Genomic DNA, 144179 nt, shown 5'->3' with positions numbered 1-144179 from the left:
CATTGAAAAAGATGGTCTCGTCGAAATCAAATATCCTTTGTCAGCTGAGCATTTAACAGCAGACGAGGCTATAAAGACATTGCCTCAATTGAGAGGCATTTTTGATAGAAAAAATCCTGATGAAATGAATCGGAATCACCGATATTTTTATCAGGTTCAAGGGCATTGAATATAACGCAGCGAGATTACTGCATTTTTGTTATATGGACGCCAAAAGGTTTTAAAACGTTACGTATTAACAAAGACGTTGCTTGTTGGAAGAATAAAATGCTGCCCTATTTAACACGCTTCTATAATGAATGCATACTTCCGAAAATCTTGGACAACCGCCATAATAGGCATATGCCAATTAGAGATCCAAGATATATAATGGAAGCTAAAGAATAAGCATGCAAAAAATTTATTAGTCGAAAAACTAACCGACGAGATATAGAAAGAGAAAGCATCCAAAAGAGCAAACGATTAAAATCAAATGTTTTGCAAACTACTGCTTCTCTAGATTTGGAGCAAGATGACGATTGTGTCATTGTTAGTTACTCAAGTGACAAATGAGATTTAACAACAAATGATGTGGTGAGACATAAAAAAATTCTGGGTGACATGATTGCTCCTATTTCTTTCGTGAAAGAAAAGTCTTGCTTAGATGCAGCAAGTTAAACGACGAATCGTTGGATCGATTTTTACGCGTCGTAAGAGAAATTTCTGCATTTGAAACATAAAGTGTATTATATTTAGAATTACCTCATATAATCGTAGCTAGTCAGAGCAATAAGAGCTTACAGATCATTGAAGGTAATTGCAGTGATTATTGGCGATACATTTTCCTCGATAGCACCAAACTTTGAGTGTACGACAGTTTACCTAACTGTATGTACGATAAGTTGGTAGCTAAAGAGAAAAATTATATTCATCGCCGTTATCCGCAAATAAGCGAAAGTAACATCATTTTTGAAAATGTTGATACACAACCGGATTCCACGTCTTGTGGAATTTATGCTGCAGCTTTCGCTACAACTATAACATTAGGCGGAAATCCTTGCGATGAAAAATACTCCAAGGATGTATTATGCATGAGACAACACTTTTACAAAATTATAGAAGGCAATAGACTGTTGCCTTTTCCAAGGCGAGAAAAAATTATTCTTAAAAAAAACCTCAAATAAATATCTTCGAGAGAAAAGATGTCTTGATGCAATGTTTACAAAAGTCGGGAAGACGAAAAAAAATATATTGGTTGCGTTCTCACGGGAATGGGCGATGGAGAAGCCCATTCTATATTCTCTTTTATATAATATTGTCGTGATATATTTTATTAATATTTGTAAATTTATATGTATCATATTAAATTATACAAATATATAAATGATTATGTAATACGGCTAAGAGTTTGCATGATATACTTTTTATTAGCCTTTTACTTATATCGATTCGAAAAACGAATCGTACCGAAGAACGAATACGTATAAATTATACGTATAGTTTACATAAAACAACTTTTGTAAATATATTATTTGCATGTTACATACAATACATACAAATTCCTCTGAGAATACATGCACCGAAAGAAACACAGCGAAAACAGTGTGAACCATATTATAGAATTATATTCTAAATATGTATGCGACGAAAATAGATATCTATGTGCTGTTAAAGCGTTTGTATACTTGTACAGGACGATAAAACACTAAAACTTCAAGATATCATGTCTCAACATATAGAATGCAATGTAAAAGGCTTTCTACTTTTCGCTGCGATTTTTATGTGTGTTCTAAATGATTACTTTATATATAGACTATATTTCGATATGCATTGCGAATATTGAAGATCTATAATATATATTATGTATACTATATGTTTTCATAATGGGTATATTCAGTGGAGAAAACCGCTCAGTGAGCGGTTAGTGACTATTGGTCCTTACTGTTCCTTACACTCAGACCAATAACGTTGACGAATTACTCAACAGTTGCGCAACTGTTGAGTGTGTGAACGCACCCAATGTATATTTTGGCAATATACATCGGAACGTGTCTTTATGTACATATCGATAAATGTCGATAACGGAACTGTAAGTGTCGGTATTATCGATATTATTAGTTCCGCTCAGATGAGGGCGCAATCGCGTTGGAGTTCGGTCGCCGCTCCAGGATCCCCTTAAGATACAAAACATTTTTTCAAACTTGCTTTTTGTTAGAAAGATTTTTTTAAAGATTTATCTCACATATATCTTTCAGTTGGCTTTTTGTGTTACCTTCGTATCAAATTCTCTATTTTTATAGAGAAGAATATAAAATTGGCATTATACAAATAAAACAATGTATGGCACATCCACATTTATAAAATTCTTATTATTCACTTCTAGAATTTCTTTTAGAATCAAGTTTTATTTATCTATGAACAGATTTTGTAAAATTTAAAGTCCATTAAAAATTTGTAAAACGGTTAAGAATCTTAAAAAAATCATTAAAGACAAAGACAAATTATTTGTATCTACAAACATTTTCAGAGTCTAAACTCAAAACATGTTCTTTACATTTGAAATTTTGGAGAAACCAATATTATAGTTCTCCAAGAAACCCCATATTAAAAAAATTAAAGGGTTTTAAAAAAATATTGTTGTTAAATTCTATTAAGTTGATTTGGCGTATAAAATATTTACTTCATAGATTTATCCTAAGCTATTAAGAAAATTATAATGAATAATTGTATTGGTCCACTAATGCGCACACACGTGAACCTGTCAATGAAAATAATCAATTAGTTATTTGTATTTTTCTTGGTCTTTGTAAAATTAGAACTCATTGTGTGTATAAAAGCATTTAAAATTATTTAGATATTCATCAATATAACCAGTATTTTTATACAATATTATTTTTAAACATATATCAATACTTAAATACTTAAATTTAAACATATATCAATACTTCAAGAATTGAATGTAGAACCAAAATAAGTATTATTTAAATAATTTAAATAAAAAAATAAGTATTATTCAAATATAGATCGTTCTATATTTGAAATATATGATGTGTATATTGGATTCCCAAATGATTGAATATTTTTATGCATTTTAGTAATATGAAATGCAGCTGATGATCCAATGAAAAACCACTTTTTCAATTAATTGTCAGAAGTACTCTCGTTAGATCGTCGATTACTTTCTAAATTGTATTCAAAAGATGTACAAACCATTTTAAAATGTGTATAACATATAAAAATTTTATTTTCCGAGTTATAATAGATAACAGAAAATGCTCCATATCTTTTTCTATTAGGTCAATCGGGAAGTTCCGTCCGTTTTCTTGCAAAACGTATGGCTTTATTTAAGAAACAAAATGAAAAAGTACATCAATCAAAGTATTGTTCATCGTTAGCGATGACTTCTTCCTATCTTTCGGTCAGCAAGTGAATTTCGTGGCGAAAGAATGACTTATCTTTGGAGGCTATACAGTCAGAGACCCATTTTTCGACGTTCTCATAAGAATTAAAGCATTCCTCAGCAAGTGCGTGTGCCATCGACCGAAACAAGTGGTAGTCGGAAGGGGCACAGTCTGGTGAATAAGCCGTATGGGGTAACACTTCCCAGCGATGTGCTTCTAACGTTTCCTTGACAGATTTTGTGACGTGAGACCGAGTGTTGTCATGAAGCAAAATCACTTTATGCTGTCTCGTTTCATATTCTCGTCGTTTTTCGTACAATGCTCGGCTCAAACAGATCATTTGTTCTCTGTAGAGATTTGTGACTGTTTGAGCACTTTTCAACAGCTTATGGTACAGCACACCCTTCTGATCCCACCAAATACAGAGCATTGCCTTCTTTCCGTGGATATTCCGCTTTGGCGTCGATGTTGAGGGTTGGCCGGGATCGCAAATAGCTTTTCGACATTTGAAATTGTCAAAATAAATCCATTTTTCATCCCCAGTGATGATACAATATGAAAACCCCTTTCTTTGTTGCCTAAAGAACAGAATTTCGCAGGTGGTTTTTCGCCTTTCAGTGTCTCTTGGCTTCAGTTCATATGGGACCCATTTTCTTTCCTTGTAAACCTTTCCTAAGGCTTTCAAACGATCAGAAATGACAGATTGAGCACAATTTAATGCTTCTGCAAGTTGTTTTTACGTTTGACATGGGTCTTCGTCCACCAATGCCTGCAATTCTTCGTCTTCGAATACTCTTGGCCGTCCAGAACGCTTTTTGTCCTCTACATCAAAATCACCAATTTTAAAGCGTCGAAACCATTCTCTGCATGTTTTATCGGAAGGAGCATTATCACCATAAACTTCTACAAGCATTCGATGAGCTTCAGCTGCAGTTTTCTTCCAATGGAAGCAAAAGATTAACACTTCGCGCTAATGATGCTTATTTGGCTCAAATTTCGACATTTTCGATGCAGTGAAAAACAATGTTATTGATGCAAACGTATACTTTTATGTACTGAATGTTATTGACAGATGTCAAAACAAACTATTAAGCTTCGTTTCGACATTACAGGTTCACGATAGTTCTAGCTATAGCTACTTGTCGTTAAACGGACGGAACTTTCCGATTTACCTAATAGTTCATTTTCTGTTTTTACTATACATATCTAATCGAATTACAAAGTAGCTGAATAATATTAAATATCTCTTGAAGAATTCCAAATCTGTTACACATTTGTTGTAACAAAGAATAGGACATCATCAATGCATACACACGAAAACATCCTGTAGTAAGTGTTGCAACACTTATTTCGGATATTGTAATTTTATAACTCAACAAATAAAACTTGAACAAATTTTGCACATTTTCTTATTTCTTACTGTATATTTAATGTCTATATGTATTGTATATTATATATTTATTTTCTTCAAGTATTGACATGTATTTAAGAACCATTTGGTATAATTGTTAGAAATCTTCTAGAATCATAAAATTGATTACTTTCGTCATCATAATTATATATATATATTTATATATATATATCTTATGTATATCTCATACATATATATGTATATGTATATATATATATATATACACACACATAGTATCACCATTAATTACTATATTTACATAGATCACTGAGTCATACTCGCATATTTAAATGTACTTTAGACAGAATATAGATAAGATTCTTGTTTCGTTTTTGCATTAGGAGGTGAAGTAAACGGCGAAAACCAAGCTATTGAAAATCTGCCAAAAACTGCTTGAATTGATTTCCATCTGCTATTACGAACCCATCTAGCTTCTTCTTTTTTAAGTTGTTCTATACCCTGTACATAATATAACATGTTTTAATCTTTATATAGATATATATAATATATATTGCAATCTTTATATAGATAGAAAAATAACAATACAATAGGCTATATACGTACAGTTTCATCATTCCAAATAGCTTGCAGTTGTGTGCCTAACATCACAGCAGTAAAAATGGCAAATAAAAGTGCTTCAAATGATAAGAACAATAACAGCACCACTGTCGCTGGTGGATTGAATGTAGAACATTCTCTCCATTCTTGTCTAACACATGTAGTAAATTGTTGTATGCAGAGAAATAGAGATTGTAGCGATATGCCTGCTATATAAAACTGAAATATGTCATATATATATATATATATAAGTATAAGATGTGTGTGTCTGCATATCTTTTTTCTGAACATTGATATAAATTTGAAGCAACAGATAATAAAATAACTTAATACTCACAGTAAAAAGTACAAAATATTTTTGATTATTTTCACCCACACAATTATTAACCCATGGGCAATGATGATCCATTTTCCTAATACATCTAAAACCAATTATAACAGCATAATTGCATTTTTTATTTTTCTACGATTGTATATTAAGTTTTGTTGGAATACCTTTGGCAAACAGAACAATGATGTGCTCTGTCTGGTTTAATAGAACAACATTTTGGGCACTTAAAAATAACTTGCCCTTCTCTAAATCCCATTTGTTGTATCATTTCTTTTGTCGCATTACCTTTTGGTACTGCACCCTATAAAAAAATATATATACACATATATCAAACAATAAACAAGTTCAAAGGGCATATATTCAATCTATATATCAATAAATAATATTTTAACATTTTTCTAAATTACCGGATCCGTAAACATAGTTCTTAGATGCGATGCAAAAGCTAGGAATGCTAGAAATTGAAAAATAGCCATATTCAAGCTGGAATATATTGTGTTTATTGTAGGAATAAGAATGACTGCCATCACTACAAATTCGGCATAGATTATCAGCAACCATGTTAATACTGCACATATAATTCCACATATATCCTATAAATAGCAATATATTAGATTGATATTATATATCAGTATAAGTTACAATGATATATTCAATAGCAAGACTTGCTTTAATACACCATAATTTTCCACCACAACATTTATTATGAATATCTGTTTCTCTATGAAAAGGTGTATAATCATAATCCATTGTTTAAATTGTTATTCATTAAACTGCTGTATCTTTCACAAAATATAAGGTACCACTGATATCTCTACTTCTCCACTCACTGATTTCTATAATCACATTCCTGGGAAATATATAGTAAAAATGCAAAATGTAGATTATATGTCAAAGTTAGAAATTTTCAAGAAATAATAATGACCTACAAAATTAAACACTTACATTACTGTGCAATGATTTGCATCTGTAATGAGTGGCGTGGTTTGTCACAATATTTTATATTGTAGAGTCATATGTACACAGTATCAGTAATCGGTATAAAAATTAACTTTTTAATATCATGCGTTATTTAATATTATTAATAATATAGAGTACACATAATATAATAAATATAAATGAATATTCATGTTTCATCGTAATATATTCATTACAAATATATAATCATATATAATGGAGATAATTTGTATTGTCAACAAGATTCAGTTTTCTTTCACTATCTATCTTTGCTTAATATTTGTAATGTTTAAATGCTATATGAGCGCAGAAAACGCGATTTGACAATCTCTTAAATCATGTAAGCAATCTAAAAATTCTAAAAACAAGAATGATATAGAAGTCTGTCGAAATCCGTTCGAGCAGTTTAGTCTTATGTTAAAAGCAGAGAGAAGCTTGAGAGCAGCCACTGAGCTAAATTCCGAGGAACGCTTCCTTCCAATGCGCTACCTGAGAAAATACATGTAAACTATGGTCGTCCTGATGATAACGGCAAACATGTATGGTTTTTGTTCACTCTATTTCTGTACAAAGCAGAGAGAAGCCTGAAAGCGGCCACGTCGACGTTTTGGCCGACATGAATTTTCACGACTGATTTTAACGCCATCTGCGCCCATTTGTAGCCGAACTACGTTGACTACGTCCATTTGCAGACGCTGCCGTAAAGTCTTTATTTTTTCCATGGAGGTATAAAATAACGGGAAGGAGGATATACCACCATGGCCTAGCCAAGCAGACGTAAGGGGGGAACAGTAAACGCCATATTGGTGTGGCTTATAAACGCGCGACATTTGAAATAGTGATAAAACAAAAAATGGAAATAATATATTTTGTTATGTGCAATATAATACATTAGTGAATGTAAAAATATACAATACAAATGTAGTAAAATAAATTAAAATGTACATGTACGTAATATTTACGGAGTAAATGAAAGGAAGAGAAATTAATTTACAGACTATTTTTATAGTTTATAATTATGGTGTTATTTTCATACTTTATAATTATGGTGTTATTTTTATAACACCATCATTTCAAAATACTAACTAGTAAAACAGAAAAATTATCTGAAATGAAAACCTAAAACATATTTATTTTCTGGGTCCTAATAACATTAATTTAAGTCTACATACTGATTTTCGAACAAAGTAAATATTTTATTTCAATGAAATATATAATGTACTCTATTTAATGAAAAGAATTTTAATTCGAACAAATATTAAAACAATATAATAATAATATAATAATAATACGGTTTTGTTTCTTGCACTTTTTGGCGAATGACATATAATTTCTAGTGACATGGTTATATTCTCTATATTAGTTAATATCGTTTCTTGGAACGAGGAAGATTTTTATTTATCATTCAGAGAATCTATTATAAAAATATACATAATGATATTATTATTGTTTCGAATAAAAATTATTTGCTTATTGTACACACTATTGATTACTTACATGTAAACAGTACTTGCCTTTCATCAATCGATGATATATTTTCAATTGATTGCAAAGGTAACCTATTTGTTATATTAATATGTGCTTCATGTTGTATCTTGCCACATATATCTTTGGATATCTATAAACATTTATTTAATATAAGTATGTCTTATATTTTCTTTTAAACATTGTATCAATATATATATATATATCCTTTACAGAAATTTAAAATATTTAAAATACGGTAATTATATAGAAGACACCCCTCACCACAAATATCAATTATCAATACACTTACATGAGGAATGGCATTTTCTCTCAATCTCACACACGCAGACGAAAGTTGGAGATAGATTGGGTGTAGCCGAGAAGAAAAGTCATATACCATAATGTCAAATTGGCAATAGTTACCGAGTTATTAATTAAAACATGTGAGCCAACGAGCACGTAGAGAGCGGAGGGCGGCCGCAGTAAGCACATAGACATTTGATACAGGCGGAGTCAGCGAGTAATGGTAGGCAAGCGCGCGCGGCGAGAGGCAACGTAAGCGACAAGAGGCGATCGCGCGCGACGAGGAGCGAGCGAGCGAGCTTTTTCTTTATAGCTTTTTCCTTATAGCTCGCTCGCTCGTTCTTCGTCGCGCTCGCTCGCCTCTTGTCACTTGCGCTCGTTCGCTCCTCGTCGTTCGCGCTCGCTCGCTCCTCGTCGTTCGCGCTCGCTCGCTCCTCGTCGCGCGCGATCGCCTCTTATCGCATACGTTACCCCTCGTCGCGCGCGCTCGCCAACCGTCACTCGCTGACTCCGCCTGTATCAAATGTCTACGTGCTTACTGCGGTCGCCCTCCGCTCTCTACGCGCTCGTTGGCTCACATGTTTTAATTAATAACTTGATAACTATTGCCAATTTGACATTATGGTATATGACTTTTCTTCTCGGCTACACCCAATCTATCTCCAACTTTCGTCTGCATGATCAGCTATCAAACACCCTGTATATATATATGTATTCTATGTTGAAAATTTAAATATTTGCATTAGAACAAAATAATAAGAATGTGCAAGTTTAATGACCTATGACATATGTATATCATATATGCTAGTATATATAAATTATAAATTAAATTAACTCTATATATATTGTTACGTCCCGTGAAATTTTATTGGATTCAATAGAATTTGTTTGATAACGTGGATATGACTATGAGGAAAGCGCCTCTGTACGGAGAACAATACACGGTTTGCGAAACACATTGAACGACATAGAGGAAGACAAATGTTGTTTTATTCACGTGGGTATCGAAAGGCTTACTGTGATCGGATGGCTGGAACGTCACTGTTTAGGCGTCCGACGGAACGGGAGAAGGAGTCCTCGTACGTGCCCGCGTTCCTCCCAGCTGAGATGATGGAACGTCGAACGCTCACGATATCGCATTCCCGACTTCCGAAAGTCGCATCTGTCTTTTCTTGTACGAATTAATTAAGAAGATCGAGAAATTGGTTGAAATCACGAATACACTTGGTTGCAACAATTGTAATGAGAAAGAACCAGAAAGAAAAAAAAAGGAGATATACGAGAATATGAGAGACCGTCACGAGATGATGGAACTTGAAGATTCTCTAAGTATAATAGTTAAGGAGAGACTTGTGAGCACGCGTCCGAAACGTGTGACGGCCTCAACGAGAGTGAAGAAGCGGGCAGTTCGCCGACGGGCGGAGGGGTCCTTCTTCTTTGTGTCGGATCAAGAAGCAAGTTACTCGATACCCGGATGCAACAACGATAAGAACCTCGCCAAAGTGTCGTCTAAACAGTTCGGTTATCTTAGAATGAAAACGTTTACAATTTTATAGTCAACCGCGGGTGAAAATAATGCGGCAATCGCGAATTTAGGTATGACGCGATACAATGATAGGCCAAGGAAGCGTTCCTGGCAAATTCGGCGCAACAAGTTTAATAATTTTAACGGAGAGTGGCAAACGGGGGTAGTACAATTTTATAGTGATAGGTTTTTACTTCTTTACACTATATTTCTAACGCTTTGATCTAATAACCGGATAATATGTAAAGTTTAGCGAGATGTCGGATGAAAGAAACAAGATGGAGAATTACGACGCGATATGCCTTGTCTTCCATCCGAAATCCCTGAGAGCGAAGTTGGGCCGTGCTGCTGACGCAAAACAGTTATGAGATTCGTAGAATCACAATGCTTATACTGCAGAGTTATAAAGATAACGATTAGAAAAGTTGTTAACGGTTATAATACAACTTTCCCACACTTAGTGCTTATTTTTATTGTTAAGAAGCAAGAGATGGGGAAACTGCATAGTCTGTCCGCTATGATAAAAATAATTTGGAATAATAGTAAGAAATAATAGCCAAGCCCTCGCGCAACCGGGCTGTTATTCTTGAGACTACGTAAGCAATGATAAAGCATACGCGCGCTGTAGAAAACGGCGTGTCAAATTAACATAAAACAGAAGTGCCGANTCCACATATATCCTATAAATAGCAATATATTAGATTGATATTATATATCAGTATAAGTTACAATGATATATTCAATAGCAAGACTTGCTTTAATACACCATAATTTTCCACCACAACATTTATTATGAATATCTGTTTCTCTATGAAAAGGTGTATAATCATAATCCATTGTTTAAATTGTTATTCATTAAACTGCTGTATCTTTCACAAAATATAAGGTACCACTGATATCTCTACTTCTCCACTCACTGATTTCTATAATCACATTCCTGGGAAATATATAGTAAAAATGCAAAATGTAGATTATATGTCAAAGTTAGAAATTTTCAAGAAATAATAATGACCTACAAAATTAAACACTTACATTACTGTGCAATGATTTGCATCTGTAATGAGTGGCGTGGTTTGTCACAATATTTTATATTGTAGAGTCATATGTACACAGTATCAGTAATCGGTATAAAAATTAACTTTTTAATATCATGCGTTATTTAATATTATTAATAATATAGAGTACACATAATGTAATAAATATAAATGAATATTCATGTTTCATCGTAATATATTCATTACAAATATATAATCATATATAATGGAGATAATTTGTATTGTCAACAAGATTCAGTTTCTTTCACTATCTATCTTTGCTTAATATTTGTAATGTTTAAATGCTATATGAGCGCAGAAAAACGCGATTTGACAATCTCTTAAATCATGTAAGCAATCTAAAAAATTCTAAAAACAAGAATGATATAGAAGTCTTGTCGAAATCCGTTCGAGCAGTTTAGTCTTATGTTAAAAGCAGAGAGAAGCTTGAGAGCAGCCACTGAGCTAAATTCCGAGGAACGCTTCCTTCCAATGCGCTACCTGAGAAAATACATGTAAACTATGGTCGTCCTGATGATAACGGCAAACATGTATGGTTTTTGTTCACTCTATTTCTGTACAAAGCAGAGAGAAGCCTGAAAGCGGCCACGTCGACGTTTTGGCCGACATGAATTTTCACGACTGATTTTAACGCCATCTGCGCCCATTTGTAGCCGAACTACGTTGACTACGTCCATTTGCAGACGCTGCCGTAAAGTCTTTATTTTTTCCATGGAGGTATAAAATAACGGGAAGGAGGATATACCACCATGGCCTAGCCAAGCAGACGTAAGGGGGGAACAGTAAACGCCATATTGGTGTGGCTTATAAACGCGCGACATTTGAAATAGTGATAAAACAAAAAATGGAAATAATATATTTTGTTATGTGCAATATAATACATTAGTGAATGTAAAAATATACAATACAAATGTAGTAAAATAAATTAAAATGTACATGTACGTAATATTTACGGAGTAAATGAAAGGAAGAGAAATTAATTTACAGACTATTTTTATAGTTTATAATTATGGTGTTATTTTCATACTTTATAATTATGGTGTTATTTTTATAACACCATCATTTCAAAATACTAACTAGTAAAACAGAAAAATTATCTGAAATGAAAACCTAAAACATATTTATTTTCTGGTCCTAATAACATTAATTTAAGTCTACATACTGATTTTCGAACAAAGTAAATATTTTATTTCAATGAAATATATAATGTACTCTATTTAATGAAAAGAATTTTAATTCGAACAAATATTAAAACAATATAATAATAATATAATAATAATACGGTTTTGTTTCTTGCACTTTTTGGCGAATGACATATAATTTCTAGTGACATGGTTATATTCTCTATATTAGTTAATATCGTTTCTTGGAACGAGGAAGATTTTTATTTATCATTCAGAGAATCTATTATAAAAATATACATAATGATATTATTATTGTTTCGAATAAAAATTATTTGCTTATTGTACACACTATTGATTACTTACATGTAAACAGTACTTGCCTTTCATCAATCGATGATATATTTTCAATTGATTGCAAAGGTAACCTATTTGTTATATTAATATGTGCTTCATGTTGTATCTTGCCACATATATCTTTGGATATCTATAAACATTTATTTAATATAAGTATGTCTTATATTTTCTTTTAAACATTGTATCAATATATATATATATATCCTTTACAGAAATTTAAAATATTTAAAATACGGTAATTATATAGAAGACACCCCTCACCACAAATATCAATTATCAATACACTTACATGAGGAATGGCATTTTCTCTCAATCTCACACACGCAGACGAAAGTTGGAGATAGATTGGGTGTAGCCGAGAAGAAAAGTCATATACCATAATGTCAAATTGGCAATAGTTACCGAGTTATTAATTAAAACATGTGAGCCAACGAGCACGTAGAGAGCGGAGGGCGGCCGCAGTAAGCACATAGACATTTGATACAGGCGGAGTCAGCGAGTAATGGTAGGCAAGCGCGCGCGGCGAGAGGCAACGTAAGCGACAAGAGGCGATCGCGCGCGACGGAGGAGCGAGCGAGCGAGCTTTTTCTTTATAGCTTTTTCCTTATAGCTCGCTCGCTCGTTCTTCGTCGCGCTCGCTCGCCTCTTGTCACTTGCGCTCGTTCGCTCCTCGTCGTTCGCGCTCGCTCGCTCCTCGTCGTTCGCGCTCGCTCGCTCCTCGTCGCGCGCGATCGCCTCTTATCGCATACGTTACCCCTCGTCGCGCGCGCTCGCCAACCGTCACTCGCTGACTCCGCCTGTATCAAATGTCTACGTGCTTACTGCGGTCGCCCTCCGCTCTCTACGCGCTCGTTGGCTCACATGTTTTAATTAATAACTTGATAACTATTGCCAATTTGACATTATGGTATATGACTTTTCTTCTCGGCTACACCCAATCTATCTCCAACTTTCGTCTGCATGATCAGCTATCAAACACCCTGTATATATATATGTATTCTATGTTGAAAATTTAAATATTTGCATTAGAACAAAATAATAAGAATGTGCAAGTTTAATGACCTATGACATATGTATATCATATATGCTAGTATATATAAATTATAAATTAAATTAACTCTATATATATTGTTACGTCCCGTGAAATTTTATTGGATTCAATAGAATTTGTTTGATAACGTGGATATGACTATGAGGAAAGCGCCTCTGTACGGAGAACAATACACGGTTTGCGAAACACATTGAACGACATAGAGGAAGACAAATGTTGTTTTATTCACGTGGGTATCGAAAGGCTTACTGTGATCGGATGGCTGGAACGTCACTGTTTAGGCGTCCGACGGAACGGGAGAAGGAGTCCTCGTACGTGCCCGCGTTCCTCCCAGCTGAGATGATGGAACGTCGAACGCTCACGATATCGCATTCCCGACTTCCGAAAGTCGCATCTGTCTTTTCTTGTACGAATTAATTAAGAAGATCGAGAAATTGGTTGAAATCACGAATACACTTGGTTGCAACAATTGTAATGAGAAAGAACCAGAAAGAAAAAAAAAGGAGATATACGAGAATATGAGAGACCGTCACGAGATGATGGAACTTGAAGATTCTCTAAGTATAATAGTTAAGGAGAGACTTGTGAGCACGCGTCCGAAACGTGTGACGGCCTCAACGAGAGTGAAGAAGCGGGCAGTTCGCCGACGGGCGGAGGGGTCCTTCTTCTTTGTGTCGGATCAAGAAGCAAGTTACTCGATACCCGGATGCAACAACGATAAGAACCTCGCCAAAGTGTCGTCTAAACAGTTCGGTTATCTTAGAATGAAAACGTTTACAATTTTATAGTCAACCGCGGGTGAAAATAATGCGGCAATCGCGAATTTAGGTATGACGCGATACAATGATAGGCCAAGGAAGCGTTCCTGGCAAATTCGGCGCAACAAGTTTAATAATTTTAACGGAGAGTGGCAAACGGGGGTAGTACAATTTTATAGTGATAGGTTTTTACTTCTTTACACTATATTTCTAACGCTTTGATCTAATAACCGGATAATATGTAAAGTTTAGCGAGATGTCGGATGAAAGAAACAAGATGGAGAATTACGACGCGATATGCCTTGTCTTCCATCCGAAATCCCTGAGAGCGAAGTTGGGCCGTGCTGCTGACGCAAAACAGTTATGAGATTCGTAGAATCACAATGCTTATACTGCAGAGTTATAAAGATAACGATTAGAAAAGTTGTTAACGGTTATAATACAACTTTCCCACACTTAGTGCTTATTTTTATTGTTAAGAAGCAAGAGATGGGGAAACTGCATAGTCTGTCCGCTATGATAAAAATAATTTGGAATAATAGTAAGAAATAATAGCCAAGCCCTCGCGCAACCGGGCTGTTATTCTTGAGACTACGTAAGCAATGATAAAGCATACGCGCGCTGTAGAAAACGGCGTGTCAAATTAACATAAAACAGAAGTGCCGAAAAGAAAGAAAACAGAAAAGAGTAACACAATTCATATGTTGAGTCTAGCACATAAAATGTGTCATCAAAAATCGATATGCTAGTCACAATTACAGGTCGCCGTTACGAATGTCAACATAATATAATCCTAGTCCATATCGAACGAGGGAGGGGAGAACCGGAAGTTTAGATTGCAAGATGTACCGCTCGATAAGGATAAAAAAAGAAATAAGGAAAAGGGAGGAAAAATAGGAGCTGAGACGTAACAATATACAGGGTGGACCATTTTAACCTTTAATGGAGAATAACTCGACCGGTGAGCGAAATAATGAAAAAAGTTTCATACAAAAGTTGTTGGACAAGGAGGGGGACGTATGACCATATCCTTGAATTTGACCTTGACTTTGACCTTAGGGGTTATTTGAAGGTCAAATAACATTTTTTAAATGGAATTGCCTATTTTCGACCCCGGATTTGGAAAGAGCGGGAAATTTTAGAATAGGATATGGTATGATCGATAAGATCAAATGTCATGTTTTGAGGTCATTTCAAAGTCAAAAGGAACTTGTACGTGTATTCATGCGAAAATCGTATCTGTATACGGGGATTTCTAAATTATCTTCTACACTTAGCATTACCCAGAGACAACGACGTGGACGTGGTAGAATTCTGCCTCTTTCGGGGTGCTTGTTTAGAGTGAGTCCCCTTGCCTCTCACTATGCATACTTTGCTATTGTTAATCTAGCTATTCAAAAGGTTTTCGAAAGTTGCACCGTTAGCATTTATGCAATAATTGAGCCTTCTTTGGAAATGGGCCACTGTGCTGAGCAAGACATTTCGAGGAATCGCTTCACAAGCTCGTCTTATGCGATTTTCCATATCTTCTCTTGTTGTTGGTTCTTCTTTGAAAACAACTTCTTTCAAATAGCCCCAGAGATAAAAATCGAGTGACGTCAAATCAGGAGAACGAGGAGGCCATGCAATCGGACCCTCTCGACCAATTCATCGGTTCGGGTACCTTTCATCTAAAAACCTCCTGACTATACGTGCAAAGTGCGGTGGTGCACCATCCTGTTGGAAGAACATCCTTCGCCTGGTTTCCAAGTCTACGTTCTCCAACAAATGAGGCAATTGGTCTGTGAGCAAATCGAGGTACGTATTTGCATTCACAGTACGTTCGAAAAAGAATGGACCGACTAAGTATCCATTAACAATCCCGCACCAGACATTGAGGCTCCAGCGGTGTTGATTGTCAATCGCTCTATGCCAGTGCGGATTGGTATCGGACCAATAATGGCAATTATGCCGGTTCAACTCCCCTGTGTTCTTGAACGTCGCTTCATCGGAAAACATCACAAATCTAAAAAAATTAGGGTCCCGATCGATCTGCTGTAAGGCCCACCGGCAGAACTCGAGGCGTCGATCAAAATCGGCAGGTAATAATGTTTGGGTCAAAGTGATATGATAAGCATGGTACTTCCGAGCCTTCAAAATCCGCAAGATTGTGGACTTCGGTATTCCTGTGGATACCTCCAGTCTACGGCTCGAAATATGAGGATCGAGATAGACCGATGCCAAAATAGTCAGCACTCGAACGTCATTCTCGTCATATTCGTGATGATGACGTTGACGTGTCAATTGCCCAGTACATTCAAAGACACCTAGACATTCCCCTAAAATATAAATCATATCAACGATCTCATTGAATGTATAATCTCCCATTTTAATCACACCAGATCTCTGCTTATTAATATTAAGAGACAAGCTGTATGATAATAATTGAGTTTTATCTCAATGAACAATATTTATTATACTAGCTTTATATATAATAATTATATATATAATAATTATTATTATATATATAATTATATAATAATTATATATATAATAATTATTGTTATAATTATTATTATCAATATTATTTTTGGGCGGATAATGATAATAATAACAATGATAACACTATTTTGTATTCTCAGCGAATAATTCCTTACGAGTGAAAAATGTGAGCATTATTCGGAAGCGACGTGGACATATTGTCTTTCTCTGCGTGCTCCTACCGGCCACATGTGAATGCCGCAGCATTTTGCGCTCAGCGCTTTCCGAGGAGACGACATCCGTGTAACGTGACGATCAGAAATTTGACCATGAGGGCACGTACTGGGCAAATGACACGTCAACGTCGTCATCACGAATATGACGAGAATGACGTTCGAGTGCTGACTATTTTGGCATCGGTCTATCTCGATCCTCATATTTCGAGCCGTAGACTGGAGGTATCCACAGGAATACCGAAGTCCACAATCTTGCGGATTTTGAAGGCTCGGAAGTACCATGCTTATCATATCACTTTGACCCAAACATTATTACCTGCCGATTTTGATCGACGCCTCGAGTTCTGCCGGTGGGCCTTACAGCAGATCGATCGGGACCCTAATTTTTTTAGATTTGTGATGTTTTCCGATGAAGCGACGTTCAAGAACACAGGGGAGTTGAACCGGCATAATTGCCATTATTGGTCCGATACCAATCCGCACTGGCATAGAGCGATTGACAATCAACACCGCTGGAGCCTCAATGTCTGGTGTGGGATTGTTAATGGATACTTGGTCGGTCCATTCTTTTTCGAACGTACTGTGAATGCAAATACGTACCTCGATTTGCTCACAGACCAATTGCCTCATTTGTTGGAGAACGTAGACTTGGAAACCAGGCGAAGGATGTTCTTCCAACAGGATGGTGCACCACCGCACTTTGCACGTATAGTCAGGAGGTTTTTAGATGAAAGGTACCCGAACCGATGAATTGGTCGAGAGGGTCCGATTGCATGGCCTCCTCGTTCTCCTGATTTGACGTCACTCGATTTTTATCTCTGGGGCTATTTGAAAGAAGTTGTTTTCAAAGAAGAACCAACAACAAGAGAAGATATGGAAAATCGCATAAGACGAGCTTGTGAAACGATTCCTCGAAATGTCTTGCTCAGCACAGTGGCCCATTTCCAAAGAAGGCTCAATTATTGCATAAATGCTAACGGTGCAACTTTCGAAAACCTTTTGAATAGCTAGATTAACAATAGCAAAGTATGCATAGTGAGAGGCAAGGGGACTCACACTAAACAAGCACCCCGAAAGAGGCAGAATTCTACCACGTCCACGTCGTTGTCTCTGGGTAATGCTAAGTGTAGAAGATAATTTAGAAATCCCCGTATACAGATACGATTTTCGCATGAATACGTACAAGTTCCTTTTGACTTTGAAATGACCTCAAAACATGACATTTGATCTTATCGATCATACCATATCCTATTCTAAAATTTCCCGCTCTTTCCAAATCCGGGGTCGAAAATAGGCAATTCCATTTAAAAAATGGTATTTGACCTTCAAATAACCCCTAAGGTCAAAGTCAAGGTCAAATTCAAGGATATGGTCATACGTCCCCCTCCTTGTCCAACAACTTTTGTATGAAACTTTTTTCATTATTTCGCTCACCGGTCGAGTTATTCTCCATTAAAGGTTAAAATAGTCCACCCTGTATATACAAGGTGTCCCATTTTAAGTGTCCACCCCAAATATCTCCCTTATTTTTTATTTTAGAGAAAAATGGTTCAGACACGTTTTGTATGGTTTCGAGGGGGCCATAAGATGGTATCATTGATTTGACCTTGAAGAGTCATTTGAAGGTCACGTGAAGGTTACCTCAATTTTTTTAGATAGCATGCCCTATTTTTGATTATATATTCTCGTAGCTGACCTCGAGAGTTTCCCAAAACACTATAATGAAATGTTTTTTGGTGAAGCACTTTTCGAGTTATAAAGCTCCAAATTTACAAAATTTTGATAAAAATACAAAATATTTCGTAAAACATTCACTTTTCGATAGTCTTATCTTACATGATCCAACCAGTCAAGGCAAGATCCGAGCATGATCCAACCAGTCAAGGCAAGATCCGAACATGATTCAGCCAGTCAAAACAAGGTCCGAGCATGATCCAGCCAGTCAAGACAAGATCCTGTATTGCCTCATAATCAATGAACTGTAACAATTGTGAAAGTGCAATTGTCAATTCTTCTAATGAAACAAATATCAAGAGGCTTGTTTCAAATTTCTTACTTGAGCAACTGTCGGTATTTTGGCGAAGTCTCAAACAGACGCATATTATTATCCATTGACTTTTTTTTTATAAGACAGGAATTTTTTGTTTTTTGGCGCTTTTTTCTTTATAAATATGGCTGCTTATCCACCAAATGAAATTGTGGACATGATTCGCATTTTGGATGAGGCCAGGAATAATTACTCGGCAGCAGAAAGGCTTTATGCTGAAAGATTTCCAGACAGACGCCATCCTGATAGAAAAGTAATAAAAAGACTCTGCGACAGAGCTGAACAGGGTTTTCTTAGAAGAAACCGGCGAAAATCGGGCCCTGATGAAGTCACATCATTGACTGTTATAGGTGCCGTTGCTTTGAATCCTCAAATTTCTACGAGACAAATTGAGAGGCAATATCTAAATCAACAGCCAATCGTGTGCTCAAGCTCAACAAATTTCACCCATATCACATTCATCTAATTCAGCAATTGGAAGAGAGGGACTACCAACGCCGTGTATGTTTTTATAACTGGACTCGAAATCAAATCCAACAAAATGCCCGGTTCATTGCTGATACGCTTTTTTCTGATAAAGCCACGTTTTGTAATAGAGGAGGCGTTAATAGACATAACTGCCATTATTATTCAGATGCTAATCCACATTGACAGAGAAGCCAAGAGTTCCAACGGCAGTGTCCATTAACGTTTGGGCAGGCATCCTGGGCAGCGGAGTTCAATAATGGTCCCCAAGATCACCCGACTTGACACCTTCAGATTTTTATTTCTGAGGCTACATTAGAGATATAGTTTATTCGCAAAAGCCTACAACAGTTGAAAATATGAAAAACCTGATCAGACAGGCTTGCAGAAATATTAATGTAGATGTTCTTGAAAAAGTTAGGGACGGCTTTCACCATAGACTAGAGCTATGCATACAAGTAAATGGCCAAGTGTTTGAACACTTTAAGTAATTGTACACAAAAGAAGATCTTGCCTTGACTGGTTGGATCATGCTCGGATCTTGCCTTGACTGGTTGGATCATGTAAGATAAGACTATCGGAAAGTGAATGTTTTACGAAATATTTTGTATTTTTATCAAAATTTTGTAAATTTGGAGCTTTATAACTCGAAAAGTGCTTCACCAAAAGACATTTGATTATAGTGTTTTGGGAAACTCTCGAGGTCAGCTACGAGAATATGTAATAAAAAATAGGACGTGCTGTCTAAAAAAATTGAGGTAACCTTCACGTGACCTTCAAATGACTCTTCAAGGTCAAATCAATGGTACCATCTTATGGCCCCCTCGAAACCATACAAAACGTGTCTGAACCATTTTTCTCTAAAATAAAAAATAAGGGAAATATTTGGGGTGGACACTTAAAATGGGACACCCTATATATTCTTCTGATTGCATTAAAACAACAGATAGATACGGATATAAAAGTAAGTTTTTATTAATCATTACGGGTCATAGAAATCATTGAAGATATGAAGTATTAATAATCACGGGTGTTTAAATAGCTTATACCATCTGTCTCCTGGAATGAATTTGTATATAACATGTTGAGTAAAGGGGAGGTTGAGACCATTCTTGTGAATCCTAATATTGAATATATTATGATTTTGGTTCATGAAGGTGCTATTATTAAGGGAAATAAATCCCCATATAATAGATACTACATGTCTGTTCCAAACATTGAGCATTTTGAAGAAAAACTGAGAAAGGTGGAAAAAAGTCTTGGCATAAAAGCTGGTAAGTAAAATATTTATGCAAAACTATATGGAATCTTTTATACTTTACATACTTTACATTTATCTGAAATATTTCAGGTCATAGGGTACAAATTATATATGAGAGAAAAACGGAATTTACAGCAAGCATCATAAGATTTATGTTGCTTCTGTTGATAGCTGTTGCTTTCTTCACTTTCCTTAAGAAACGATTTTATATCAATCCACTTAGTTTTATCTCATAGATGAAACAAGCAAAATTCACGTTAGTTGAGCCATTTGTGAGAAAAGGTAAAGATATACATTTTGCAGATGTAGCTGGACTGAAAGAAGCTAAGATAGAAGTGATGGAGTTTGTTGATTATCTTCAGCAACCTGAGCGTTACAAAGTGCTTGGTGCTAATGTTACGTCCTAGAGGAGGAACGCAACCTTTTCGTTCGCGAGTAAGGCGAACCTCGTTCATACACGCGTGTCAATGAACGGGTCAGGGACCCGACGGGTCCCTTTACTCGGACACCGACGTACGACTAGCGGTCCGTTTTTCGGTCAAGGACGCGAGTCCCTTTACCGGGGATAGGACCATGAGTTGACTGTTGGAAGGTGGGGTGATTTTGAAATTAATTGGTGATAATAACTATTAACAGATTTATTAAAATAAAGATGACAAAATTATGTAACGGCACGGTTTGAATTAACAAATTTATTAATAATAGGATATAACGGTGCGGATTGAATTTTTACAGGTTTATTAAGATGAATAGCGACCCAAAATGATGTAATTGAATGGTTTGAACATGACAATTATACTTAGATGAATGAGTGTATATATGTGTGTGTATGAGTGTATGAAATGGAAAAAGAAAGGGATGGGAAAGGGAACGAATATGAATAGGAAGTTCAAGGGTGGAATAAATAAAATAGAAGTAGGAAGATAAAGTAAAGAAAATGAAACTTACTACTGATTCAGGATGAGTTGACACGAGCAGAAGTGAGAATGGCGCAGATCTGCGTAAGTGTTCTCGTTTCCAATATTCGTATTCCGATTGAGACACCAAATAGTCGTTCACTTATATAAAGAGGAAGCCCGCACTTTTTCCAAAATCCGAATGCTTGAATATTTGAATACTAAATATTTGAATGAACTGGAATTATGAAGATTTGAATCTGAGTCCTAATGCTCAAGATCTGAATATCCGAGTTCTGAGTATCTGAGTTTTGAATATCTGCGTGAGAGTGCGAGTCTGAGCTTTTTCGTTTCCGTGTTCTTCTGTCTCTCAGAGTAGTAGTGTCGCGGAGGCGGATTACCGCGATTTTTATATCAATGATCGGAGGCAGAAGCTATCTTGGATGGGTAGAGAGATGATCCTTAAGGAAGGGGTGAATTGGTCTTAGTAAAAATCTCAGCCATTAGCGAAGTTAAAAGGGAGGAGACGGTTAGTTTTTGGAGATATGAATATGGAAGGGCTAAAGGGTGGAGCGTGGGTGTCTCATAGTTTTAGGTGGATATGATATGATTGGCTGAATGAATTAGGCGTGACAAGCGTGGAGGTGGTGGATTCTTGAGATAGAGAAATGTATACAAGTGGCCGGCTGGAAAAATCAAAATGCCGTAAATCAAAGGCTGAGATCAGATTTTACGACTATCAGTGAAGTAAACTTTGTTGGTTAACTGATAGGGCACATATGGTTTTGGATTGGGAAGATGTAAAATGTAAGTTTCAAGTTTTAGAGCAGGAATGCTCTGAGTTGCTTTGTTTTACTGAAGGTTTGTTAGCGCGGAGTTTCAAATTTTTATAGCTAGGACGACGGACACACTTGGCGAACACTACCCAGATATAAACTTTAAACGAAGACGTAGATTTTTACAACAGGACACTGTTTCCTGTTATGGAATTTTCCCGAATCGCCTTTCATTTGGCGCGACGGCTGTTCGCCAGATGGGTTTGTTTCCTAATTTATATTTATATATATATATATATTCCTATCATAGTTATATTAGGAGAATATAAATCCGCGAGAAGAAAGAATTTTTGCTAATTAAATCTACAGGACGTAACACTAAAATTCACGACATTTCGAATGTTTTGCCTGATGTACGGTCGCGGACATAAAGATTGTCACTTTTTTTTTAATGACTTTCGGGACGCATCCCGACTCGAGAAAGATGAGAGCTGCTGCTCCACCTGCGGAGCACGCCTATGCAATAATTCACAACGAAAGGCGAGAAATGAAATATACGTGGTATGACATAAGTATGTCAACAATCATTGCGTTCAGCGGAGAAAACCGCTCAGTGAGCAATTAGTGACTAAAAAAATATAATTTCACTTAAAATTTAATATATATATCTGTTCAATACCTTGCAAAAGACGCATTCCTATTTGAGTGACTTGCACTATGTATCCATCTTTCCACTGCTGATTTTTCAAAATGTAAGAATTGGATGCGTTCATGACACTCAACGGTTGAGCAACTGTTGAATAATTCATCAACTTTATTGATCTGAATATAAGGATCTTAAGGCTCGTCTACATTAGCTGTAAGAATAAGGCTGTAAGGTTGCAAGACACGAAATGAAATATTTTCATTCGTTGATAGCTTACGTTACAGCCTTATAGCCTTAAGACTCATCTACATTAGCTGTAAGAGTAAGGCTGTAAGGCTGTAACGTAAGCTGTCAGCGAATGAAAATATTTCATTTCGTGTCTTGCAACCTTACAGCCTTACTCTTACAGCTAATGTAGACGAACCTTTACTCTTACAGCTATTGTAGACGAGCCTTAAGAGCTGTATCCATAATCCGGTCTTATATTTAAGATCGTCTTAAGTTCATCTTCAGATGCTGTATAGATAATTTCATTGGCTACAGAATGTCTGAACGTGAACTCAAGACGGTCTTAAATATACGATCCGACTATGAATACGGCCCTGACAATAATAGGCCTTCTACAATAAGCTATTAGTCATAAGTTGTAATCAAATTGACCAACAACAGTCGATTATTTTTGAAAAAATTAATTGTTATTGGTCAATTTGCTTATAGCTTATGACTAATTGCTTATTGCAAAAGGCCTCTAAGGATCAATAGTCATTAATCGCTCACTGAGCGGTTTTTTCCACTGAACGCAATGATTGTTAACATACTTATATCAGAGAGAAACCTAAGGGCGGCCACGGCCGCGTTTTGCTTGAGGCACTTTTCCGCGACTGTTTGATACCGCCCTCTGCATCCATTTTCAGCTGGGAACTATTTGCTGCATCCATTTTCTGGTGCGCCGGTAGAGTCTCCACTTGGTGCGAGTCCGTGCTACGTCCACTTCAGTCGCAGCAGAGAGAAGCTTGAGAGCGGGCATGGCTGCATTTACAGCGTTATAGAAAAGTTGGCTGATTCGCAGCGCCAACTGGGTCCATTTTTCATGGACATGAACTACTAAGCCAATGTCCACGATTTGTCGGTACTATTCCGTGCTATGTCCATAATTATTTGGTTCTGTTCTGTGCTATGTTCACGAGCGAGCTAGATTAGTTAGATAAAAACGAAGAATCGGTCTTCGTCTCACTACCAGCGAATAGACAATCGCGACGAAGCGAGCCAGCAGCGATGTTATCGTAAGGCAGACGTCGCCGCCTTCCCCCCTTTCACCCCCTTGTTTTCCTTTCTACATTGTTTTATATTCATAATTCGGGAAGAAAATAATTTCGAGAGTTTGGACGATTTCTAGCAATGACGCGACAGAGACAACGTGCGGCCACATTAATTTGTCATGACTTTTATATTACTTATAATTACATAAACGCCCATATATGCAAATTATAGATAATTATTGCGCGTATATTTTAATATTGTACAATATGGCATATAATAACAACAACTTCATTTCTTGCAGTATTTTTTTAAGATCTTCGTTGAGGTCGTGAATTAATTATTTTCTTCATCAATCAGTTTTCTGCAAAAATTAAGATTTTTTAAATAAAATATAAAATGTTTCTCTTCTCTTCTCTCCGAAGAGTTAATTAAAAAATATGTACTCCACAGAGTCAACTAACAAATGTGTAGTCAGAAGAGTCAATTTAAAAGTGTACTCCGAAAAGTCAATTTAATAGCATATTCCAAAGAGTCAATTTGAAAGCGTATTCTGAAAAATCAAATTAATATTGTAATCCGAAAAGTCAATTTATAATAGAATATTTACTTCGATGATTCAGCTAAAGCAAAAATATTTATTATTATATTCAGAGAATAATATTTAATTTACTATTTATACTTACTATCTTACTTATGCTTACCCTACATATGCTTCTTTGAATGAAAAATTTAATTTGTTGACTGATTCAGATTCAGATTTGTTAAAATATCTCTTATGCGCAACTCTTGAACAGATAGGTAGTAAAATAAATTTTTTTCTTTACGAATTTTATAAACTTTTCACGAACATAAAAATTGAAACATTCTCAGAGAACAAATAACTTTTCTTGAACATTTAAATCAAAGGAAAATCTTTTCCCATTAATAAAGAATGAATAATTAATATCTCACATGAGAGGAATCTTCATCCTTGAAATAACCGCGTGATTTTGCTTTTAGAAAAGTATAATATTGATGTAATAGTAACAAATGCTACCCAATAACGGTGCAAATCTTAAACGTTTTTGAGAAATGCAGTTTGAAGTTTAGTCTCTTCTGTTAATGTCGTTATAGCAGAAGAATTACCAATTTGCTTCAGTAGCGCAGTGGATCAGGCTTTGTGATATGAGCGTAGAGGTTGTTCAAGTGTGTTATTTTTACTATCACAGGGAGAACTATGTAGAATGTATAATAATACGCAGACAAATTCTTTACATAATCATACTTATTTCTTTTAGCATGAATAAAAATGATCAATGCTAACGCGATAAGTGTATATCGCAATTGTACGTGTACACATACACACACACATACACACGTATACCAATGATGCCAAAACCGAACAATTCGTGAAAATTTTTTATTGATCGCAATTGTACGCAAAGACGAAAGAGAAGTACACGGGTCTTCGCGGGTATCTCATCATATTAATCGTCTATGAGCTGATAAACAATTGATCTCCGGTATTTACAAGTTACGCTTGTCCGTAGCTTGCTTGGTTTTGATATCATTGGTATCAGTGATGCGAATTTACTGACGGGCTTGCACGAGGATTCTCCCCCCCCCCCCCCCATATACGCACACAGCCAGCTCGATCAATCCGCGTGAGCCACGCGATCGGCAATTGTCGACGCGCCGAGCGAGCGAGAGAGAGAGAGAGAATATCATTCCCTCCTTGTCGTTCTCGTTCTCGCTCAGCGAGCGAGCCTAATTCTTTTTTACCCATAATCTGAATCGCGGGCGCGACTGTCTCTCTCTCCTTTCCTCTCTATGACAATACTGAAAAGTTTTGTCTACTCGGCGCACCGAAATTATTACAAATAATATTTTATTATTAATAATATTATTATTTGTAATATATATTATTTGTAATATTATTATTTGTAATTTCATTTGTAATTGTATAATAATGTTACAAATAACACAAATTTTTACAAATTTTATTTGTAAAAATTTATATCATTCGTAATATTATTTGTAATAGTATTAATAATATTCGGCGCCAAGAAAATGAAATATATTTTATTAATTATTTTGCGGAGTCGGGCAGGTTCACAGGTTTGATTATTGAATTGTTTAATAATATTTTAAGAATAATTTTAAGTTATACAAGGATGTAGTATGAAATATAAAAGAATATTGTAACAGAATCAAGAAGTACGAAATGAAACCTCTTTGCTTTTATTATAATATCCTGTAAGTTAATAAATATTTTTCATACAGTATTAAATAATCTCCAAAAACAATTATATCCGTGAAATTTTCTATCTGCGCGAAAAAAATTCATAAAATATATTTGTTTCGTCGCTCTAAATGAGAAAACTCTCAGAACAATGTTATAGTTGTTCAGTGCACTACTCAATAAAAATATAATAATACTATGTTTGTATGTGTGAAGAATATTTGTTAACTTACAGGATATTGTAATAAAAGCAAGGAGGTTTTATTTCGTACTTCTAAGGCCAAGACTTATTAACGACTTAAGATATATTCGAATTGATCTCGCCTTAATTGGTCAGATCAGTGATCGGTCTTGCCTTAACTTCCAAGCCTCATAACTCGGAAAGTACTCGATGAAATATAACTTTGTTAGAGTGTTTTGGAATGCTCTCGAGATAAGCTACAAGAATATGTAATAAAAAATCGTAGTTTCTATTTAAAAAAACATTAATGACCTTGGCCTGATTTTGACAAGGTCACTTCATTCAAGGTCAAGTCCACATTTTCGTTATGTGTCGTCCTTCAAGCCATGCAACTTTCGTTCGAAAAATTTTTTAATAAAATCATCGATAATGGACCATATCACTTTAGTTAGAAAAGTCTGGAAACGGTCAAATACCTCGAAAACAAAACGTTTTTAAGAAAAATATTTCCAACTAAAATTGTAAGGTTTTAAAAGTTCTATTGAATGATCATATCCGGTTCAGCTTGAGTGGAGGAGTCAAGACGAGGTCAATGCCAACATGATTTTTTTAAATGGAATATCCCATTTTTTATCACACAGTGTTACAGATGACAGCGAGACGTTTCCGAAATATTATTTGATGACCTATTTTTGTTGAGAATTGTTGTTGTCTGAGTTATGAGCTTTAGAATTTACGGTGCCGCCAGCATTAGTATTATTCAGAATGTACCGCGTGGAAGTTGCATGGTCGGACTTTACACCCCCCTGTGTGTGTGTGTGTGTGTGTATGTCAGCAGAGATAAGGACTATGCAGTAGTAGTGCGTCAATTTTTAACTGATACTTTCCCAAACCGATGGATAACAAGATGTGGAGAAATAGAGTGGCCCTCTAGATCACCAGATCTTTCTCCATTGGACTACTTCTTATAAAGATATGTTAAAAACAATGTGTACGGAACTAAACCTGCTAACTTGGCAGACCTTAGGGAACGCATACTGCACCAAGTAAATCTTATTTCACCAGAAATGAGACGAAACGTTTAAAATGAATTTCATCTACGATAAAGTTATTGTCAAGCAGCAGATGGAAGACAATTTGAACACTTAATTCAATAAAAACCCGTCTACATACACACGTGCACGCGCGCGCGCGCACACACACACATACACACACACATAACAGAGAGGGTTTGGAGTCATTAAATACTGCGGTAATGACGAACTGCGGAGGGACGAACCTTATTTTTGCTGACACATACACACGCACACACACATACATATACAAGGGGGGGGTGTAAAATTCGATCATGCGACCTCCACGCGGTACATCCTGGATAATACTAATATTGGCGGCACCGTAAATCCTAAAGCTCATAACTCAGACAATTCTTAAAAAAAATAGGTCATCAAGTAATGTTTTGGAAACGTCTCGCTGTCAACTTTAACACTGTGTGATAAAAAATTGGGTATTCTATTTAAAAAAATTATGTTGGCCTTGACTGCGCCTTGATCCCTTTACGTAAAGTCAAACGGATGTCATTATTCAATAGAACTTTTAAAACCCTACAACTTTGGTTGGAAACATTTTTCTCAGAAATATTCTATTTTCGAGATATTTGACCGTTTTTAGACTTTTCTGATACCCTGTATACATATATGTATAAACAAATTTATTCTGCCTGTTGTCCCAACAACTAAAGTATCAGTAGCAGGACAGTTGTATAGAGTAATGAATGCCATATTTCATCATGGATCGTGCATTGCAAGCGGCCATTACACAAGTATATGTACAGAAGGTAAATCTGATTGGATTGAAGCTGATGATACGCAAATAAAAAAACTGGCCCAGAGGCGCTACAAATGTTTGTATTCTTTAATGGCAAAAATGTAACACGTTTATTAATAGTATCCAATATTTAAAAAGAATATCTTTTTAAAAGTTATTTTTAAAAGTTATAATACTGTAATAATGCCCTAACTTTTGTTAACTTATCGACCTTTGGAAATTTCAAATTATTAAATTAACAAAAGTTAGGGCACTATTATAGTATTATATTCTTGATAGTAAATAAAGTAAAAAAGTCTAATACTACTTTTTATTTCGACGAATAGTTAACGAGATATCGTAAGTTAAATGTTGAAAAAGTTACCTCAAAAAGTTTTCCTCAAATATTTAAAAAAATATTAGGCAAATAAAGAAATGTTTCAGACAAAAGTTGTTAAAATTAATTGGTATAAAAAGAAGATATAATAAAAAATTGGACTTTCTATTTTAAAAAATTAAGTTGACCTTCAACTGACCTTGAAAATGCCCTCCAAATAAAAAACTGATAATGCCATTCTCTTTCCCCTTCGAAATCATGGAAAACGTGTTTTAGTTTTTTCGATATCTTTCATAGTTTTCAAAATTTTTTATCTGTTACCTCTTGAAATTTAGCATCCTGTATAAGATGAATATTAGGCCCCGTCAAAAAAGAATTATTCTCTAACATTAGTTGAACACACAAGCACACACACATGTATATATATATGTATAACGTTATATTAAAATATTTTTCAAGGTTACCCATTGAACAATTTTTGCGAATATTTATCGGAATATCTAAAAACATTCTACATCAAGAATACGTACATATGCAAGGTTAGTATTAACAATAATTTTTATATTTTACTAACAATTATTTTTTAAAAAGATAACTATCTTTATCATGCTCTAGAAAAGGAAAATGTATTAGACATATCTTTGCAAAATGAAAGTGACAAAAATTATGAAGAGGAATTATTTGTCGGACTACCTGAAACTGTTTGTTATGAACAACATATAAATATGCAAAGTTAGTATTAACTGTATTATGTATGTCTGACTTACATTCTTATTAACTTGCCTTATCACGCTTCAGGAAACGAAAATATTCCAAATATATCTTTGATAGACAATACTGGAAACAATTGTGAAGATAAAATACAAGTTACTATAGATCCCAAAGATATCCCAATAAATCTATTAGAACCTAGGATTACTCTAATAAAGCTCACACGTCAAGACTGCGAAAAATATATTAAGAATAGTCAGCAACCATTAGCGTTTATTGAAAACACTATTCCATCAAAAGTAAGTATACATTGAAACGTTACTCATTATCGACAGATATAATATTTATACATTGAAACATTTACATAATGTTCCAGATTACACGAAAACGGAAAGCACGTCAACCTTGCAGTCGTTGCAGATAAAAATAACCATATATATTTTAAGATATACGTTATATTTTAGTATGCGTGCTTCCTACTGTTCTTTTGTTGGCTTGTTATGTAATTGTTATGTAATTATGTAACACATATTGTTTCGGAAATGTTTGTAATACATATTATTAAAAAAAATAACTTTGAATATTAGCATATAAGTAATTTTTATATAATTCATCTTAAAGTATTGTGAGAAATTAGCAGTAAGTACTTTCAACCTAATCTTACATACAGCCTTAGTCTACAACACATTTCAGTACGTAATGCTTAACATATATAATACTGCTATATTGGCAACAAATCGACTGTCTTAGAATATGTGTGCGATAAACGTCATAAAGAATATGTATTAAAAAAGATGCTGACAATTCTAAATATTTTTATACACTTCAAATAAAAGTAAGACATGTTTATGGCATATATATTTTGTACACCGATGAAATTTGTACTTTGCAAATTGAACAAGTTTTAACATCATCACTATTTTGCATGATTTAACTAGAACAATCTGCACAAGTGCAGAAGTGACCGCACAGTATGAAAAGATGAGTCGATTCAGCAATAATACACAGCAATAATACATAAATAATGCACGTACGATCAGATTTTACTTTTTCTTTACTTTTTTCGCACCCCGTTTCCTATTGTGTCCGTTTCCTACTGTGTCCGTTTTCTATTGTGTCCGTTTGTTACTGTGTCCAATTGTCATTGTGTCCGTTTCTTACTGTCTCCGATTGCAACCACAGTGTATCCGTTTCCTGCTGTGTCCGTTTCATGTTGTGTCCATTTTTCTGTGTCCGATTCTCACTGTGTCCGTTTCTTACTGTGTCCGTTTCTCACTGTGTCCGATTGCAACCACCGTGTGTCCGTTTCCTACTGTGTCCGTTTGTTACTGTGTCCGATTGTCACTGTGTCCGTTTCTCACTGTGTCCGATTGCAACCACCGTGTGTCCGTTTCCTACTGTGTCCGTTTGTTACTGTGTCCGAATGTCACTGTGTCCGTTTCTTACTATGTCCGTTTCTCACTATGTCCGATTGCAACCACCGTGTGTCCGTTTCCTACTGTGTCCGTTTTTTACTGTGTCCGAATGTCACTGTGTCCGTTTCTTACTGTGTCCGATTGCAACCACGGTGTGTCCGTTTCCTACTGTGTCCGTTTGATACTGTGTTCATTTTTTACTGTGTCCGATTCTCACTGTGTCCGTTTCTTACTGTGTCCGTTTCTCACGGTGTCCGATTGCAACCACCGTGTGTCCGTTTCCTACTGTGTCCGATTGTCACTGTGTCCGATTGCAACCACCATGTGTCCGTTTCCTACTGTGTCCGTTTGTTACTGTGTCCGGTTGTCACTGTGTCCGTTTCTTACTGTGTCCTTTTCTTACTGTGTCCGTTTGTCACTGTGTCTGTTTCATTCAACCTGCTGTGTCCGTTTTATTCTGTGCGCATCTGGGACTCACTCCTTTTGATTTTAATTTATTTTATATTTTGCTCATAATTTTAATTTATTTTATATAAATGTATTTATAAAAATTTTAATTAATAATATTTTTCCTTATGAGTAATGTATATGTAATTTAAGTACCATGTAGTGACATAATTGTTTAATATTATCATTTCACGGACATTTTAGTTCGGTTTTATTGGTAGTTTATATTTTAAATGTACATAATATATATATGTAATATAATATTTAATTATACTCAATGACATTTTAATTACGCTTAATGACATTTATAAAATACTATACCTTTTTAAAATATAAATATGATATATACATGTAAGAAATAAATATTTTCATGTTATTCAGATCTGTGATCCTGATTTAAAAATATTGAATGTAAATGCGTGATATCCAGGTGCACGACACGATGCTTATATTTGGTCAAATTCTCCTATACGACATATAATGGAACGAAGATATAATAATGGAGAACGCAATACTTGGTTAATTGGTAAGCTAAACGTAATTACGAAATAGTAATAATTAAAGCTTTTGGTCTTTCATGTCGAATTAAAGAATGATTTGGGATAAAAGGGTCTGTTTGATGATGAGACTTTCATTCGCCGCGTAAATTGAAATCGAAAAATACATTCGATACGTATGTTAACATTGTTAGACAATATTATCTTCCCAAAAAGTTTTAAATATTCCTATCATTGCCGTAACTGGCTGTCATTAGCCTTACTTGATTGTATATCATTAGAACCTTTGCATTTTGTTATTTTAAAGTTTTTTAATTTTATTATTTTTTATTATTTCATTACATTTCATTATTTTATTATATATTATCATCTTATTATTTTATTATTATTAACAGGTGATGATGGATATAGCTTAGAGCCATGGTTAATGACACCTCTAAAACATGAAATACCAAATACACCTAGGTTTCAATATAACGAGGATCTGTGCAGCGCTAGATCGTGCGTGGAACGTCTATTTGGCGTCTGGAAATCTGTGTTCAGGTGTTTATCTGCCCAGAGGCGCTTAATGTATGAGCGTCTCCGTCGAACCGTCCAACATCGTCGCGCTGCGTTTCGCCGGTGACGACGAGAACGACGCGATTCGATTGCGAGTGCCCGAACACCTCGAGTGCGACCCGACGTCGCGCGACGACGGGTTCGTGCATCTCGAATTTCGCGCGGCGCCCACCGCCGGACTATGCGGCGACGCTGACCGCGTTCGTTACGGCGATTACTTGTCGCTGTACGTCAACAACGACTCCATGCCGGCGAAACACTCGCCCGAATACCGACGAGTGGTGCCGTATCTGCGTTGGTTGTGCGGCAGCGTGGACGACGCGACACCGACGATCGTGTCGGTGCGGTCGCGCGATGGCGCGAATGAGACAAGTCGCTGATTCGTCGACGCGTTCGTTAGCGTTCGCGTTTCGTCGTTGTCGTTTCCGCGGTTCTCGCCGTTGCCTCGTGAGGACGTTTCGTTCGCGCGGGCGACGCGCGCGATCTCGTCGACGTCGCGACGACGACCGGCGCGTTCTCCTCGGCCGATACGAAATCGTCATCGCGCGAAAACGAATCGCGCGACGACGAAGTTGCGGCGGTCGCGCGAATCGCGTCCTGCGATCTTTTCACCCCGTCGGCCAGGTGTTCCGCGCCTCGCAGTATCGCTTCGGCGTGAGACCGTCCGAACTCCCGTATGCTCGCGGGATCGAACGTCATCAGTAGCGACAGCGTCAACGCGCACAGACTCTTGGCGCAACATCGCTTCAACATTCGTCGCACCGACTCGACGGTTCGCGCCATTCTGCGATCGTCGAGCCCGTTAATGCGTCGAGTTAGCTGCAACGTTCCGACTAGATGCGAGCACACACGCAGACGATCGCTCGTAGCGATCGATTGATACGTGTTGTACGCCACGGTCAGCGATTGTCCGACCAGCACATCGTACACCTGTCGGTCCAGATCATGTCGCTGAGAATACTGTATCGTACCGAACATCGTGGACACGACAATCGGTCGTTCGTACGGTTCGATCGCCTCGCGCCATCGATCTCTATCGAATAGCAGCTCGTACAATTGCGTGATCTCGGGATTGCGCCCGATCTGCGATACCATATTCTGCAGCTCATCGAAGATGATCGGCGACAGGTTCCATATGTCTACCATAAGTTCGCGCACGCACTCCACCACAGAGCGCAACCATACGACCTCAGCCATGAGTCACCGTCGCGCGGAGACGACGACGATGCGGTAGTGGCGAACGCGTTGATCGCCGATGATCTCGTCGCGCGACCGATCGACGACGGCAACGCGGGCTCGTCCCTGGGGTGCTATTCTGTACATGCCTACCGACAGTTGTCGGTGTCGTTAACAGCGTCGGTCGACAAATATGAATAAATGCGATTCTGTACCACTCTTAACGACAAATGTTTAACGATACTTATCGTTAATATACGACAAATCTCGTTAAATTTAACGTGACGGAAACGTTCTACCGACAAATTTCGAAGGAAAATATATGTTCTTTTTAACTACAGTTTTGTTCGGAAATTCGCTGTCGGTAGGCTTATAGTGCGTGGGCGCCTAAAACAAACGCAAGCTTAGAATGAAGAACAAAACCTAAAAAGGAATAAAGATTGTAGCTTGTAAAAGTGAGTATTTCCCAGATATTGTTTTATATATATATACCTAATATATAATAAAAATATATTGCAAATATCGCATATGCATATATATATATATATTTAAAGTGCAATGTTTTCTTTATTTTTTAAGTCATTTGGAAAAGATATGCAAATGCTATTACTTAGGTTAAAGTATGTGACATATTATTTTTTATACAGATAAAATAGTATAGTATAGTATTAAATAAAGGTTAAGTAAGAGTCGACATAGATCTTGTTATTAAAATATATATATGAGTATTCAAATATTAACGATTAACATATCTATGAAGGTTAAATACTAATATATATGATAATACAATAATGCAAAGTTATTGCTTTATTTAACAAAACTTAGAAAATTTTATCTGGCAAATAATAGGCAATTATTAGTATAAAATTAAAATTAAAAACATTTTCATGACACGAATAACTACTTATGATTTTAAAGACATAAGTGCTTATCAAACTTGAAGAAAACTTCTGTGACAGCACATAATATTTAAAATATTTAATATAACTTTTTAAATATTTATTAATATTATGTCTATCTTTTTACCATTGTCTTGTCGAGTATTGACTACTTCATGAGTGAATAGGTAAAGTGAATAGAAATCACTTAACACAAGGGTCAGATTATATTTCAGATATTACTTACTTTACTATTTCTGATATATTTTCTGCACTTTGACTATGCGTGTTTTCTTTAATATAATCTAAATGAAATCTTAAAGATAAAGAAAAATCTTAAAAGAAATCTTAAAAGAAATCTTAAAAGATCATTGTTATTTTAGCTGAATTTCTTGTTTTAAGAAATATATATATTTTGTTATAGCATTGCAAAATGAAGGCAGAAGGATTCCTAGCATGGGATATTTTATATTTGGAGCATCGCATGAGGCGTTTAGAACGTCGTATGGAGAGAAAGAATTGAAGAGAATTGCATGATCCTTTTGATCTCCGCAATATCGAATTTCTCAAGTTATATAGACTAAGTCCAGAGATCGTAATAGATTTAATTGAAACATTAAGACCAAGATTGGAACATGAGCGACCAGGTGGTCTTAGTCCTGAACGTCAGGTATATAGAATACTTTATGTTACATCTTTACACAAATTAATTTTTTTAAATGTGCTCACTATTTTGCCAAAAATAGTGATTTTGAAGGCTTTGTATATAAAACACAAGTGATAAAATAAAAATAATTTTTTAAAAGCATAATATTTTTTAATTTGTTACAAATTTATAAATATTTTTTATAGGTTTTAGCCACTTTAAGGTTTTATGCTGTTGGATGTTTTCAAAGTGCTATAGAAGAACAATGGGATATTGCAATAAGCCAGCCTTCTGTTTGCCGCTGTATACGAAAAGTAACTGACGCAATAAATGATCTACGACAATGGGTACGATTCCCCACGACAGATGGCGAACGTCAAGTCGCCCGGGAAAAGTTTAGGATTGCTCCACAACCGTTTATAGTGCAATTGGAGTCATCGATTGCACTTATATAAACATTAAAGGGCCAAAAGAGCACGAAGAAGCATACGTGAATCACTGGAGTGACCATACTCTCAACGTTCAAATGGTATGTACTACATCAAATAAATATTTTAATTAGTAAGTATTTTCATCTTATGTGAAAATTTAATTATTAAAAGTTTTAATTGTTATATCTTTAATTTTTGTAAAAAGTTTTAAAATTTTAATATTTTTAATTTAGTTCTAAGATTATAAAACTTTTGATTGTAATTTATTTTATATTTTGCTCATAATTTTAATTTATTTTATATAAATGTATTTGTAAAAATTTTAATTAATAATATTTTTCCTTACGAGTAATGTATATGTAATTTAAGTACCATGTAGTGACATAATTGTTTAATATTATTATTTCACGGACATTTTAGTTCGGTTTTATTGGTAGTTTATATTTTAAATGTACATAATATATATATGTAATATAATATTTAATTATACTCAATGACATTTTAATTACGCTTAATGACATTTATGAAATACTATACCTTTTTAAAATATAAATATGATATATACATGTAAGAAATAAATATTTTCATGTTATTCAGATCTGTGATCCTGATTTAAAAATATTGAATGTAAATGCGCGATATCCAGGTGCACGACACGATACTTATATTTGGTCAAATTCTCCTATACGACGTATAATGGAACGAAGATATAATAATGGAGAACGCAATACTTGGTTAATTGGTAAGCTAAACGTAATCACGAAATAGTGATAATTAAAGCTTTTGGTCTTTCATGTCGAATTAAAGAATGATTTGGGATAAAAGGGTCTGTTTGATGATGAGACTTTCATTCGCCGCGTAAATTAAAATCGAAAAATACATTCGATACATATGTTAACATTGTTAGACAATATTATCTTCCCAAAAAGTTTTAAATATTCCTATCATTGCCGTAACTGGCTGTCATTAGCCTTACTTGATTGTATATCATTAGAACCTTTGCATTTTGTTATTTTAAAGTTTTTTAATTTTATTATTTTTTATTATTTCATTACATTTCATTATTTTATTATATATTATCATCTTATTATTTTATTATTATTAACAGGTGATGATGGATATAGCTTAGAGCCATGGTTAATGACACCTCTAAAACATGAAATACCAAATACACCTAGGTTTCAATATAACGAGGATCTGTGCAGCGCTAGATCGTGCGTGGAACGTCTATTTGGCGTCTGGAAATCCGTGTTCAGGTGTTTATCTGCCCAGAAGCGTTTAATGTATGAGCCAGGTATGGCTGGTAAAATTATTAACGCATGTGCCGTGTTACACAACATGAGGATTGCTCATCGTATACAAGACGAAGAATTAAATGAAATGCATGAAAACTTGTATCACGTTAACAGACCAAATAGAGCTGTGGAGTATGACGACAGAGGTTATGCATATCAAGGGCGGGCACTTGCCATACGTATTCAGGAGAGTTTTATTACTCGGCATTATGGGAGAATATAAAAAAATTATTTCTCTAAACACGTACATAGTTATTATTTAAATTCTTTTGTATTACATATTGTATTTGTATTATATATTATATATTATATTATATGTTATAGTTTTAAAATAAACAATATATCTATAATATAAAGTGTGTAACATTTTTAACCATAACATATAATAAGTTATAAAGATATAAAAACGTTCTTATATTATGTGATTATGACGTATTAATTGAATAGTATTTTTTCCATTAATTTATGCATATTATCTAAAGTTGTAATCAGTTTTTCGTCTACTTCTAATCTTCTTTCCTCCATTAAAAATCTTTTTTCTTCCAAGGTGTTCTGTACACGTACATTTTCTGCTTGCATCATTGCAGCATCAGTTTGCTTTATTGAAGCCTCCGCAAACAACTGTAACAAAAAATATCAGTTATTATGAAATTAACAATTATTTCTTTTCACTTTAATATTTTAGATTACTCTTAATTATTACTTGAAATTTGTCTTAGTTCAGATTAATCAGATTTCAAATTCAAATATTTTATTTAAATCATATAATACATGCAATATTAAAACTATGACGAGTTAAAGAACTCTAAATTTAAATCAAAGTATCTCAGTATCCTAAGTTTAAATAACAATTATTATATTGATTTAATTTAACAAACATTAAGCAACACTTATATAACTGTTACTTATAATTTCCCTTACTAAACAATGTTATTGCTACATAACATGCACGTTATATTGCATTCACGTTAAGTGTAAAATTGTAATTAAATTATGTTACTGTTACTTGATGTTTGTTGCAATGGAATTAGAAGGGAGAAAATGCATGCTCCAAATTTGTGTACACGACATTGAGATAAAGAAATATATTTACAACTTGTAATAAACTAAGCACACTTACTAAATACTACGAACAATTTCCTTTTGTTCTAACAATAAATTGCCATAAAATTATCGTGATATACAATACTTTTTAACCCATTTTTCTCATTCTGTAACGTTAATTTAATAGTAACTTATTGATTATTGGAGCAAAAAGAAAACATTTGTAATATTTTATAGTGTACTTAATCAATAGTATCTGTTATTTTTGCGATATATTTCTTTATTTTAACGTACTTTGGAATTTAGAGCATCTTATCGCTTCTAATGTCACAATTATAATTACATCACAAGAAAAGATTAGTTTTAATATACTTTATGCAATAATAAAAATGCTACCTGTAGAGCTCTAGCGTGATTTTCAGCAATTTCTGTAAATTTTTCTCGAGCTTGTTGCAGCTCGACGCTTATACGTTTACTACTTCTCTCTGCAAAAATAAGTAAATAAAAAATAAAAAATATCTTTTTGAAATACATAACAAAATATTACAACCATTTTAGAAGCAAATGTGTCACATTGGAATATAGTTCCTGTGGAATATACAAATATAAATATATATTGCACATTATATAAATTTACACTTACTATTATATTTCCTTCTTTTTTTGTTGCAGTCTCTTTGATGTTGCTTTTTTTAAGCCTGTCGGCCTTTTCATTGTAGTGTCTTCATTATTTAAACATTGCATAACATCATTATATGTCAAATCGTTTCCGTTACTTGTATTAGTCTCCATTATTTCAAAAACGTTATCTAAACACGTATGTATAAAGAAGAAATATAGTTTGCAATATATAGAATATAATAATAAACTTGAGTTTATATGTCATTAGATTATTATATAATAGTATGCAGCAAACATCAAATAATAGTACCATAAATATTAGTTATAATTTCCTATTCAACAATGTAAATGCGATATAACACGTATGTTGTATAACAGTTTCATTGTTGAGTGGAATAAACTGTTATATAAATATTATTTCATATTTGCTAAGTATAAAATATATATGTAATAATCTCTTATTGTATGTATGTGCGTATATGTATATGTGTGAATGCGCGTGCATGCGTATAAGTGCGAGAAAAAGAGTATCCATGTGTAATAGAATGAGTGAGTGAACCATTACCGATATCTGCGTTTTTTTCCATATTCAAAATTTCACTTATAGACGTCGTCTCTGGTGGAATGTTTAGAACATCATCGTTCCCATGTCCTAGTTGAAGTTGATGTTTCTAAAAATATATATAAAATACATTCCTATAAGGAAATACATTAAATAGCATTAAAAATACTTATACAGGGTGTTTGATAGCTGATCATGCAGACGAAAGTTGGAGATAGATTGAGTGTAGTCGAGAAGAAAAGTCATGTACCATAATGTCAAATTGCCAATAGTTATCGAGTTATTAATTAAAACATGTGAGCCAACGAGCGCGTAGAGAGCGGAGGGCGACCGCAGTAAGCACATAGACATTTGATACAGGCGGAGTCAGCGAGTGACGGTAGGCGAGCGCGCGCGACGAGGGGTAACGTATGCGATAAGAGGCGATCGCGCGCGACGAGGAGCGAACAAGCGCGAACGACGAGGAGCGAGTGAGCGCAAGCGACAAAAGACGAGCGAGCGCGACGAAGAGCGAGCGAGCTATAAGGAAAAAGCTATAAAGAAAAAGCTCGCTCGCTCCTCGTCGCGCGCGATCGCCTCTTGTCGCTTACGTTGCCCCTCGCCGCGCGCGTTTGCCTACCGTCACTCACTGACTCCGCCTGTATCAAATATCTACGTGCTTACTGCGGCCGCCCTCCGCTCTCTACGCGCTCGTTGGCTCACATGTTTTAATTAATAACTCGGTAACTATTGCCAATTTGACATTATGGTACATGACTTTTTTTCTCGGCTGCACCCAATCTATCTCCAACTTTCGTCTGCATGATCAGCTATCAAACACCCTGTATATTACTATATATATTACATTGTACTATACATTTGTTCTTTAATACTGCATTGGAACTTTTTTTCCAGTGTTCAAATATATACTTACTTCAATCCAAATGCAGAAAGTACAATATAATGTAGTGAAAATTAACTTCATATCTACAAAAAAAAATGTAATACAAAAGTATTTACTTATATAAGTAAAGAAATATGAATGTACCTCTTGTTCCGGAGTACTGTCCGGACAATCATGTGCACCTTCAACATATTGTAGCCCCATACAGGCAACAATACGTTGTTGCAAATTATCGAGACTTTCTGAATTCAATGGAAAATTTCCTGTCCGATTCCTTTCATAGCGTAATTTTGCTGCTTTCTTTGAAGCATTACTTTTTAAATCACGCCAAACCTAAAAATTACATGAATATAGATAATAATATTATATTCTTCAAATATCATGTCAACATTACTATAACTTAATCAACAATAACATTATATTAATATTATTATTAATTCCCACTCTAGCAATGTAAATGAAATATAATGTATTAAATTGCTCAGAGAATCTGTAGATAAAATTAAAGTACTAATAGTAGCGTTTACTTAGTACTAAAATATTAAGTAAGTAAAATTAAAGATATATTATTAACTAAACTAATGTATTAACTTAACTAATGTATTAACTAATATATTATTAACTAAACTAATGTATTAAGAATTTTCATGAAATACATGTTATGATCAAATACTTACTGTCTGCCACTGCTTCGATGTTTTCTTATTGCCTGCAGACAATGCATTAAGCATTTCTGCCAACTGCTCCCATTGTTAAGCGTGATGGATTTTACCATCTTTAGTTAAATACTTATTTGTGGCAAATTCTAAATGTGACTCCATATATTTTACCAATTCTTCATATTGAGCTGTCGTTGTCTTTACGAACAGCTTTTCTTCAAACTAAATAAAAAAACATTGAAATTTAATTTTATACAAAAATACATATTATACGTAAGTATCATAAAACTATAACACATATACAATAAGATAAAAATACAAATATTATCCCAACACAATAAATTGAAACAATTTTTTATTAATATATACTAATTTTTACCCACATACCACTAAAAATACTGCAAGATCTGCAGGCAATATAAACAGAATAAAATTTATTGTTTTGTAATCAAGTAAACACCAATCGACAGTAATAATATCAATGTTAACATTTCCTATTTAATAATGTAAATGCAATATAACATATATATTATTTCGCATTTACATTGGAAAATAATAATAATGGAAAATAATAATATTGATGTAATGTTATTGTTGATTAGTATGTATTGAAATTACTAACATGCATTTTAAATATATATACAGCAGATTTTTACTCTGTTTTTACCATCAATTTTCTGTTGAATGATTTGATAAGAAGTTAATGAAGTAGATGTTTTAATATTCATTAGCATGCTTTAATATTCATTTTGTTCCTTAACGACAAGTAGCTGCCATCCTTTTCTTCAACAGAACAATATTAAAAATATCAACACATATATATCAACACAGAAAAGTTATAATATAGAATCATTATTAGTAGAAAACGTTTAATTGATCCTATATTATTTTTTTTCCGTTTCTTATTATATTTTTTATACACTTACATTTCTTTTGAATTCATTTTGTTCTATTCTTTCACTCACTATATTATTATCAATACTAACTTCTGATTCGACTTCGAATTCTGATTCAATAAGTGACTCTGAGGAGAGCTGTTACACTCTATCTCCTACGCCAGTCAACGATTATGAAAGTAAAAGGAAAACAGGGACAACACGTACGCAGTCCCACGTCCCACGATCAAAAATGTGCGTAGTTACGGGAACCACATCCAACCGCCACGGAGGCGTACAAAAAACTAATACTATCATATAGTATGTAGTGACATAGATGAATTCCTTGCTGCTAATAATTTCATGCTAATACTTTTAGAGCTTTAATTCTATTGGCTGAAAACAATTTTTCTTCATCTTTTGATCTTGTCTGTACATTATCGATAAAGTCGTACCGATGACTGTCGCTTGCAACGACCAGTGATGCGATCCTGTAACTCGTTATTGGAGTTAACGACACTTTCGTTATCGTTGCGCAGCTTTTGTATACCGTAGAAAAGCTGCGTAACAATAACGAAACTGTCGTTAACTCCAATAACGAGTTACAGAATCGCAACACTGGAGCGCTATTCTGTACATGTCTACCGACAATTGTCGGTATCGGTCGTTACCGACGAACGTCGGTTGCATGACCGACAAGAACGATGCACACCTATTCTCTACATGGACACTACCGACAATCATCGGTCAACCGACGAATTTCAATCGTCGGTTGACATCACAAATGGTCGAGAGACAGTCACGGACAAAAGTGAGAATACATCGTAATTTATAATAATTCGACCAATCGCGTAACTAGTCTATGAGAAAGTCCGGGATTTTCAAGTTTTACAAACATAATCGTATTCATAGAGTTGTGTAGAAAAATAGAGAAAATACAAGAGAAAGCATTATGTCAGAAAGTAGAAGTAGGTATGTATATATATTTTTAATGCTATTCATATATATATACGAGGGTGGTCCGATAAGTACTTAGCCTACAAAAGAAAAACGCAAATTTTGGAAAAGTGGCGATTTATTTCTCAACATAGTCTCCTTTTAGCTCGATACACTTGACCCAGCGATGCTCCAACTTCTTTAACCCGTCTGAAAAATACGTTTTCTCGAGGTCTGCAAAGTAGGCCTCCGTGGCGGCGATGACCTCCTCATTCGACTCAAATTTCTGTGACGGCGAGTAACTTTTTCAAGTTTGGAAACAAAAAGAAGTCGCACGGGGCCAAATCTGGAGAATACGGTGGATGGGGCAGCAGTTCGTAGCCCAATTCGACCAATTTGACCGTGGCGAGGGCGGAGGTGTGAGCCGGTGCGTTGTCATGGTGGAAGAGCACTTTTTTCTTTGCCAAATGGGGCCGTTTTTCTGCAATTCGGCGTCGAATCGGCCCAATAATTCGGCATAGTACAGCCCTGTGACCGTTTTGCCCTTCTCCAGGTAGTCGATGTAGATCACACCTTGTGAATCCCAGAAAACGGTGACCATCACCTTTCCGGCCGATAGGACAGTCTTCGCCTTCTTCGGAGCACGTTCGCCGGGTGAAGTCCACTGTTTCGACTGTTCCTTGGTCTCTGGTGTGTACCATTGGATCCATGTTTCGTCGACGGTCACGAAACGACGCAGAAACTCCTTCGGATTGCGCTTAAACAGCGTCAAACACTGCTCTGAAGTGGTCTCACGCTTGGTTGCGCTTGTTGTCCGGAGTGAGCAAACGCGGCACCCATCGCGCCGACAGTTTTCTCATGCCCAAAATTTCATGCAGGATATGATCCACGCGGTCTTTTGAGATGCCTACTGTCTCAGCTATCTCGCATACCTTCAATCGGCGGTCTGCCAATACGAGATCGTGGATTTTTGTCATGTTATCCTCCGTGGTAGCCGTTTTCGGGGCACCTGGGCGTGGCTCATCAAAAACCGACGTGCGACCACGTTGAAACTCGTTAAACCAATTTTTGACGGTCGCCATCGAAGGAGAAGAATCACCGTATACAGCATCCAAGCGCTCTTTGATTTCGCTGCGCGATTTCCCTTCCAAAAACAAGAATCGAATCACCGACCGATATTGCTCTTTTTTCATTTTTCTAAAATCCGCGGACACGCCCATTTCCACACGCGGTCAAAACAAAACTACGAGTCCGATTCGGCTGAAATTTCGACAGTAGCCGTCTACGAGAATGTACTACACGATAGTAAATTTCTCTTGCGATAGTGGCGCCATCGGGCGGTGAGGCTAAGTACTTATTGGACCGCCCTCGTATATATATCAGGTGTAGTAAAAAGAAATCCATTATTTTTGTATGAAATTGAAGGCTTTAATTACCATAGTTAGAATGATCCGATTTAAGTCAAATATGCGCCGTTTTGTTCGATAACTTGTTGCCATTTTGAAGGTAATTTCATTATGCTTCTCTCATAAAAGCCCTCGTCCCTATTGGCAAAAAATTGAGACAGTCGATTTTCACAAGCCTCTCTCGAAGCGAAATTTTCACCAAAAAAATTGTTCGCCATGGACAGGAACAGATGGTAATCACTTGGTGCCAGATCCGGACTATAAGGTGGATGCATAAGAACCTCCTAACCAAGCTCCCGGAGCTTCTGGCGAGTCACTATCGATGTGTGTGGCCTGGCGTTGTCCTGATGGAACACAATTCCTCTCCTATTGGCCAAAGCTGGCCGCTTCTGGGCGATTGCTTCCTTCAGACGGTCCAATTGTTGACAGTACAATTCCGAGTTAAGAGTTTTGCCGTAGGGGAGCAGCTCATAGTAGATAATTCCCTGCCAATCCCACCAAACACACAGAAAAACCTTCCTGGCCGTCAATCCTGGCTTGGCCACCGTTTCCACCGGCTCACCGCGATTCGACCACGACCGTTTTCGCTTGACGTTGTCGTAAGTAATCCACTTTTCATCACCAGTGACCAACCGCTTCAGAAATGGATCGATTTTGTTGCGATTCAGCAGTGACTCGTAGATGGAAATTCGGTCCATGAAGCTTTTTTTCGTTAACTCGTGTGGCACCCATACATCGAGCTTCTTTTTGTATCCAGCCTTATTCAAATGGTTCCAAACGGTTTTTGTGCAATCTTTAGCTCTTGGGCAATCGAAACAGTGCTTACATGACGGTCGGACTCGACAATGTCCATGATTTTATCGATATTTTCGACAATTGGCCTTCCAGTGCGTGGTGCATCTTTGACATCGAAATTACCGGAACGGAATCGACGAAACCAAAATTGCGCGTGATTGGCTGTTACAGTATCAGGACCATAAACACTATTCACATTTTCAGCCGCCTGGCTTGCGTTTTCGCCTTTATCGAAGAAAAACTGTAAAATATAGCGTATTTTCTCTTTGCTAGTGTCCATCTTTGACGCGCGCTCAAACAAAACTGAGTCAACTAATCACAAAACTGTCACAAAAGTTTTTTTAGTACGAAATCTCATCTTTCTAACGCCATCTAGTAGAACTCGATCGGACTTATACAACGCGAGATACAGATAACTAGAGCCATCTATTGGAAAAATAATGGATTTCTTTTTACTACACCTGATATATATGCTGTGTGGGTAAATATTACATTATTATATATATATATATATATATAATAATGTAATATTTACCTACACAGCACAAAATATCCAAAGGATGTACGTAGGACATAGGGACATCCTTTGGATCATCCTTAGAATCTCCTTACGACGTCCCCTAAACATCTGTGCTGTGTGGGTATACTAATAAATACTATTCGATAACTTAATAAGAAAATTGTACTATCAATAAATAGTAATATTTTTTGTAGTACTGTTAAAAAGCATCGTTCTTCGCGTGCATCAACATTGCAAATTGAAGATTTGGTATCCTATATGGAAAAGCATAGCCGTTTCACTGCCGGCCGGTTTAACGGAAATGAGAGGAAACTGCAACTGCAGATGCAGTGGGATGAACTGTGCTGTGAATGTGAAAAGGCTAAATTCTCTACCCGGGCCAAAGAAGTCGGTCAAGCTGTGGCATACTGTAAGATATATTTTAAGCTATTTACACAATATATGTTTCAGACATTTTTACTAAGAGCAAACAGATATGATGCAAATGCGATAAGCTATATATAAATAATTGAGATTTTTTAAATTACTTTCCCACCTTGATTTCCGGACATGTATACATTTCGTAGTAAATCCCAGTATCTTGATACATGTTAAATAAATTTTATGTAATGTTCTCCCTTATTCAGCTGACATTCTAATATCAATGTTATATAATTGCTTTTCTGTTATATGACTAGTTTACTGGGATACATTTGATTGGGATTTGCATATTACATTATATTTAATATATTTAGGTATGGCGGGATCTGAAGAGCGTTTCTTCGAGGAAAGCAAGCAAGTTAAGAGCTGAGCACTTACGCACAGGCAATTTTCCAGCTGAAGAAGCCCCATTGCAGAACATTGAACAACGCGTAGTGTCTGCAATTGGTTTAGATTATGTTGAGGGAAATGTGCATTGTCCTAATAGTTGCGTGGAAGAAGATGTACGTATATATGTTCAATGTATCTCTTTAATCATTTAAAATAATTATAATACGTACATAAAGAAACAATTTACGTTATAATAATTGTTTGTTCTAGGAAAATATTGAACGACTTGAGATGGATGATGAAGATCCCCTTTATCAAATTCCACAGACGTTAACTTTGCGAGATACTATCTTCGCAAACGAGGAAAGATTGAAAGAGAAATTTCCTAGCATTGTTGATGGTAATATCAATTGAAATTAATAAAGTGGAGACATTATATATTTTTAAAGAGATATTTAGTTAGATTTCTATCAGCATATAAATTATAATTATGTATTATTTTTATTTTTAAATAAAAACAGAGGAGCATTTGACATTACAAGATGTCGAAGAAGCCGTACTGGATTATCCAGATGCAGTCATAACTGTTGCAGCTGCAGTAGCAGTTGAAGCTGATTCCGAAACAAGAAGTTTGCCAGTTTCTACAAAAAGGAAGCCAAATCCTAAAAAAAGAACAGCAGAGCTCGGTGTGCGGAAATCCACTATCACATGCCCTACAACTGACGCTGCTTCGAGCAATCGTAAGACTCATACATGAATGAAATTAAATTAATGTACAACGTTATTTGCGATATAATCTTTTATATAGGAAAAAACAGACAATGTATCAGTGTGCAGCTTGAAAACGCGCGTGAACAATTCACCAACATAGCACAAAGTAACGCCTCTGCATTGAAGGTAAAAAGAAATCCTATAAATAACTTGTTTACTTAATTATTTTTATATTTTTAGATATTAAAGAAAACTATATAGAAAAATATATACAAAATTTTATTATATTCATATTCATATAAGTGAGATGTTTAAAGAATGTGAAATTACTTGTAGCTGTTACTTAAAAATCGAGTATTATTTATTGTAATGAAGAGAATTCAATTATCTTTAATTTGTGAACCCTTTTTCAAGAATATTATGAATGATATGCCCAATTATGAATAACAATAGAACACAATAACTGAAATTAAAAACCGAATAAAAAGAGAATAATGAAGTGGGATATTAATGATTATAGATAAATACAATGTATTATTAACGAGGTTTCAGTAAAATGATGAAGAACATTTTTTGTTTTTAATTATAAAAATATAAAAACTAATTTCGTTGATAAAAACTATGCAAATTGTAAAGCTAAAAGTTTCCTGTTTAAGAATATTTTATATTGTCCATATTTTTGTCAAGATACTTTATTTACACTTATTTACATATTACCTGGATACCCAGTACAAATCTTCAAAGGACGTTCTAAGAACGTTCTAAGCACATTCATACATCCTAATCTAAGAATATTCTCTGCAGATTTTGTGCTATCTGGGTATGTAGATAATATTAATTATTTATTAATAGTACATTAATATTATAGATAATAGCTGAATCTATTGAACGACTTGCGACGGTAGAAGAGAGAAGAGCCGCAATCGAAGAGAGAAGAGCGAGGTCAGAAGAAATGTCTTTGCAGTTATTAAAGAATATATCTGAATATATAAAATATTTCTGTGAAAAATAAGAGGGTCTATCAGTTTTTACTGTATTTTAATTCAATTTGTTTATTTTATTTTATTGTACGCACTATGCTTACATACGTAAGCACGCACGCATGCACGTGCATACGCGCGCACACACACACACACATGTCATTATCTTATGTAATTATTTTTAAACGTGACTAAGAAAAAATTTATTTACAAGGTAATATAAAAGGTTACAATATTAATATTAAGTAATACAAAAAGTTTATATTGATAATAATTTGTAGTTTTTCATTACAAAATCTTCTTATAGTCTACCGTTGAGCGATAAAACTGTCTTGGATACGTGTGGCAAGTGCACGACCTTGCAGAAACTCGCCATGATCTATTTCTACTGCAGGATTAGGCATATTAGCTACACGATGGGCTTCCACCTCTGCTGGGTCGACGTCTATATCATATATTCGATGGTGGATACGCATATTGTGCAAAACCGCACAAGCGTTAACAATTCTTCCAGCTAATCCTGGTTCGTACATTAGTTGCTTTTGCGCTGAAAGGCATCTAAATTCGCTCTTCAAAACTCCAGTCAGGCGTTCTATACAAGAGCGGGTACTGCATAATTCTTCATTATAATTAAAACGTGGAGTTCCTGGCTGCTCGTGTTTCAATGGAGTCATTAACCACGGCTCCAGTCCATACCCATCATCACCTGTGAAAATAACACTTCGATTTTACTTTACTTTAGATTCAGTTTACTTATTTTACATTTTCAATATGATGAATATATTTAATAAGCAGTTGTTTTAAATATAATAATAATTTTATAACAATAATTATTTACAACCATTTTACATTTTACAAGTTTTTGAAGAAATATTTTACCTAGTATTTAATAAGAGAAAAATAATAGTATTACCGATAAGCCAAGTCTTGCGTTCTCCTTGCATATACCATCGTTCCATGACACGACGAGTAGCACAATTTGCCCAAATATATGCATCATGTCGTACCCCAGGATATCGAGCATTAATGTTTAGAATTTTTAAATCAGGGTCACAAATCTGCAAAAAAATATCATATATATATAAAATTAAAATTGTTGTTATCCCAATTTTAACATTTATACTATTTATTTATTTATATATACCGCTTGAACATTGAGACAGTGATCACCCCAGTGATTGACGTAGGCTTCTTCGTGAAGTTGCGGTGCCAGAATCGATACATAAGTGCAATCTATTGCACCGATAGCACTTATAAACGGATGTTGTGCTGTGCGGAACTTTTCTCTTGCAGCTTGTCGATCCTCCGCTGTAATAGGAAATTTTACCCATGGTCATAGTAATAGGTCGTTTATTCCATTTGTCACGGCTGCTACACAACGGCTTACAGTCGATTGACTGACAGCCAGATTCCATTGTTCCCCAATGGCACTTTGGTAGCAGCCAACAGCATAAAATCTTAAAGCTATTAATACCTATTAAACAATATTTGTTGAACATATAGAAATAATAGTAATAATTTCATATTAAATCACACACATAAAATATATGTGCATATACTTGACGCTGTACTGAAATTCCATATGGCCGTAATCATTGTAACCTTGGTCTTAAGATCTTTGCTAATTCCAACACAGTGTCAGGTGGCAAGCGAAATAAATTAATGAAAACATTATCGTGTAACTCGAATGGATCATTAGTATCACGCCAGACTCTTCTTTCTATTCGACGTTGTAGCATTCTCACGCGATTCTCAAGGTGTAAAAGATCCCACATGAGGTATTCAGCCATACTAAATTCATATTAAATATTATTGGATTTAACAATTATATTATTATATTATTGGATATAACATATCGTCAGCAAAATTAGAAAACCTCCTAATTCCAATTTTTAACGAATTTGAGATTTTCATTTCATTCAACTTAATAAGATAAGTTGGATGAAATGAACCCAGCAAATACAATGTTGCATGTAACGTACATGTTAGTTGTAATTTCCTACTCAACAATGTAACTGTTATAACACATGTGTCATATAACATTATTATTATATTATTGAGTAGGAAATTACAACTAATATGTACGTTACATGTAACATTGTGTTTGCTGGGAATATTTCAATTTCATAAAAAATTGGAGTTAGGTTTTCTAATTTTGCTGACAATATAAATAAAACACTAGAGTAACGGTCCCAATTACTGCCAGTGTCCTAATTACTGCCATTTTCTTTAATTATAATATTAAAATAAAAAATATTGACAGCGTTATATATTTAACAATATGACAGCGTTATATATTTAAAATCTTGGTTTAATATTAAAATATTTTAAATATATCCCATTAAATCTACTAGGATATATTAGTGTAACTATCCAGTTACAATGTTACATGTAACATTGTGTTTACTGGGTATAATGCTCATATTTTTTATTGTAATACTACAATTAAAGAAAATGGCAGTAATTGGAACACTGGCAGTAATTGACCGTTACCCTATAAGTATAGACAAATTTATTCTTTTCGACGTGTAAATGAGTTAAAAGAATTACGCAAAAGATGCGAAAGAAAAACTCTAATTAATATCACTTGTTAACCTTCAGTTCGTAGCGCTATTTTCGTCCTTAATATATTTTAGGATATATTTTTAACCTAAGTTATGAACAATAATAGATTGTACATTCATTACTTAGGGTAAAAGGATAAGGTTTTGTACATATTATATACTATTCTAATACTATTTTTTATTTCCTGCTGCCGTGTAAAGACCGCAGTACGAATTGAAGGTTATGTAAGATACAGACGAGGGAGGACAGCATCAGTCTATTCCGGGGGGGAGCCACGGGAGAAAGACCGGTCCTAAGAGATCAGATTCGACGGATGGAGAAAAGGATAAAAGGAGACGCACGGAGAAAGACGGGGCTTTTTGCCTTTGGCTTTTCGCCTTTAGCTTTTTGCCAATTAACGTCGAGACGAATAATAGAAATTAGAGTCAAGTCGAAGAAAGAGTCGTAGAGCGTTAAGCTTTGTAAAGAGATATATTTGATATAAGTTGCGGTGTCGGATACTATTGTATTATTGTTCATTTAAAATATACATACTTATATTCTTGTTCATAATAAGAAGAGTTCACATTAATCGCTCGGAACCTTAACATCCTGAACATCCCTCTTTTACAAACTAAGGAAGAGGATCAAGAAGAAGAGAGACAGGAAGATAATAGAATAGAGAAATAGACGATCTCTCTTTTTTTAAATCTTACAGCCGCAATTTCTTTCAGAAGTGGGATACAGCTCATGCCAATTACGCAATTACAGTTTAAAGAACAGCAATTAAGAGTCGGAAAAATGAACAGGAATGTGCTGGATGGAATGACGCTGAAGCAGCTGCAGGAGGAAGCAGTAAAATTCCGATTGCCGGTATCGAACGACCGTGAACGGATGATAGAACAAATGATGTCCCATCTAGAGCGACACGGGCCGATGAGAGACCTTCTTGAACCAGAGGAGAGCTCCCGAATGGGAAAAGACCGATCGGCTGCGGTGACCTCAGCCGAGGAACAAAGAATGGAGCAGCAGACGGAAGGGTCCTCACAGAATATGATTGGTCAAGTCACGGACAGTTTGGCCAAGATGCAGCGCTTAATGCAGGAACAGCAACAACAATTTATGCTGCAACAACAAAATCAGTTTGAACGGTTGCTTCTAGTGCTATCCAACAGGAGACCAGAAGCCGGTCTTCCGACTGAGCACCAAGGCGGAGGAAGATCGACGCAAAATTCTACACCGTCGGGAAGTGACGGCGTGGTGACGGGTCAAAACCCCATAGAAATGCAACAATCGCAAATCTCGGTTTCTACCTTAACGTCGCAGATTCCGGAGTTTGGTGGAACCGAAGAGGAGAACGCTAAAATCTGAATACAACGAGTCGACTGTGTAGCGGCTATACATGGAGCGACAGATGGTGTGACACTGCTTGCAGCAACGGTGAGGTTGACGGGTGCAGCCAGGAAATGGTATGACGCACAATACGAACCGATGCTGCAAACATGGAGAAGGGTAAGAGAAGAATTGCTTAAAATTTTCGATCGAGAAATTCCCTTCTATAAAATTATAAATAAAATAGAGAATCGAAAATGGAACGCGGCAAAAGAAACATTTGATCAGTACGCCCTGGACAAATTAGCGCTGATGCAGCGAGCAGAATTATCTGTCCAAAATAAGATACAATTATTGATAAGCGGAATAGCGGTGAGCGCGCTGAGAGCTACAGCCTTGTCATTATCGGCGGAGACGATCGAAGACTTTTTGACCAAGATGAAACGAATCGCGGAGGGCGTGATCGAGACAGAAAGGAAAGCGCCGATCGGGTCGAATATTGCACGTTCTAGAGAAATAAAATGCCGAAATTGTAACAGAAAAGGACATCCCCACAAGGAATGTCGGAGTGAGCCGACGCGCTTCTACTGTAAAGAAAAAGGGCACCGGCAGTTCGAGTGTCCAGTCTTGAAGCGAAGGGAAGGAGCTGTTGTTCCAGTAAGGACGCCAGCCTATGCAGGAGGACGTCGAGCGGCAGGAGATGATGCCCCGAGACAACCGGTTGCCGTGGTGCAGGAGCAGGAGGTAGCGCCGGAGCAGGAACAGGAACTGCGAGTCAGCGAGCCCTTTATATCGGTCGCAACTATAATGGGTAAGCGATGCCAGATTAAAGCGCTAATAGATACAGGCAGTCCAGTATCGTTTATTAACGAAAAATTATACAAAATGTATATACCGACGTTAAAACCGGTCGGAACAAAATTATACAATTTAAACGCGCAGCCGTTAGCTATTTTAGGATCAACGCAAGTACAGCTAAAACTCGAGCCAACAAAAAACATAGAATATGATGTCGATCTCTTTGTATTATCGAGACAATCTTTCCAAGGAGAAATAATATTAGGACGCGATTTTCTATACAAAGAAAGAATCTCTTTTGTCTTCAGACCGCGAAGTGAAAAAGTAGAGCGAGTTTGTCTGTTCGAACAATTGCCTTTGTGTATCGAGGAGGGCATAGATAAAACCGTTAACGATAGACTAGACGATATCAAAATAGATTATAATAGACAGACAAAAGAAATGTTGCTAAGTCTATTGTTATCGATGGACAATAAAGAGATCGAGGCAATCGAAGACGGGCACGCGATACGTGTACCCTTGAAAGATAAATCGATATACGCGTATGCCCCGCGTCGGTTTGCGTTCGCTGAGCGCGACGAGGTCAAAAATATTATTAACAATCTATTAGCACGGGACATTATCAAACCAAGCATATCGCCTTATTGTGCTAGGATTGTACCGGTGAAAAAGAGAAACGGTAGCATGCGGTTATGTGTCGATCTACGACCTTTAAATAGTCGTGTAGAAAAACAAAAATACACTTTCCCGCTAATCGAAGATTGCTTAGCAAAACTGGCGAATAAATCCATATTTACATTGTTGGATATAAAAGACGGTTTCCATCATATAAAAATCGATGAGCGCGACACAAAATACTTTGCTTTTGGCACACCAGATGGCCAGTATGAATATAAAAGATTACCCTTTGGCTATAGCGAAGCACCGGCCGAATTTCAAAAGAGGTTATTGCAGATCCTGAGACCGTTAATTAATGACGGAAAGATTATTGTATATATTGACGATATTTTGATCGCATCAGATAACATAGCCGAACACTTAGAAGTAATTGGAGAAGTGTTAATTACTTTAAAACAATATAAATTCGAGCTTAACTACGACAAGTGCTTGTTTTTGCGAAAAGAAATCGAATTTTTGGGTTATATCGTGAGAGCGAACGGTATTACCTTGAATCAACGACATGTCGAGGCAATTATTGGGTGAGTGCAAAAGTTCGTGCGGAGTTTCAATAGATAGAGTTATAAGCGTCGTAAAGTGTTGTCATTAATACTTCCATCTACATATTATATAACGTTGGAAAGGTGACGTCTTCAGCTGTTATTAAAAAAAAAATCATTTGTTTTCATACAAACTGCTTCGAGAAATATCACTTTAAAAATGAGTATCGATAAGGTGCATTTACGGCATGTTATGCTTTACGAGTTTCGGAAGGGAATAAACGTTGCCGCAGCCGTAAAAAACATTCAGGATGTTTATCAGGATGAAGCACCAGCTAAACGAACTGTGGAAAAATGGTTTGCTAAATTTCGGCGCGGAGAATTTAACCTTGAAGACGAGCCACGCTCTGGTCGACCTTCTGACATTGTTGACGATGTTTTGCGTACTTTAGTGCTCAATAATCCGCGAATTTCAACAGAAGAAGTTGCTACAGCACTAAACGTTGACCGATCAACCGCTTTTCGGCGTTTAAAAAAGATGGGATTCGATTTGAAGCTCGATATATGGGTGCCCCATTTGCTGACCGAGAAGAACAAAATCAAGCGAATTTCTGCAGCCGTTTCTTTACTCGGGCGGCTCAATAACGAGTCGTTTTTGGATCGACTAGTGACGGGCGATGAGAAATGGGTCCTCTACAACAATGTTCAGCGCAAACGGACATGGAAACAATCAGGTGAGCATGGTGACGCAATGCCAAAGGCCAGTTTGCACCCGATGAAGGTGATGCTCTCTGTTTGGTGGGATTGCAAGGGCATAATCTATTTCGAGCTTCTCCCCGCTGGCGAAACGATTGATTCGGACAAGTACTGTCGCCAATTAACCAATCTGAATCGAGAAATAAAAGAGAAACGTCCGATTTTGTCAAATCGCAAGGGAGTCGTCTTTCATCACGACAACGCCAGACCACACGTTTCGAAAAAGACGCTGCGCAAACTGAAGAGCCTGAAATGGGATGTCTTAACGCATCCACCGTATTCTCCTGATATCGCACCATCTGACTATCACTTGTTCCGGTCATTGCAAAATTATTTAAATGGAAAAAACTTTGACTCTTTGGAAGCCTTAAAAAACGGCGTCTCTTCGTTCTTCGAATCTAAACCGCGCAGTTTTTATGATCGAGGCATCCGTATGCTGCCAGAACGTTGGGAACAAATTATAGAAAACGATGGAGAATATATCATTGATTGAATAAAGATTTTTGTTTGCCTAATCACTGTGTGACTTTTACTCACAAACTCCGCACGAACTTTTGCACTCACCCAATACAAAGTTTAGAGAACCGCGATCAACGCATCAGGTGCAACAGTTTTTAGGATTGACCGGGTACTTCCGAAGATTTATAAAAGATTTCGCGTTAAAGGCTAGGCCTCTACAAGACCTACTAAAGAAAGGCGCGGTATTTGACTTCAGTCCACATTGTCGAGAAGCCTTTAATATTTTAAGAACAGAGCTTACATCGTTTCCAACTCTGCGGTTGTATGATCCAGCGGCGGAAACGGAGATCCATACCGATGCTTGCATCCAGGGGCTGGGCGTGATATTATTACTGCGACAAAAAGACGGGGTGTGGGCACCCATTGCTTTTTACAGCAAAACGACGAATCAGGCTGAGGCCAAGTATCATAGCTTCGAACTTGAAATGTTAGCGGTGGTTAGAGCGGTTGAACGGTTCCACGTTTATGTATACGGAAAAAGTTTCACCGTAGTCACTGATTGTAATGCCTTGGTATATGCTGTAAACAAAGCCAATTTAAATCCACGAATAGCACGGTGGACATTAGCTTTACAAAATTATAATTTTAAATTGACTCACCGGTCGGGTAAAAAGATGGCTCACGTAGATGCCTTGAGTCGAAATGCAGGGTATGTAGATGAAATGCCATTAGAAAGAGAGCTGGAGTTTAGGCAGCTGGCCGATCCCCAGCTTCAAGCGATTTGTAGACGGTTAGAATTCGAGGATGATACCAAGTTCGCGTTGGTAGACGGATTGTTGTATAGGAAACAGGATGAAAGACTAAAATTCGTGATACCACAGACGATGACGGTAAGTGTGATTAGGATCTATCATGATCAAATGGGACATTGCGGAATCGAAAAGACAGTGCAGGGAATTACTCAGAATTATTGGTTCCCATCGCTAAGAAAAACAGTAAAAGATCATATAGAAAATTGTATCACTTGTCTAATGACGAATAACTCACCACGAAATAAAGAAGAGGAACTGCATGTAGAAACAGTATCGCGGAATCCAATGGAAGTCTTGCACATTGACCACTTCGGGCCGTTAGCGTCGACAAAGCAGGGTAATAAACATATTTTAGTAGTAGTAGATGCGTTCACAAGGTTTACGTGGCTTTTTCCCACTCGATCCACCGGATCGAAAGAAGTGATCGAACGGCTACGTTCTATTTTTTGTACATTCGGGAATCCAAACGAAGTAGTCAGCGATCGAGGAACGGCTTTTACGTCGACCGAATTTAAAGAATTTATTAACGAACAGCGTATTAAGCATCGCAAAGTAGCAGTAGCATCGCCATGGGCGAATGGCATGGTTGAGCGCACGAACTGTTTCCTGAAAGCCGTGTTAACAAAAAGTAGTAGTATATCCGAAGAATGGGAAGAAGAACTAAGACACGCGCAATACGTCATCAACAACACGTACCATGCGTCCATTAAGTGTTTCCCATCCAAGTCACTGCTAGGTTACGACAAACGTAGTCACGTGGACGCGGCGCTCGTACAATTTACTTGTGAATGGGTGAAAGAAATGACCGACGTCAATGACGAACGAAACGAAGCGCGAATGCTGGCACAACAAGCCAACGAAGTCGTAAAAGCGTACAATAAGAGATACTGCGATAAACGACACAGAAAACCGTCGCGGTACAAGATAGGAGATTTAGTCGTAATTAGAGACAGTCGTAGGAAAATCGGACAAAGTTCAAAGCTGAACGCAAGTTATAAAGGACCTTATCGAATAGCTAAAGTATTAGGATACAACCGCTATGTCGTACGAGATATACCTGGTTTCAATCACCGAGCACGAGCTTTAGATACTATTCTATCAGTAGATAAGATTAAACCATGGATTAAAATTTCGGACGAAAATTCACTGTTACCGAATGAACGAGCGAGCGAAGTAAACGTAGGATAACCCGTAGATTAAGGAACTCGCGAGCGACGTAGGCGAAGAAGGGCCGACGCGAAGTTAGCCGCCCTTATATAAGCTTGGTCAGCACCAACCGCGGGACGCAGCTGAAGCAGGATGGCCGAGTTGTAAGATACAGACGAGGGAGGACAGCACCAGTCTATTCCGGGGGGGAGCCACGGGAGAAAGACCGGTCCTAAGAGATGAGATTCGACGGATGGAGAAAAGGATAAAAGGAGACGCACGGAGAAAGACGGGGCTTTTTGCCTTTGACTTTTCGCCTTTAGCTTTTTGCCAATTAACGTCGAGACGAATAATAGAAATTAGAGTCAAGTCGAAGAAAGAGTCGTAGAGCGTTAAGCTTTGTAAAGAGATATATTTGATATAAGTTGCGGTGTCGGATACTATTGTATTATTGTTCATTTAAAATATACATACTTATATTCTTATTCATAATAAGAAGAGTTCACATTAATCGCTCGGAACCTTAACATCCTGAACATCCCTCTTTTACAAACTAAGGAAGAGGATCAAGAAGAAGAGAGACAGAAAGATAATAGAATAGAGAAATAGACGATCTCTCTTTTTTTAAATCTTACAGTTAACTCCACTGACTAAATTTTATGAGAATTTAATTAAATTTACTTACTTACACATTTTTGGGTTACAATTTACAGCACACACACACTATTATATTTTATACCAACAGAAACGTAATAAACTAAACAAAAATTTTATAAATATGTGAAATCGCAATGTGTGCAGTATCACTACCTCAAATCGCAAATTCACTAACATAATCACATAAACCGATGATAATCTCGTCCGTGTGCGTCGGTCAAGCACTACCGATGGCCAAGGGACCCCTCGGTAGGATTATCATTTACGACCGATACTTGTCGTTCATTTTTAACGACGCGCGTCGGTGAGGAGCTGTACAGAATAGCTCTAACCGACAAATGTCGGTAGGGAGCGTTAACGACACCGACAATTGTCGGTACACGTGTACAGAATAGCGCTCCAGTGGTGCGATTTTGTAACTCGTTATTAGAGTTAACAACACTTTCGTTATCGTTGCGCAGCTTTTCTACGATATACGTTTGCTGCGCAACGATGACGAAAGTCATCGACGATGTCGTTAACTCCAATAACGAGTTACAGAATCGCACCCCAGTGCTGCGATTCTGTAACTCGTTATTGGAGTTAACGACAGTTTCGTTATTGTTGCGCAGCTTTTCTACGGCCAAACCCCCTCCAGGAGGAAGAAGAAAGGGAAGGAAGAAGGAGAGGAAAGGAGAGGAAGAGCAGAGGAAGAGGGACCAAGACGGGGCAGAGGCCCGAACTGTAACTGTCGAGGAATCTCGGAACTCAACGCTGCCCAGGGAGGAGGCTGGTACAATCTCCTACCCACTGAGGGATAAGGAGGTCTGGACGGGCCCGACGCCGCTCACTCAGGAGGAAGGAGTGGCAGGGAAGGACTCCAGCACCCTAAACCTCATTGACTTTGACTGGGAGTCAGAGAAACCCCTACCCCGAAGGAAGAGGAGAGGGGAGGAGGAGGACGGCACGATCGAGGACAATACGGAGGTCCAAGGGACAAAGGTAAGAAGGGTGGAACCCTCGGGCCCACCCCCAACGTCGTAGAGAAAGGGGAGTCGGTGGGAGCTGCCCCTGACTCCCCTTCAGGTTGATTCCCCCTCGTACCCCCGAGAGGAGGAAAGAGGTAGGGACCCCCAAGTCTCCGTGGAGACACCTGCATCGGAAGCCACCGAGGCCGAAGCCTCCTCCTGCGGGACCGGGAAGGCTTAGCCTTCACTCTGCTCCGGGCCCTACAGGCCAACCTCGGCCACGGCGCCCGGGCTCAGGATCTCTGTTTACAGAGAATGGCTGAGCTGGACGCCGAAATGGGGGTGGTCGCCGAGCCGTACTGGGTAACCAGTGCTAACTGATACGGCAGCCTGGACGGCTCGGTGGCCATGGTGACGAACCCTGCGACGAGGACCCCTCCCTGTTCTTTCAGGGAGAGTGGGTCCTCGTACGTGGCAGTCGATTGGGGGCCCATCACTGTGGTGAGGGTGTATCTCCCCCACCGCAGAAATAAGGCCGGTCGCGGGGAGCTCGCCCCAGTGAAGAGGATCCTCGACAGGATCGGGGAATTGGTGCGTAGGTGCCATCCCCGACCTGTCGTGATTGCCGGGGACTTCAACGCCCACTCGGAAGGGTGGGGTTGCAGTCCCCGGCAAAGGGACCCTCGGGGCGAATCCGTGATCGGCTGGGCAGCGGGGCTGGACCTCCTGTTGATGAACAGGGGCTCAACCAGCACCTGTGTGCGACCGGGGGGGGGGGTCGGTCATAGATTTGACCTGGGCCACCCCTTCGGCCACCAGGATGTTCCAGGAATGGAGGGTGGAGGCGGAGCGCGAATCGCTGTCTGATCACAGACATATAGCGTGGGCCCTACGTCTCCCCAAACCTGCACAGGTGCTGACCCGCTGCCCAGGGGAGGGGAATTTTCCCCTCCCCAGAAGATGGGCTCTTAATCGACTGGATTCGGACAGGTTTCGGGCTGCCGTCCTTGCGGCCACCTGGCACCTAGACGTGGGGCCAGGTGAGTGGGACCCCAGCCCCGCGGATGGGGCTGGGGAAATAGTGGGCATCGTGACGTCGGCATGCGACGTGGCGATGCCCCAATCCCACCCCCGCCGGCGCCGGGCCATGTACTGGTGGACGGAGGAGCTGGAGGCTCTCCGGGGCTCCTCCGTCCGCGCCAGACGCGAGTACTATCGGGCCCGGCAACGAGGCGGGGATGCTGCAGGGGCAAAAGAGGGCTACCTGAGTGCCAGGAAAGCCCTCAAGGTCGCCATCGTCGAGGCCAAGCGAGCGGCCTGGGAGCGGATGGTGAGCTCCCTGGACGACGATCCGTGGGGACGCCCATATAAAAGGGTCATGGGAAAGATCCGACCATGGGCGCCCTCACCAACGGAGGTGTTAGACCGCCAGGCCCTCGAGGAGCTCCTGGATGCCCCCTTTCCGAGGGCAGAAGGGGGCCCCCCCGAGATTCCGACCCCCCTGTTGGGGGAGGATGACTGGGACGAGGACCTGGCGGTGAGTCCAGAGGAGCTCACCGCGGCCAGGAAAAGGCTCGGGACCAAGGGGAAAGCCCCTGGCCCCGACGGGATACCTGGTCGGGCCTGGGCCATCGCCCTCGGCGAGGGAAGCCTGTCCGAAGCCACGCGCAGGGTATTTAGCGGGTGTCTGAAGGAGGGGGTATTCCCCCCAGAGTGGAGGAGGGCCAGATTAGTCCTCCTCCCCAAGGAGGGCAAAGCACCCGGGAGTGCGTCGGCCTATAGGCCGATATGCCTGCTGGACGAGGCGGGCAAGATGCTGGAGCGCATCATTGCCGACCGCCTCGTCCAGCATCTGTCCTCGGAGGGGCCGGTTCTCCACGACCGCCAATACGGGTTCAGGCCCGGAAGATCGACGTTGGATGCTATCCAATGCTTCCGGGACCTGAGGGCGGTCGTGGAGGAGGGCGGGGTGTTGTTGGCGGTTTCGTTAGATATAACGAACGCCTTCAACATCCTGCCCTGGCCGGAGATTGGGCGGGCCCTCGAACACCATGGGGTGCCTGCCTATCTCCGGCGCATAATTTCGACCTATTTCGGAGGCAGGGACCTCGCCTTGGTGGAGGGCCGGGTCCAGGGCCTGCGCGCTATGGAGCGCGGTGTTCCGCAGAGGTCGGTTCTCGGCCCCCTACTATGGAACATCGCGTTCGACCGGGTGCTGCGCACTCCGCTTCTCCCCGGTTGCCACGTTGTCTGCTATGCAGACGACACGTTAGTGGTAGCCGGGGGGGAGAGCTGGGGGGATGTCCGCCTCCTTGCGGAGACGGCATTGGTGTCGGTGGTGAGTACCATCAGAGACCTGGGTCTCAAGGTGGCGCCCAACAAGACCCAAGCCGTGTTTTTTCACGGCAAGGGTCGCAGGGCGCCGCTGGGGACCCGGGTTCTCGTAGATGGAGTCCACGTCTGCGTCGGGCCGACGATGCGTTATCTCGGCCTGACGCTGGACAGTCGTTGGAGCTTCGGACCCCACTTTGGGGAATTGGCCCCCAGGGTGCGCAAGGCGGGTCTGGCTGTTGCCAGCCTGACGCGCATCCAAGGGGGCCCAGGATGGAGGGCTCGCCGCCTGTACGTCACAGCGGTGCTCTCGATCGTCCTGTACGGGGCGCCCATTTGGGCGCCACAGCTAGGGGCCAGCCGCGGCGGCAAGCGCGCACTGCGGCAGGCCCTGCGGCCCGTGTTAATCAGGGCGATTCGGGGGTACCGGACCGTGTCGTACATGGCGGCGACCATCCTGGCCGGCGTTCCCCCTGTGGAGCTCCTGGCAGAGGAGCGCCACCTCCTGTATTGGAGGGTGAAGGAGCTCCGCAGGGAGGGAAGAGTGTCGGCCAGGGCCCTGAGGGGTCTGAGGCTCCAGGCCGAGGCACATGGCTTTCACCATGTGCGGGAGCGAGGAGGCGTGTCAGCGGCGGTCTCCTTCTGCGAGACAGTAATGTCTCAGAAGGAGATCGCCGAGTAGGGACGAAGACTGTACCGGGGTTGCGGGGAGCAGCTCCCGGGCGGTCAGCGCCCCCACGGGGACGAGGGACGCGACAGCGGGCCCGGGGCAGCGCCGGCAGAGGAGGGCTAACAGACCCGCGAGGGTCGGGAGTCCCCTCGACCGCCCCGGGCCCGCCACCGGTCGCAAGGGGGGAGTAGGGGGGTGGCGAGACGCCTTCCCTGCCTTCCTCCCCAAGCGACCGGACAAGTAGGGACAGGGGGGACAGTGCCCCGGTTGGGGCCGGGCCCGCTCCCCTACAAATCCTCCCCACCCTGACTAGCAGGGAGGGGGTAAGGAGGGGGGGTGGATGTCCTCTCCCTCCTTGACAGGGGATACCAGAAGGCCAACCGGCGGGGGGTAACCCTCGTCGGGGACCGTGCCCTTCATGGAACAGGGCGCGGTACACAGGTGGCGGAGGGGCTCCCGGAAGGGAGCCCTGGGGCCGGGGGGTTGGGGAGGGAATACGGGAGTAGTTCCCCCGACTCCCCTCCTCACGGTCCGACAGGTAGACATCCTGCAGGGGTTTTAGTCGGTAAGAGTCCGACATAATCGCCTCCCCCCCAAGGGGAGGGGGTATCCATGATGGATTTCCCCTGCGTGACCAAAAAAAAAAGCTTTTCTACGGTATACAGAAGCTGCGCAACAATAACGAAACTGTCGTTAACTCCAATAACAAGTTACAGAATCGCAGCACAGTGGTGCAATTCTTTAACTCGTTATTGGAGTTAACGACAGTTTCGTTATCGTTGCGCAGCTTTTCTACGGTATTCAGAAGCTGCGCAACGATAACGAAAGTGTCGTTAACTCCAATAACGAGTTACAGAATCGCACCACAGTGCTGCGATTCTGTAACTCGTTATGCCGTCGTTATGTGCTCATAACGACAATTGTCGGTTCGTTGTATAACGTTACAACACTATAACGTCAAATGCAATTCTGTACGCGAATGGTAACAACTATTGTCGCTATTCATAACGAAAATCGTCGGTATGATGTCGTTATATGCCGCTATCATAACGCATGGTTCGATACCCCTCGGTACGCGTAACGATCACATAACGACAGTAGTGGTCTATTCATTTTAACTGTACTGCTGATCTGGTGTAATAAGTTAGAGTGAGGCAAGTACATTTTCCTCACTCTAACTTATTGCACCAATTCAGCAGCTAAAAAGAACAAACCATAAGTTAAAGGTTAAAAATCTTTAGAAGCGTCTGAAGTGTCGAAGTGATGAGTGTGTTCATTTAAGAAGGTCTTCACGTGTATACATCGTAAACATATATTAAAAGAAAAATTAACATTTAAGGAATTCGGTGAGTAAAAATTGACGTTGTTTATAATAATTGGTTTTCAGAAAGTAATGTATATTTACATCTTAATTCTTATATAATGTTTTGAACGTTGTATTAAGTTAATATGAATTTGCTCTTCTCCTTTCGATTTTTTTATTTATATACTCGTAAGAATTTTTATTTCCATAAAATCGACATATTTGGCATTTAAGCTTATGTATATTAAAAATTGATTTATTTGAAGAGGACATGGCCCTTGAGTATTTGGTGTGGGAATTAGGATTAGTGGTTGAAAGAGTGCGTCGACTAGAACGGCGTGTGGCAAGAAGGCGGCTGAGAGATGCTCAAAATCCTTTTCACATCCCACGAGATGAATTCATCGACTATTTTCGCCTTACTCCTGAACTGGTAATCAACATTGCAACTGCATTAAGGGTTGATTTACAGAATAAACGACTTACTGGCTTAGTGCCAGAAATAAAGGTAACATTGGAACAAAACTATAATAATTTATAATATTTAATTTATAATATTGAAACATAATCTTGAAACATTAAATACAGGTGTTGATAGCCATACAATTTTATGCGCAAGGCAGCTATCAAAGAAGCGTTGGCAATCAATTCCAATGGATTGTTAGCCAATCAACAACAAGCCGTTGCCTCCATGCCGTAACTGAAGCGATTTATCGGCGCTTGCTGCGTAGATGGGTAAATTTCCCGATGAACGAAGAAGATCGACAGCAAGCGCGTGCAAAATTCTCCGCTGCTACTTACCCATTTGAAGATGCTATCGCTGCCATAGACTGTACTTTTATTCATATTATAGCCCCTCATGAAAATGAAGAGGCGTTCATTAATCATCACGGTCGCCATTCTTTGAACGTACAAGCGGTAAGTTTAATCACTTAGGAAGTATTGTAACCAATACATAAATTGGTTTTCCTGCAAAACGTTTGTCTAATTGTAGCATTATTTAATTATACTTTCAGATTGTTGATCCAGATATGAAGCTGCTTAATATCAATCCACGATATCCAGATGCACGTAACGACTCATACATCTGGAGTACATCACCAATTCGTCGAGCAATGGAATTTCATTATAATCGAGGAGAACGGAAAACTTGGCTGATCGGTGAGTGAACCTTTAGTCCTTATGAACCTTCAGTCCTTATGAAAATAAGGACTTCGAAGAACTTTGCAAAAGAAAATAAAAAACTAATAAGATCTTGTATATTTTTATAAATACTGAATATTCTGTGTGACAGCCGTGTGCTCACATCGACGCCTTGTTCGACCGTCACACGTCGGTCGTATAATACTAAATAACGTTTGGTGTAAACAAGATTTTTTCATTGTTTTTGAATAATTAAGATTTCATGTAGTTTTAACCTTTTATTTATTTCCCGAAATATTCAGTATATTGTAAGATACAGACGAAGGAGGACAGCACCAGTCTATTCCGGGGGAAGCCACGAGAGAAAGACCGGTCCTAAGAGATCAGATTCGACGGATGGAGAAAAGGATAAAAGGAGACGCTCGGAGAAAGACGTAGATTTTTGCCTTTGGCTTTTCGCCTTTAGCTTTTTGCCAATTAACGTCGAGACGAATAATAGAAATAGAGTCAAGTCGAAGAAAGAGTCGTAGAGCGTTAAGCTTTGTAAAGAGATATATTTGATATAAGTTGCGGTGTCGGATACTATTGTATTATTGTTCATTTAAAATATACATACTTATATTCTTGTTCATAATAAGAAGAGAATAATAAGAATCACATTAATCGCTCGGAACCTTAACATCCTGAACATCCCTCTTTTACAAACTAAGGAAGAGGATCAAGAAGAAGAGAGACAGAAAGATAATAGAATAGAGAAATAGACGATCTCTCTTTTTTTTAAATCTTACAATATTCGTAACAATATTAATATTTTTCATCAGGCGATGCTGGATACCCTTTGGAACCGTGGCTCATGACACCATTGGTCGATTTTCCTGAAAATACCCGATAATTTCATTATACGCAACAGCTCTGTAAGGCAAGAAACGTTGTTGAACGTTTTTTTGGTGTCTTCAAATCTGTATGGAGATGTCTTTCCTATCAGCGTGTGTTGATGTATAGGCCAGCATTTGCTGCAAAAATAGTTAATGCATGTGCAGTACTGCATAATATAAGAATTCAACACCGTTTGCCTGTTGAAGAATTGGAAGCACCAATAGCTGCTGATAATGGTGAATATGAAAATAGATAATAGGGCTCATTGATAACGAAAATCTACATCAAAGAGGACCGCGCGCTTTAGCTCAAAGAATACAACGCCAAATTATGAGAAAAAGATTTCCTAATTATCGAGATGCACAAGATGAAGAGCGTGCTGAAAATGATTAAATGTTTTTTTTTACTTATCCTCTATTGTTTGACGCTTTAAATGAGAATATTGATTCCGAATGGCTTTCGAAGCCATAAACATTTTGTGACTCAGAATAAATGTTTCATCGTCTGAATTCAATTACAAATATTTATATAAATATGTGTGCGTAAAGGATAACAATTTTAACGAAAAAAAGAACATGTATATTAAAGTTAAAAAAAATATATTATATTAAAATTTTACATTATCTTATACAATGTTTTATATAAAATAGTTTTATATAATATTAAATATATTAAAGCATTATTTTCATATCAAAATTTTATATTATTGAAATAAACATCTTTCTGCAAACAGTATAAAAACTTTATTGTCCTTAAACTAAAACCCTTATTGTCTATAAACTATAAATGTAATAAAGAAAAAATAATAGTAAATTAAAAGAAAAGAATAAAATACTGAGCAAAATACGGACTAGTTATGTGAAAGATTTTTTTTTAATATTTCAATACAATCTTTGATTATTATTAATAATTCGGAATATGTTGTCTCTCTACTTCTTTCTGCTTCTATAAAGGCACGTAAACATTCATTTCGCTCTTTTTCATTATCCGCAATTTGTTGCATTGCCTTTGCAAACATCTGTAAAAATAAACAAAAAAAAAGTACGTTTAAAGCATTGAGTTAATAACACGTTTCTTCCAAAGAAATTATATTCTGAGAATGACAGATAGATCTTACCTCCATACATGAAATTTGGCGTTCAGCTAGGATCGCAAAATCTTATCTGGCATTGTGCAGTTGTGTACCTAACCGTTCACTGTCTTACAAAGAAAGAAAATATTACGTATATAAACTGAGCTTATTACGTATATAAACTGAGTTATAAAGAAATAGGTATATATCAATAGCAATACTTATTCCTTGTAATTTGTGGTCTTTTTCGCTTCTTGCTCGAACTTTGCGTTACAGTTGTGAGTCGTTGTGGATCATCAGTTTGAATAGCGGATGGTGGTTCTATTATTTCACGACGACATTCTGCAGTCTCCACATTTTGAATTTGTGAGTGTGTTTGAATATTATTGAAAGATGACCCTTCTTCAATAACATTTCCCATATCATGTAGCACTTCATAATCTGGAATAAAAAAGTGTAAGGAGTGCTGCATTTATACATTTTCAGAGCAATATTGATTAACACATTCATATAATTTATCGTGACATTTACAATGTATTCAGAAAAAATGTTACCTGTATAATTAACGTCATGTTCTACAATCTCGTTATTTCTTAATGTTAATGACTCTGGAATATCATTTAAAATTCTTTCGTCCCCTACGGTAAGCAAATGCATTGCTTCTCCCTGAAATAAACATTTAAAAAGCAAATACTGTTTAATAAACATGTACTCAATATTATTTTTATGTGCATCACAAACAAAAAAAAAGATTTCAAATTTATTAAGTATGATGAAATAAGAAGTTTCTAAATATATTTTAATAAAAATGTTCTATATTAGATATATTTTATATTAGAAAAATGATTACAGTTATATTTAAAACTTTTTCACTACCTGTTCCTCTGGAAATGAATGAGGACATTGCACACCTTCCACATAATCTAGTCCTATAAGGCCTAAAATCTTTTTTCTCGATCCGTCAGTGTGATAGGAGGACCACCAATGTTCCCTGTCGTAACTTTATTAGCACGGATTTTAGCAACTTTTTGGGAAACTGCCGTTTTATTATCTTGGCATGTCTAAAGAATTTATTACGAAAATACATCCAACGTAGTTACATCCCAGCAAACACAATATTAGATATAACGTATAATATATGTTAGTTGTAATTTCCTACTCAACAATATAACTGTTATATAACATATATGTCATATAACAATTATATTGTTGAGTAGGAAATTACAACTAACATGTACGTTACATCTAACATTGTGTTTGCTGGCATGTTACACATAATATTTTAAATATTATTGACTTACCGATTTCCATGACTTTATATCTTTTGACTTTCCATTTCTTCCCATAGTATTTAAGTGAGCGACTAATTGCTCCCATGATCCTCTTAAATCTGCGTTCCCGTGTAGAGTTTGGAATTTGCGTGTTGCTACATGTGGATGCTGTACAAAATAGTCCACCATATAATCTATTTGTGCTGACATTGCTTTCGCCTGCCTCTTCTTAATCCCTGTTCCATTTTGTCTGAAAAAAAAAAATTATTAGCATACGTGTAATAGATTATACCTGAAATTGATTTATTTTATTAAAATTTTGCATACTTACTGCGATATAGAAATCATTGCACTTAAGTTATTACAATAAGATATATCACTTATATATAAACTTATATATAAACTTATATTTGTCTCACTGTAACTTATAGTATCGATTCAGTAGTACAGCTAAAACGAACAGACTTATTAAAATGCTGCTGTCATGAAATAATATTTTTAAATTAATTTATAATTAATTTATGTAAAATTATATTTATAAAAAAATAAATACACAATTTAATAACGAGATTTGTGGTAATTACAACAAAGTACAAGAGACTTAGATAATCTAGCAATTGGTTTCATCCAAGTTTCTTGTCTTTTATACAATTAACAATAAAATATTTTCATAACTCTCTTGCACTTTTATACTTTGCTGTAGTTATCTCTAACCTTCTTGCTACTTATTTTATTAAAAAAGGAAAAATCAAATAACAGTCAAACAAAACTTCTTTTGTTAATAACTTTTTAATAAATAATAAGTGACAGCTAAGATCTTTCGAGTATTGTTCAAGACAATAACCTTGTCAAATTCAAATTACCTGGCAATGATTTTTTCTACGTCAATCAAAATTGCTGCTCTGGTTATTAGAATCTTCTCGCCTCAAACTCAGATTCAAACAAGGTTAAGAGATCACCTTCACGTACCGGACCTTTCATGTTTTGATAATTTGTCGATTTTGTTTGCCCAGGAACTCTATTTTCACTCGTCTGAATTGTCCTTGTGAGTCTGTGCGGCCCAGGATCTTCATAATAAGTTTCAAATCAACTGATTTATCCATAACCTTTTCCACGTGAAATACCAACCTACGAATTTTCCCCTAAAACTTGACATGTATACGTCATTTTCTCTTTTCTTCCACGCATAACGACAACATTAAATAACGACGTTTCGTTACCACATTCTGTAACGTCAGAGTGTCGCTATTCTGAGTTAGAGAATCGTATAGTCGGTATCAATATCTCGTTACACACAACGAAAGTCGGTATTGTTACCGTAACGTCATGTATCGTTATAATTATAACGAGTTACAGAATCCCGCTACAGATACAAATCACTAAATAGGTCTTTACACTTTCTCTGCTCACTAAGAACTCACTAGAAATTGAGTGTAAAAAGTGTAAGCAAAGAAAACAAACCTTATAATAGCAGGCTTTGTACGAAATTTGCTCACGCAGGTTTGGCTATCTGGGAACATGAAGGAAATGAAATGGGAAGCGATTGGTAAAGCTTAGACCAAAAAGCTAAAAACTTATTACATCTATTGTAGACCCAGCCTAAATCCCTTCATTAAACCAGTGGCACACGGTGCTTGTTTTCATGCTGGATTGCTTGCTGGATGAAAATACTGCGTTCTGATTAGTGCATTTCCGAAGATGGATGGAAATGCACCAATCAGAACGCAGTATTTTCATCCAGCAAGCAATCCAGCACAAAAACAAGTACCATGTGCCGCTGGCTTTATACACTTTCGGCGTTGAAGAAAACGCATCTTTAATGTGGAGCGTAAAGCCCCTTGCACAATGCCAGGCAACAGGCAATAAGAATAAAAATAGACCAATCACAATAGATTATTTTTGTAATAGTTGATTGTGATTGGTCTATTTTTATTCTTATTGCTTGTTGCCTGGCATTGTGCAAGGGGCCTAAACCTTTGACCGCTGCGTACGCCATCAGTAATTTGACAGTCCACGGCATAAGGGTGGGGGGGTGTGGTGTGCGCCATATTGGCTACTTGTGATTTAGAAGGGACGAGTAAGAAATAACCCAACTTTCCTTGTATCTTTCTGCGTGAAAGAAAATGTTGCCCTGGAGAATTGCCCATTGACTTTTACTACATCGATATTATCTTAGCGCGACTGCGGCTTCACGCCGAGATCTTTCATCTCCCGCACAAAAGATATTTCCTTTTACCTGGAAAATGGTGCGTTTACTCGAGAAACAGATAGTCTACCGTAATTCGAAGTTATCTTACACTGTAGTTTACAAATGAATTATACCAATTATTTTCTGCTGCAGAGTTTCTTCGGTTTTGGTCAGTCTGCTGACATAGAGATTACATTAGACGGTGCGGAAACCAGGAAAACTGCAGATATTAAATCTGAAGATGGCAAGAAGGAACGACACTTGTTGTATTATGATGGTGAAACTGTGTCTGGCAAGGTAGGACTCATTTTTTGAAATCGATTCTAGTATCAAGTTGTCGTTCTGATCATAGTTTGTAAAGATTATAATTAAATAAATTTGAAACATTAATATATTTGCATGAAATATTTACATGAAAATTGCATATAATTTTTTTAATGCTCCACAAACTGTAACTTTATTCTATAAATTTCATTTTGATATCTATGGGCAAGTTATTCCAATTCCTTGGTAAGTTAACTGATAGTTAAATCATATGTCTGCCTTTGTCTAAGTTAAAGGAAAAATAAAGATAAATATATGATTTAACAATCAGTCAACTTATGAAGTTGGAACAACCAGCCCTTTATGTTGTAAATTTACTTATCATTTATAGTATGCTACTTCACATTTTGCTCATGAATGAACTTGTAGTAAAAAATAAAAATATTTATACATAGAAAAATAATTGTGTATATGTGTGTGCGTGTGCATGTGCATGTACAATATTATATATAATTCTAATTTCTGATAAAAATTAATTTTAATATATCTCTAAGCTTAGTATTATGTATATATAAATATGATTTATTAAATACTTTATCCCCTAAAGCATTCTAGTAGCTTCAAAGATCCAAATGGATTATATTTTATACTAGTTATTAATTTATATTTTTCTTATGTTATTTATTATTTTGTTTATCTAATATACTTTTTATATTAAATTAATGTTTCCAGATTAATATCAGTTTAAGAAAAGCTGGTAAATTGGAGCATCAGGGTGTTAAAGTAGAATTTATTGGACAAATTGAACTATATTATGACAGAGGTAACCATCATGAATTTACTAGTCTGGTGAAAGAATTGGCAAGGCCGGGAGAATTAACACATAATACAATACACACATTTGAATTTCCGAATGTTGAAAAACCATTTGAGAGTTATACTGGATCTAACGTGCGACTAAGATATTTCTTGAAAGTGACAATTGTACGAAGACTTAGTGATATTGTTAAAGAACTTGAATTAGTTGTTCATACGCTTAGTTCCTATCCAGATATGAATAATCCCATTAAGATGGAAGTTGGAATTGAAGACTGCCTGCATATTGAATTTGAATATAATAAAAGCAAGTAAGTTACATATATTTTTATCTTATTTTTAAGCTCCTGGATAAGTTTATTTTATGATAACTTATTTTTTTTTTTTTTCAGATATCATTTGAAAGATGTAATTGTTGGCAAAATATATTTTCTTTTGGTTAGAATTAAAATAAAACATATGGAAATAGCAATTATCAAACGTGAAACTACTGGTTCTGGTATGCTATAAATAACCTATATATTTGTATTCAGTATAATAAATAATATTCAAATTATAATTTTTGCAGTTTTAAACGCATGTGAAATTGCATGTGTAATATTGGAATGCAATTTTTGGTTCTATAAGTGTATTTTTTGCTCAGTATTCATGTGATACTAAAGTAATAATCAGAATACATATTTGCAGGTCCTCATACATTCACTGAGAATGAAACTATAGCAAAGTATGAGATCATGGATGGTGCACCTGTTCGAGGAGAATCCATTCCTATAAGAGTATTCCTTGCTGGGTATGATTTGGCACCTACAATGCGCGACATTAATAAAAAGTTTAGTGTTAGATATTATTTGAATCTGGTTCTCATGGACGAAGAAGATCGTCGATATTTTAAACAGCAAGTAGGTCGTTTATAATTTTTTTCTTGAAACAATTTTAGAATCATTACTAAAACATTAATCGTTAATTATTATTATTATTATTAATCGGTAATCTTTTATCTTTATTTCATCGTTATGTTATTTTATTATATGTTTTATCATTAAGGAAATAACATTATGGAGAAAAGGTGAGAAGAGTAGAAAATCGCAAACAGCTTCGCCGCATATGCCATCACATTTAGTATCAGCTGAAACAGGGTTTCCGCAAGGTATTGCTCAGAATGGTCCACCGTCAGTATCACCTATTGCTCCTGATCAACTGCCAACAAGTAATATTACGAATGTGGAGGATACTACAGCTCCGATCGAGGGCATGACACGAGAGGAAGGAGATGGTGAAGGTGAGAAAGAAGATGGTCCAGAAAGTGATTAAGTTTCAGGATATAATTTCATTACTGCTCGGTTACAATTCAGATTAGGTAAACAAGGTCAGATATGGCCGAAATACAAAGAATATAATGTGAAAGAATTAATTTAGTACAGAAAAGGAAGGAGAAATATTTCCTTTATTGCGCCGGGAAATTTGTTTTTAACAAGAAAAACAGCGAGACGTTTAAAAACTTTCTAGTAAAATTGTAAATATTTGGAACACACACGCACACACATACACACACCCACACACACACGCACGCGCACGCGCGCGCGCATACAACATATATACACAATTGAAAGAGCCAACGCGATTTGTAACTCTAATTGATTATTGAACAAATTATAATAGGAGAAGAAAAAGATTGAACCATGAAAAAATATGGTTCCAAAATTGTTCAGCAAGTTATATGTTGTTAAGTACGAGTATAATGTCAACCAGTATAAATATTCCTGAATGGAGAATTTACTAATCAAATACTAACCAATAGTATATTTTGCAAAACATCTGGTGTTACCGTATTCTAAATGTTTTATACAGGCAATGCTCATTTTATAATTCTGATACAGAAGTCCCTCATACAGTAGTGTCATGTGCTACACAAAGATTTTATAAATATTAAACAGATATATATACTTATAAAGGCTGCCCCATATTAATCCATTCAATCAGTCTATAAATAACGATTAAGAGCATGAGAAAGCTACGCTTATGTAAAAATAGGGGAAGCATTTTTTAAATAATTTATAATGTAAACACAAAAAACACCTTGAGCAAAAAAAATTACACTTTTATTTAGAATTAATTTGTATGTGTATATATATATATATATATTATACAGGGAGGTCTACATAGCTCTTAACAGTTGAATATTTCGGAAACTATTTGTCAAATCAAAAAGTTGTTCACGAGAAAGTTTTATGTATTCGAGGGGCCTTTCTAACTGCATAAATATTAAGTTACTCCCTGCCCTCCTTAAAGGGGGGCAGGAGGTAACTTCGCAATTTCAAATGGGATCCCCTATAAAATGTTAGATGGTTGGGCTCTACGGTAAAAAACAAGTTAATTTTGTCTAAAATGTTTTTTTATTTGTCTAATATTTTTCGAGATATTTGAGGAAAACTTGATAACTTTTTCAATATTTAACTTACGATATCTCGCTAATTATTTGTCGGAAAAAAAAGTGGTACTAGACTTTCTTGCTTCATTTAGTCTCAAGAATATATTTTTACAATAGCGCCCCGATTTTTGTTAATTTGATGATTTTGAAATTTCTAAAATTCAGTAAAATAACAAAAGTCGGGGCGCTATTGTAACAATATATTCTTGAGACTAAATAAAGCAAGAAAGTCTAGTACCATTTTTTCTTCCGACAAATAATTAGCGAGATATCGTAAGTTAAATATTGAAAAAATTATCAAGTTTTCCTCAAATATCTAAAAATATATTAGACAAATAAAAAAATATTTTAGACAAAATTAACTTGTTTTTTACCGTAGAGCCCAACCATCTAACATTTTATAGGGGGTCCTGTTTGAAATTGTGAAGTTACCTCCTGCCCCCCTTTAAGGAGGGCAGGGAGTAACTTAATATTTATGTAGTTAGAAAGGCCCCTCGAATACATAAAACTTTCTCGTGAACAACTTTTTGATTTGACAAATAGTTTTCGAAATATTCAGCTGTTAAGAGTTATGTGGGCCACCCTGTATATATATAATATAAATATAAAATATGTTGATTATTGTGTGATACAAGTTGTATCTTATTTTCTTTTAAGTTTAATGAACAGTCAAACTAAATGAACAATATCATAAAATAAAATTTTATATACAAGAGTATGTATGCATTGCTTAATAACAATCTTCCAAGCATGAGTTGTATGATATATGCTCAAGAGACAATATGCTTTTCTTAACATGAGAATGGACACGAGAGTGATAATAGATTAAGTAATGGGGTAGTCACCTTGTGTATTTTTAAATATATACATGTCGCAATTTATTTGCGTATATATATATATATATATATACACACAGGGTGTCCCATTTTAATGTCCCACCCCAAATATTCTTCAGTATTGAAGTTTCAAGGAAAATGATCTGAATAAAAGTTGTAGGGATTTAAGTGAGCTACCTTATGCTACCTTATGATGACTTTAACTTTGACCTTGCCCTCTATTTTCAAGATCATTTGAAGATCTTGCGTTTTTTAAACGGGAATCCTTATTTTTTATTATATTGTTTTTGCTACTAATTAATTTGAGTAACTTTTGTTTAAAACGTTTTTTTATTTGTCTAATATTTTTCGAGATATTTGAGGAAAACTTGATAACTTTTTCAATATTTAACTTATGATATCTCACTAATTATTTGTCGGAAGAAAAAGTGGTACTAGATTTTCTTGCTTTATTTAGTCTCAAGAATATATTGTTACAATAGCACCCTGATTTTTGTTAATTTGATGATTTTGAAATTTCCAAAAATCAGTAAGTTAACAAAAATTAAGGCGTTATTGTAAGAATATATTCTTGAGACTAAATAAAGGAAAAAAGTCTAATACCACTTTTTCTTCCGACAAATAGTTAGCGAGATATCGTAAGTTAAATATTGAAAAAGTTACCAAGTTTCTCAAATATCTCAAAAAATATTAGACAAATAAAAAATGTTTTAGACAAAAGTTGTTCATATTAACTAATAGAAAAAACAGTGTAATAAAAAATAAAGGTTCCCATTTAAAAAACGTAAGTTGACCTTCGAATGACCTTAAAAATAGAGTTCAAGGTCAAAGTTAAGGTGATCATAAGGTAGCTCACTTAAATCTGTATAACTTTTATTCAGATCATTTTCCTTGAAACTTCAATACTGAAGAGTTATTTGGGGTGGGACATTAAAATGGGACACTCTGTATGTATATATATATATATGAATATATATGAATTCTTCATTTTGGCAATAATAACTAATTGAATCATTCTTGGCGTTTAATAAATGGTAAGATATCCGGCAAAGATAATTCATTGTATAAAAAAAAAGCATAGTTGATAGAATAAATTTTTAAATAGTCATTAGCTTTGAGAACAATGATTTTGAATATTAGAGCACTATATGTTAATTTGACTGTCGGATACTTGTGTATGTTAATTAAAATATTAAATATAATTTTTCTCCCTGAAAATATTTATTTTGCATTTTTTTTTTAGAAAGTTTACACTTTCATCAATTATATTATGATCACAGACATTCTATATTACACATACACACACACACACACACACATACACACACCATACTGCAATATCATCAACAGTCGTAAACAGACATATTTTTCATCATCCCAGTATGACAAAATGCTCGCGATGAAAGCAATGTTGCTGCTGTTGCTGAAAAAACATTGTCGTTTTATACTGTTCTATATTATAAAATTTTGATTGTAAAAAGTAAAATGTTCTACTAAGGAAGTGCATAACATTAGTTAATATACATATATATAGCACGCTCGAAATCTGTTTCATGTAAATTTAAACTTTTCACAATCCATGCCTTTGTTACCTGTTGATTCTCAAAGAATGGAATCCGGAATAAAGCCAATATAAAGATATGAAGATTGAAACAAATATATGTGTATGTAAACGAAGGGAGAAAAAATCTATTTGTGAATTGTTTGACATGTCAAATATTGTATATATATACATATACATATATATTACATATAAAACATTATTCTGCGATATGCAATTAGTTGTATACTTTAATCCTAATATAAATATATTATATATTGTATACAGTGCACGTGTGGTGCCTACATGTGTATATTAAGAAATTATTATTAATTATTTCATATAGAGATTATCCCATATTAATTCTTTTATTTTTATTTCTTGTTAGTAAATAGAAAAAAAATCTATCTAACTTGCTATGTGTGTTCTCTTGTGTTATTAAAGAATAAAAAAATGCATTTGTTCATTTATTGAATCATATTAATTAAAAATAAAGTTCAATTAACTTGCTATTGTGCTGTTTGGATGTAAGAGGTTATTTATTTATCATCATCGTATTATATTAAGATAAAAATTTTAATAATCTCTCTGAATACTATTGACAAGAAACATCTGCGATGTGTGTCTACGATTTCGACGAAACTTGGCGTATTTATACAGTAGCTAAAAATAAGAGACCCATATTTTTTTTATCAACATGGCTCAGGCTTAAGGGGTGAATTCCCCTTAAAGTTTTATTCTCTTTAAGCTATCTCGATAACTATTGCAGATGGGGAAAAACTTTTTAAACAAAAATTGTACGATTTTTTATGAAAAATAAAATAGGCTGGATAAGATAAAAAAGAATTAGTAACAATTAACAAAATAACCATGTCAGACTTAAGCCTTAATAATAATTAATAATAATTAATTATTAATTTATCAAACTCATTATATGGAAGAAATGTTAGCATTATTCATTCTCAGTCTACCCATCTATATACAGGGTGTGTTATTTTAATAGTGCACCTCGATTATCATTGCAGGGATCGGTCATAGAGAAAAATGTTTCAGACGAAAGTTGTAGGGTTCAGAGAGGGTCATCTGATGATGACCTTCATCTTGACCTTGGGGTCAAATCTTGAAGATCATTCGAAAGTTAACAAAAATTTTAAACGAAAACCCCTATTTTTCAGAACATATTGTTATAGCTCAGCTCGAGAGCTTTCCAAAACACTATAATTAAGTATTTTTTTATTCAGTATTTTCTTCAGAGTTACACAAGACTAGAAACAGCACCGTCGGCATTACCCAAGGTGTACCACGTGGAGGTGCTCTAACAGATTTATACCTCTTTTGTCTTCGTGCGTGCGTGCGTGCGTGCGTGCGTGCGTGCGTGCGTGCGTGCGTGCGTGCGTGCGTGTGCGTGAACGGCAAGAAAATAACTAATATAAGGGGAAGGAGAAGAAGAATGATGAAGAGAGACAGTGAGAGAGAGAGAGAGAGAGGGGGGGATTTTGACTAAAGAAACACACACAAAGTTGATCATTTTTAGGGCCACATACACGCACACACACAGTGAAGAGGGTTTGGAGTAAAAAAATACTACGGGAGTGACGGGAGTGACGAACCGTGAGGTCCTTATCTCTACTATGATACATACACGCACACACACACGCAAGCACGCACGCACACACACACGCAAGCACGCACGCACGCACACACACACACACACACACACACACACACACATGCGCGCATGTGCGCGCGCACACACGTACGCACACACACGCGCACACACACACACACACACACATACACATATACACACAAGAGACATAAATCCGACCGTGCAACTTCCACGCGATACACCTTGGGTAATGCGAATGCCGGCAGTATGTCAACTTTGAAGCTTTATATCTTGGGAATGGCTTGCGCAAAAAAACAAGAATAGTGTTTTGAAAACGTCTCGACAAGGGATATAAGAATATGCAATAAAAAATAAAAGGTTCCATTTAAGAAAATACCGATCACATTGACCTGGCCTTGATAAAGTGACTCAAGGTCAAGTCCATATTTTTATCATGTGCCCCTCTCAATATCCTACAACTTTTGTCTGAAACAATTTTCAATATTTAAAACCGTTTCCGAGATCCAAGGGTGGGGTCGAACTTTATAGATACCCTGTATATCCCAGTAAACACAGTTACGTAACAGATACATTGTCATAATGTAACTAAATATAACACGTAATATAACGTATACGTTACAAGCAATATACATGTTAGTTGTAATTTCCCACTCATAGAAAGTTGCAGTTATATAACAGAAATATCACATGTTACTAAAATGTTATATAACTGTAATATTATTGTTATGTAAAAAATTTACTCCTTATTTTCTCGCGTCTTGCATCCGTCAATAGCTTCGATTCCAAGCGGTCACCCTTCCATGTGCTGACCATGCTAGGCTTTGCTTAACTTGACAGTCGAGTGGCAGTTATCCCAATGACTCCAACGATGTTCTTATGACTTGTGCTTATATAATGTATCCTTATAGCCGAGAGAAGCCTGAGAACGGGCATGGCTACAGCGTTATGGAAAAGTTGGCTGATTCGCAGCGCCAACTGGGTCCATTTTTCATGGACATAAACTACTAAGCCAATGTCCACGATTTGTTGGTACTATTCTGTGCTATGCCCATAATTATTTGGTTCTGTTCTGTGCTATGTTCACGAGCGAGCTAGATTAGTTAGATAAAAACGAAGAATCGGTCTTTGTCTCACCACCAGCGTATAGACAATCGTGACGAAGCGAGCCAGCAGCGATGTTATCGTAAGGCAGACGTCGCCGTCTCCCCTTTCACCCCCTTATTTTCCTTTCCACATTGTTTTATATTCATAATTCGGGAAGAAAATAATTTCGAGAGTTCGGACGATTTCTAGCAATGACGCGACAGAGATAACGCGCGGCCACATTAACTTGTCATGCCTTTTATATTACATATAATTACATAAACGCCCATATATGCAAATTATAGATAATTATATAATTATAGATAAGTATAGAATATTGCGCGTATGTTTTAATATTGTACAATATGGTATATAATAACAACAACTTCATTTCTTGCAGTAAGATCTTTTTTAAGATCTTCGTTGAGGTCGTGAATTAATTTTTTTCTTCATCAATCAGTTTTCTGCAAAAATTAAGACTTTTTAAATAAAATATAAAATGTTTCTCTTCTCTTCTCTCCGAAGAGTTAATTAAACAATATGTACTCCACAGAGTCAACTATCAAATGTGTAGTCAGAAGAGTCAATTTAAAAGTGTACTCCGAAAAGTCAATTTAATAGCGTATTCCGAAGAATCAATTTGAAAGCGTACTCTGAAAAATCAAATTAATATTGTAATCCGAAAAGTCAATTTATAATAGAATATTTACTTCGATGATACAGCTAAAGCAAAAATATTTATTATTATATTCAGAGAATAATATTTAATTTACTATTTATACTTACTATCTTACTTATGCTTACCCTACATATGCTTCTTTGAATGAAAAATTTAATTTGTTGACTGATTCAGATTCAGATTTGTTAAAATATCTCTTATGCGCAACTCTTGAACAGGTAGGTAGTAAAATAATTTTCTTTCTTTACGAATTTTATAAACTTTTCACGAACATAAAAATTGAAAGATTCTCAGAGGACAAATAACTTTTCTTGAACATTTAAACCAAAGGAAAATCTTTTCCCATTAATAAAGAATGAATAATTAATATCTCACACAAGAGGAATCTTCATCCTTGAAATCACCGTGCGATTTTGCTTTTAGAAAAGTATAATATTGATGTAATAGTAAAAATGCTATCCAAAAACGGTGCAAATCTTAAACGTTTTTGAAAAATGCAGTTTGAAGTTTCGTCTTTTCTGTTAATGTCGTTATAGCAGAAAAATTACCAATTTGCTTCAGTAGCGCAGTGGATTAGGCTTTGTGATATGAGCGTAGAGGTTGTTCAAGCGTGTTACTTTTACTATCACAGGTAGAACTATGTAGAATATATAATAATACGCAGACAAATTCTTTACATAATCATACTTATTTCTTTTAGCAAGAATAAAAATGATAAATGCTAACGTGATAAGTGTATATCGCAATTGTACGTATACACATACACACACACATACACACGTATACCAATGATGCCAAAACCGAACAATTCGTGAGAATTTTTTATTGATCGAAATTGTACGCGAAGACGAAAGAGAAGTACACGGGTCTCCGCGGATATCTCGTCATATTAATTGTGTATGAGCTGATAAACAATTGATCTCCGGTATTTACAAGTTACGCTTGTCCGCAGCTTGTTCGGTTTTGACATCATAGGTATCAGTGATGCGAATTTGGTGACGGGCTTGCACGAGGATTCTCCTCCACCCCCCCCCGCCCATATACGCACACAGCCAGCTCGGTCAATCCGTGTGAGCCACGCGATCGGCAATTGTCGACGCGCCGAGCGAGCCAGAGAGAGAGAATATCATTCCCTCCTTGTCGTTCTCGTTCTCGCTCAGCGAGCGAGCCTAATTCTTTCTTACCCATAATCTGAATCGCGGGCGCGACTGTCTCTCTCTCCTTTCCTCTCTATGACAATACTGAAAAGTTTTGTCTACTCGGTGCACCGAAATTATTACAAATAATATTTTATTATTAATAATATTATTATTTGTAATATATATTAATGTAATATTATAAATTTGTAATTTTATTTGTAATTGTATAATAATGTTACAAATATACAAATTTTTACAAATTTATTTGTAAAAATTTATATCATTTGTAATATTATTTGTAATAGTATTAATAATATTCGCGCCAAGAAAATGAAATATATTTTATTAATTATTTTGCGGAGTCGGGCAGGTTCACAGGTTTGATTATTGAATTGTTTAATAATATTTTAAGAATAATTTTAAGTTATACAAGGATGTAGTACGAAATATAAAAGAATATTGTAACAGAATCAAGAAGTACGAAATGAAACCTCTGCTTTTATTACAATATCCTGTAAGTTAATACATATTTTTCATAGAGTATTAAATAATCTCCAAAAACAATTATATCCGTGAAATTTTCTATCTGCGTGAAAAAAAATTCATAAAATATATTTGTTTCGTCGCTCTAAATGAGAAAACACTCAGAACAATGACATAGTTGTTCAGTGCACTACTCAATAAAAATATAATAATACTATGTTTGTATGTGTGAAGAATATTTGTTAACTTACAGGATATTGTAATAAAAGCAAGGAGGTTTTATTTTGTACTTCTAAGGCCAAGACTTATTAACGACTTAAGACATATTCGATTTGATCTCGCCTTAATTGGTCAGATCAGTGATCGGTCTTGCCTTAACTTCCAAGCCTCATAACTCGGAAAGTACTCAATGAAATGTAACTTTGTTAGAGTGTGCGCGCGCGCGCGTGCGCATGTGTATGTAGACGGGTTTTTATTGAATTAAGTATTCAAATTGTCTTCCGTCTGCTGCTTGACAATAACCTTATCGTAGATGAAATTCATTTTAAACGTTTTGTCTCATTTCTGGTGAAATAAGATTTACTTGGTGCAGTATGCGTTCCCTAAGGTCTGCCAAGTTAGCAGGTTTCGTTCCGTACACATTGTTTTTAACATATCTTTATAAAAAGTAGTCCAATGGAGAAAGATCTGGTGATCTAGAGGGCCACTCTATTTCTCCACATCTTGTTATCCATCGGTTTGGGAAAGTATCAGTTAAAAATTGACGCACCACTACTCCGTAGTCTATATTTCTCGTACACACACACACACACACACACGCGCGCGCACGCACACACACACACAGACACAGGGAGGGTGTAAAGTCCGACCATGCAACCTCCACGCGGTACATCCTGAATAATACTAATGCTGGCGGCACCGTAAATTCTAAAGCTCATAACTCAGACAACAACAATTTTCAACAAAAATAGATGATCAAGTAGTGTTTTGGAAACGGCTCGTTGTCATCTTTAACACTGTGTGATACAAAAATTGGATGTTCCATTTAAAAAAATCATGTTGGCATTGACCTCGCCTTGACTCCTCTACTCAAGGTCAACCGGATATGATCATTCAATACTTCAACTTTTACTTTTATTTTTTTACTTTACTTTTAAAACCCTACAACTTTAGTTGGAAACATTTTTCTTAAAAATGTTTCGTCTTCCAGGTATTTGACCGTTTCCAGACTTTTCTAACTAAAGTGATATGGTCCATTATTGATTTTATTGAAAAATTTTTCGAACGAAAGTTGCATGGCTTGAAGGACGACACATGACGGAAATGTGGACTTGACCTTGAGTGACCTTGTCAAAATCAGGCCAAGGTCATTAATGTTTTTTTAAATAGAAACTACAATTTTTTATTACATATTCTTGTAGCTTATCCCGAGAGCTTTCCAAAACACTCTAACAAGTTACATTTCATTGAGTACTTTCCGAGTTATGAGGCTTGGAAGTTAAGGCAAGACCGATCACTGATCTGACCAATTAAGGCGAGATCAAATCGAATATGTCTTAAGTCGTTAATAAGTCTTGGCCTTAGAAGTACAAAATAAAACCTCCTTGCTTTTATTACAATATCCTGTAAGTTAACAAATATTCTTCACACATACAAACATAGTATTATTATATTTTTATTGAGTAGTGCACTGAACAACTATGTCATTGTTCTGAGTGTTTTCTCATTTAGAGCGACGAAACAAATATATTTTATGAATTTTTTTTCACGCAGATAGAAAATTTCACGATATAATTGTTTTTGGAGATTATTTAATACTCTATGAAAAATATGTATTAACTTACAGGATATTGTAATAAAAGCAGAGGTTTCATTTCGTACTTCTTGATTCTGTTACAATATTCTTTTATTATTTCGTAACTACATCCTTGTATTAACTTAAATTATTCTTAAAATATTATTAAACAATTCAATAATCAAACCTGTGAACCTGCCCGACTCCGCAAATAATTAATAAAATATATTTCATTTTCTTGGCGCATATTATTAATACTATTACAAATAATATTACAATGATATAATTTTTACAAATAAAATTTGTTAAAAATTTGTATTATTTGTAACATTATTATACAATTACAAATAAAATTACAAATAATAATATTACAATTAATATATATTACAAATAATAATATTATTAATAATAAAATATTATTTGTAATAATTTCGGTGCACCGAGTAGACAAAACTTTTCAGTATTGTCATAGAGAGGAAAGGAGAGAGAGACAGTCGCGCCCGCGATTCAGATTATGGGTAAGAAAGAATTAGGCTCGCTCGCTGAGCGAGAACGAGAACGACAAGGAGGGAATGATATTCTCTCTCTCTGGCTCGCTCGGCGCGTCGACAATTGCCGATCGCGTGGCTCACACGGATTGACCGAGCTGCTGTGTGCGTATATGGGCGGGGGGGGGGAGGAGAATCCTCGTGCAAGCCCGTCACCAAATTCGCATCACTGATACCTATGATGTCAAAACCAAGCAAGCTGCGGACAAGCGTAACTTGTAAATACCGGAGATCAATTGTTTATCAGCTCATAGGCAATTAATATAACGAGATACCCGCGGAGACCCGTGTACTTCTCTTTCGTCTTCGCGTACAATTTCGATCAATAAAAAATTCTCACGAATTGTTCGGTTTTGGCATCATTGGTATACGTGTGTATGTGTGTGTGTATGTGTACACGTACAATTGCGATATACACTTATCACGTTAGCATTTATCATTTTTATTCATGCTAAAAGAAATAAGTATGATTACGTAAAGAATTTGTCTGTGTATTATTATACATTCTACATAGTTCTCCCTGTGATAGTAAAAATAACACACTTGAACAACCTCTACGCTCATATCACAAAGCTTAATCCACTGCGCTACTGAAGCAAATTGGTAATTTTTCTGCTATAACGACATTAACAGAAAAGACTAAACTTCAAACTGCATTTCTCAAAAACGTTTAAGATTTGCACCGTTATTGGGTAGCATTTGTTACTATTACATCAATATTATATTTTTCTAAAAGCAAAATCACGCGGTTATTTCAAGGATGAAGATTCCTCTCATGTGAGATATTAATTATTCATTCTTTATTAATGGGAAAAGATTTTCCTTTGATTTAAATGTTCAAGAAAAGTTATTTGTTCTCTGAGAATGTTTCAATTTTTATGTTCGTGAAAAGTTTATAAAATTCGTAAAGAAAAAAATTTATTTTACTACCTATCTGTTCAAGAGTTGCGCATAAGAGATATTTTAACAAATCTGAATCTGAATCAGTCAACAAATTAAATTTTTCATTCAAAGAAGCATATGTAGGGTAAGCATAAGTAAGATAGTAAGTATAAATAGTAAATTAAATATTATTCTCTGAATATAATAATAAATATTTTTGCTTTAGCTGAATCATCGAAGTAAATATTCTATTATAAATTGACTTTTCGGATTACAATATTAATTTGATTTTTCAGAGTACGCTTTCAAATTGATTCTTCGGAATACGCTATTAAATTGACTTTTCGGAGTACACTTTTGAATTGACTCTTCTGACTACACATTTGATAGTTGACTCTGTGGAGTACATATTGTTTAATTAACTCTTCGGAGAGAAGAGAAGAGAAACATTTTATATTTTATTTAAAAAGTCTTAATTTTTGCAGAAAACTGATTGATGAAGAAAAAAATTAATTCACGACCTCAACGAAGATCTTAAAAAAATTATTGCAAGAAATGAAGTTGTTGTTATTATATACCATATTGTACAATATTAAAACATACGCGCAATATTCTATACTTATCTATAATTATATAATTATCTATAATTTTGTTTGCGATCCGTCCAAAGCGCCGCTCTTTGTGTCGACGAAATCGAGAATTCTCGATGCCACGAGGTATCCTGCGTGACTCGCGCGTGAGCATGCCGTGCGTGTTTTGCTACCGGACACCGCGTAGTTGTTGTCACGTTTTGTCAGCATGTGACTGCCAAATATGGCAACGTTTTCGACAATAGCGGTTAACATCTCATCTCCGCGCGACACAAAAACTAAAAATAAATGTAAGATCGAAGTGACGAACGTTTTCGGTTCCTCGCTTCGATCAGATCTTCTCGTCGCACGACACCGATCGCAAGTGCTATTTCTGTTTGTTCCGCTCCGTTTTTTTTCGAATCAGCTGCTCGACCGCTCCGGTCGAACCTCATCGTCCAAAATACGACTGCGGCCTCAACGCGTTGCGCTTCGGAAAGATGTGCTAAGTACGAGCACATTCATAGCTCATTGTCAAGTTTATTGTGTAATTTTTTTATAATAAAATTGGGATCGCGTATTCGAGTGGTGCTCGCGCTCTAACTTGTGAGCATCGGCCTCCCAGCGCCTCGACGAACATCGAAGTAGAAAAGGAAGGAAAAGGAGGAACGATCCCACGAAAAACAAAAGAAATCAGTATCTTCCTTTCAATTCGAACCCCGCGCTCATTGCTGAGCGGTCCCGGCCTCTTGTTCGCTTAGCCAAAGGGCGAAAAAATTTGCATATATGGGCGTCTATGTAATTATAAGTAATATAAAAGGCATGACAAATTAATGTGGCCGCGCGTTATCTCTGTCGTGTCATTGCTAGAAATCGTCCGAACCCTCGAAATTATTTTCCTCCCGAATTATGAATATAAAACAATGTGGAAAGGAAAATAAGGAGGTGAAAGGGGAGACGGCGACGTTTGCCTTATGATAACATCGCTGCTGGCTCGCTTCGTCGCGATTGTCTATTCGCTAGTGGTGAGACAAAGACCGATTCTTCGTTTTTATCTAACTAATCTAGCTCGCTCGTGAACATAGCACAGAACAGAACCAAATAATTATGGACATAGCACGGAATAGTACCAACAAATCGTGGACATTGGCTTAGTAGTTCATGTCCATGAAAAATGGACCCAGTTGGCGCTCCGAATCAGCCAACTTTTCCATAACGCTGTAAATGCAGCCATGCCCGGGCTTCTCTCTGCTGACAGCTTACGTTACAGCCTTACAGCCTTACTCTTACAGCTATTGTAGACGAGCCTTAACGACGGCCGTCGAATAACATGACCGCCGTCCCGTCGTCGTCATCTTTGACATCGCATTCAACGTGAAACGTTCGTCGCGCGATCGATTCGGTGGCGTAGCTAAAGCAGTCGGTATTATTATCGCTTTTCAATTACTTCCGGCTCCCTGGGACCCCCTTGGTTAATACGAAAATTTACCCAGGGTCATCAATATTTTACCACCGACGAGATAATATCAGAGTGGAACGTGAGAGCGGCCAACACGGCGTTTTCGACGACACCGACTTTCCGCACTGGGAAGAGGCGCCATCTGCATCCATTTTGAGGGGGGAACTACGATACTGCATTCACTTTCAGGTTTCGGCGGTAAAACTTGCATATGGTGGCAGTCCGTGCTACATCCACTTTCAGGCGGTTTATGTCCGTGCTACAACCATAATAGCGTACTTGACAAGCACGGTACCATTCATTGTTATGCGTTTATATAACACTAGAACACTACAAGCGCGTGCTACGCGCGCGCCATTTTAGTTTATTCATATTAAAGTTTAGAATAAATATTTTAAATCATAAAAATAATCCCTGCAGTGTAATAAAAATTTAATAATATCCGACTCCAACATACGATGTATTAGGCGCATACAGTTTGAAATTCCATAACATATTTTCTACATAGTAACGCGTAACCATATAACCAATGAATTTCGAGGTTTAACATTTCTATTCCAAACCATCTTAAGTTCATCTTTAGATGCTATATGCATCGTTCTATTGGCTAAAAAGCATTTGAAGATGAATTCAAGATGGTCCTGAATATAGAAGCTGACTGCCCTTTCCCTCCTCCTCCCTCCCCCTATCACTCCATACACTCCTCTCATCCTATCACTCTCCTTCCTTCCCACACTCCATTACTCTATCATTTTCCCTTACTGTTTCTTTTCCCTTCACTCTTTCTTTCTCTTTAACTCTCATCCTCCCTCTCTCTCTCTCTTTCTCTCTCTCTCTCCCTCTCTCTCTCCCTCTCTCTCTCTCTTTCTCTCTCTCTCTCTCTCTCTCTCTCTCTCTCTCTTCATCCGCTTCGATATATTCGAGATCGAGGTTTCACGCACCTTTTTTTTTTAAAAGATATCCCCTGATACAAAAACTGTTAAAAAAGGGATGAATTAACATGTTAATATATGTAAAAAAGAAAGAATTGACACATGATTAATGATTTGTATATGATTAATATCATGAAGATCATACGAAGTGTCTGGTAATTAGCTGCCAACCTGAAGGGTGTAAGGGTTGATTGGGTTGAGACAAACATAAAAGTCCCATACCGTTTTGCGAGATTCATAATAATTATCGAGTTATTAATGACAGAAATCTGAGGAGTAGGAGCGCGCTGACATAGATAATTGGAGAAGTGTTGCAGCTGCTCAGGGCAGCGATCATTAATCTTTTTCCTAGCGTGAACTAGTGAAAAGTGAAAGACTTCTGTGAATTAATGAAAAATGAAAAATTTTATATGAATTTGTGAAAATCAGAACATTTTACACGACAGTTGAGTCGTTCAACATGACAGTTGCGTTCTGGATAATTCTTAATGAATATCAAAGAAATCAAAATGATCAAAATAATAATGTCCGTGTAGTCCGAAGGACATTATGTGACGCGCAAAATCTGTTTGATATAATAAATGTTGCAAAAGAAAATGTTTCAAAATATGTATGTACAGGTAATATAAATCTTATGCATCGACGAGATTCTATAAAGACTGATGGCCTTACGGGATTTAGCGTATCCAAAAAATTTCCCTGGTGAGGCACCCGGGCGAAAGAGACGGGGCTAGGTGATAGAACGACGGCTGACGAGAAATATAATCTAATCGGAAATTTCAAGGTAGTACTCGCTAAATGTCCCCGCTATGTCGTCGCTGCAAATTCGAGTGTGTTGTTTTCACATGCGTGAGCGTATAATTAGCTCAAGCTTTCTTCACACGATTTTTGCGAGATGTGAAACGATAAAAGTCGCACCTGAAAAAAGCCTCAGCCAATCGCACGCTCGTATGCGTATAAATAATACATTTGGATTTGCATCTCGAATCTTTAGAAAAAAATCGATATTCGTTCTTCAGATTCTCACAGAAAATGTCTAAAAGCCTCTCTCAAACAAGCGGTATCTGACCTTGAAATTTTCGTGGATCCCGAAACTTGTAAAGCGCAAGTTGGAGGAACGAGAATAGTTTCCTTCGCGATATTTCATTCCAAGATAGTACGTGCGCTGAGTATTCTCCACGTGCAACATTTTTTGTAGGCACGTCTTGGAACATTTTTTATCAAGCATGAGCGACGAACTTGCGCAAAAGAGTTGGAAAACTTTACGAAACGTATCGTTCAGAGGACAAAAATTATTCGCGGATGACACTTTCCCTATACTTATCCGCAAAAATGATCGTAATGCGGATTAAACAGCCGCGGGAGCAGCTGCGGAAGGAAAATCTATGCGGTTTTACGACCTCACCGATAACAGGCTTTGATTTCTTCTCGTATTTATCACTGACGAAAGAAGCGCCCCCATTTTAAAGAGCGACCATAAAATGCGCGATTACTTTGTCACGCTTATCAACTCCCGCTTCAATCTTTCACTCTCGATAGTCTCAACGCATGATCAAGCGCGAGTTATGAAGATTCACTTTCAACGAAGAAAATAGTCGGGGTACGTTTGTATCCGCGGTGGAATTAAACATTCGCGTTCGCTAGGGCCTAACATTCTACTTGCGAAGGGACGCTATCGCACCTCTTTTTGCAACGGTGCGGATATTTAATTCCTTTATTTCTTATTTTTCGTGACAACGATACCGCGACGATGCCTTAACGAGGTAAGTTCGCCCATAACCAGCGTCCCTGTATCTTGAGCCGTTTAGGAGATATCGAAGGTTACATATTTAAATTGTACTGTTAATATTTCTGTTTCTACTAGGAACTGAGAGTCGAGCTTTATAGTGAGAATAGGGCATATATAGGACTATACTGTGGCAAAGGCGCGTTCCTGTATCTTGAACCGTTTAGGAGACATCGAAGGTTACATTTTTAAGTTGTACTGTTAATATCTCCGTTTCTACTGGGAATTGAAATTCGAGCTTTAGAGTGAGAATGGAATATATATAGGACTATATTGTGGCAAGAGCGCATTCTTGTATCTTGTGCCTTTTATGAGACATCGTAGGTTACATTTTTAAGTTGTACCGTTGATATCTCCGCTACTACTGGGAATTGAGAGTCGAAATTTATGGTGAGAATAGGGTTGATACAGGACAATATTTTTGCAATAAGCAGCCCCGTATCACTAGCCGTTTAGGAGATATCGAAGGTTAAAGTTCTCCAAATTGTACCGTTGATATCTCCGCTTCCACTGGGAATAGAGAGTCGAAATTTATGGTGAAAGTAGGGTTTTTAAAGGACTATATTTTAGCAAAAAACAGGCCTGTATCTCCAGCCGTTTAGGAGATATCGAAGGTTAAAGTTTTCCAACTTGTACCGTTGATATCTCCGCTTTTACTGGGAGTTGAAAGTCGAAATTTATGGTGAGAATAGGGCTGAGACAGGACTATATTTTGGCAAAAAAACAGGCCTGTATCTCTAGCCGCTTAGGAGATATCGAAGGTTAAACTTTTCCAACTAGTACTGTTGATATCTCCACTTCTACTGGGAATTGAGAGTCGAAATTTATGGTGAGGGAAGGGTTTTTACAGGACTATATTTTGGCAAAAAGACAGGCCTGTATCTCTAGCCGTTTAGGAGATATCGAAGGTTAAAGTTTTCCAACTTGTATTGTTTTTTTTTTTTTTTTTTTTTTTTTTTTTTTTTTTTTTTTTTTTTGATATCTCCTTCTACTGGATTGAGAGTCGAATTATGGTGAGAAGGGTTTTTACAGGACTATATTTTGGCAAAAAGACAGGCCTGTATCTCTAGCCGTTTAGGAGATATCGAAGGTTAAAGTTTTCCAACTTGTAGTTGATATCTCCGCTTCTAGTGGGAGTTGAGAGTCGAAACTTATGGTGAGATTAGGGTTGATACAGGACTATATTTTGGTAAAAAAACAGGCCTGTATCTCCAGCCGTTTAGGAGATATCGAAGGTTAAAGTTTTCCAACTTGTACCGTTGATATCTCCGCTTCTACTGGGAATTGGGAGTCGAAATTAATGGTGAATGTAGGGTTTTTACAGGACTATATTTTGGTGTAAAACAAGCCTGTATCTTTAGCCGTTTAGGAGATATCGAAGGTTAAAGTTTTCCAACTTGTAGTTGATATCTCCGCTTCTAGTGGGAGTTGAGAGTCGAAACTTATGGTGAGAATAGGGCTGCAATAGGACTATATTTTGGCAAATAAACAGGTCTATATCTCTAGCCATTTAGGAGATATCGACGGTTAAAGTTTTCCAACTTGTACCGTTGATATCTCCGCTTCTGCTGGGAATTAAGAGTCGAAATTTATGGTGAATGTAGGGTTTTTACAGGACTATATTTTGGTGTAAAACAAGCCTGTATCTTTAGCCGTTTAGGAGATATCGAAGGTTAAAGTTTTCCAACTTGTAGTTGATATCTCCGCTTCTAGTGGGAGTTGAGAGTCGAAACTTATGGTGAGAATAGGGCTGCAATAGGACTATATTTTGGCAAATAAACAGGTCTATATCTCTAGCCATTTAGGAGATATCGACGGTTAAAGTTTTCCAACTTGTACCGTTGATATCTCCGCTTCTGCTGGGAATTAAGAGTCGAAATTTATGGTGAAAGTAGTTTTCACAGGACTCGATTTTGGTGAAAAAACAGACCTGTACCTTTTTTTTTTTGGTAACGCAGGGGAAATCCGTCATGGATACCCCCGACCTTTTGGGGGGTCGGGGGTTATGTCAGACTCTTACTGACTAAAACCCCTGTGGGATGTCTACCATTCGGACCGTGGTGGGGGGAGTCAGGGGAACTACTCCCGTATTCCTTCCCCGACACTCCGGCTCCAGGGCTCTCCTGGAGCCCCACGCCGTCGAGTACCGCGCCCTGTCCCGCAATGGGAGTCCAGTGCGCGGTGCCCCGACCGGTTTCCTGACCGGGTTGGCCTTCCGGTGATTACTTGGAGGAAGGGGACATCCACCCTTCCTCCGCGACCCCTATTTATCCCCCTCCAAAGGAGAGGGGCGTGAGAATGGGGCCAAGCTCCAACTAGGCTTCCACTTCTCCTCGCCTACCTTATCCGACGCTCAGGGGGGAGGCGGGCTTTACGCGCCCCTCGTCGCCTCCTCCCCCCGCGCGGCCGAAGACGTCCCCGAGGCGGCCTCTGTCTAGCCGGTGACCTTTCCTCCTCCTCGGCCAGCGCCCCTTCGGGCCCGCTACTACTTAACCCCGGGCAGCGTCGTCCTTCCCGCCGCTGTCTGCGACGGTCTCCAGGGCGACGCTCCCACTTGGCGGCCTCCTTCCGCGTCAGCACGCTGCGACAGAAGGAGGCCGCCTTTCCCCAAACCTCGTCGCTCCCGCACATGGCTCTTGCCATGCGCGGGAGCGTCACCTCGTTCTCCCTGCACCCCACTGCCCGGGCCAGGACACCGCGCTTTCTGTCCCATGCCGGGCATTCGGACAGGGTATGGTGCGTAGTGTCATCCGGCTCCGGGCAGTGGTGGCACCTAGTGGTGGGCTCTTTCTTTATCCGGTGCAGGTAATGACCGAAACAACCGTGTCCGGTCATCACCTGCACCAGATGATGCGTGAGTCCGCGCCCCCTCCTGCCCGCGAATTCCGCCAGGCAGGGGCGGACAGCCGTCGTCGTTAGCCGCCTGAACTACCGCGGGTCGGACATTGCGTCCTCCCACCTCTGCAGAGTCCGGACAGCCACCTGAGACTTCAGGACCGATAGTTCCCTGGCCGTTGCCTCCCTCCTTTCGCGGAGCTCCTTGGTACTCCAGTACAGGGTGCACCTTTCTTCCACAAGGAGCTCCACCGAGAGAGAGAGCCGACCAGGGTCGTCGCCGCCATGCTATGGAGCGGCACCGAACCGCCCTCACAGCCACCGCCCTCAGCACCTGGCGCATCAGGCTTTTGCTTTGGGCAGTAGCCAACAACTGGGGTGCCCATATTGGCGCCCTGTAGAGGGCGATCGAGAGGACTACTCCCACATACTAGCGGCGAGCGTGCCAGCCTGGGCCCCCTGAGTCTGCATCAGCCTGACGAGCGCCAGGCCTGCCTTCCTGACCCGGGGGGCTAGTTCCCTAAAGTGGGCCCTGAAGTCCCACCGGCCGTCCAACGTCAGGTCCAGATACTTTATTGTGGACCCGACGCGGACGCGGACTCCATCCACCAAGACCCGGGTCTCCGGTGGCGCTCCACCGCTGCCGTCATGAAAGAAGACGGCCTCCGTCTTATTGGGCGTCACCTTCAGACCCAGGTCGCTAATAGTGCCCACGACTGTTGCCAGGGCCACCTCCGCATTGAAGCAGGCATCCCCCCAGCTCTCCCTCCCGTCTACTACCAGAGTGTCATCTGCGTAGCAGATGACGTGGCAGTTGGGGGGGAAAGGGCGAGCGCAACACCCTGTCAAACCCGATGTTCCGGCAGGGGGCCCAACATAGACCCCTGTAGGACACCGCGTTCCATCTGCCGCCGGCCCTGGACCCCGCCCTGAATAGGGTAGGCGAGGTCCCTGTCCCCGAAATAGGCCGCGAGGATACGCCGGAGATAGGCAGGCACTCGATGGTGCTCGAGCGCCCGCCCAATCTCCGGCCACGGCAGGGTATTGAAGGCGTTGGTTATATCCAATGATACCGTCAACAACACCCCACCCCTCTCCTTCACGACAGCACGGGCCAGGTCCCGGACGTGCTGGATCCAGCGTCGGTCGTCCGGGCCTGAACCCGTATTGCCTGTCGTGGAGATCCGGTCCATCCGAGGACAGATGTCGGACAGAAGCGGTCCGCAATAATGCGCTCCAGCATCTTGCCCGCCTCGTCCAACAGGCAAATTGGCCTATACCAGGTGTGTTGGTAAGTCCTTTCCGGTTTTTTCGCTAAAGAAAACACGTTATTTACAATGGATAGTTAAAATATATTTATTCAAAGTATCGGCCATTTGATTCTATACATTTTGCCCATCTCTCAGGCAATTTATGGATACCATTCCAAAAGAACTGTTTCTCCTTTGAGCTAAACCATTCATCGAGCCATTTTTTAACTTCTTCGAAATCGGCGAAGTACTGCTCTGCAAGCGCGTGCCCCATCGATGCGAAAAGGTGGTAGTCGGATGGAGCCAGGTCTGGAGAGTACGGCGGGTGCGATAAAACTTCCCATCCAAGTGATTTCAACACTTCTTTGACTGGTTTTGCTGTATGAGACGGCGCGTTGTCATGCTGCAAAATCATGTCTTTGAGCGTATTGTGGACGTTTTTCGATCAATGCACAGTTCAAATTGATCATTTGTTGTTGGTAGCGATCAGTATTAACTGTTTCTCCAGGTTTCAACAGTTCATAATATACGACACCAACCTGGTCCCACCAGACACAGAGCATGATCTTGCGACCAAAGCGATTTGGCCTTGCAGTCGATGGACCGCCTTCGCCAGGTGATAACCATGATTCTTTGCGCTTGGGATTTTCGAAATAAATCCATTTTTCATCACCCGTTACTATTCGATGCAGAAATAACTTCCTTTCATACCTTTGAAGCAGCATTTCACTGACGATTTTTCGATTTTCCAATTGCCTGTCATTCAATTCATGTGGCACCCATCTTCCCATCTTTTGGATCTTTCCCATCGCTTGTAATCGTTCACAAATTGCTACTCGGCTCACATTCAACTTTTCTGCCAATTGTTTTTGAGTTTGTGTTGGGTCTTCATCCAATAACTCCTGCAATTCCGCATCTTCAAACGTTTTCAGCCTACCAGGACGTTTTTTATCTTGAACGTTGAAATTACCACATTTGAATTGTCGAAACCATGTTTCACATGTTCTTATGGTTGGAGCATGCTCACCGTAAGTCTTTACCAGCAAACGATGACTTTCAGCGGCTTTTTTCTTTTGATTAAACAAGAAAAGTAATGCGTGTCGCAAATGCACGTTTTCAGGCACAAAACTTGACATTTTCAAAAAATTATTAATCTATAACGCTGTTATTTTGGCGGAACGTAACTTGTGTAGTTTTGAGGTTAATGTCAGTAGAATAAAATGACATATGTATCAAATCATAACATTGCATACTTATGGCTAATGACATCTGTTACAAAAACCGGAAAGTAATTACCGACATACCTGGTATGCCGGCGGTCCGTCGGGTGTTTTGCTCACCTTCGAGAGGAGGACCAATTTGGCCCTCCTCCACTCTGGGGGGGGAAACCCTATCCTTCAGGCACCCGTTCATCACACCTCTCATGGCTTCGGACATGTTCCGATCAGCGAGAGCGAGAGCCCAGGCGCTGCCAAGAATGCCGTCGGGGCCGAGGGTTTTGCCCCTGCCCCCAGCCTCTTCCTGGCGCTGGCGAGCTCCTCCGGACTGATCCCCAGGTCCTCGATCCGCTCCCCATCTTCAGGGGCAGGGATCTTCGGGGGCCTCCTTCCACCCTCGGGAAGAGGGTGTTGAGGAGCCCCTCCAGGTCCCGGGGATCTAGCGACTCCGTTGGTGGAGGCGCCCACGGACGGATGTTCCCGACCGTCCGCTTGTAGGGGCGCCCCCACGGGTCTTCATCCAGGGATCTCACCAACTGCTCCCAGGCTCCCGCCTTCGCATCACCAATGGCGGTCTTGAGGGCATTTCGCGCTTGGTGATATCCCTCCTTCTCTCTCGCGGCCTTCCCCTCTTTCCGCCGGGCCTGGGTTTACACCCGCCTGGCCTGGGCGGCGACCTCTCGCAGTTCTGCAATGGTTGCCGTCAATCAATAGGCAGCCCGGCGCCGACGGGGGTGGGACCGGGGCATCGCGACGTCGCAGGCCGACATCACGATGCCCATCAGTTGCCTAGCCCCCTCATGGGGGTTGGCGTCCCACTCACCTGGCATCTCGTCCAGATGCTAGGCGGTCGCGAGGATGGCTGCCCGGAACATGTCCGAGTCGAGCTGACTGAGAGCCCTCTCGGGGGAGGGGAAGCCCGGCCCCCCTCCTTTGGCAGCGGTCCAGCACCTGCGGAGGGGCTCGGGGACCGAGGGCCCAGACAATGTATCTGTGATCAGACAAGTTTTCGCCCTCGGTCACTACCACCCACTCCCGGAAAATCCGGGCGGCCGAAGGGGAGGCCCAGGTTAAGTCAATGACCGACTCCCCATTCGGCCGCACACAGGTGCTGGTCGACCCCCTGTTTATCAACAGGAGGCCGAGTCCCGCCGCCTAGCCGAGCACGGCATCACCCCTTCAGGGATCCCCTGCCGGGTACTGCAACCCCACTCCGTGGAGTGAGCGTTAAAGTCCCCGGCAACCACGACGGGTCGGGGGTGACACCGTACCACGTCCCCGACCTTGTCCAGGATCCCCATCACGTGGGGCAACTCGCCGAGACCGGCCACGTTTTTGCGGGGGTGCAAATACACCCCCACAATTGTAACAGGCCCCCAGTCAACCGCCACGTACGAGTTTCCCTTCTTCCTGCATTTGCAGCGAGGGGAACCCGTGGCGGGGTGTGTCACCATGACCACCTTACTGCTCCGGCTCCCGATCCAGTCAGGACTGGATGCCGGGATCCGGAACGACTCGGTGACCAACCCCAGCCCAGCCTCCAGTTCTCTCAACCCGTGAGTGAAGAGATCCTGGGCACGTCGACTGCGGCTGAGGTTGGCCTGCAGAACCCGAAGAAGGGGCGTGAAAGCTAAGCTTTCGGCCCCTACTCCGGGCTATCCACCTCTGCCCCCTCAGGAGGAGCCTCTTGCGACAGCGTCACATCAGCTCCGTCCAGGGAGGCTTCAGCTATGGCGGCTTCATCTTCGGGTAGCCCCAGGTCTGATATCTCCGCGGAGGTGCAGGGAGTCCCTACCTTTATTTCCCCATCCTCTGGGGAGTATGAGGAGGAGTCAATACCATGGAGAGTCAGAGGGGGCGCATCCTCCAACTCCCCTTCATCTAGGGTTGGGGGTCAGCCTTTCGACATCACCCTCCTCACCTTTCCGACTTCCGATGGTCCAGCCTGTCCTTCCATTTCCAGGTCCACTGGCTCCTTAATGTCGTCCCTTGCGGTCCCTCGCTTCCTCATGGTCCTCTGCTGGAGCGGTTCTTCTGGCTCCGGATCCCTGTGGACCATTGCGTGGACCACCTCCGTCCACGAGACCAGGTCCATGGGAGAGGAGGGGGGGAAGCCCTTCCTTCCTCGCCCCGCTCCTGTGTCGAGTCCTTCGGTGGTTGGGAGGGGGTGAAGACCCGTCTTCCCCCTGCTTCTCCACCGGGTCCATCGGTGGAGAGGAGGCCGGTCTGGTCTTCCCTCTTCTTTCCTGGGGGTCCTTTCCGGTGGCCAGGGTGTGGGCTTCGGCCCCCTCCTTGGTCATCTCTTTCTCAGCGGTCCTCCTCTTCCCCTTCCTCCCCCGGTTCCTTGGGGACTTACAGGCTGGCCCGTCCGACCACAGGGTCGGCCCCCCTCTCAGCGCAAACCGCACACTTGGCCGAGGCCGCCCCGCAGTCCCTGGCGCGGTGACCGGGGTTACCGCAGCAATAACAAGTATCGCCGCGATCGGCGGCGTTCCTGCACCGCTCGCGCACATGGCCATGTTCCAGACATCTGTAGCATAAGGCCGCGCGAGCGGGCAGCGCCACCACCCCGGCGCGGGTCAAGCCAACCTGAACCCGCTCCGCAGTGACGACCTTAGAGGCCGCCGCCTGCGGACACCGCACCAGGGCCGTCGCCATCCTTCGCTGGAGGACACGAATCCCGCCTACGGACACCTCCGCAGGCAGGCATCCCCCAGCGAGGGCAACCGCCTCCGCCACTTTCTGGGTCCCGATCGTCGGGTCCAAGCCAGTGAGGCGCAGCGTCGCGATCCTCACCGGTCTCTGGACCCGATACTCGGGGCCCTTATCAGCCGCCAGCTTGCGGAGCACCTCCGCAAGCCAGTCGGCTGGTGCCCCGGCGTTGAGGCCGGGCATCTCTACAAGCAAGGCCCCCGTGAGGGCCCGGCGGATCCTGAGGGACCCCGGAATCCTCAGGTCCGCCGGCTTGATTCGGCGCCTGGCCTCCACCATGAACTGACTATATTCGCCTTCGGGGCACGTAATGGTGACAACGGCCGATCTTGGCGGCCTCAGCTTCACCTGTTCCCCCTTTTTCGCCCCCGAGGTGGCCGGGGAGGAGGGTTGGAGGGAGGGGGATTACTTCTCTTCTCTTCCTTCTTCCTTTTCTCCCTCTCCCTCCTACTCAGCACCGTGGTCCATCCTTCATCTTGTCCCTCCTTCGGCTGGGACCTATTGGTGGAGGTGAGTCCTCTAGTGGGCCCCACCTTCCTCTCCTCTGTTCCAGTCACCTGCGCATAGGACTTTTTCCCTAGAGGGGAGGGATCCCCGGTCCCTGTTTCACAGAGTCCGGCACGATCCCCTCCACCCCCGAATGGCAGTCACTTGTTTCCTTTTTTCCCTCTGCCTCTTCTTTTGCTCCTTCTTCTTTTGGGTCCTTGTCCTCGGGATTTTGGGTGCCGGCTTTTAGACTCCCTTCCCCTCCGCCCCTAATCGGGTTGGTTATTGCCTCCTCCTTCGGGAACTGTGTAGGGTTAAGAGCCCCAGCCCGCACCACTGTCCCCGAGGACACGCCCTTTGGCCGGTCCTTCATGATCCCCTCCCTCATCATCGTGAGACGCTCCATCCCCTGCGTGAGGCGCCCGTATTCCACAATCTCCGGGTTGAGAAGCCCCCTCTCCTCCACGCATTCCAGGAGTCTCTTCGTCCATCGATGGTATAACTCCCTGGCCTCCTCATCCAGTCCACTTATCGCCAGGAAATCCTCTAATTCCTGTCTTTGCCCCTGCACCTCCGGTCTACGAACCGAAGGCATTAGGACTGTGGCCTCGTCTCTCCTGAAGAATTCCAGGTTGTCATTAAAGATTTTGACCCCGTCCCCGTCCACCTCCATTTCCTCCATGGATGTGGAGTTCCCCCGAATGGGGGACTTCACAACCTTCCTCCTTTTCCGCTTGGATTTCCTGCGGCCGAATACTAGGATCCCCTCCCTTTCTGTTGTCGAGAACCCGGCGACAGCACAGAGGACGTACGCCGACACCACGTCGGCGTACGTCCTCTGTGCTGTCGCCGGGTGAGCGGGAGCAGGGGCTGAACAGCTCGCAACCGTCCTGGCCGCACTTAATTCCCCTCCAGCTCACTATTCTTCTCCTTCGTCACTCTCAGCTCCTCCTTCAGCTCTTTCATTTCCCTCCAGATCCCGGTCGCATCCCTATCTTCCTCTCCATCATGCGCCGCGACCCTCGCTATTAGGGTCGACCAATCCGCCTCAGAGGTAGTCACGGCACGGCCCAACAGCGCCACACAGGTCTCCTTCAGGGATTTGGACCTATGTGCCACCAGTCGGACCGCACCGAGTGCGCGACCATCCTCCGTGGCTAGTTCCGCCGGCCTAGTCTCCTTCAGAAAACCCTTTGTTGCGGGGTTTTTAAAAACCTCCTCAGTGGGGCGCTTATCGTTCAAGACACACATCATCCCCGCACTGCGGAGGTCCTTCACCTCCCTTTCTAGTTCCTTCTCCGCCACCACCTTTCTACGGATGGCCTCTCCCTCTTCTCACGGAGTCCGACTCTAGCCCCGGTAGTGAGTTTCCTCCCCCTGGGGTCCTTTGGCCTGATCCGAGTACTGGCGCGCTCCTTCACCTCCCTCTCGATTGAGGAATAGGAGCCCCCGCTGGAATCCTCCTTCTTCCTCTTTTCAGGTCACAGACCCGATGTACCCCCCCCCCCGGCCGTCACAGTAACACCAGCAGTGCTGGTCAGCTTTGTCGGCCTTTGTTGCCAGTTTCTCCGTCTGGCTCAGATCTTTCGTACCCCCGGTGGTCGTGGGATTCCTCAGGAATTTCCCCGTCTTGGGGTCCCTTTCCCTGCGGTTGTTTCGAACTCGGATCCTAGAGTTCTGACTAAGGACGGTGTCAGATAGGACCACTAGTTTACCGGTGGCCCTCTTTTCCCCCTTACTCGCGTCCGCGTTCGCGCAACCCTCCTCAGTCCGGGTACCCCTTTTGCTACTAAGAGGGCCCGGTCTGTCGAGCCTACGCGTCGGGATTGAAGTCACTGTCCCTATCCCTTGGACCATCTCTTTTCCCTCGTTGGGCACAGGCTCCACTATGCCCGACGAGCTGGCCTCACTCCCTCCCCGGTGGTAGGTGTGCTTCCCGTCACTAGGTGGGGGTTCGTCTCCTCCGTTGGATGGCCGCTCCTTCTTGATTAACCAGGAGCTCACCTGACGAATCCCTCGGTAGGGACCGTCCTTCCGGCAGATGCTGCCCGGTGTTCGTCCCTCGGTGCGCGGTTGCCCTTTTTTCTGGCCCACGGCCCGCATTTTACACTCCCTGGAGCGGTCTCTCCGGCACGCACGCTCGGAGAAGGACCCAAGATAATCGGGATCCACGTCGGACTGCGGGTCATAGCTCGCGCTACTTCCGCTTGTGTCTCGACTCCTGTTCCGTATGTCGGATCATATCTGAAGAGATGGCCTGTCGTCTGTTGACGACGTGTTAGGGGTCAGGACCATTCCCCCACCACGACGCCTCGCAGTAGTCATATCCGCACAGGAGCCCGCGGTCAACTCCTGTGCCAGCCCGTCGCTCGATAACGACGAAGGAGGGGCCGGGACACTACCCCCATCCATGCGCCGATTCTCGGTTCCGAATCCCGAGACGATATTTGCCTTAGTCATCATTATAAATCCATCCAATGTCGGATTGTTACGAGCCCGACCCACTCGGATTTGAATTCGGGGTTTTCCTTCCCCTAGACCGGCTGCCTTCACCAGGCTAACGAGCTCGCTCTGCTCGCGCTATAGAGACCTTTGGGCCGCACGAATGCGACCCTCCAGTCCCTGGGTAAAACCTTGAGATAGCTGCCCATCCAGGAGTGTTATGGACACTCTTATTCTGGTTCCTCCGTACAGGCCACCCCGGCATGATAGAACCTGCCAGGGGTCGAAACCCCCGCCGATACAGCCCTGTACGTCATCAGGACACGCAAGCTTCCCCACCACGACAAGGTGGCGTCTACGGGGGAGAGGCCTGTATCTCTAGCCGTTTAGGAGATATCGAAGGTTAAAGTTTTCCAACTTGTACCGTTGATATCATCGTTTCTACTGGGAATTGAGAGTTGAAATTTATGGTGAATATAGGGTTTTTACAGGACTATATTTTGGCAAAAAAAAAACAGGCCTGTATCTCTAGCCGTTTAGGAGATATCGAAGGTTAAATTTTCCAACTTGTATCGTTGATATCTTCGCTTCTACTGGGAGTTGAGAGTCGAAATTTATGGTGAGAATAGGGTTTTTACAGGACTACATTTTGGTAGAAAAATCAGGCCTGTATCTCTTTTCTTTCGTGACGCAGGGGAAATCCATCATGGACACCCCCGACTCTGGGGGGTCGGGGGTAATGTCGGACTCTTACCGACTAAAACCCCTGCGGGATGCCTAGCTGTCGGACCGGAAATGTGGGGAGTCAGGAGAACTATTCCCATATTCCTTCCCCGACACCACGGCCCCAAGGCTCGTTTGTCGAGCCTCCGCCACCTGTTACCCAGCCCTGTTCCGCAAAGGGAATCCAGGGCACGGTCCCGGTCGGACTAAGCCCGACCGGTTGGCCTTCTGGTCACACCTATGGGGTGAAGGGCATCCGCCCCCAGCCCTTACGCCCCCGTTTCCTGTTACCCAGGTGGGGGGGGGTGGCTTTTCGGAGAGTGGGCCCGTCCCCAACGGGACACCACTCCCCGCAACCCTACTTGTCCGAAGCAGGGGGGATCCGGGCTCTACACCGTAGAGTTCCCGGATCCCCCCCGTTAACGGAGGCGGGCCCGAGGCGGCCGGGGAGGTCTTGGACCCCCGCTACTCGGGCGTCCTTTCACCTCCCCGGCCGGAGACATCTCAGGTCCGTTATAAAGTCTCTCCCCGGGGAGCGCCGACCACCCCGTCGTCGACGACGGGATCGACGTGGCCGGCGCACCCGTTCGGCGGCCTCCTTGGACATCACGTCCCTGCAGAAGGAGGCCGCCGTTTCCCACCCCCCTTCACTCCCACACATGGTTCGAACCATCTGTGGGAGCGAAATATCCCCCACTGGGACCCCCGCTGCCCCGGCCAGGACATAACATATGTACATAACATAAGTTTTTACAAGTAAAAATTATATCGTGTTATAAAAATTTAACACGTTTAATAATAGTGTCCAATATTTTAAAAAGATATCTTTTTAAAGGTTATTATTATTCAAGAAAGTTCAAGAAAAACTAACTACAAAAGATGTTAATAACATAAATTTTTACTAAATTTATCATTATTTATTAGAACACTGAGCTATATGATTATTTTACTTTTATTATAACAAATTAATTATTATAACAATGCAATAAAAAATATTTAATACAAAAAATTTTGTCGCGGCTGCACCAAAAACTATACGGAACTAAAACTTGTTTAATACATACATGACAGCATTTTTATTATAATAAAATGTACTTGTAAATTCTCTGTCTATATATACTGTCTATATATACGTAATGCTTTATATCTAATTAGACTTTTATATATATACATCTTCGATATAGTTATATCGAAGTTGTACATAAAAGTCAAATTAGATATAGTTATATCGAAGATGTATATACATAAAAGTCAAATTAGATATAAAGCATTACACCGTATATATAGACAGAGAATTTACAAGTACATTTTATTATAATAAAAATGCTGTCATGTATGTATTAAACAAGTTTTAGTTCCATATAGTTTTTGATGCAGCCGCACCAAGATTTTTTGTATTAAATTTTTTTTATTGCATTGTTATAATAATTAATTGTTATAATAACAAGTAAAATAATCACATAGCTCAGTGTTCTAATAAATAATGATAAATTTAATAAAAATTTATGTTATTGACATCTTTTGTAGTTAGTTTTTTTTAAATTTTCTTGAATAATAATAACTTTTAAAAAGATATCTTTTTAAAATATTGGACACTATTAATAAATGTGTTAAATTTTTATAACACGATATAATTTTTACTTGTAAAAACTTATGTTATGTACATTATAATAACAAGTAAAATAATCATATAACTCAGTGTTCTAATAAATATCATTTTTACTTGTGAAAACTTATGTTATGTACATAATTAATATATATCTTAAAAAAAGGAAATAATTTGAATTTGAGATTTCTAAAAATATTAAGTATATGATTTCTCAGTTGGCTTTACTGTTTTAATATATCACTTCTTTTGTATAAGTTTTACTTGTAAAAATTTATGTTATGTACACTCAGAGGCAGGTATGGTGTCCCTCGGCGATGTATACGCCTGTAAAACAATCGAAACCGATGACAGGCATATACGCATACGCATATGGGCGTACTGTACAGCGCGAGAGAAGCGAAGAAGGAGAAGTGGTGGGAGACGTTCCGATGTTGCATCCTTATCGCACGTCGCACGATCGAGAGAGAAAGCATTACCAGACGTGGTAGGGTTAATGGTGTCCCCAATAGCTGTCTCATTCACTCTACGCTTGAATGTAGGCAATATGAGTGAGACAGCTATAGAAACACCGCGCTGTCTCTATAGGTGTCTCGCTCGCTATAATAGCCATGTATCGCGATTTCCTCTTTTCTTCTTAGCAGAAATGCCGATTAAGGAGGCAATCCTGTCTATAGACCAGAAAAATAAGCTATTTTCACGAATTTTTTTCGGAAACTAAGCAGACGATTGATTTCAAACTTGATAAAAATAATAATATATATTTTATTGATGAGAATGAATTTTTATGGCGTTATAAAACAGAAAAGCGCGATACATTTTTTATATCGTAAGATATGTCAAATTGCGAGCATAAATGCCATTGGCTATTACAGCGAATGAGACACCTATAGAGATAGCGCGGTGCATATAAAAAATTAATATTTTTTTATTTCGCTAGTTCACACGATAGATAGACATGTTTCGAATATGTAATTAGATGCTGAAGTCGATCGATCGACTTCAGCATCTAATTTAAAAGTTTTTTCTCTGATTTCAGGAGATGCTATATAGCGTTTCGTTATTATTATTGTAATTCTTATTATTATTAAATGTCTCCTAATTTTTTTTTATATTTTCAAGAGCGGAGCCTATATTTTAAGCATTTTAAGGAAGATGTTGCATTTATTCTCCCTCCTTCTCGTAGTCTTTTCAAAAGTAAAAATATGTTGCGTCTAAAAAGAATTGCACAATTTGACATATCTTACGGCATAAAATAAGTTTTTTCGTAAATTTCATGAAATATCGTTTTCTTGCAAAGAAAATGTTCTTAACGTAAAATCATCGATATTTATGACGATTTTTCAAATATAGTTTTTAAATGCCTTAAAACATTAAAAAAATAGTTCGTTTCTTATTTCCTTAATTCAAACGAGTTAGCGGCAAATTCGTAGATTAATTATTTTACTTGCGTTTTTATCCCAGTCTACCGTATTTCGAGATTTTATAGTAACCATGAAACGGCGCGCGCCTAAACACATCACGTTATTTTTTGTATATTTGCTACATTATTATTCATATAACGATATAAAAATTCATTCTTATCAATAAAATATATATTATTATTTCTATGAAGTATGAAATCAATTGTCTGCTTAGTTTCCGAAAAAAAATTCGCGAAAATAGCTTATTTTTCTGGCCTACAGACAGGATTGCCTCCTTAATCGGCATTTCTGTTAAGAAGAAAAGAGGAAAGCGCAATACATGGCTATTATAGCGAGCGAGACACCTATAGAGACAGCGCGGTGTTTCTATAGCTGTCTCACTCATATTGCCTGCATTCAAGCGTAGAGTGAATGAGACAGCTATTGGGGACACCATTAACCGTACCACGTCTGGTAATGCTTTCTCCCTCGATCGTGCGACGTGCGATAAGGATGCAACATCGGAACGTCTCCCACCACTTCTCCTTCTTCGCTTCTCTCGCGCTGTACAGTACGCCCATATGCGTATGCGTATATGCCTGTCATCGGTTTCGATTGTTTTACAGGCGTATACGACATCGCCGAGGGACACCATACCTGCCTCTGAGTGTACACATATATACCTAAAAAAAATAACTTGAATTTGTAATAATAACCTTTAAAAAGATATCTTTTTTAAATATTGAACACTATTAATAAACGTGTTAAAATTTTATAACACGATATCATTTTTACTTGTAAAAAGTTATGTTAAGTACATTATAATAACAAGTAAAACATTCATATAACTCAGTGTTATAATAAATAATGATAAATTAAATTTTGGACACTACTAATAAACGTGTTAAATTTTTATAACATGATATCATTTTTACTTGTAAAAACTTATGTTATGTACATAATATATATCTTAAAAAAAGGAAATAATTTGAATTTGAGATTTCTAAAAATATTAAGTATATGATTTCTCAGTTGGCGCTACTGTTTTAATATATCACTTTTTTTGTATAAGTTTTACTTTTAAAAACTTATATTATGTATACATATATACTTAAAAAAAATAATTTGAATTTAAAATTTCTAAAAATAGCACAATACGTGTTGCGCTTGTACTTGGCGCCTTTTTTCACCTTTTTGTTTAAAAAGGTTATTATAATAAATTTTACATGTAATCATTTTACTTGTAAAAAGTTATGTTAAGTACATTATAATAACAAGTAAAACAATCATATAACTCAGTGTTCTAATAAATAATGATAAATTAAATATTGGACACTACTAATAAACGTGTTAAATTTTTATAACATAATATCATTTTTACTTGTAAAAAGTTATGTTATGTATATAATATGTATCTTAAAAAAAGGATAAATTTTACACGTAATCATTTTTATTTGTACAAAGTTATGTTAAGTGCATTATAATAATCATTTTTACTTGTAAAAACTTATTGTATGTACATAATATATATCTTAAAAAAAGGAAATAATTTGAATTTGAGATTTCTAAAAATATTAAGTATACGATTTCTCAGTTGGCGCTACTGTTTTAATATAAATTTTACATATAATCATTTTTACTTGTAAAAAGTTATGTTAACATTATAAACATAACATAAGTTTTTACAAGTAAAAATGATATCGTGTTATAAAATAATACACTACGCCGAGCTAGTTCCACCAAATACAGAGCATGACCTTGGAGCCGTGAAGATTCGGTTTAGCCGTTGACGTGGAAGCATGCCCGGGATATGCCCATCATTTTCTACTTCTTGTGGTTATCGTAATGAACCCATTTTTCGTCCCCAGCACAATACGATGCAGAAATCCCTTCCGTCTTTGCCTTTCAAGCAACTGTTCACAAGCAAACAAACGCCGTTCAACATCTCTCGGTTTCAACTCATACGGCACCTCATTTCCTTGCTTCTGAATCATTCCCATGTCTTTGAGGCGTTTTGAAATTGCTTGTTGAGTCACTCCCAATGATCGTGCCAATTCTTCTTGACTTTGACACGAGTCTTCATTAAGTAATGCCTCCAATTCTGCATCTTCGAAAACCTTCTCTCTTCCACTGCTATGCCGGTCTTCGACGTGAAAATCACCGTTCTTGAAGCGTTAAACTGTTCTTGAAGCGTTGAAACCACTCACGACACGTTCTTTGATTAATAGCGGCCTCACCATAAGTATTTGAGAGCATTCGATGAGCCTCAACCATAGATTTCTTCATATTGAAGCAGAAAATTAAAACCCCCCGCAAATGACGAGAATTTGGCTTGTAAACTGACATTTTCAATCGAGAATAACTTTATGATGCAGACACAAATCGACTAATGTTTCTATGAGGTTATGTTGACAGATGCCCAAGTTTATTGCATGACGTCTATAATATATTTATTTCGACCACTACTTACCGCTAAAGCCATCTATAAGAAAACAGCGGAAGCAAAGTTGTACACCTAATAATCATCTGGAAGAGTATCATACAAAATAAATGGAGCAAGATATAAAAGAAACGCACGAAATTACATTTGTAAATTCCGTAGTTTTCCACCTAGTAAATTCATTCATGTTTGTTCTCGGGTTTCTAGACATTTCGTAAGGTACTTTTTGATTTAAATTTAATCGGTTATTCGATATCATATAATTAGAAGTACTTATACGACATTCTTTGACACCTTTTGTCCATAGAAATAATAATCGTTTCATAACGCCAAGTAATACCAGGTGCATATAATCGAGTGAGAAAGCAGTGACCATTCCAACCCCAAGTTTTTCCAATGGAGAAACTCCAACTTGATGATAAGGATCTAGTTTAGCCTGAGAGCTTTAGTTTGTTCTCTGTTCGCAATTATATTTTAAAAATACTATTTTACCTTTATATTCTCCTCTTACTGTACATCGTTCACATCCGTTATAACCATTATGATATTTGATGCATTTAATAAATGAACGAGCTGGAGCATCACGAATAACAGCTCTAATTCTAAGAAAATAATGTTTATCTTTCACATGAAAACCTTTATCTCGTAAAACACATTATTCATTAACAAATTCATGTAAGAAATCTTTAGCTGAAGAAGGTTTTGATATACCATGATAAATTACAATAAATGAATGATAAGAATTTTCTGCATAAGTAAACCTACATTGAATTGGCCACAATTTTCTATTTATACTTTTTGAGATTGGCAATCCATCAATGTTAACATCAACTATAATTAGGTTATTGGTGCAATCTGTGATGTGTTTTATATTTTCAAGGATAGCTTTTTTAATGCCATAATAAAGAAATTCTCCAGTACTACATTTTCTTATGAAACACTTTCTTGGTGTATCCAAAAAAGCTCGAGCATCTCTTACAATTTGTTCATTAGGATAATACTTTTTATATAATGTTAATAATTGTGATAGAGCAATGTGGGAAATGTTATTACTAATTGCCCAAAACTTTAGTTCTGATGAGAATGTTTTATCTTCAAAACTTGTCATATCTATATTCAAATCATTTTCTATAATTTCAATAAAATCAAGATTATCTTTTAAATGTTCATTAGAATAGCTGGAATTGCTCAAATCTTCTTGGATGTTATAAAAATCTGTACACTGCGTAGTATGCAAAGAGTCTTTTTTTGTACGTTTTTCAATATCGTCTCCATTTGGAACTGCATTTGGAACGGCTGCATTCATATAAGCAATATTTCCGCAGCTATTATTTTGTAAATTTTGTAAGTCACTGAGATCTTGACGTAAACGTTTATTTTTTTACCATCGTGATAACTCATGGAATGTGTTCGGAGCGAGACCGAACATAGAATAGCTCCGGAGAGCTGGCTGGTGAATTGGATCGCAGAGCGATGTCCGCCTGCGACTATGTCGCTCGAGTAACTCGACGACCGGCCGATCGTCCTGGTTGACGTCTGAGGGGTGTCATAGGGTGGCCACAGGTCGTGCAGAAACGCGTAACACCGCCTGCCGACCGTACCGTGCCCAGGAACGGCGGCGGAAACAAGAGAGAGGAGGTACACGCACGTGCCGACGGAAAGAGGCACGCGATGTAAAAACGCAACGGACGCAATAGATGCAGTAGAAACGCATATGGAATAACGCAGAAGAACGACGCAGAAGGAACGCAGTAGAAACGCAGATGGAATAACGCAGAAGAACGACGCAGAAAGAACGCAGTAGAAACGCAGAAGAGAATAAGCGCAGCTATTTACAAGGCGAAACCGCTCGCCTACGCAAAGTCTCGCAAGACACACACGTCTGTGACGTCAACGGTGTGCGACACCCGGAGCGCGTCAGGTACGTGTGATGAAACGATTTCCGTCATTTCGGAAGGCCTGCCCTTCCGGACGTAACGGCCTACAGCCACGGTCCCGAAGACGCGTGGAAGAGAGCACTGAGCTCTCACTTTAGCTCGCAGGGCGACCGAGTCGCTTCTGCGAGAAAGCCAAGTTCCCCTACGGACACTTGGAAGAAAGAGTTCGAAGCTCTAGAGACGGCGACCGAGTCGCTTCTAAATCGCCAAGGCCCCCGACGGGCGCTTGGGAAACAAGGGAGTTCGGAGCTCCGAGAAGACGGTCGAGTCGCTCCTAAATCACGGCAACGCCGTGAGCACGAGATTAGAAGACGAGATTCGAACCATTAGCTTCAACCTAGCAGGGTGTACCGGCGACGCCTTCAACTCAGCAGAGTGTATAGAGCGGTAGTTCGAATCCGAACGTGAGAACAGATCGCTCTAGGAAATCCCAGAAAGCGCGTCGGTAACCACCAGTACGACAATCGCACTAAAAAGCAGCACAGGTTTGCTACTGAGAATGGCCAAGCTGAAATCCTGCAGCAGACAAGGCAAGGCGAAATAAAGCACGGCGCGCCCGGTTATATAGCCTAGCGGCCGAATCTTGCCTGCGGGCAGTGGAATCGCAGGCCGCGCCGTGTAGCGGCCGTGGTCGGGCCTACCGGGAGCCCCGCGCGCTCGCTCGCGAGAACCCGCGTCCCTCGCCGCTAGCGAGAACCCCCGCACGGCATCACATGCCGTACGGAACAGAATGGTTTCAGTCGACGTTTCATTTTTTATAACTAGTCGATGCAATTGCTTACTTTTATTATTCACAAGTAAAAAAGATCGTTCTCAAAAATTACAAAAATCTGAGAAATGTCACACATAGGGTTAGGAAATCTATTATGCCGATAATAAAGACTGAGAAGCATGCGCAATGCATTAAAGTGTAAGAAAATACATAGTATAAGCTGGTACGGAAATGAGCGTGCCGGACGGAGGATGCACTATTTGAACAGCCAATCAACGCTCTTCCATATTTTTCTTTAAAAACTGCGCGAAGTATTCATTATAATGACTTCTTGAGGAATACTTCAAGCTGAACTTAATTGTAGGTAATTCATTAAATATTCTTCAAATATTCATTTTACTCATTCTAGTATTCTTTACAATGAATTCTTTGTGAACTTCTATTGGTAAAAGTGGGATTTAGGGGACCCACCTCCGATAGTTTTCATATTGATATATGTTATAGAACACCTTCCTAAATAACACTAAAAAGGTTTTAGCCGTCGCTTACTGTTTATTAAAAAGTTATTAACAAGAGAAGTTGTATAAGTATTACATATATATACTCATGTGTATATTTTTGCACATAATATTAGGTGCGCAACTAAGTTCTCGCTGATTTTTTGATGAAAATGCAACTTTATTGTGAAAAAATGGTTACAAATTAATCATTCAAAATATTGCCCATCGCTAGCGACAACTTTTTCCCATCTTTCTGGCAGAGCTCGAATACCGTCACGGTAGAAGTGTTCGTCTTTTGAGGCTATCCAATCGTCTTTTGAATCAAGCCATTTTGAGATGTCTTCATATGAGCGGAACTGCTGATTAGTCAGATCATGTGCCATCGAACGGAACAAGTAATAATCGGACGGCGCAATATCTGGGGAATATGGCGGGTGGGATAGGACTTCCCATTTGAGCGTTTCTAAGTAGGTTTTAACGGATTTGGCAACGTGAGGCCGAGCGTTGTCATGCTGTAGAATCACTTTTTCGTGCCTCTGCTCGTATTGTGGCCGCTTTTCGCGCAGTGCTCGGCTCAATCGCATCAACTGAGTTCGATACCGTTCCCCAGTGATGGTTTCGTTCGGTTTCAACAGCTCATAATAAATAACACCGCCCTGGTCCCACCAAATACACAGCAAAAACTTCGCAGCGTGAATATTCGGCCGAGCCGACGACGTACAAGCATGACCGGGCAGTCCCCATGATTTTGTTCTCTTTGGGTTGCTGTAATTAATCCATTTTTCATCACCCGTAACGATGCGATGAAGAAAATCCTTCCTTTTTTGCCGCTGGAGCAGTTGTTCACAGGCGAAAAAACGACGCTCAACGTCTCTTGGCTTCAAATTATAAGGAACCCAAGTTCCTTGTTTTTGAATCATTCCCAACGCATGCAATCGCTTGGAAATGGCGTGGCGGGTAACTCCTAATGCTGAAGCAAGCTCTTTTTGCGTTTGGCACGGATCCTCATCGAGCAATGCCTCCAATTCAGCGTCTTCGAAGGTTTTTGGCCTTCCTTCACGCGAACGGTCGTCAACATCGAAATCACCGTCTTTGAAGCGACGGAACCAATCATGACACGTTGTTTCACTTAGAACAGCATCTCTGTAAACTTTTTGGAGTTCTCGATGCGCTTCAGCTGCCGTTTTCTTCGAATGAAAGAAGAAAAGCAACACTTCCCGCAAATGATTATTTGGCACAAAATAAGACATTTTCACACAACCAAAAGTATATGATGCAAAAACAAAATCACTAATGTGTCAAAGCGGTTTGTTTACCATATGTCTAAGCTTGGTTCATGACGTTTTGGTTATGTCACAATCGACCAGCACTTACTACTGGAGCCATCTCTTGAGAAACAGCGGGAAATTAGTTGCGCACCTAATATATACAGGGTGGGTGATTATAAGTTGCCAACCCGAAATGTGAAGGTAGATTGGGTTAATATAAACATAAAAGTCCAATACCGTTTTGCGAGATTCGCAATAATTATCGAGTTATTAATGACACAAATCTGAGGAATGGAAGCGTGCCGACATAAATGATTGGAGAAGCGTTGCAGCTACGCAGGCCACAATGCGGCCCACTCGACCTAGCAACTGTTGGCGGCGTGCGAGACGTAGGTCCGGCGAGATAAAACAACGAATAGCAGCGCATTATTTTTTCCCTCGCCGCACAGCGGCAACAGTTTCTGAATAAACTGGGCCGCGCTGCGGCCTAAGCAGCTGTAACACTTCTCCAATCATCTATGTCGGCGCGCTCCCATTCCTCAGATTTCTGTCATTAATAACTCGATAATTATGGCGAATCTCGCAAAACGGTATAAGACTTTTATGTTTATCTTAACCCAATCTACCTTTACATTTCAGGTTGGCAACTTATAATCACCCATCCTGTACAAAGAAATATAGTAAATAGTACACGTATATGCGTAGGGGAGGGGCTCCGCCCCTCCCCTCGCACCTCTCCCCAAAAACCCTAACCTAGGTTAGGTTTGGTATGGTTTGGGTATCCCCCCGTGGGTGTCACCTTGTCGTGGTGGGGGGGCTTGAAGGTCCCAATGATGTACAGAGCTGTGCCGGCGGGGGTTTCGGCCCCTGGCAGGTTCTACCATGCCGGAGAAGTCTGTACGGAGGGACTGAACCAAGAGCACCCGACCGGGCTGGTCGATCAGCCTGGTCGATCAGCCTGGTCGATCAGACTGGTTGTGAAGCGAGTGGGAGGAGACTATCACCCCTGGAGGCATTGCACGCCGGTGCTCCGGCAGCCGAAGAGAGAGAACACCCTCCTTACCCACCCCGATCTGTCCGTTATGGACGGTTCGGTGGCGGAGGGACGTACCTGCACCCAGGGCTCCACCCCATAGGAATCTTCTCCCCCCCATGGTGCCTGGGATGCGGAGGGGTACTCCGGGCCGCTCGGACGTTTCCGAGGTCGGGGCCGGGGTACCCTACCACGTCCTGAGAGGTCTCACCCCTGGAGGCATTGCACGCCGGTGCTCCGGCAGCCGACAGGGGAGGACCTCTCTCCCTCGTCCGTCTCAGCCACGGCTGGGCGGACGGAGGAACCCACACCCGGGTCTACACACCATGGGGAATTATCCCCATGGTACCCGGGAGGTGTAGGGGTGTCGCGGGCCGCTCGGACTTATTCCGAGGTCGGGGTCGAGACATCCTAGGGCGAAGAGGGGAAAGGACCCCACCTTCGGAAGCATTGCACGCCTGTGCTCCGGCAGCCAATGAAGGTGGACCACCCCGCTTTCCCTCACCCGTCTGGCCTCGGCCAGACGGAACGAGGAACCCACACCCAGGTCTGCACCCCATGGTACCCGGGGGGTGGAGGGGTGTCTCGGGCCGCTCGGACGTATTCTGAGGTCTGGGTCGGGACACCCTCATGCGCCATCATAGAGGACCCCACCCCCGGAGGCATTGCACGCCGGTGCTCCGGCAGCCGAAGGGGGAGGACCTCTCCCTCATCCATCCCGGTTACGGCCGGGCGGAGGTTGGAATCCACACCCGGATCTGCACACCATAAGGGTTTGGAACCCCTTAAGGTACCTGGGGGGTAGAGGTATGTTCCGGGCTGTTCGGACGTATTTCGAGGCGGGGCCGGAACCCCTATATGCTGTGCCCGAGGGAATGCGATCGCATCGCCCTAAAGTGGACCCTCGGGCGACGCGAGCATGCTGGCTGCCATGGGGGAGGCGCTCCCGGTGGAGTGCAACACCGGTAAGCTACCTCCCTCCATGGGGCCCTCCGCGTGGCGGCGCTTCGTACGGTGCCCATATTATCGGAGGTATGGGACCCTCAAAAGCGGTCTGGCCACCAGAAATAGTGGTCAGGGCGCGTGTAGGGGGCGGGAGGCCAGTGCCGACGATGGTAATTCCGTCGGCCCGCGCCATATGTTACTCCTCTGGGGGAACTCGGAGGCTCCCCCTTTTCCAGAGGACACGCCCGGGTGACCGTACGAAGTTGTGGGTTACAAAACAACAATGACGACCTCGCTAAACAAAAAACAAATAAAAGAAGAATGGAAAAGGATCTGGACACCAAAGATGTTATGACGAACCCGGCAAGTCGTAAGGAGTGAAGGGAGTTGGTCACCCCTACCAGCTCTCACATGGAGGAGACTGAGAGAATAACCTCCGTCATTAGCCAGAGTGGCACTAGCCAGATGGCTGATAAGAGCGGACCTCGCAGCTCGTCTCGTAACGTAGCAACAAGGGGGAAGAACACCCGTGCTACAATGCGGAGAGGCGGCAGGACGGACAACAAATCCCCGTCGCGGTCCATATCAAGGACTCCCAATAGAAGAATGGTGTCCACATCGGCCTCAACATCGCCAGAGAGACCGAAGTCCCCCGAGAAGAAGACTTGTAAGTGGTTTATCCCTTACAAATCTGACGGGGAGACCGATAAAGAGGCCTTTGCGGCAACGGCCTTAAGGAGGAGAGGCAGACCCAAAACCACTGGGGAGTATGACCTTAAAAAGGCATACATGGCGAGGAAAGAGATGCTCCAAACGAAGACGAAGGAGGAGAATCTCTTGAAGGCAATGGACAATCCGTCTGTCTCGTTTACCAACCTTACGAATAATCGTAAGTACGTGGCCGAGATAAACAGGCAGACGGAGTGCATGGAGGAGGCCCCAACGAACGATCTAGCTGCGTCTGTACTAGACGCCCCTAAGAAGATGCTGGGGATCGCTATAAGGTCCGGAAACCTCAAAGGGACCTACATAAAAGTCCTAAGGGATGCTGCTGTAACAATAACGGTGGGAGCCACTATACTCAGCAGAAGAGTAGCGGAAGGAGGAGGAAATATAGAGGTTCTAGAGGAGGTGCGGAGCGAGAATCAAAGGCTCCGCACCTCTCAAGAAGAACTGAGAAAGGAGATGGAGAAGCTAAAGGGTACCATCCGCCAATTAAAGGAGGCGCCACCATCAATGCCGGTAGATCCTCCACCTCCTCGACGTGTACCACCCCCGACTACAGTCCATGTCAGGAAGGAGGAAATGAGGGAACCCGATCCAGAAGGGTACATATTCCCCCCATCGATGACATGGAGGACGAAGACCAGTCAGGGTTGGGGGTCATTGAAGTCCAGAAGGGACTTATAAAAACAAATCTGGAGAAAACAGGCCCTAAAAGAAAATATAAAGGTCATCAAAGTCGGGAAACCTGGACCGACTATAAAGGAGGACGATCGGTTCAACAAAAAGGTTAGAATCGAAAAACAGCAAGGTACAGTGGAAGAAGTTGAGGCCCTAAAAAGAAAGGTGGCGTCCATAGTGGCTAATGTGCTGAGCCAAATGGCGCCACAAAATAGGGACAGCCAGGGCGAGGTCTCCAATCTACCTGCGGAACAACCGAAACCGCAGAGAGAGCCGAGAGAAAGGAAGAAAAAAGGGGCAAAAGGGGTGAATGCAACAGCATTGGAGCAGCAGAAGAGTGGACGGAAATCCATGCCTCCCCTCCCCAAAACAAAAAAGGAGGAATTTCCTCCTCTCCCCATCAGGGAAATGGAGAGGGCAGATACCACCAAGCCCGAGGAAAGCTGGGCCAAAGTGTTGGGAAGGAAAGAGAAGAAAAAGGAGAGGAGAGAAACGGCGAAGAAAGCCCAAGCCCAGCCTCCAAAACCTGTGGACAGGAATAAAGATGGAAGAGAAGAAGAGGAGGAGGATAAGGAAGAGGAGAGTCCCGAACACAGCCACAATAACAATTTCGGCGGACAGCGGGAAGTACAAAGAATTGTTGGTTGAGGCAAAAGCCAAAATCGACATTGAGGAACTGGGGATCTCCAGGATGAAAACAAGAGTTGGAGTCACCGGAGCGCTGATCCTGGAGATCCCTGGGGAAAGAAGAGGAGAACAGGCGGACCTACTCGCTGAGAAATTGCGGGAAGTAGTGGAGGATAGGGCCAGGGTCAGTCGGCCCCAAAAAATTGGGGAAATACGACTGAGAGGCCTGGAGCTGTCCACCACAGAACAGGAAGTGGCGGAAAAGGTGGCGAAAATCGGAGGGTGTGAAGCCACGAACGTAAAGACCGGGAGAATCACCCCGCACCGAATGGATCCAGATTCCTATGGGTCCGGTGTCCCCTGGTCGCAGCCAAGAAGGCGGCGGAAAAGGGGACACTGACCATAGGCTGGACCCAGGTCAAAGTCGACATGCTGGAGGCGAAACCCCTACAATGTTACAGGTGCTTGGAAAGAGGCCACGTGCAAACTAAGTGCAAGAGCGAAGTGGACAGGAGCAGAAATTGTTACAGATGCGGAGAAACTGGCCACCTGACAAGAGACTGCAACTCTAGGGCCAGGTGCCAGGTGTGCGCAGCCGGAGGGAAGCCAGCGGACCACCGTATGGGTGACCCGGCCCCTAAAAAAGGGAAAAAGAAGAGACAGAAAGCAGGAGAGGGAAAGAAGCAGGCTGCAACAGAGGCACCAGCAGGGACAACAGCAGTAGCAACGGCGACAGTAACAAAGGCGAAAGCACCCTCCAGCTGCAGGGAGAAAGAAAAGAAGGAGAAGGAGGAAGTCATACGCCCCAACTCTCCTACCGACTACCCTCCCCCCTCTAACGCACGGGTTGAGGAGGAGATGGAGGTGGAGAAGAGAGGGGAAAAGAGGACCCGGAAAAGGGACGAGGACAAGGATGACGGACTGGAGGAGGCGGGTGAAAAGGTTATCGTAGTAGACGAATAATAATGGCCACCCGACTTCTCCAGACCAACCTGCACCACGCCCGTCAAGCGATGCCGCTCTTTGCGCACACTATGACGGAGCGTGGTGCAGGTCTGGGAACAGCGGCGGAGCCCTACTGCTTCCCAAAAATCAACCCTAGGTGGTTTGGGGACGAGTCGGGCTCCGTCGCTATAACATGGAGGGCGGATAATCACTCCCCCCCGCTACCCAACTGGGTAAGGGGAAGGGGTATGTCGTGGCCAGGTGGGGGCCCCTTATTATGGTCGGGGTCTACCTCCCCTCAAGCAAGAACCTGGACTTGCCAACCTACAAGTCCAGGCTTCGATAAATCGGGAGGGACGTGAGACCTCCCGGGCCCTGTCATCATCGCCGGGGATTTCAACGCCAAGTCGGCGTTGTGGAGTCTAACCCGGGATGGTGACAGGAGGGGGGAGGAAGTAGAAGAGTGGACCGTGGATTTGGACCAGCACCTTATAAATAAAGGAAGGAAACCAACCTTCGTCGGACCGCAGGGGGAGTCCATGATCTATCTCACGTGGGCGACCCCTGCGGCTTATGGAAAGGTGCAGGCCTGGAGGGTGGCGGAGGAATTGGAGTCCCTATCAGACCATTTAATCATCGAAATGGAACTCTCCGCCACCCCCAACGGATTGCCACGGCCCAGACTCAATAAGGATCCCCGACCAGCCAGATGGGCCCTAAGCCAATTGGACAAAGACACGCTGGCAATAGTCCTTGAGGCGACTACATGGCCACGATGGAAGGAGGGGCAGAACCTCAACTCGGCAGTGGCCGAAATTATGGGCCTGATCGCACAGGCGTGCGAAGTGGGTAAAAAGAAGGGAAGACCAGCCACGACCGGAGAAGGGATGAGGCTGAAGGAAAGGAGAGAGAAGGAGGCGAGGGAGAAGAGCGCCTCAAGAGGCTGGAAAAGGAGGCGTGGAACATCCTGGAAAGGGGGCTCTGCCAAACCCTGGCGGACAAGCGCCCCGCTGAGGAGGTTTTTAAGGATATTTCCTCTCTAAACCTCCTTAGGGGTTCGGCAGAGCTTGTCGACGAGGTGGGTCGGGCCCTAGGTGCAGTCAGGCTGGTGGCTAAACGTTCAAACACCCTGGAGGGGACGTTCACCAGCCTGCTGAACCGGGCCACTACCACCTCCCAGGCGGCTCTGTCGACCCTGATAGCCAGGACGGCTGCACAGGGGGGTGGCGGAGCAGAGAGGCCGGAGGTAATGAGAGAGATCGAGGAACTCAGGGAGGGGATCAGGGCGCTACGGGCCGAAAATATGAAGCTCCAGGAGGAGTTCCAGAAGGCCAGGGCCCCGACAGCCTCCACTCAGCCCCCTCTCCTGGAGCCGTCGAGGAGAAGAAGAACGTATGCGGAAGTAACGAGCGGAGAGGCGTCTACCTCGGCGGAGGAGGAAGTAAGAGAGGAGAAGAAGAGGGAGAAAAAGAGGAAGAAGAGGAGAGTAGCAAGAATTATCTCCTCTTCTTCCCCCCTTGGGGGAGAGGTAAGGGAGAGGGAGGCTCGTCCGGGTATCTACCCCGTACATGACGATAGACTCCCGGGGGAGACTCCCTCTCCGACATGGAGACCCGAGCCTGGGCGGGTGCAGGGGGACCTGGACGCCTCCATGGCGAATATGGCCCGCGCATCCGGTGGTGGGGTGAGGCGACTGATTGATCAGAAGCCTCACCTCGTCTACGGATGGGACGGGAGCCGGGTCGCAGAGGGGGTGGAGTCTCCTGCACCAGCCCGAGGCAACAAGGACAAGGACAAGGAAGAGGACCACGGTAAGAAGGAGGGCCAGGCCCAGGCTAAAAAAACTACGGTGGACTAAGCAAGAAAAAGGGAAAAGGCCAAGGAGAAGAAGAAAAGGAAGAAGGCAAGGGCTAGATTCAACAAGGAGAGGGAGACTAGCCAAGGAAGGAGGACAAGGAATCCCGGCCAAATAGCTGGAAGGGCTGGGGTACGAAGGAGGACTGTGATGAACGCTCCGGGTTGAGGAGAGAAAAGAAGAGGCCTGGTCCCGAGTCTTGGGAAGGAAGGAGAAGAGGAAGGAAAAGGAGGGGGTGAGAACGGCTTCCACTCCTCCCCCACCAAGCAGGCGGGGGCGAAGAAAGGGAAGAAGGGGGCGAGACCGGGTCAGCCGAAGCCGCCGAAGAGCGCGGCCGTCGCCATCACCTGCCCCCCCCCGCCGCTATCGGGAGTTCATGGTAGAGGCCCGGCGCCGGATAAGACCAGCAGACCTGGGTATCCCGGGATCCCTGAGGGTTACTCAGGTCCTGAATAGGAATATGCTGGTCGAGGTGCCTGGCCTCACCGCGGGGCAGCCGCCGACCGGCTTGCGCAGGAGCTCCGCAAGCTGACGGCGGAGAAAGGCCCCGGTTTTCGCATCCGTAGGTCGGTCAAGATCGCAGCATTGCAACTGACCGGCCTCGATGCGACAACCGAGGCTGACGAGGTTGTGGCCGCGGTGGCCCTCGCCGGGGGATGCCTGCCGGAGGAGGTTTCCTCCGGTGAGGTAAGCATCTCCCGGTGGGGCACCGGCACGATGGTGGCGCGGTGTCCGCTGGCGGCTGCCGCGAAGGTAGCCGCCGCGGAGCGAGTCCTAGTCGGATGGACTCGCGCCACGGTGGTGGCGCTGCTTGTTCGCGCCAAACTATGCTACCGGTGCTTGGAACCGGGGCATGTGCGCGAGAGGTGCGATAGCGTCACCGACCGCAGCGGGCTGTGTTACCGCTGCGGTAACCCCGGCCATCGCGCCAGAGGGTGCCAAGGGGCGGCTCGCTGCCCGCCGAGGCGGGCGGGCCTTCTGATCATAAGATCGGAGGGCCTGCCTGCAAACCCTCCTCCTCAAGGAAGAGGAGGGGGGTTAAGGCGCACGAGAAGGGGAGGCTGCCGACTGTGGTCGAGGGAACAGAGAAGGGGGAGGCCCGACCCCCTCAAGAAGATCCCGTGGACCGGACTCCGCAGCCGGAGGAGGCCAGCCCGGCCTCCTCTGCAACTCCCCCTCATACCCCCCAGAGGAAGGAAACGTTCAGGCAGGGACACCCGAGCGGCAGTCGCCCTCCGTGCCGGAAGAGGCGCAGAAGGTCGAAGCCACCAAAGCCGAAGCCCCCTCTGGGGAGATCGAGGGGGCCCAGCCGCCAGAGGTCTCTCAAGAGGGGGCGAAGGTAGACAGCCCGGAGGAGGCGTGTAAGACATAGCCTTCACGCCACTCCGGGTGCTACAGGCGAACCTCGGCCGCTGCGCCCGGGCTCAGGACCTGTGGGTATACAGGATCCGGGAACTGGGCGCCGGACTGGGGGTGGCCACCGAGCCGAACTGGGTGCCGATCAGCAGTAAATGCTGGTTCGGCAGCCCGGACGGCTCGGTGGCCATGGTGGCTGACCCTGCAGCAGAGACCCCTCCTTGTGTTTTAAGGGAAAAGGGGTCCTCGTACGTGGCGGTCGACTGGGGACCCATAACTGTGATGGGGGTATATCTCCCCAATCACAGGAACAAAGCCGGACTTGGCTGCCCCGCCCGTATCAAAGGGATCCTAGACAGGATCGGGGACCTGGTACGCAAGTGCCATCCCTGACCTGTCGTGATTGCCGGGGACTTCAATGCCCACTCTGAGAAGTGGGGTTGCAGTCCCCGGCAGCAGGATCCCAGGGGCGAGGCGGTCATCGGCTGGGCGGCGGGATTGGGCCTTCTGTTACAAAACAGAGGGTCCACCGACACCTGCATAAGGCCGGGAGGGGGGTCATCGGTCATTGATTTGACTTAGGCCTCCCTCTCGGCTGCGAGGTTATTCTCCGAATGGAGGGTGGAGGCGGAGGGTGAGACGTTATCTAACCACAGATACATAGTCTGGGCCCTCCGTCTCCCCAAACCGAAGCAGGTGTCGGCTCGCCGCCCAGGGGAGAGGAATTTTCCTCTCCCAAAAAGATGGGTCCTTAGTCGACTCGACGTGGATAGGTTCCAGGCTGCTGTCCTTGTGGCCACCTGGCACATAGAGCCAGGTGAGTGGGACCCTGGCCCCCTGGAGGGGGCCGGGGAGATAACGAGGATAGTCGCGTCGGCATGCGACGCCGCGATGCCCCGTTCCCATCCCCGTCGACGCCGGGCAGCGTATTGGTGGTCGGAGGACATTACGGTACTCCGCAGTGCCTCCGACCGCGCCAGGAGGGCGTACACGCGTGCCCGGCGACAAGACGGGGATGCCACAAGGGCAAAGGAGGACTACCTTGCCGCCAGGGTAGTCCTCAAAAAAGCCATCAAAAAGGCCAAGCGGGAAGCCTGGGAGCAATTAGTGAGCTCCCTGGATGACGACCTGTGGGGGCGCCCATACAAGGACGATGGGGAAGATCCGTCCTTGGGCGCTCCTACAGACGGAAACGTTAGACCCCCAGGCCCTCGACAGGCTCCTGGACGCCCTCTTTCCGAGGGCGGAAGGGGGCCCCCCGGTTATCTCTTCCCCAGAAATGGGGGAGGGGGACTGGGACAATGGCCTGGAGGTCACTCCAGAGGAGCTCGGCCAAGGCCCGGAGAAAGCTCGGGGGCAGGGGCAAAGCCCCTGGCCCTGACGCGATTCCGGGCCGCGCCTGGGCTCTTGCGTTGGCCGAAGGGGACCTATTCGCGGCCACGTGCAGGGTCATGACCGGATGCCTCAGGGAGGAGGTCTTCCCCCCAGAGAGGAGGAGGGCCAAACTGGCCCTCCTCCCGAAGGAAGGCAAGGAGCCCGGTAGTGCGTCAGCCTACAGGCCGATTTGCCTACTGGACGAGGCGGGCAAGATGCTTGAGCGCATCATCGCGGACCGCCTCGTCCAGCACATGTCCTTGAGTGGGCTGGACCTCCACGACCGCCAATACAGGTTCAGGCTCGAACGATCCACGCTGGATGCTATCCAGTGGGTCCGGGACCTGACCCGGGCGGTCGTGGAGATAAGGGGCGGGGTGTTACTGGCGGTGTCGTTAGACATTTCCAATGCCTTCAACAACCTGGCCGCAGATAGGACGGGTTCTTGAGCACTTCGAGATGCCCGCCTATCTCCGGCGGATAATGTCCGCCTACTTCGGGGACAGAGACCTCGCCTTCACGAAGGAAGGCGAGGTTCTAGGCTGGCGCACCATGGAGTGCGATGTCCCGCAGGGGTCGGTGCTCGGCCCCCTGCTATGGGACATCGGCTTCGACCGGGTTCTTCGCACTCCACTACCCGACGGCTGCCACGTCGTCTGCTACGCAGACAACACGTTAGTGGTGGCCGAAAGGAAGAACTGGGAGGAGGCCCGCTTCCGCGCGGAGGTGGCAGTGGCATCGGTGGTGGGAACCATCGGAGACCTGGGTCTCAAGGTGGCGCCCCAGAAGACTCAGGCTGTGTTCTTTCACGGCCGACGTCGGGCGCCGCCGGAAACCCGGGTCCTAGTCGATGGCGTCCACGTTCGCGTCGGGCCGACGATGAAATATCTCAGCCTGATGTTGGACAGCCGGTGGTCATTCGGGCCACATTTCAAGCAGCTGGCCCCCAGGGTGCGTAAAGCCGGACTGGCTGTGGCCAGGCTGATGCGTGCCCAAGGGGGCCCAGGATAGCAGGCTCGCCGTCTGTATGTCGGTGCGGTTCTCTCGGTCGCCCTGCACGGGGCGCCTATCTGGGCTCCTCAGCTGCTGGCCTCCGCAGTGGGCAAGCGGCAGATGAGGCAGGCCCTTAGGCCCCTAATGATCAGGGCGATCCGGGGGTTCCGCACCGTGTCATACATGGCGGCGACCACCCTGGCCGGCTCCCCCTTGTGGAGCTCCTGGCCGAGGAGAGGAGAATCCTCTACTGGCAGGTAAAGGAGCTTCGCGAGGGGGAAGAGCTGACGGCCAGGGGCCTGAAGGCCCTGATGACTCAAGCCAGAGACCGGACCCTGGAGCGGTGGGAAGGCTTGCTAGCCGACCTCAGAGGATCCGGTCTCGTAACGGCCGAGGCTGTCCGCCCCTGTCTGTCAGAAATGATTACAATAACAATACAATTTTCAATTCGAACCTCTTTCATATCCTTACTTAACAACTTTCTATTTAAGAGAGAAACATCAGAGCCCGTGTCTATTCTAAAAGAACAATTCTTATCATTCACTTTTCCATTATAACAGAAATTATTTTGCCTAATTCTAGCGACATCGAAACCAATAAATTGATTTAACATCGGGGCTTTCCGAGAGAAAGTTGAGCTCACCCCACGCAGCTCAACTAATCCGCGTTTCCCTTCTCTTCAGGACATTCAGATCGGAAATGACCTGTCTTCCCGCACGTCCAACATTCTTTTTCTTTTGAGGAAAAATTATTTCCTCGCCATCTTCCCCTCGAAGGATTTCTCTTTTCATTTTTTCGCGCATCGCTCTCATTGTTCTTATCATCATTCCCGTTTTTGTATTCTTTCTGCGCGCCGTTCCTCTCCAACCTTTGAAAATTCGCGCTGTTAAATTTTCCGTAATTTCCTTTTCTTTTTTTAAAATTTTCTCCTTGGATTATTTTCACCGTTTTCGCTCTCTCAACGGCCAAATACAAAGAGGTTATTCCTTCTAATTGAAGGGTCCTTCTCAAGAAACCATCCGAAAGAGCCGAAACGAATTGTGCACACGCTATTTTATCTCTTATTGAAAAGGAACATTCGGGATATGCTAATCGTGCCTTTCCAATTCGGCACCAAAAGTGGCTAGATCTTCCCCGAATTTCTGTTTCCGATTTGTGAACAGCGAATAGTAATTTTGTGTTAGATTCCCTTCCCCGAAAAGAAGCTCGTGCTTTGACTTTAATTCAGTAAAATTGAGGTTATCTAAATTTTCCAAGTTCTCCAAAACCATTCGCGCTTTCCCTCTTAAACTCGCAGCCAAAGCATTAGTTTTCATTGATTCATCCCAATTATTCGCGCGCGCGATCAAAAGAAATTGCGAGAGGAACTCCCGCAGCGGAACTTTTCCGTCAAACGTATCGAGCTCTAATTTAAAGCCCACTTTTGCGCGAAAATCATTATTTGAGTCCCCGCAAGCTCTGTTTTCGGTGTCATTCGAAGCGGTGTTATTGGGAGGACTTAGCTGTAAAATTTCCTCCTGCGAAGCAATTCTCTGCTCAAGTCGACGCAGCTCTTCGTCGCGCTGTTGCATCGCAGCTTCGAAGCGTATTTGCTGTTGATTCCGCTCCTCTTGCAGCTGCCGAATTTCATCTGTCGCAGCCTGCAACAGCTCGGCTTGCGTCGGTGTCTCTTCCTCCGGCGCCCCGCTGACGATGATTCGAGACGGAGCTTGTGATCGGGTAACCCTTGGCGAATGTTGCGTCGTCATTTTTATCGATCCTTTGTAGCTCGTTGTTTCCAATCGGCTCGTCGTTTGTTCGATCCCGGACGAGCCCCCAAAATGTTATGTCCTCGGGCAGCTTTTGTGAGATCTCACTATCACTCACTCACTCACTTACTCACACCCGAAATGAATCAGTCGACTTAGAAAGTAAAGGAAATTTATTAATACAATGAAACAAGGCGGTCAAACAAAATAGAATTGCCCGAGAAACATTCATTCAAGAACAGTCTCGAATGCATTCGCTCGTTGCGGAAGCCAGACCAAATCTGACATGGTGTCAGGAAAACAACAGAAATACAGGTTGTTTATAAACAACCCTCCTAGCGATGATATTCAGGGGTTGAGAATCCAGGGACGTAACAGTATGAATGACAAGCTCATTGGAGGCGGGTCCCCTAAACCCCACCTTTACCGTTATTTTTTTCGTCAGCTCTTTCAAGAGCTCCAAGTCCTATCTAGACTTTCAATGTTAATGAAGAAAAAAAACCGTAGCGAATATTCTCCACTCATTCCGACCAAACATTCTTTCTCTACCGCAGCTTACCAACTAGGAACGCTAAATTTTTGTTCCAGATGTTGCGGGAAGCAAGTCCGGCGGACGCAGATGCCGCACCGGAGGATTTGGTTCGGGCAGAGCAGAGTCGGCCGGAAGGTAAAGTTTATAAGTTTTTACACATCTTTGTAACCCTTCAACCCTTCATAACTCTTCAAAATCTTTGCTTTTGCAACTTGTTCCTCATCTGCTTTCTTGAAAGCTTCATATCTCATTTAAATTTTCAATGTTCGAACAAAAATATTGAGATAAAAATTCCATATCAAAATATTTCCGTATTTTCGATTTGTCTCGATCAAAGATATTCTCTCTCTACCGCAGATTATCAACTGGGAAAACTACTTTTCCGTTTTAGTTGTTGGGGAAAGAAACAACAATCCGGCGGATGCCGTACCGGAGGATCCGGTTCGGGCCAAGCAGAATCGATCGGAACGTAAAGTTTACAAGTTTCCTACACATCTATGTTCAACCCTTTACAATCTTTGCCTTTGCAATTTGTTCCTTATCAGCTCTCTTGAAAGCTTCAAGTCCCATTTAAATTTTCAATGTTGGAACAAAAATATAGAAATAAAAATTCCATATCAAATTATTTCCGTATTTTCGATTCGTCCCGATCAAAGATATTCTCTCTCTACCGCAGGTTATTAACCAGGAAAATTATTTTTCTGTTTCAGTTGTTGCGGAAAGTAACAGCAATACGGCGGACGCGGGTGCCACACCGGAGGATTCGGTTCGGGCCAAGCAGAGTCGGCTTGAAGGTAAGTTTACATGTTTACCATAGTCCTCTGTTTGACCCTTGGCGATCTAGAGTGGGGATATAATTTCTGGCTCGACTTGAATTACAATCGCAGAAGGTAAACTACTAGGTGTGCAACTAAGTTTTCGGGTTTTTTTGATCAATGAAAAATGAAAAATTTCAAGAGAAATACAAAAAATGGTTTATTTGAAGTATCGTCCCTCACTAGCTACACATTTTTGCCATCTCTCTGGCAATACATGAATACCACGACGATAAAACGACGCGTCTTTGCACTGAAACCATTCATTCAACCAATTTTGCACTCGACCGGAGCAAGTGATAATCGGAATGGGACAGGTCTGACGAATATGGCGGTAGCAAATCCCATTTCAGCGTTTTGATGGTGTCCTGAACGATGGAAGTGCGATGGCACGGAGTGTTGTCATGTTGCAATATCACTCGTTCGTGTCTCGTGTCCCATTCTGGCCGTTTTTCGAGCAATGCATGGTTCAAATTGAACAGTTGTTGTCGGTAGCGATGTCCATTCACAGCTTCGGCCGGTTTCAGCAGCTCATAGTACACGATTCCTTTCTGGTCCCACCAAACGCAGAGCATTGTCTTCTTTCCGAAACGATTTGGCCGTGCTGTCGATGTTGATGCTTCGTCAGGTGAAAGCCACGGTTTTTTACGTTTGGGTTCTCGAAATATATCCACTTCTCATCGCCAGTAACAATTCGATGCAGGAAACTCTTTCTTTCATGCCGCAAGAGCAAAATTTCGGAAGTGGCTCTTCGATTTTCCATCTGTCTCTCAGTCAACTCATGCGGGACCCATTTTCCTTCCTTTTCAATTTTTCCCATGGCATGTAAACGTTTGAAAATATCTTGACGAGTCATGTTTAATGCCTCCGCAAGTTGATCTTGTGTTTGCGTATCATCTTTATCCAATAACGCTTGCAGATCGGCGTCCTCAATTGTTTTTGCTCTTCCGGAGCGCCCCTTGTCCTCAGTGCCGAAATCGCCACTTCTGAAGCGTTTAAACCAATCTTCACAGGTAATTTTCGATGGTGCATGTTCGCCGTAGGCCTCTTCAAGCAAATAACATGCTTCAGCTGCACTTTTTTCAAGTTAAAGCAGAAAAGCAAAGTTCCCGCAAATGCTGTTTGTTTGGCACAAAATTCGACTTCTTCGTTGTTAGAAAAAATAATTTTGCGTTGCGATATGTGTTAGTATTACAACTGGTTAATGTTAACAGATGTCCAAGCTATAAAAAAATACAACTTCAGACATGTATGTCGACTACATGTGTCGTTAGAGCCATCCATGTGTGAAACCCGGAAACTTAGTTGCGCACCTAGTACACTTTTACTCGCCCGCACTCGTTGGTCTGATCTGATGAGCGAATGTGAATTTTTCGTTACAGAGTTGAAGCGGAACATGGCCGGCTCTGACTGCAAGTCGTTTCGGTCAGTAAATGCAAAATGAAAAGATAAACAAAATTCCGCATGACGGTTGTGGGACTATGGAAGATAAAATGTCGTTCGAGTCAATGCGAATTGCAAATAGATTTTGCATGTGTATGTTTGTGACGTTGAAATACATTGCTCGAAACAATCAGGGGATTACTTGATCGATAGCCTGCATTACATACGAGTTTTAAAATACCGAATGATACTCTTTTGATGTTCATTTGAATAAGAGATATTCATATTGTTACGTCCAGCGGACTCCGCGCACTTTGAATTTGTTGTCAAGTAGGGCGGATTGCATTTTATATTATACTACCAAATGTTCACATTCCGCGACCCTCCGAGAACTGTGACGTCACACACACAGATTTCTCTTTCTTTTCTCTCTGCGTTAATCACCAGAGTTTCCTCTATTTCCATCGGAAAAGATCCGTTGAGTCATTTTGGCCATATACCTCCTCTCCAAATAACCTTAAATAACTTCCCGTTCGGAGCAATAATTTTCTTTGAAGACGGACCGATCAGACAATCTTTCATGCTGTTATATGATGTTGCCAGCCTTTGATCTTCGGAAACTCACGCGTTTCCCACATTATTCATAAATTCCTATCGCGCACAACCTCTGACTAACCCTAGCGAAACCTTGAAATCTCTTACTGCCATAGATACCCGATCCTTTATCATATTTATCTAAGAACCCTACTAAAACCCCACTTCCGAAAAGTTTGCAACAAAATCCTATACCCATATTTGGACATAAACTTCGGAGCCTGACGCAACTTCCCAAACCCCACCTCTTGACCGAGGTGACATTTTTGGTAAAGTGAAAAAGCTATGCTACTTCTATTTCTCCTCCCGACCGACCCGCAACCAGGACAGAGCCTTCTCTCCAACACCCCTTCAGGGTTTCTTGATAACCAACCCTACTAGTGAGTCAGATCAGTGTTCTTCAGTCATCTATTCTTCTGTGCAACGATCTCGTGCACCCTTGAGACATTGCGAGAGATCCTGCTGAGACCAGTTTCTAGTCCTTGGCGCAACTTGAGTCCATCCTCACAGAGACGCAGCAACCACACCTTTCATTGTCTACTAAGATCAAAGAAGTCCAGCAGTAAGTTACTTATATTTTCTTTTACCTGAGTGACTTCTTTCGTTTCATCTTTTTTTATCTTCTCTTCTCTTTCTTTTCTTTTCCTTTCGTTTTACTTCCGTTTTCTATCCTCCTTGGCATTCCTCCTTAATTGTTAAATCAGACGTCAGTGGCCCAATCCTTTCGATCACAGTCGGACATAACGAACACGGAATATTGTTCTGAGTAATCGAGAATCATTGTTCTGAGCGCGATTGTTAACCACATATGTATACAGACACATTATAAAATCTTACAAATTTTATTTCATTGTGAACTTCCGTCTAATCACTAATAAAACAAGTTGTTTGTAATCGTAAACCAATCACGTTTTCCAAATAATTATTCTCAACCAAAAAATTCTCCCTTCCCTCAACCGTCGCTCACGGTCCTATCCCAGGTAAAAAGATTCAGTTCCTTGACCTAAATAAAGGACCACCGACGTATGTCCGCGCCAGATAAAGGGTTCCGATCCTTGATCTGCACCGCAGACTTGCGAGTACGTCGGAGCTTGCGAAAGCAAGCGTCAAGTTGCGTTCCTCCTCCAGGACGTAACATATAAAAATTGGGGGCTCGTCCGGGATGATAAGAGCGACTGTTGAAAAAAGGGTATGAATACACGGTCTAAATCTAATAAAGACGAGGTGGAAAAAACTTTCCGCGGAGCTGTCGAGAACACACCACTTCGTCGTCCTCGCGAGTTAGAATCATCGGAACAACCTCAACATATATCTACACCTTTCGTGCCACATAGTGAACAAACTACCTCCAATACCCCTGAAACAATTCCTGCTCCTACATCTGTCGTCGATACTTCCATCATCCGGAAAATCTTGAGTGATAGCCCACTTTCTCTCAGCGCATTTGGTATAACTGATTCACCTCAAAGGACTAATAAACCTCCGAGTCCTATCGCAGAAATATCTGCCGAAGAAACTAGTTTTTGCGCTGAATCTACGAAGTATAAATCTTTTGATAATTCCTTATAATCCTTCCGTCTGGTTGTCACAGAAAGCGAAATTGATCCTAGCAGTAAACTTTTGGTAAAAGATCTTACGGGACAAGGTAGTCTTAGAGAACAATCTAATCTACAATCTATTACAACCACAGAAATCATGAACGATAACATAGTAGCAAATAACTCTTCTGCTACTTTACGATATATCATAGAAGCCGTTCCTTTCTTTGATGGTCAAAATTTACCTGTTGAATATTTTATAGAAGGATGTGAATTAGCAAAATCTATGATACTGCCTGACAACGAAAAATATTTGACTAAAATAATCCAAACTAGATTGACCGGCGAAGTTCGCCATTCTATACAAGACCAGGATTTCTCGCGGATTAGTCAATTAGCAAATTTTCTGAAACATGTATACGGTTCTTCTAAAATTTTAATCCAGTTACAAGCAGAATTAGGGCGAAATTACCAACGGGCCGATGAAACAGTACTTACATACGCAAACAGAACGAAAGCAATAGGCAAACGTATATTAGAAGCTCACCGAATCACGAATAACGGAGCAATAGGTCGCTCTTATAAAACATCATTAGAAAACGAATTGGTTCACAGTTTTATCAGAGGGCTAAAGCCCGAAATAGAGAAAAGAATTGCCAGAAATTTAGATGTAACCGCAACCGTAGAAGAAGCCTTAAAAATTGAAAAAGAATTACGGGATATTTTCGAAATACGAGGGTTGCAAAGTTGTCAAGTCAATACAGATTTATGTCAAATATGTAAAAAATCCGGTCATACAGCAGATAAATGTAAACTGATATTGCAAAACACAACAAAATCCTTGGGGACCGAAATTTTATTCTGTCAAATTTGCAAAAAACGGGGCCATAGTGCAGATAAATGTAGGTTCCGAGAAACTATCGGACAAAAGCCGGTAAAAATCGTACAAAGTGATTTCGTCACATGTCAGATATGCTCTAAACCCGGTTATACTGCTCAAAATTGCCATTCACTTAATAATCAGCAGGTTATATGCCAAAATTGCCAGAGACCTGGTCACGTCTCTAAAGATTGTAGAGGTAATTCTTCTAATTTTAGTAATATTATTTGTCAAATGTGCAATAAACCGGGTCATAACGCGAAGAATTGTTACACGAATCCTAACCGGAGTAATTTTCCTAATAACGAAGTATGTCAATGGTGCGAGCGACGCGGACATCAAGCATTTCAATGTAGAGAAAGACAAGTTTCTAATAGCAATTCTTTGGGAAATAACGTCCAAATTATTTGTCAAATCTGCAATAGAACGGGACATAGTGCTCGGAATTGTCGTGAAAATCGGTCATCGGGAAATACTTCCAATTTTACAATACAAAATTTAGCAAATAAATGTAGGTATTGCAAGGAAACAAGACACACAATAGAAAACTGCATTTTGAGAATCGAAAATAATCGAAAAATGCAGGGAAACCAATCGGGTTCCCCGACGGCGGGCGCAACTCGGGGAACTGACGGGAACAGACGCGTGGTAATGACCAATCAAGCAGAAGAAATTATAACGGAACTCCTTTAATGTGGCAGATAGAAATTAATTTGAACAAGGAAAGTTGTGTTCCTACTATTCAAATAAGCTTAGACAACAATAATTATTCCGAAACTTTTATGCTCGACACCGGATCAGGGCCTAATTTAATTAAAGGAAGCCGGACTCCGAAGAATCACATAATAAATTCGAATCATATATTAAAGTTAAGTGGGATCAATGAATATCCCGTATATACTATGGGGGAAATAGTAATAATAATTTTGGGCATTCCTGTTAATTTTCATGTTATCTCTGATAACTTTCCTATTCAATCTTGTGGCATTCTGGGAAACGACTTTTTCCAACAAACGAAAGCAAAAATTGACTATTCTAAAGGACAGTTAGATATCTTAAATATTAAAATTCCTTTTTATTCACCTGAATCTATAGTAGTACCTGCACGTTCTAAAACCTTATTTTTCGTACGAATTGGCAATTCACATGTTAAGAAGGGATATTTACCTCCCCCCCGTGGACGCCACCTTGACGTGGTGGGGGGGGCTTGTGTGCCTTGATGAAGTGCAGAGCTGTGCCGGCGGGGGTTTCGGCCCCTGGCAGGTTCTACCATGCCGGAGAGATCTGCACCGAGAGGCCAGACTAAGAGCGTCCTTATTCACTCTCGGAGGGGCAGCTGCTTCCGAGTTTCATATAGGGACCGGAGGACCGCACTGGTACTAGTACCAGTGCGATCCAAAGGACCCTACAGCGTGGGCAGAACGAGCTCGTGAGCCGGATGAAGGCAACCGTTCTAGAGGAAGGAAAACCCTGACTGCAAACCCGTACTTGTCAGGACGTATAACCCGACACGATTGCGAGGGGCCAGGGTGCTTCGGCATCCTGGTACAGGGGGCTCAGGCATCCCCGGCAGACCCTAGCCTACTACACCGTAACCCTAGGTCATGTCTCTGGGGCCGGGGGTTTTGCCTTAATCGGCCGGACCGCGAGGCGGGTCCTCTATAAAATACCACGTAATCCTACGGTTGAGGCATGCCACGCTTATGGGATGAATGGCAGGTGCGTGACCTGTCGCTAGTGGTTCCTCACCCTGGGCACCTGGCGAACCCAGGGGACACGCTAGCCTTACCCCGGGTAATGCGGGGGCTCTACCCGGGGTCGACGCCCACTTCCCGCCGTACTCGTGGGACCAAGAATGGACTCTCAATTATTAAAACAAAAAAACCCAGAGCCTTCGGGCTCAACGGTCCTAATGGACGGGCGTAGCAGCCCGTCCATGGATCGACCACCCCTCGTGGGTGATTTTTTAGTAGGGAAGGGGGGTTTAGAGGTGGAGAGAGTCCGCCAGGCGGAAGCCTCCTCCCCTCCCTCCGGGGAGGTTGAGCATGCGGACTCCAGGGGGCTAGCCCCTGGAGGGCCACCTATTAACGAGGACCGACCACCGTCCTCAAACCGGCGTCTCCCTGACTGCGGGGATGGCGCGGTGAGCCCGCCGGGTAGGCTGACGCGGGCGGCCACCCAACGTGGGAGCACCAAGTCCCTGGTGTCCGCGGGTAAAACCGCGGCACCAGGGACCAAAAGACCAGGCCCTCTCTGCTCAAAGCAGGGGGAAGGGAAATCTTCTCCCAAGAGCAAGGATAGTAAGGAGGGGGCAGATGGGGCTGCGGGAGCGTCGGGGCGAGTCACCGGTCCGGTGATAAGCTCCGACGTAATTCTTTCGCAGGGAAGTAAGATCTGTCTCCAGGGCCTTGGAAGGACTGCTGCGGGACCAAGAGTGGGACCGGGCAGAAGCGGCCCCCTTAGCCAGAACACCGGCGGAGGAGGAAGGAAGAGGATGCGGGAGGCCGCCAACACAAGCGGCAGCTCCTCCGGGAGGGAGTCTCCCGCCCTGGAGCCAGTAAAGAAGGGGCCGGGTCGGCGACCCACCACTGGGGAAGGGGTGGGGGCAAGGAAGAAAAGGGAGATGGAGAGGAAGAAGGAGGAAGAGAGCCAAAGATTGGAGCAGGATGTCCGAATACTCCTCGACACGGGAATGCTGAGGTCCCTTGAGGACAAGCGCCCGGTCGAGGAGGTGTTCCGCGATAACGCCACCATCACGCTCCTTAGAGAGGCCAGGGTGACCGAACTGGCCTCGGAGGTGGGTCGAGCCTTGGGCGCGGTTCGATTGGTCGCACGGAGGTCCCGCACGTTGAAGGGGACCTTCGTGGGACTATTGAACCGCGCTGTGGCCACTTCCGAGGCCGTGATGGCCACTCTGCTGGCGCGCACAGCAGAGCAGGACTGCAGAGGAGGAGAGGCCTCCGAGACGAAAAGGGAGGCAGAAGAGCTCCGGATGGAGCTGAAGAAGTTGCGCGTGGAGAATAGGAGGTTGGGCGAGGAGTTGGAGGCCATGAAGGCCTCCACCCTTCTTCCCTCATTGCTCTCCAGGGGAAGGAAGTTGACGTACGCGGAGGCGACGGGAGGATCAACGACGTCAACAAGCACGTCGGCAGAGGAGGAAGAAGAGAGGACAAGGAAGGAGGATAGGAGGAGGAAGAAAAAGAAGAGGAGGAGAGAAACCAACCCTTCCCCCCCTCCCCTTCCTTCGAAGGGGAAGGATGTGGAAGTGGGGGTGCTCGTGGAGATCCCGTCGTATGACGATAACCCCCCCGAGCACCCCCCTCCACCTACGTGGAAGCCAAGCAAAGCTGAGGAGGAGCTGGACGCCGCCATGGCCGTCTCGGCCCATACTTGCGGCCACGGGGAGGAGTTCCGCCGAATGAGGGCGGAGCTCGACTCCCTAATGGCGGCGAGTGGAGGGGGCCGGGTGGCGGTGGCAACGGCTCCGGCAACGTCCATGACCCAAGTGGACACCCGGGCACCACGGACAACGGCGGACCCGGAGAGATCTAAGGAGGGAAGAAGAAAGGAGAGTCGGAAGAGGCAGAAAAAGAGGAAAAAGGAGAGGGACAAGAAAATGAAGGAGGAAGAGAAAAGGGCCCGGGAGAGCGGGAAGGGAACACCGGCCAGGGAACTCTTAGAAGCGATCTGACGGCCAACCAAACCCCAGCAGGAGCCAGAGGGGACATCTGAGCCCGCGTGGTCCCAAGTGGTGGGAAGGAAGGCGAGACGGGGGGGAAGGATGGGACAACCTCCTCCTCCCCTGCCGTTCCCCCACCTAAACAAAAGGAGCCCGGGAGGGGGAAACCGGCAATGGCGACAGGCAGACCAAAGCCGCCGCGTTCGGCGGCCGTCACCATCACGTGCCCCGACGGTAAATATGAGGAATTTATGATTGAGGCCAGGCGCCGAATCAGGCCGGCGGACCTGGGGATTAAATCTTCCCTGAGGGTCCGCCGGGCTCTGAATGGAGCAATGCTCGTGGAGGTGCCTGGCCTCAACGTCGGGGCATCCGCCGACCGGCTTGTGGAGCAACTCCGCAAGCTGGCGGCGGAGAAAGGCCCTGGTTATCGCATCCAGAGACCGGCGAAATTCGCTGCATTGCGATTAGCCGGCCTGGATGCGACGACCCGGGCCGAGGAGGTGACGGCCGCCGTGGCCCTCGCTGGGGGATGCTCGCCGGAGGAAGTTTCCTCTGGCGGGATGAGCATCTCCCAGCGAGGAATAGGTGCGATGGTGGTGCGATGTCCACTGGCGGCGGCCGCTAAGGTCGCCGCCGCGGAGCGGGTTCCAGTAGGCTGGACCCGCGCCGGGGTGACGGCGCTGCCCGCTCGCGCGACGATATGTTTCCGTTGTTTGGAACGGGGACACGTGCGCGAGCGGTGCATGAGCGCCGTCGACCGCAGTGGTACTTGTTATCGCTGCGGTAACCCCGGCCACCGCGCCAAGGGGTGCACCGCGGCGGTGCGCTGCCTGGTGTGCGCAGAGGCGGGCAGGCCCTCTGGTCACAAGATCGGAGGGCCTGCCTGCAAACCCCCTCCCGGGAGGAAAAGGGAGGGAAGGAAGAAAGAGAGAGAGAGGCATAAGGGGAAGGAGACTACTGGCGGGGGGGAGGCCCGAACCCCCACTGCCGGGGGAGAACCGGACCCCACTAAGCCCGAGGAGGGGAAGAGAAAGGCCCCCCCTCCACCGAGGGAAGAAGGAGCTACAAGGGCTCCGACCCCCTCACAGGTGGAAGTCCAGGAGGAAGGTGTGCTCACGAGCAATCTCATCGATCTGGATTGGGAACCGGAGACCATCGAGGACCTGGCACCTTTGCCGAGAAGGAAAAGAAGAGGGGAAAAGGAGGAGGCCCACAGGGACGAAGATGACCCGAAGGTAAGGAGGGTGGAGCCCCCGGGCACACCCCCAACGACTGTAGATAAAAGGGAGTCGGAGGGAGCGCTGCCCCTGACTCCCTTTCTGGTTGGTCCCCCCTCGTACCCCCGAGAGGAGGAGGCCTCAAAGGTAGGGACCTCCCATGTCTCCGCGGAGACGCCCGCACTGGAAGCCACCGAGGCCAGAGCCTCCTCCTGTGAGACCGGAACGGCGTTGCCGCCCGGGGTCTCGCAGGAGGAAGTGGAAGTAGGCAGCCCGGAGGAGGCGTGAAAGGCTTAGCCTTCACGCTACTCCGGGCCCTACAGGCCAACCTCGGCCGCGGCGCCCGGGCTCAGGATCTCTGCTTGCAGAGAATGGCTGAGCTGGGCGCCGGGCTGGGGGTGGTTGCTGAGCCGTCCTGGGTGCCGGTACCAGGTCCGAACTGGTTCGGCAGCCCGGACGGCTCGGTGGCCATGGTGGCGAACCCTGCGGCGGGGACCCCTCCCTGTACTTTTAGGGAGAACGAGTCCTCGTACGTGGCGGTCGATTGGGGGTCCATCACTGTGGTGGGGGTGTATCTCCCCTACCGCAGGAATAAAGCCGGTCTCGGGGAGCTCGCCCCAGTGAAGAGGGTCCTCGACAGGATCGAGGAATTGGTACGTAGGTGCCATCCCCGGCCTGTCGTGATTGCCGGGGACTTCAACGCCCACTCGGAAGGGTGGGGTTGCAGTCCCCGGCAAAGGGACCCTCAGGGCGAGTCCGTGATCGGCTGGGCAGCGGGGCTGGGCCTCCTGTTAATGAACAGGGGCTCAACCAGCACCTGTGTGCGGCCGAGGGGGAGTTCAGTCATAGATTTGACTTGGGCCACCCCCTCGGCCGCTAAGATGTTCCACGAATGGAGGGTGGAGGCGGAGGACGAATCGCTGTCTGATCATAGACATATAGCGTGGGCCCTCCGCCTCCCCAAACCCACACAGGTGCTGGCCCGCTGCCCAGGGGAGGGGAACTTTCCCCTTCAGGAATTCAAAATAATGAATTCGAGGAAAAAAGGAATAAAAGTACAAGAAATCAGTGCATGAAAATTAACTCTCAAAATATTCCAAATCAGGGAAGCAATTTCCAGACTTCCCCATCCTTGAATGATATCCTAATTGAAGTCCAGGAGGGAAATTTCCAAACCTCCTATAAATCCTCAGATAATATTGAAATTAAGAATAATATCCAGGATGATAAAAGGGTAGCGACCTCTCATACTACTCTCAGAATTCCTGGTTCGTTGAAAAACAATAAGCAAAGAATTGGCTCACTGATTCCCTCAAAAAGGAGTTTAAATGATATTCATGAGGATAAGGATGGTTCTCAATTTCTCTGTTCAAACCCTAACACTCCAATCCAAGGGAACAGTTTCCAGTTTCCCCGTCCTTCCAAGGAGATAGTAGGGAATCAAAGAGAATGGAACCCTCACATAAAAAATTATGAACTTGATAGGAACATTTCGAGCTCATATCACAATAATAATAATAAAAGGGAATTAAATGCTGAATATCAAAATCAAGACAGTACAGAAAAATCTATAGAAGTATCAAAAAAAATTAATGATATCCAAGAAGGAGTTATTAAAGCTTCTTATGAAAATGTTAAAACTCAAAAAATTAAAAAATGTAATAGGAATTATATAGATAGGAATGAAACTATTACAAATAATACTAACTGTGTGCCAGTAATTGATCTTTCAATTTTCCCTTGTAACCAGGAATCTTTACAATCTTTTAACCGAAATAATATGATCGAATTTAAATGTAATCATTCTTCTAATAATAATACGACAGTTTTAGCTCTCCCAGCCTCAACCACAAATGCTGGTAAGTCTGCAGCAGCCGAATTTTTGACGGACAGACGAAATATTGACACGAATCAACGATCCGACGGCACGAAGCAACAGTGCGATATAGACACTGCCACTTATCTCCATAATGATTTCATTAATTCAAAGTCGCCTATAAACGTTCTCCAAATAAATTCAACCGACAATCATGATGACGAACGATTAGCCAGACTATTTGACCTAATGGATTTTAAATATTTAAGTAAAAATGAAATTAGTAGCATAACTGAACTGATACAATCTCACCAAGATTGCTTTCATTTACCTGGAGAACAATTAACTTCGACGCACGTACTACAACATCGTATATCGACTATAGATGAATATCCAATTAATACAAAACAATATAGATTTCCTCAAGTTCACAAACAAGAAATTAATAAACAAGTTCAAGAATTATTAGCAAACAGTATTATTCGGCCTTCTCAATCGCTGTATAATACTCCAATTTGGATCGTACCCAAAAAGGCAGATCAATTAGGCAATAAGTGATGGCGTATGGTATTGGATTTTCGTTTATTAAACGATAAGACTATTGGAGACGCTTATCCGCTACCTAATATAATCGACATCCTAGATTAACTCGGTGGAGCTCAATATTTTTCTGTGTTTGATTTAGCTTCAGGATTCCATCAAATTGAAATGGATCCTCGTGATAGACATAAAACCGCGTTTACTACTCCTTTTGGACATTATGAGTTTAATCGTATGCCTTTCGGATTAAAAAACACTCCTGCGACTTTTCAGCGGTTAATAGATATAGTTTTATCAGGAATACAAGGACAAGAGGCATTCGTTTACTTGGACGACATTGTAATATATGCATCATCTTTAGAAGAACACAAAAGTAAATTTGAAAAACTAATGCAGCGACTCAAAGAAGCTAATTTAAAATTACAACCCGACAAATGCCAATTTTTACGTAGAGAAGTCAATTATTTAAGTCATGTGATTAGCAATGAAGGAGTAAAACCGGACCCTAAAAAATTAGAAGCTGTACACGAATTTCCAATACCAAAGACACCGAAAAATATTAAACAATTTTTGGGATTAGCGGGGTATTACAGAAGATTTATTCCTGAGTTCTCTAAATTATCAAGACCTTTAACACAACTGTTAAAAAAGGAAATACCTTTTCAATAGGGATTAGAACAACAACAATCTTTCACAATACTGAAGAACGAATTATGTAAGGAACCTGTGCTGCAATACCCCGATTTGTCAAAATCATTTATTTTAACAACCGACGCATCCGGTTATGCCATAGGCAGAATTCTATCTCAAGGAGTTATTAATAAGGATCGACCTATAGCTTACGCATCTCGTACCTTGAGCGAAAACGAAATAAAATATGATACTTATGAAAAGGAAGCTTTAGCAATAATATATTGTGTTAAGCATTTTAGACCGTATTTATACGGAAGAAAATTTACTCTAGTAACAGATCATAAACCTCTGATGTGGTTTAAGAACGCTCAGGATGCGAACATGCGAATACTTCGATGGAGATTAAAATTATCTGAGTATAATTATGATGCAGTTTATAAGGCCGGTAAAACTAATGTAAATGCGGATGCATTGTCACGAAATCCTATTGACTCACCTTCAAAGAACTGCAAGGTAATTAACACTAGAAGTAAATTTAATCCGAATAATCCACAAGATGCCGAAGCCATCAGACGCCTTTTAGAAGAGGACGATAATCCTGAAGAATCAGACGAGAATGATGTTAATATGACGTACTTATCAGAGGATCACGTTCGAATCGAAGACTTTGACGAAGAGAAAATACACGGAACCAATTCAATTGATAATCAATCACAATCAAAGAAGACAAGCACAAACACACAGCATGAACAAACTGATAGCCCACATACGAGAAATCCGTATAAAACCTACCCGCTCGAAGTTTCGAACCAAACTGAGAACTTTCCCACCGACTCTATACCCTTCTCGCCTGAAGAGTTAGCCGAATCTCCGAGTATACATGTAACTGATGCACTAGTTCACGCATCCGATTCGCCTAAAGAACAAATTAAAGAACAAGAATTAGAAAACAGGTCCGCTGAAACCTTTCGGCCTATGCTAACCCGAAGTCGAGCCAAGCAAAAAACCGAGGTTATAAATGAAGAATCTGTAGGCGCAAAAAAGCGACGACGACCGCCGAAGCCTTTACCTGAGGATACTGATGACAGTGACGTTGAACTGCCAATGATTATTACAAAAAATTCACAGGACACCGACCTCCAAACCAAAGGGAAAAATTTAATCGAGTCTAGAGATGCCCATTTTTTACGCAGGGATAATTTGCTATATTTTACAGATATCTCAGGAAATCCTATCGATGCCGGTGCTAAAAAATTATTCGAGAGATAAGAAATACCGAAATTGGCAGAGTTATCAGTTAGCGTACCTAAATTAATAAAGAAGACTAAACGATATCACATCATTCTCCCCATCAGCGAAGATCTGACCGAAGGACCGGCAATGATATTAACCAACATAAGCAAAGCAGCTATCAACTTACGGAAAATAACTGAAGAATTGAATCTTGCGAGCATCAGTATCGCTATAAATGAACACATATTAAATGTACCTTGGAATGACATTAAAACAAAATTTCAAATTGCATTTTCAGGCTCCAACATAAGAATAATTATTTGCAAAGGGCTAATCAAATATCCGCCAAAAGGTATACGAGAAGCTATACTCCAAGAGATGCATTGCACTCCAGTGGGAGGACATAGAGGAACAACCAAGACTTATAACCGAATCCGCCAAAATTACTATTGGGGGAACATGAAAGAAGAAATCCGACGATACATTCGACAATGTCTGCAGTGTCAATTAAAGAAATTGGTTCGAGTAAAGACAAAACAACCCATGATAATAACCGATATCCCAGGAACATTCGACAAAATAGCAATGGACATCGTAGGACCACTGCTACGTACTAAAAATGGTAACGAGTATATCCTCACAATGCAAGATCAACTAAGTAAATTCAGCTTAGCCGTGCCATTACCGGATCAAACTGCTGCAACAATAGCTGATAAATTCGTGAAGAGATTCATCACCATTTTTGGACTACCCAAGGCTGTACTCACAGATCAAGGTAGAAACTTCATTCGTGATTTAATGAGGAAATTGGCCAGATACTACAAAATACGAAAATTTCGCACCACCGCCTTTCATCCTCAATCAAACGGCTCACTCGAAAGATCTCATCACGCATTAGGAGAATACTTGAAACAATACGCCAGCGACGAAAAAGAATGGGACGAATGGGTAGACTTAGCTATCCAAAATTATAACACTAGCATACACGAAGGAACTAAACATACGCCATACGAATTAGTTTTCGGGAGACCTGCACGAATACCTTCAAACGAACCACTACTTGAAGACGACAAAATTAGAACATATGATAATTATCTAATACAATTATTTACTAGGTTACATCAAATTCAAACAAGAGCAAATAATAATTTAGTAGAAGCCAAAGAAAAATCAAAAATTCGTTATGATAAAAAAATTAACTCTCAGAAATTTAAACCCGGAGATCAGGTATTTTTGTTAAAAAGACCCAAACCTGGGAAATTTGGAGATCAATATACGGGACCGCACGAAGTATTAGAAATAGTAAATAGAAACAATATCAAAATCAAACTGAAGAAAAACAGTCGTATCGTACATCCGAACAGACTTCGAATCTCTTATATTACCCCAACTCTAAAAGCAAGCTGAAACACCCGGAAAATTTTCGACACTCATTACTCAAGTATTTACAACTTTCAGATGTATCGCAGATTCAGCGCAATCATCTTCTTTCTATACCTACTATATCTTCCGGTTGGCAAGGTTCCGGTTGGAATAATCGAATATGACTGTGGCTCTGCTTCTTCAAACATCACCACTGTATCACTTTTGACCATTGAAGAATGCGACATACCGCCACAGAAGATCAACTCCACCAAATTAAAATTACAATTATTGCAAGCCAACGATTTCCACTCTATAATGGTAAGACAATGCAAGGTGGAGATAGATCGTATTGTAAAAAAATGCGGAATGCACTCGCATACTATGGAGGTAGCAAACGGCAAATATGCATATATTCAGGAAACGCCTCGTCAAGCATGCTTACATACGCACTGGCATGGTACTGCTAGAATAGGAACCACATATATAACAGGACTAAAAGTTAATCAAACCATAAATAGGCCAGTAACATTAGCAGGAAAAGTTAAGAACGACGGTACGTATTACGGAAGCGCTTTTATTGACGATTATGGAAGCTGGATAAGTGTCGTGGTATTAGCAAATATAAGAATCACACTGCAAGAATACCAAGCCACTGTGAAGAGCAACAATAATCAAGTTATACTCCGATCAGGAATTCATTGTGAACTAAAATCAGGTCACTGTACTGACATTGAGGGAGGTAACACCTATTGGGATGCCATCCCCGATGACTCATGCAAAGGAAGCACTTACGGAGTTTTATTTGATGAGTATGCTGACAAAATACAGGACAGCAATGACGCCGAATCCCAAACAGTATATTCCATCTCTACACAAGATACTACCTTTGCCCTAGCAAGTAGAGGCGAAGTAAAGGTCTGCGGTTATCCCTTGATAAAAACTGAACACCCGAAACTATTTATCTTCGAAACGTTCATGGACCTGAGTATTTTAAAAAAAATACACAACCCGGCAAACACAGACATCTTTACATACATGAACTCCAAATTCGTGTATGTAGAAAAACATTTCCGCACACAACTAAATCAGCTTTACAGGAATATATTATACCAACAATGCAATCTCGAACAGAAAATGTTACAAAACGCACTAGCGATAGCAACTCAATCTCTTGATATATTTGCATACCATTTCATGAAAGCACCGGGTTACACTTCGATATTAGCCGGAGAAGTAATACACATCATTAAATGCGTACCAGTGGAAGTTCAAGTGGCACAAACACTCAACTGCTACAATCAACTTCCGGTGATAAGAGGAAATAAGACTTATTATTTAGCACCTCAAACTCACTTACTACTCCGTCAAGGAACACAGGTCAATTGCAATCCCTTAGCCCCTGTGATGTATCAACTAGGAGAAGCTTGGTACAAAATAATGCCAAATCCAATAGAATCCATTTCACCAACAATCTTGAAACCCATGACTAAACCGGGATGGAAATATACCAGTCCTGGAGAACTAGCTACCAGTGGCATTTACAGTCAGTCAGATCTCGACAAATTTAAGGACCATATCTTATTCCCAGCAGAACGACCTTCCGTTTTCAACACAATGGCTCGAGCAATGATGAGCCAAAGCGCTACGATCCTCGGAGGATCATTTACGAATCTTTTAGATGAAGCTTCACTAGAAAAACTAGCCACTTCAACTTGGGACAAAATCTGGGGACGATTTTTTATTTTCGGCAACATTAGTGCTGGAATAATGGGAATCTTTCTTATTTTCCGGTTTATTAAACTACTACTAGATACCATTTTACACGGTTATGCGCTACATTCAATATATGGGTGGTCCTGTTATTTAATAGGAGCTATTTGGGATTCTCTTACACAATTATTAATTCTAATCGGCGGAAAGAAGACCGTCAAAATTAATAAAAGTTCCACTGAGTTACAAGAACTCCGTGCCGAATCTAGCAATCTTCCTACTACCACCGAACAACCTCATCCTACCACTAACGTCGGATATCACAGTCTTCATCATACCCTTCCTCAAAAGGAGACTACTACTTACTCTCTCACTCTCAACCCATAAGGTCAGTCGAACTTCATTATTTCTTTCACTATTATCATTATTTCTTTTACTAGAAAATGGCAATAAAATACATCGACACCAATCGGCTATCCCGTGAACAACTAACTGTCTACGTCACAAAAGTGGAGTCGCCCACTTTAATGTGGGTGCAGCTAAACCATAACCGGGCAGGCATCATGGACCTACAAGCCGAAATTGCCTGGAAAATGCATAGACACCCAAACAGATACACCATGTGGCCCAGGGCTACTTTAATCGGGGCACTGGTCGCTGTGCAAGACAACCAGGAATGGTACAGAGGAGAAATCACCGCGTTGCTGGGACACTCAGCGATAGTCATGCTAGGCGACTGAGGAAGAACGGTGAGAAAACCTATGACACACCTGCGTCATCTACCTGATCAATTTCACCAAATGCCATGGCAAGCCATCGGAGTGGAGCTTCGCGGCCTAAAACCGATAGGATCCGCAGTCTCTTGGCCAGACCAACAAGAGAAATTACAAAACTACTTGCGGAAGAACAAACCGGTATAATGAAAATAAAGAAATCAGTGGGAGGAAAAGCGGCCGACATAGACTTATACTTGCCGCGAGTTAACTCCATCGGCTACAAAAATTTCAGAGAAGAATTGCTCGCGATCGGTCAGGCAATCGCGACTAACGAACTTCATCGCCCCTTCCCCTCAATTTAAACTAAAGCCAAAAATATTATAATGCATATATACTACATCCTTATACTTTTATATATTTAAATATACTTATACTTTTATACTCTTATATAATTTTATATACTCTTATACTTTCATATATATACAGGGTGCACGATTTATCTGAAGACATTGAAATATCTCGAGAACTATGCATTGGATAAAAAAAAGTGGTTAATAAAAGTTGTTAGTCTCGAAGGGGGACATCTAATGATACCAAACTCGACCTCCCACCCCACCTCCTGGGGGTGGGGGTTGGAGGCAACTTTGAAATCTTAAATGGAAACCCCCATTTTTTATTGCAGATACGGATTCTACGCTACAAAATATGTAAATTTTGTCCGAAACTTTTTTTTTATTCGTGATAGATGGCGCTGTAATCGCAAAAAATTATATTTTCCGCAATTCTCCAGAAATGATCATTGGATTGAGAAATAAAAAATACCTGTTCAATATTTTTAAAGAACATAATGAAAGTTATTCCCCCCCATCCTCTCGGGGTAGGGTGGGTGATAAAGTTCAAATCTCAAATGGGAACCCGAATCGAAGAGGGAACTGCTTGACGCGCCACTGTGGGTGTATGGCGAACTACGGCTTATTATAAAAGGCAGTGCAATGCGGTCAGAGCTCACTTTTCTTTCAGAATTAGAACTGAAAGCATCTCTAACAATTTCATTTTACTTGACTAGTTTTGATTACCTGCATATCTACCCTTCATTCTTTGAACAGAATTGCAAGTGGAAAATGAATTCTGCAACCGTAGAAGAAAAAATTGAAATGATGCTGATTTATGGTGAATGTAGGAGGGAAGTTGACGATGCTGTTGCCTTGTATGCTGAGCGTTTTCCAGACAATGTTCGCTCACGTTTTTTTTTACAAAGTTGTGACTGCCTTTATCTCGGATGGCAGCGTACAAACTAAAAAAAGAAAACGAAGAACAACTGTTACAGGAGAAGTTAATGAAATAGCTGTGCTAGCAGCTGTTCACCACAATCCATAGGTAAGCACTCGGCAATTACATCGCGATTTCGAAATTTCCGGAGATAGTATTCGCAGAATATTGCATCGTCATAAGTATCACCCATATCACATTTCACCGCATCAAGAACTCGATGGCGATGATTTTCATAATCGAGTGGTGTTTTGTGAATGGGCACTTCAACAAATGCAAACGAACCCCAATTTCATTGCTAATGTACTATTTTCAGATGAGTCTACATTCACAAACCATGGTGGCGTTAATCGACATAACATGCATTACTGGAGTGTAGAAAATCCCCACTGGTTACGACAAGTTGAACATCAACGTCCTTGGTCGGTTAACGTTTCGTCAACAATATAGTCCTGTATCAGCCCTATTCTTACCATCAGTTTCGACTCTCAATTCCCAGTAGAAGCGGAAATATCAACGGTACTAGTTGGAAAAGTTTAACCTTCGATATCTCCTAAGCGGCTAGAGATACAGGCCTGTTTTTTTTGCCAAAATATAGTCCTGTCTCAGCCCTATTCTCACCATAAATTTCGACTTTCAACTCCCAGTAAAAGCGGAGATATCAACGGTACAAGTTGGAAAACTTTAACCTTCGATATCTCCTAAACGGCTAGAGATGCAGACCTATTTTTTTCACCAAAATATAATCCTGTAAAAATCCTATTTTTACCATAAATTTCAACTCTCAATTCCCAGTAGAAGCGGAGATATCAACGGTACTAGTTGGAAAAGTTTAACCTTCGATATCTCCTAAGCGGCTAGAGATACAGGCCTGTTTTTTTGCCAAAATATAGTCCTGTCTCAGCCCTATTCTCACCATAAATTTCGACTTTCAACTCCCAGTAAAAGCGGAGATATCAACGGTACAAGTTGGAAAACTTTAACCTTCGATATCTCCTAAACGGCTAGAGATGCAGACCTATTTTTTTCACCAAAATATAATCCTGTAAAAATCCTATTTTTACCATAAATTTCAACTCTCAACTCCCAGTAGAAGCGAAGATATCAACGGTACAAGTTGGAAAACCTTTAACCTTCGATATCTCCTAAACGGCTAAAGATGCAGACCTATTTCTTTCGCCAAAATATAGTCCTATAAGAACCCTACTTTCACCATAAATTTCGACTCTCAATTCCCAGTAGAAGCGGAGATATCAACGGTGAAAGTTGGAAAACTTTAACTTTCGATATCTCCTAAACGGCTAGAGATACAGGCCTGTTTTTTTGGTCAAAATATAGTCCTATAAAAATCCTACATTCACCATAAATTTCAACTCTCAATTCCCAGTAGAAGCGGTGATATCAACGGTACAAGTTAGAAAACTTTAACCTTCGATATCTCCTAAACGGCTAGAGATACAGGCCTCTGTACGTGAGTGCGGTCCTATCGATCGCCCTGTACCAATATGAGCGCCCCAGCTCAGCGCCCGCCGCGACGGTATACGCCGATTGAGGCAGACGTTAAAGCCTATGTACGTAAGGGCGACTAGGCGGTACCGCACAATATCGCACATGGCGGCGACCACCCTGGCCGAGTCCCCTACGGTGGAGCTTCTAGCTGAAGAGCGGCGTATCCTGTATTGGAGGATAAAAGAGCTCCGCCAAGAGGGGGACTTAACGGCCGGGGACGCGGACCTTACGCTCCCAAGCCGTGGCCCGTACCCTGGAGAAGTGGGGGGACATATTGTCCGACCCACGGGGGTACGGGCGTGAGACGGCGGAGGCTGTCCGCCCCTGCCTGTCTGAATGGCGGGCAGGAGGGGATGTGGACTGTCCTACCATCTGGTGCAGGTGCTGACGGACCATGGGTCCTTCGGCAAGTACCTGCACCGGATCTGTAAGGAGCTCACCACCAGGTGCCACCATTGCCCCGTTCTGGTGGACACGGCGCTCCATACTCTGGCGGCTTGTCCCGCCATAATAACAAGTAAAATAATCATATAACTCAGTGTTCTAATAAATATCATTTTTACTTGTGAAAACTTATGTTATGTACATAATTAATATATATCTTAAAAAAAGGAAATAATTTGAATTTGAGATTTCTAAAAATATTAAGTATATGATTTCTCAGTTGGCGTTACTGTTTTAATATATTACTTCTTTTGTATAAGTTTTACTTGTAAAAACTTATGTTATATACACATATATGCTTAAAAAAAATAATTTGAATTTGTAATAATAACCTTTAAAAAGATATCTTTTTTAAATATTGAACTTAATAAACGTGTTAAAATTTTATAACACATCATTTTCACTTGTAAAAAGTTATGTTAAGTACATTATAATAATAAGTAAAACAATCATATAACTCAATGTTATAATAAATAATGATAAATTAATTATTGGACACTAC

At 41.2% G+C, this 144179-nt stretch overlaps 8 protein-coding genes across 19 annotated transcripts; 5 read left to right on the top strand and 3 right to left on the bottom strand.

Annotated features, from left to right (window-relative positions):
• Window positions 1–5006: 5006 nt before the first annotated feature.
• Window positions 5007–6763, bottom strand: LOC105190454 (palmitoyltransferase ZDHHC3). The gene is made up of 7 exons (XM_011153221.3): window positions 6626–6763; window positions 6350–6530; window positions 6088–6273; window positions 5845–5981; window positions 5687–5771; window positions 5356–5568; window positions 5007–5250 (listed from the first exon to the last, which is right to left on the bottom strand). Exons 2-7 carry the CDS (start codon window positions 6428–6430, stop codon window positions 5089–5091), a joined length of 864 nt encoding a protein of 287 aa, XP_011151523.1. The 5' UTR covers window positions 6431–6530; window positions 6626–6763; the 3' UTR covers window positions 5007–5088.
• Window positions 6764–31829: 25066 nt separating this feature from the next.
• LOC112589925 (putative nuclease HARBI1) lies at window positions 31830–37162 on the top strand. 2 transcript variants are annotated; one of them, XM_025304998.1, is made up of 5 exons: window positions 33345–34125; window positions 34973–35218; window positions 35401–35723; window positions 36223–36367; window positions 36734–37162. In XM_025304998.1, the coding sequence occupies exons 3-5, from the start codon at window positions 35721–35723 to the stop codon at window positions 37141–37143; spliced, it is 558 nt and encodes a 185-aa protein (XP_025160783.1). In that variant the 5' UTR covers window positions 33345–34125; window positions 34973–35218; window positions 35401–35720; the 3' UTR covers window positions 37144–37162. The 2 variants fall into 2 exon arrangements, with proteins under 2 accessions (XP_025160784.1, XP_025160783.1); XM_025304999.1 differs by lacking the exons at window positions 33345–34125; window positions 34973–35218; window positions 35401–35723; window positions 36223–36367 and adding exons at window positions 31830–31965; window positions 32332–32506 and having other exon boundaries at window positions 36909–37162.
• Window positions 37163–37268: 106 nt separating this feature from the next.
• Window positions 37269–41878, bottom strand: LOC112589924 (uncharacterized). Of its 5 annotated transcripts, none has more exons than XR_003113870.1 (8): window positions 41616–41878; window positions 41357–41472; window positions 40708–40911; window positions 40175–40363; window positions 39151–39256; window positions 38608–38773; window positions 38361–38449; window positions 37518–37541 (listed from the first exon to the last, which is right to left on the bottom strand). XR_003113870.1 is itself a non-coding variant. In XM_025304997.1 (7 exons), exons 3-6 carry the CDS (start codon window positions 40759–40761, stop codon window positions 38610–38612), a joined length of 513 nt encoding a protein of 170 aa, XP_025160782.1. In that variant the 5' UTR covers window positions 40762–40911; window positions 41357–41472; window positions 41616–41878; the 3' UTR covers window positions 37269–37541; window positions 38608–38609. The 5 variants fall into 5 exon arrangements, 1 of the variants encoding a protein (XP_025160782.1); XR_003113872.1 differs by having other exon boundaries at window positions 41357–41467; XM_025304997.1 differs by lacking the exon at window positions 38361–38449 and having other exon boundaries at window positions 37269–37541.
• A 3365-nt stretch (window positions 41879–45243) lies between these two features.
• LOC105191466 (uncharacterized) lies at window positions 45244–47819 on the top strand. The gene is made up of 7 exons (XM_025305005.1): window positions 45244–45338; window positions 45416–45630; window positions 45956–46144; window positions 46242–46371; window positions 46493–46711; window positions 46780–46868; window positions 47551–47819. The coding sequence occupies exons 2-7, from the start codon at window positions 45523–45525 to the stop codon at window positions 47692–47694; spliced, it is 879 nt and encodes a 292-aa protein (XP_025160790.1). The 5' UTR covers window positions 45244–45338; window positions 45416–45522; the 3' UTR covers window positions 47695–47819.
• Window positions 47820–47948: 129 nt separating this feature from the next.
• LOC112589920 (putative nuclease HARBI1) lies at window positions 47949–56761 on the bottom strand. 3 transcript variants are annotated; one of them, XM_025304986.1, is made up of 7 exons: window positions 56217–56761; window positions 55756–56126; window positions 55368–55691; window positions 55010–55287; window positions 48807–48970; window positions 48576–48720; window positions 47950–48368 (listed from the first exon to the last, which is right to left on the bottom strand). In XM_025304986.1, the coding sequence occupies exons 4-7, from the start codon at window positions 55059–55061 to the stop codon at window positions 47971–47973; spliced, it is 759 nt and encodes a 252-aa protein (XP_025160771.1). In that variant the 5' UTR covers window positions 55062–55287; window positions 55368–55691; window positions 55756–56126; window positions 56217–56761; the 3' UTR covers window positions 47950–47970. The 3 variants fall into 3 exon arrangements, with proteins under 3 accessions (XP_025160770.1, XP_025160771.1, XP_025160769.1); XM_025304985.1 differs by lacking the exons at window positions 55010–55287; window positions 55368–55691; window positions 55756–56126; window positions 56217–56761 and adding an exon at window positions 49201–49453 and having other exon boundaries at window positions 47949–48368; XM_025304984.1 differs by lacking the exons at window positions 55010–55287; window positions 55368–55691; window positions 55756–56126; window positions 56217–56761 and adding an exon at window positions 49050–49191.
• Window positions 56762–62162: 5401 nt separating this feature from the next.
• LOC112589926 (putative nuclease HARBI1) lies at window positions 62163–64764 on the top strand. 5 transcript variants are annotated; one of them, XM_025305001.1, is made up of 6 exons: window positions 62163–62197; window positions 62513–62617; window positions 62841–63079; window positions 63160–63489; window positions 63588–63732; window positions 64017–64369. In XM_025305001.1, exons 3-6 carry the CDS (start codon window positions 62846–62848, stop codon window positions 64091–64093), a joined length of 786 nt encoding a protein of 261 aa, XP_025160786.1. In that variant the 5' UTR covers window positions 62163–62197; window positions 62513–62617; window positions 62841–62845; the 3' UTR covers window positions 64094–64369. The 5 variants fall into 5 exon arrangements, with proteins under 5 accessions (XP_025160786.1, XP_025160789.1, XP_025160785.1 ...); XM_025305004.1 differs by lacking the exon at window positions 62163–62197 and adding an exon at window positions 62277–62374 and having other exon boundaries at window positions 62841–63004; XM_025305000.1 differs by lacking the exon at window positions 62163–62197 and adding an exon at window positions 62277–62374.
• Window positions 64765–68925: 4161 nt separating this feature from the next.
• On the top strand, window positions 68926–72591 carry Vps26 (vacuolar protein sorting 26). The gene is made up of 6 exons (XM_011154535.3): window positions 68926–69179; window positions 69275–69418; window positions 70118–70512; window positions 70594–70700; window positions 70889–71100; window positions 71246–72591. The coding sequence occupies exons 1-6, from the start codon at window positions 69177–69179 to the stop codon at window positions 71510–71512; spliced, it is 1128 nt and encodes a 375-aa protein (XP_011152837.1). The 5' UTR covers window positions 68926–69176; the 3' UTR covers window positions 71513–72591.
• A 39319-nt stretch (window positions 72592–111910) lies between these two features.
• Window positions 111911–113551, top strand: LOC112589929 (translation initiation factor IF-2-like). Its single transcript, XM_025305007.1, has 2 exons — window positions 111911–112827; window positions 112924–113551. Exons 1-2 carry the CDS (start codon window positions 111911–111913, stop codon window positions 113549–113551), a joined length of 1545 nt encoding a protein of 514 aa, XP_025160792.1.
• Window positions 113552–144179: the final 30628 nt, after the last annotated feature.

This window comes from Harpegnathos saltator, unplaced genomic scaffold, assembly GCF_003227715.2.
Source record: "Harpegnathos saltator strain DR-91 unplaced genomic scaffold, Hsal_v8.6 scaffold66, whole genome shotgun sequence".
Classification (NCBI taxonomy): domain Eukaryota; kingdom Metazoa; phylum Arthropoda; class Insecta; order Hymenoptera; family Formicidae; genus Harpegnathos; species Harpegnathos saltator.
This window is presented reverse-complemented; position numbering and strand designations above follow the sequence as displayed.

Coding starts and splice junctions, on each gene's coding strand:
- LOC105190454 (XM_011153221.3), bottom strand. CDS start 6,430: ATGGATTATGATTATACACCTTTTCATAGAGAAACAGATATTCATAAT. Junction 6,274..6,349: donor GAAAATTATGGTGTATTAAA/GCAAGTCTTGCT, acceptor TGCTATTTATAG/GATATATGTGGAATTATATG. Junction 5,772..5,844: donor CATTGTTCTGTTTGCCAAAG/GTATTCCAACAA, acceptor AATTGGTTTTAG/ATGTATTAGGAAAATGGATC.
- LOC112589925 (XM_025304998.1), top strand. Junction 36,368..36,733: donor ACGCAATACTTGGTTAATTG/GTAAGCTAAACG, acceptor TATTATTAACAG/GTGATGATGGATATAGCTTA.
- LOC112589924 (XM_025304997.1), bottom strand. CDS start 40,761: ATGCTTAATGCATTGTCTGCAGGCAATAAGAAAACATCGAAGCAGTGG. Junction 40,364..40,707: donor CATCGAAGCAGTGGCAGACA/GTAAGTATTTGA, acceptor TGTAATTTTTAG/GTTTGGCGTGATTTAAAAAG. Junction 38,774..39,150: donor GGAAAAAAACGCAGATATCG/GTAATGGTTCAC, acceptor ATACGTGTTTAG/ATAACGTTTTTGAAATAATG.
- LOC105191466 (XM_025305005.1), top strand. CDS start 45,523: ATGAGAGGAAACTGCAACTGCAGATGCAGTGGGATGAACTGTGCTGTG. Junction 45,631..45,955: donor CGGTCAAGCTGTGGCATACT/GTAAGATATATT, acceptor TAATATATTTAG/GTATGGCGGGATCTGAAGAG. Junction 46,869..47,550: donor GTAACGCCTCTGCATTGAAG/GTAAAAAGAAAT, acceptor TTAATATTATAG/ATAATAGCTGAATCTATTGA.
- LOC112589920 (XM_025304984.1), bottom strand. CDS start 49,161: ATGTTCAACAAATATTGTTTAATAGGTATTAATAGCTTTAAGATTTTA. Junction 48,971..49,049: donor TGGCTGTCAGTCAATCGACT/GTAAGCCGTTGT, acceptor TTCCTATTACAG/CGGAGGATCGACAAGCTGCA. Junction 48,369..48,575: donor ACGCAAGACTTGGCTTATCG/GTAATACTATTA, acceptor TTATTTTCACAG/GTGATGATGGGTATGGACTG.
- LOC112589926 (XM_025305001.1), top strand. CDS start 62,846: ATGGCCCTTGAGTATTTGGTGTGGGAATTAGGATTAGTGGTTGAAAGA. Junction 63,490..63,587: donor ATTCTTTGAACGTACAAGCG/GTAAGTTTAATC, acceptor TTATACTTTCAG/ATTGTTGATCCAGATATGAA. Junction 63,733..64,016: donor ACGGAAAACTTGGCTGATCG/GTGAGTGAACCT, acceptor CGAAATATTCAG/TATATTGTAAGATACAGACG.
- Vps26 (XM_011154535.3), top strand. Junction 70,513..70,593: donor TTTGAATATAATAAAAGCAA/GTAAGTTACATA, acceptor TTTTTTTTTCAG/ATATCATTTGAAAGATGTAA. Junction 70,701..70,888: donor ACGTGAAACTACTGGTTCTG/GTATGCTATAAA, acceptor ACATATTTGCAG/GTCCTCATACATTCACTGAG.
- LOC112589929 (XM_025305007.1), top strand. CDS start 111,911: ATGGAGGAGACTGAGAGAATAACCTCCGTCATTAGCCAGAGTGGCACT. Junction 112,828..112,923: donor AGGGAACCCGATCCAGAAGG/GTACATATTCCC, acceptor ACAAATCTGGAG/AAAACAGGCCCTAAAAGAAA.